This window comes from Oncorhynchus nerka, linkage group LG3, assembly GCF_034236695.1.
Source record: "Oncorhynchus nerka isolate Pitt River linkage group LG3, Oner_Uvic_2.0, whole genome shotgun sequence".
NCBI classification, from domain to species: Eukaryota; Metazoa; Chordata; class Actinopteri; order Salmoniformes; family Salmonidae; genus Oncorhynchus; species Oncorhynchus nerka.
In genome coordinates, this window is record NC_088398.1 from 68,255,050 (window position 1) to 68,377,689 (window position 122,640).

A 122,640-nucleotide genomic window follows, 5' to 3' on the forward strand; every position below is an offset into this window, starting at 1 on the left:
AAGAACAAATTCTTATTTACAACGACGGGCTAGGAACAGTGGGTTAACAGCCTTGTTCAGGGACAGAACTACACTTATTTCCTTGGCAGCTCAGAGATTCGATCTAGCAACGTTTCGGTTACTGGCCCACCGCTCTAACCACTAGTCCACTAGACTACAAACGTACCCCTGTCGAGCCAACACCATTCCCGACCTCCGTCAAAAACACAATATAAAACACAAACACATACAAATCAAATAATAACAATAAACAAACTTTACAATCAAATACAAATGTACATTCAAGATTGTTTACCACTATATCACCACCAATGAATTATAGGATCTCTGTGGATAAAATAGTTATTGATCCTTTATCATAGCCAAGTTATGATCCACTATCGTTAATTTCCAGAAAATCTCGAATACCTCTCGCCGCCAGGTGGCAGTCAATATAATCTACTACTTTCACTTGCAGTCGTTGTGGGTGTGTCTTGGCTTAAAGAGTCGCTTTCTTTGATTATCTCCATCTCGGTGACAGATAATCAGAAAGAACAACAGACTCGGTGAAGAACCTTGTCGAAAGTGGATAATTTTGCTTTTAAAGCAATGGAGGAGTACAATTCCGGAGAGGAGGTAGATTGTGCATTAAGCTAGATACAAATGTATTATTTCAGACTTTGACACTGATTTCAAACGGCCGAGTTAGCTAGATGAATGGTCAGCTAGCTAGATAACGTTAGCATGCATTGCATTGAGGGTGCTGGCTTTGAAAACGTATCTGACGAGTACATGAGTATTTAATTAAGTAGTCAAATGAAACTGACACGATAATATACACCTTTCAAACATTTGTCATGCAAATTATGTCATATTATTGCATGTGGGGAATTTGTAAGCTTAGCAGCTAGCTGGGTGTGGTCAAATCAATCAGACTGGGCAGGACTTGATTAGTAGCGCGCTAGCATCTATCAACATTCAGCATAGGCATATCTACAGTATTATACAGATAAAACCTTCGGCTGTCCCCATAGGGTTTTACATGGAACCCGAAATGGTTCTCCTATGTGGACAGACGAATAACAGTTTTAAGTTCTAGATAGAACAAAAAGGTACTAAGAGTTTAAATATGTAACGTTGAATCTACTTAGCTATAAATCTTCCAGTAGCAGGCTGCTGTACACATTTTCTCTGTGCAAGTTATTCTGAAGATCCTATCAACAGTTAGCTATGAGTTTATTGCAGCAGTCCTTCCTCCCGGGGCTTGCCTGAAAGGATTTGATATCCAGTCTTGACAGCTTTAGTGTTGACTAAGTTCTCACAGAGTGGACTGTCTGTCTGTCTGTGTACCCTAATTTGTTGTGCAAGGAAAAAGTAGGTCAGCTACTTTTGTGTGAATGAATGCTCAACACTCAACAGCACAAGCTTTTTGTTTTGAGTTGTATCATAACAAAGTAATCCACACTTTATGTTAAATGTTTTTCATAATTATTATTTTTATATATCTTTTTATATCGTTTGGAATCACAGGTGTCCTTCAATGCAGATGAGGCCAGTGTCTCAGTTAAAGAGGTAAAGGGATATTTGAAACATGTTTGTCAGCAGTGTTATTTCTTGGATGGTAAAGATGATCAAAAACACTGATTATCCCTTCATAGATGCTTGACTGTGTTGTCTTCCTTGCTGACTGTCTGGTGTCTGTGTCTCAGTGTATCGAAGCCATCATTGGAGGACTAGATTACAACCAGAACAAAGTGAACCAGTGGACTGCCAGCATCGTGGAGCACTCTCTCACCCAACTGGTCAAGCAAGGGAGACCATTCAAGTTCATAGGTATGATTGTAAGGATGTTATAACACAAGGAAGTTATGGTATTACAAGAGTTACTCAACAATTAGTCACATCGAAGTGGTGAGAAAACATACAGTACCAGTTAAAAGTTTGGACACATCTACTCATTCCAGGGTTTTTCTTTATTTTTACTATTTTCTACATTGTAGAATAATAGTGAAGACATTCCAACTATGAAATAACACATGGAATCATGTAGTAACCAAAAAAGTGTTTAATAAATCAAAATGTATTTTATATTTAGGATTCTTCAAAGTCGCCACCCTTTGCCTTGATGACAGCTTTGCACACTCTTGACATTCTCTCAACCAGCTTCATGAGGAATGCTTTTCCAACAGTCTTGGAGGAGTTACCACATACGCTGAGCACTTGTTGGCTGCTTTTCCTTCACTCTGCTGTCCAACTCATCCCAAACCATCTCAATTGGGTTGAGGTCAGGTCATTGTGGAGGCCAGGTCATCTGATGCTGCACTCCATCACACTTGTCAAATGGCCCTTACACAGCCTGGAGGTGTGTTTTGGGTCATTATCCTGTTGAAAAACAAATGATAGTCCCACTAAGCACAAACCAGAAGGGATGGCGTATCGCTGCATAGGGGTGTGTGAACTTTTGACTGGTACTGTAGATGCAGCAAAAGTTGAAGTTGTTGGTATCCCTTAGAACAGTGGTCACCAACCAGCTGAGTGAGCATACATTTAAATAATTTTTTATTTACTGGCCTAATGGTTCCTGCATCCGATGGTCAGTCTCAGAGGAGGGAGAGAGCAGCAGACTGTGGGTCCGTTTCTCAACATCTCTCGCTCTCTCTTTCCTCCACTGACACTGACCAAAAAGGGACACCGTCTTCCAGCTGATGCCGAAACTCGAGTCGCACCGCATTATTTCTGCCTCATGCACAAATTCATGTTGTTACTCCTATGAACAGAGAAAGTGAAATATTCCTTGATATTAAAAAAGACCCAAGCCGCTAATAACAACAACACAAGCCTATAGATACACTTTCCTCCTCATTCATTACTGCTGCAGGGATTGTTGTAGCGTTGCGTGTAAATAGGAAGAACACACATTTTATGGCTTATAAAAGTGTTGACTACAAAGTGTTGGCAGTACTGAGTAAGAACTTAAACATGAACTCAGTCATAAAAACAGCAGCTCTTTGCTGTATTAGTCATGGTTTTAAACGTTTTGAAATTTCACAATATCAATTTTGCCATAGCTTTCTTTATGCCTGCTACGTTACTGCGGACTCGGTCATCTGAGTAATTTGATTGGCCAACGGTGATGTAGTGCACTTAATTTCCTCTCCAGGCCCACCGGGAAGGCAGAGTTTGTACCTTCAGACACATGAAATGGCAACAGTTTGCACAGGACAGCTGAATTGGCTCCACCTACCACCAACAGACCAATACATAATATAACAAAATAGGAACACAAGGCTTTATCATTGGGTTTTTTACAGAAATGTTTGGCGATCGACTAGAAATGCCTTGGAGATCGACAAGTCGATCGCGATCGACCGGTTGGTGACCACTGCCTTAGAAGAAGGCTACTCTACTCCACCCTTAACAAGATGGATGATGGGCCCTGTGTGTGCTCCCGGTTGCAAAGTGCTGTAGAATGATAGTATGATAGAGGTATATCTATATGATAGCCTTTGTGACCAGGAGAAAAGCCCTGTGCATGACAGAATGCCTACAGCAGGAAATGTATCTTCAACATGGTCTTGTGTTCCAGTGAACTGTGCCATCATGCAGAAGAGTGGTGCTGGTCTCCACACGGCCAACTCCTGCTACTGGGACACTGCTACTGATGGTGAGAGAGATGAAACCCCCACGCATACTGTACTAACCTTTGAACAGCCATTTGCTTTTGTTGTGCTAATGAACAGTGTATTATGTTTTGGCTTATTCAGAAGGGTGCAACAAAGTATGGCCCGACCGATATGGACCTTTTTAGCGCTGTATCGGTATCGGCGATAATTCCACCAATAACCGATATTTAATAAATAGGATAGGGAAAAAAGGGAATCTTGTGCTTATCTGAACATTGTTTCATTTAAGGCTGTCCCCGACTACAAAACATCTTGGTCGACCGAGTCTGTTCTTTTGACCAATCGATTGGTTGAAATTTTAAAACGTATATTTTTCCATATATAGACATATCCTATGTGTTTTAATCAAATCCACTATCTGCACTGAGCTAGTCTGATTCTTTAAGCGAACTGTTTGATGAAATAATTAAGACACAAATGACTAGAGGGAGTCCGACCGCAATTGATTTGATTGTGCCGCCTGGCTCAGACTTGCTGCGTTTTGTAAAAACACAATAAAAACAGTGAGTGACTGTGTGACTAGCACCCGTTCTCTCTCTCCTCCCTGCTGCAGAGACCACCGCAGAACATCATTGTGTGCAGCGCTGTCCGTGTTGCTGAAGCTGCAACATGATTAGACATTTGACTGAAAAGTGATGTTGACGAAATCCCTGGTTTGTTTAGTCAAAACATTCCCTATTCCCTCAGCCCTTGCTCTCTTTAGGTGACACATGTATGCATCACATGCCCGTGGCCAATAGGGCCTGACCTATAGCATATCATAATCACATCAATAAATTGGTTATAAACAAACTCTGAACATTGTAACACGTGACAGCAAAATGGATGCAGAGGGCGTGACAAATAAACTGCAAACGGGAATGTTTACTGGTTACGCTGGAGGTAAAGGGGAAGCCAGATGTGTGGAGTACATGTGACTAGTTGTGGAAAACACTGGAGATCAAGAAAAAGAAGGTAAGGAGCAAGCTCTGTGTGCATATTAAGTCTGTGTGTGCCATACAGGTGCTGTTAGATTACCATATCATTTTTCGGACCATTTGGAACAATGTAAACAAGTTCTAAGCGTTCCAGAGAGCCGGTTGGAACGTTTTTTGTGACTGCTTTATTACAACAGTCTCATTCATCCGTGAAATGGAACGGTTTAGGCCTATTTATTATTTACTCAAATTAGTCTTTGGTCGCTTTATTTTATTTTATTTTGCATTTCACATCATGAATGACTCGTATGCTGTGTGTCGACATGAACAAATGAATGATTGATTGATACAGTAGCCTGTATAACTATTGAAATACAGGCCTCAGTAAGTTATGGTATAAACAGGATGCGCTCTTAGGTCTGCAGCTTGATGGTGGTTATACAAGGCTGCTATACTAAGACCACTAATGATAATGACATTACTTATTATTATAATAATAATAACAATAAGGAGATCAAGGAAAAAGGAAAGTTGTTTTTATTATAAATATTTCTGACAATTTGGAACAGTGTAAACAACACAATGTATGATAAATAATAGCAGAAAGGCTGGTCTAACGAGAGAATAAATAATAGCAGAAAGGCTGGTCTAACGAGAGAATAAATAATAGCAGAAAGGCTGGTCTAACGAGAGAATAAATAATAGCAGAAAGGCTGGTCTAACGAGAGAATAAATAATAGCAGAAAGGCTGGTCTAACGAGAGGATAAATAATAGCAGAAAGGCTGGTCTAACGAGAGGATAAATAATAGCAGAAAGGCTGGTCTAACGAGAGGATAAATAATAGCAGAAAGGCTGGTCTAACGAGAGGATAAATAATAGCAGAAAGGCTGGTCTAACGAGAGGATAAATAATAGCAGAAAGGCTGGTCTAACGAGAGGATAAATAATAGCAGAAAGGCTGGTCTAACGAGAGGATAAATAATAGCAGAAAGGCTGGTCTAACGAGAGGATAAATAATAGCAGAAAGCAGAAAGGCTGGTCAGAAAGGCTGGTCTAACGAGAGGATAAATAATAGCAGAAAGGCTGGTCTAACGAGAGGATAAATAATAGCAGAAAGGCTGGTCTAACGAGAGGATAAATAATAGCAGAAAGGCTGGTCTAACGAGAGGATAAATAATAGCAGAAAGGCTGGTCTAAATAATAGCAGAAAGGCTGGTCTAACGAGAGGATAAATAATAGCAGAAAGGCTGGTCTAACGAGAGGATAAATAATAGCAGAAAGGCTGGTCTAAGAGGATAAATAATAGCAGAGAACGAGAGGATAAATAATAGCAGAAAGGCTGGTCTAACGAGAGGATAAATAATAGCAGAAAGGCTGGTGGTCTAACGAGAGGATAAATAATGGTCTAACGCAGAAAGGCTGGTCTAACGAGAGGATAAATAATAGCAGAAAGGCTGGTCTAACGGAGGATAAATAATAGCAGAAAGGCTGGTCTAACGAGAGGATAAATAATGGTCTAGCAGAAAGGCTGGTCTAACGAGAGGATAAATAATAATAGCAGAAAGGCTGGTCTAACGAGAGGATGGTCTAAATAAATAATAGCAGAAAGGCTGGTCTAACGAGAGGATAAATAATAGCAGAAAGGCTGGTCTAACGAGAGGATAAATAATAGCAGAAAGGCTGGTCTAACGAATAAATAATAGCTGGTCTAACGAGAGGATAAATAATAGCAGAAAGGCTGGTCTAACGAGAGGATAAATAATAGCAGAAAGGCTGGTCTAACGAGAGGATAAATAATAGCAGAAAGGCTGGTCTAACGAGAGAATAAATAATAGCAGAAAGGCTGGTCTAAATAAATAATAGCAGAAAGGCTGGTCTAACGAGAGGATAAATAATAGCAGAAAGGCTGGTCTAACGAGAGGATAAATAATAGCAGAAAGGCTGGTCTAACGAGAGGATAAATAATAGCAGAAAGGCTGGTCAACGAGAGGATAAATAATAGCAGAAAGGCTGGTCTAACGAGAGGATAAATAATAGCAGAAAGGCTGGTCTAACGAGAGGATAAATAATAGCAGAAAGGCTGGTCTAACGAGAGGATAAATAATAGCAGAAAGGCTGGTCTAACGAGAGGATAAATAATAGCAGAAAGGCTGGTCTAACGAGATAAATAATAGCAGAAAGGCTGGTCTAACGAGAGGATAAATAATAGCAGAAAGGCTGGTCTAACGAGAGGATAAATAATAGCAGAAAGGCTGGTCTAACGAGAGAATAAATAATAGCAGAAAGGCTGGTCTAACGAGAGGATAAATAATAGCAGAAAGGCTGGTCTAACGAGAGGATAAATAATAGCAGAAAGGCTGGTCTAACGAGAGGATAAATAATAGCAGAAAGGCTGGTCTAACGAGAGGATAAATAATAGCAGAAAGGCTGGTCTAACGAGAGCAGAAAGGCTGGTCTAAATAAATAATAGCAGAAAGGCTGGTCTAACGAGAGGATAAATAATAGCAGAAAGGCTGGTCTAAATAATAGCAGAGAGGATAAATAATAGCAGAAAGGCTGGTCTAACGAGAGGATAAATAATAGCAGAAAGGCTGGTCTAACGAGAGGATAAATAATAGCAGAAAGGCTGGTCTAACGAGAGGATAAATAATAGCAGAAAGGCTGGTCTAACGAGAGGATAAATAATAGCAGAAAGGCTGGTCTAACGAGAGGATAAATAATAGCAGAAAGGCTGGTCTAACGAGAGGATAAATAATAGCAGAAAGGCTGGTCTAACGAGAGGATAAATAATAGCAGAAAGGCTGGTCTAACGAGAGGATAAATAATAGCAGAAAGGCTGGTCTAACGAGAGGATAAATAATAGCAGAAAGGCTGGTCTAACGAGAGGATAAATAATAGCAGAAAGGCTGGTCTAACGAGAGGATAAATAATAGCAGAAAGGCTGGTCTAACGAGAGGCAGAAAGGCTGGTCTAAATAAATAATAGCAGAAAGGCTGGTCTAACGAGAGGATAAATAATAGCAGAAAGGCTGGTCTAACGAGAGGATAAATAATAGCAGAAAGGCTGGTCTAACGAGAGGATAAATAATAGCAGAAAGGCTGGTCTAACGAGAGGATGGTCTAAAGGATAAATAATAGCAGAAAGGCTGGTCTAACTGGTCTAACGAGGATAAATAATAGCAGAAAGGCTGGTCTAACGAGAGGATAAATAATAGCAGAAAGGCTGGTCTAACGAGAGGATAAATAATAGCAGAAAGGCTGGTCTAACGAGAGGATAAATAATAGCAGAAAGGCTGGTCTAACGAGAGGATAAATAATAGCAGAAAGGCTGGTCTAACGAGAGGATAAATAATAGCAGAAAGGCTGGTCTAACGAGAGGATAAATAATAGCAGAAAGGCTGGTCTAACGAGAGGATAAATAATAGCAGAAAGGCTGGTCTAACGAGAGGATAAATAATAGCAGAAAGGCTGGTCTAACGAGAGGATAAATAATAGCAGAAAGGCTGGTCTAACGGTAAATAATAGCAAAAGGCTGGTCTAGAGAGATAAATAATAGCAGAAAGGCTGGTCTAACGAGAGGATAAATAATAGCAGAAAGGCTGGTCTAACGAGAGGATAAATAATAGCAGAAAGGCTGGTCTAACGAGAGGATAAATAATAGCAGAAAGGCTGGTCTAAATAAATAATAGCAGAAAGGCTGGTCTAACGAGAGGATAAATAATAGCAGAAAGGCTGGTCTAACGAGAGGATAAATAATAGCAGAAAAATAATAGGCTGGTCTAACGAGAGGATAAATAATAGCAGAAAGGCTGGTCTAACGAGAGGATAAATAATAGCAGAAAGGCTGCAGAAAGGCTGGTCTAACGAGAGGATAAATAATAGCAGAAAGGCTGGTCTAACGAGAGGATAAATAATAGCAGAAAGGCTGGTCTAACGAGAGGATAAATAATAGCAGAAAGGCTGGTCTAACGAGAGGATAAATAATAGCAGAAAGGCTGGTCTAACGAGAGGATAAATAATAGCAGAAAGGCTGGTCTAACGAGAGGATAAATAATAGCAGAAAGGCTGGTCTAACGAGAGGATAAATAATAGCAGAAAGGCTGGTCTAAAGGATAAATAATAGCAGAAAGGCTGGTCTAACGAGAGGATAAATAATAGCAGAAAGGCTGGTCTAACGAGAGGATAAATAATAGCAGAAAGGCTGGTCTAACGAGAGGATAAATAATAGCAGAAAGGCTGGTCTAACGAGAGGATAAATAATAGCAGAAAGGCTGGTCTAACGAGAGGATAAATAATAGCAGAAAGGCTGGTCTAACGAGAGGATAAATAATAGCAGAAAGGCTGGTCTAACGAGAGGATAAATAATAGCTGGTCTAACGAGAGGATAAATAATAGCAGAAAGGCTGGTCTAACGAGAGGATAAATAATAGCAGAAAGGCTGGTCTAACGAGAGGATAAATAATAGCAGAAAGGCTGGTCTAACGAGAGGATAAATAATAGCAGAAAGGCTGGTCTAACGAGAGGATAAATAATAGCAGAAACGGCTGGTCTAACGAGAGGATAAATAATAGCAGAAAGGCTGGTCTAACGAGAGGATAAATAATAGCAGAAAGGCTGGTCTAACGAGAGGATAAATAATAGCAGAAAGGCTGGTCTAACGAAATAATAGAGGATAAATAATAGCAGAAAGGCTGGTCTAACGAGAGGATAAATAATAGCAGAAAGGCTGGTCTAACGAGAGGATAAATAATAGCAGAAAGGCTGGTCTAACGAGAGGATAAATAATAGCAGAAAGGCTGGTCTAACGAGAGGATAAATAATAGCAGAAAGGCTGGTCTAACGAGAGGATAAATAATAGCAGAAAGGCTGGTCTAACGAGAGGATAAATAATAGCAGAAAGGCTGGTCTAACGAGAGGAATAAATAATAGCAGAAAGGCTGGTCTAAGAAAGGCTGGTCTAGAGGATAAATAATAGCAGAAAGGCTGGTCTAACGAGAGGATAAATAATAGCAGAAAGGCTGGTCTAACGAGAGGATAAATAATAGCAGAAAGGCTGGTCTAACGAGAGGATAAATAATAGCAGAAAGGATAAATAATGGCAACGAGAGGATAAATAATAGCAGAAAGGCTGGTCTAACGAGAGGATAAATAATAGCAGAAAGGCTGGTCTAACTAAATAATAGGAAAGGCTGGTCTAACGAGAGGATAAATAATAGCAGAAAGGCTGGTCTAGAGAGGATAAATAATAGCAGAAAGGCTGGTCTAACGAGAGGATAAATAATAGCAGAAAGGCTGGTCTAACGGAGGATAAATAATAGCAGAAAGGCTGGTCTAACGAGAGGATAAATAATAGCAGAAAGGCTGGTCTAACGAGAGGATAAATAATAGCAGAAAGGCTGGTCTAACGAGAGGATAAATAATAGCAGAAAGGCTGGTCTAACGAGAGGATAAATAATAGCAGAAAGGCTGGTCTAACGAGAGGATAAATAATAGCAGAAAGGCTGGTCTAACGAGAGGATAAATAATAGCAGAAAGGCTGGTCTAACGAGAGGATAAATAATAGCAGAAAGGCTGGTCTAACGAGAGGATAAATAATAGCAGAAAGGCTGGTCTAACGAGAGGATAAATAATAGCAGAAAGGCTGGTCTAACGAGAGGATAAATAATAGCAGAAAGGCTGGTCTAACGAGAGGATAAATAATAGCAGAAAGGCTGGTCTAACGAGAGGATAAATAATAGCAGAAGGCTGGTCTAACGAGAGGATAAATAATAGCAGAAAGGCTGGTCTAACGAGAGGATAAATAATAGCAGAAAGGCTGGTCTAACGAGAGGATAAATAATAGCAGAAAGGCTGGTCTAACGAGAGGATAAATAATAGCAGAAGGCTGGTCTAACAGAGGATAAATAATAGCAGAAAGGCTGGTCTAACGAGAGGATAAATAATAGCAGAAAGGCTGGTCTAACGAGAGGATAAATAATAGCAGAAAGGCTGGTCTAACGAGAGAGGATAAATAATAGCAGAAAGGCTGGTCTAACGAGAGGATAAATAATAGCAAAAGGCTGGTAATAAATAATAGCAGAAAGGCTGGCAGAAAGGCTGGTCTAACGAGAGGATAAATAATAGCAGAAAGGCTGGTCTAACGAGAGGATAAATAATAGCAGAAAGGCTGGTCTAACGAGAGGATAAATAATAGCAGAAAGGCTGGTCTAACGAGAGGATAAATAATAGCAGAAAGGCTGGTCTAACGAGAGGATAAATAATAGCAGAAAGGCTGGTCTAACGAGAGGATAAATAATAGCAGAAAGGCTGGTCTAACGAGAGGATAAATAATAGCAGAAAGGCTGGTCTAACGAGAGGATAAATAATAGCAGAAAGGCTGGTCTAACGAGAGGATAAATAATAGCAGAAAGGCTGGTCTAACGAGAGGATAAATAATAGCAGAAAGGCTGGTCTAACGAGAGGATAAATAATAGCAGAAAGGCTGGTCTAACGAGAGGATAAATAATAGCAGAAAGGCTGGTCTAACGAGAGGATAAATAATAGCAGAAAGGCTGGTCTAAATAATAGCAGAAGGCTGGTCTAACGATAAATAATAGCAGAAAGGCTGGTCTAACGAGAGGATAAATAATAGCAGAAAGGCTGGTCTAACGAGAGGATAAATAATAGCAGAAAGGCTGGTAAATAATAGCTGGTCTAACGAGAGGATAAATAATAGCAGAAAGGCTGGTCTAACGAGAGGATAAATAATAGCAGAAAACGAGAGGATAAATAATAGCAGAAAGGCTGGTCTAACGAGAGGATAAATAATAGCAGAAAGGCTGGTCTAACGAGAGGATAAATAATAGCTAACGAGAGGATAAATAATAGCAGAAAGGCTGGTCTAAAGAGGATAAATAATAGCAGAAAGGCTGGTCTAACGAGAGGATAAATAATAGCAGAAAGGCTGGTAAATAATAGCAGAAAGGCTGGTCTAACGAGAGATAAATAATAGCAGAAAGGCTGGTCTAACGAGAGGATAAATAATAGCAGAAAGGCTGGTCTAACGAGAGGATAAATAATAGCAAAGGCTGGTCTAACGAGAGGATAAATAATAGCAGAAAGGCTGGTCTAACGAGAGGATAAATAATAGCAGAAAGGCTGGTCTAAATAATAGCAGAAAGGCTGGAGAGGATAAATAATAGCAGAAAGGCTGGTCTAACGAGAGGATAAATAATAGAAAGGCTAAATAATAGCAGAAAGGCTGGTCTAACGAGAAAGGCTGGTCTAGGATAAATAATAGCAGAAAGGCTGGTCTAACGAGAGGATAAATAATAGCAGAAAGGCTGGTCTAACGAGAGGATAAATAATAGCAGAAAGGCTGGTCTAACGCAGAAAGGCTGGTCTAACGAGAGGATAAATAATAGCAGAAAGGCTGGTCTAACGAGAGGATAAATAATAGCAGAAAGGCTGATAAATAATAGCAGAAAGGCTGGTCTAGAGAGGATAAATAATAGCAGAAAGGCTGGTCTAACGAGAGATAAATAATAGCAGAAAGGCTGGTCTAACGAGAGGATAAATAATAGCAGAAAGGCTGGTCTAACGAGAGGATAAATAATAGCAGAAAGGCTGGTCTAACGAGAGGATAAATAATAGCAGAAAGGCTGGTCTAACGAGAGGATAAATAATAGCAGAAAGGCTGGTCTAACGAGAGGATAAATAATAGCAGAAAGGCTGGTCTAACGAGAGGATAAATAATAGCAGAAAGGCTGGTCTAACGAGAGGATAAATAATAGCAGAAAGGCTGGTCTAACGGAGGATAAATAATAGCAGAAAGGCTGGTCTAACGAGATAAATAATAGCAGAAAGGCTGGTCTAACGAGAGGATAAATAATAGCAGAAAGGCTGGTCTAACTGGAAAGGCTGGTCTAACGAGAGGATAAATAATAGCAGAAAGGCTGGTCTAAGAGGATAAATAATAGCAGAAAGGCTGGTCTAACGAGAGGATAAATAATAGCAGAAAGGCTGGTCTAACGAGAGGATAAATAATAGCAGAAAGGCTGGTCTAACGAGAGGATAAATAATAGCAGAAAGGCTGGTCTAACGAGAGGATAAATAATAGCAGAAAGGCTGGTCTAACGAGAGGATAAATAATAGCAGAAAGGCTGGTCTAACGAGAGGATAAATAATAGCAGAAAGGCTGGTCTAACGAGAGGATAAATAATAGCAGAAAGGCTGGTCTAACGATAAATAATAGCAGAAAGGCTGGTCTAACGAGAGGATAAATAATAGCAGAAAGGCTGGTCTAACGAGAGGATAAATAATAGCAGAAAGGCTGGTCTAACGAGAGAATAAATAATAGCAGAAAGGCTGGTCTAACGAGAGGATAAATAATAGCAGAAAGGCTGGTCTAACGATAAATAATAGCAGAAAGGCTGGTCTAACGAGAGGATAAATAATAGCAGAAAGGCTGGTCTAACGGTAAATAATAGCAGAAAGGCTGGTCTAACGAGAGGATAAATAATAGCAGAAAGGCTGGTCTAACGAGAGGATAAATAATAGCAGAAAGGCTGGTCTAACGAGAGGATAAATAATAGCAGAAAGGCTGGTCTAACGAGAGGATAAATAATAGCAGAAAGGCTGGTCTAACGAGAGAATAAATAATAGCAGAAAGGCTGGTCTAACGATAAATAATAGCAGAAAGGCTGGTCTGACAGCAGAAAGGCTGGTCAGAAAGGCTGGTCTACGAGAGGATAAATAATAGCAGAAAGGCTGGTCTAACGAGAGGATAAATAATAGCAGAAAGGCTGGTCTAACGAGAGGATAAATAATAGCAGAAAGGCTGGTCTAACGAGAGGATAAATAATAGCAGAAAGGCTGGTCTAACGAGAGGATAAATAATAGCAGAAAGGCTGGTCTAACGAGAGGATAAATAATAGCAGAAAGGCTGGTCTAACGAGGATAAATAATAGCAGAAAGGCTGGTCTAACGAGAGGATAAATAATAGCAGAAAGGCTGGTCTAACGAGAGGATAAATAATAGCAGAAAGGCTGGTCTGGTCTAACGAGAGGATAAATAATAGCAGAAAGGCTGGTCTAACGAAAGAGGATAAATAATAGCAGAAAGGCTGGTCTAACGAGAGGATAAATAATGGCAGAAAGGCTGGTCTAACGAGAGGATAAATAATAGCAGAAAGGCTGGTCTAACGAGAGGATAAATAATAGCAGAAAGGCTGGTCTAACGAGAGGATAAATAATAGCAGAAAGGCTGGTCTAACGAGAGAATAAATAATAGCAGAAAGGCTGGTCTAACGAGAGGATAAATAATAGCAGAAAGGCTGGTCTAACAGAGAAGGCTGGTCTATAAATAATAGCAGAAAGGCTGGTCTAGGAGGATAAATAATAGCAGAAAGGCTGGTCTAACGAGAGGATAAATAATAGCAGAAAGGCTGGTCTAACGAGAGGATAAATAATAGCAGAAAGGCTGGTCTAACGAGAGGATAAATAATAGCAGAAAGGCTGGTCTAACGAGAGGATAAATAATAGCAGAAAGGCTGGTCTAACGAGGATAAATAATAGCAGAAAGGCTGGTCTAACGAGAGAAAGGCTGGTCTAACGAGAGGATAAATAATAGCAGAAAGGCTGGTCTAACGAGAGGATAAATAATAGCAGAAAGGCTGGTCTAACGAGAGGATAAATAATAGCAGAAAGGCTGGTCTAACGAGAGGATAAATAATAGCAGAAAGGCTGGTCTAACGAGAGGATAAATAATAGCAGAAAGGCTGGTCTAACGCAGAAAGGATAAATAATAGCAGAAAGGCTGGTCTAACGAGAGGATAAATAATAGCAGAAAGGCTGGTCTAACGGAGGATAAATAATAGCAGAAAGGCTGGTCTAAATAATAGCAGAAAGAGGATAAATAATAGCAGAAAGGCTGGTCTAACGAGGGATAAATAATAGCAGAAAGGCTGGTCTAACGAGAGGATAAATAATAGCAGAAAGGCTGGTCTAACGAGAGGATAAATAATAGCAGAAAGGCTGGTCTAACGAGAGGATAAATAATAGCAGAAAGGCTGGTCTAACGAGAGGATAAATAATAGCAGAAAGGCTGGTCTAACGAGAGGATAAATAATAGCAGAAAGGCTGGTCTAACGAGAGGATAAATAATAGCAGAAAGGCTGGTCTAACGAGAGGATAAATAATAGCAGAAAGGCTGGTCTAGGAAAGGCTGGTCTAACGAGAGATAAATAATACAAGAAAGATAAATAATAGCAGAAAGGCTGGTCTAACGAGAGGATAAATAATAGCAGAAAGGCTGGTCTAACGAGAGGATAAATAATAGCAGAAAGGCTGGTCTAACGAGAGAGGATAAATAATAGCAGAAAGGCTGGTCTAACGAGAGGATAAATAATAGCTGGTCTAACGAGGGATAAATAATAGCAGAAAGGCTGGTCTAACGAGAGGATAAATAATAGCAGAAAGGCTGGTCTAACGAGAGGATAAATAATGCAGAAAGGCTGGTCTAACGAGAGGATAAATAATAGCAGAAAGGCTGGTCTAACGAGAGGATAAATAATAGCAGAAAGGCTGGTAACGAGAGGATAAATAATAGCAGAAAGGCTGGTCTAAATAATAGGAAGGCTGGTCTAACGAGAGGATAAATAATAGCAGAAAGGCTGGTCTAACGAGAGGATAAATAATAGCAGAAAGGCTGGTCTAACGAGAGGATAAATAATAGCAGAAAGGCTGGTCTAACGAGAGAATAAATAATAGCAGAAAGGCTGGTCTAACGAGAGGATAAATAATAGCAGAAAGGCTGGTCTAACGAGAGGATAAATAATAGCAGAAGGCTGGTCTAACGAGAGGATAAATAATAGCAGAAAGGCTGGTCTAACGAGAGGATAAATAATAGCAGAAAGGCTGGTCTAACGAGAGGATAAATAATAGCAGAAAGGCTGGTCTGGTCTAACGAGAGGATAAATAATAGCAGAAAGGCTGGTCTAACGAGAGGATAAATAATAGCAGAAGGCTGGTCTAAATAATAGCAGAAAGGCTGGTCTAGGATAAATAATAGCAGAAAGGCTGGTCTAACGAGAGGATAAATAATAGCAGAAAGGCTGGTCTAACGAGAGGATAAATAATAGCAGAAAGGCTGGTCTAACGAGAGGATAAATAATAGCAGAAAGGCTGGTCTAACGAGAGGATAAATAATAGCAGAAAGGCTGGTCTAACGAGAGGATAAATAATAGCAGAAAGGCTGGTCTAACGAGAGGATAAATAATAGCAGAAAGGCTGGTCTAACGCAGAAAGGATAAATAATAGCAGAAAGGCTGGTCTAACGAGAGGATAAATAATAGCAGAAAGGCTGGTCTAACGAGAGGATAAATAATAGCAGAAAGGCTGGTCTAACGAAGAGGATAAATAATAGCAGAAAGGCTGGTCTAACGAGGGATAAATAATAGCAGAAAGGCTGGTCTAACGAGAGGATAAATAATAGCAGAAAGGCTGGTCTAACGAGAGGATAAATAATAGGAAAGGCTGGTCTAAAGAGGATAAATAATAGCAGAAAGGCTGGTCTAACGAGAGGATAAATAATAGCAGAAAGGCTGGTCTAACGAGAGGATAAATAATAGCAGAAAGGCTGGTCTAACGAGAGGATAAATAATAGCAGAAAGGCTGGTCTAACGAGAGGATAAATAATAGCAGAAAGGCTGGTCTAACGAGAGGATAAATAATAGCAGAAAGGCTGGTCTAACGAGAGGATAAATAATAGCAGAAAGGCTGGTAAATAATAGCAGAAAGGCTGGTCTAACGAGAGGATAAATAAATAATAGCAGAAAGGCTGGTCTAACGAGAGGATAAATAATAGCAGAAAGGCTGGTCTAACGAGAGGATAAATAATAGCAGAAAGGCTGGTCTAATAAATAATAGCAGAAAGGCTGGTCTAACGAGAGGATAAATAATAGCAGAAAGGCTGGTCTAACGAGAGGATAAATAATAGCAGAAAGGCTGGTCTAACGAGAGGATAAATAATAGCAGAAAGGCTGGTCTAACGAGAGGATAAATAATAGCAGAAAGGCTGGTCTAACGAGAGGATAAATAATAGCAGAAAGGCTGGTCTAACGAGAGGATAAATAATAGCAGAAAGGCTGGTCTAACGAGAGGATAAATAATAGCAGAAAGGCTGGTCTAACGGAGGATAAATAATAGCAGAAAGGCTGGTCTAACGAGAGGATAAATAATAGCAGAAAGGCTGGTCTAACGAGAGGATAAATAATAGCAGAAAGGCTGGTCTAACGAAGGATAAATAATAGCAGAAAGGCTGGTCTAACGAGAGGATAAATAATAGCAGAAAGGCTGGTCTAACGAGAGGATAAATAATAGCAGAAAGGCTGGTCGAGAGGATAAATAATAGCGAGAGGATAAATAATAGCAGAAAGGCTGGTCTAACGAGAGGATAAATAATAGCAGAAAGGCTGGTCTAACGAGAGGATAAATAATAGCAGAAAGGCTGGTCTAACGAGAGGATAAATAATAGCAGAAAGGCTGGTCTAACGAGAGGATAAATAATAGCAGAAAGGCTGGTCTAACGAGAGGATAAATAATAGCAGAAAGGCTGGTCTAACGAGAGGATAAATAATAGCAGAAAGGCTGGTCTAACGAGAGGATAAATAATAGCAGAAAGGCTGGTCTAACGAGAGGATAAATAATAGCAGAAAGGCTGGTCTAACGAGAGGATAAATAATAGCAGAAGGCTGGTCTAACGAGGATAAATAATAGCAGAAAGGCTGGTCTAAATAAATAATAGCAGAAAGGCTGGTCTAACGAGAGGATAAATAATAGCAGAAAGGCTGGTCTAACGAGAGGATAAATAATAGCAGAAAGGCTGGTCTAACGAGAGGATAAATAATAGCAGAAAGGCTGGTCTAACGAGGATAAATAATAGCAGAAAGGCTGGTCTAACGAGAGGATAAATAAATAGCAGAAAGGCTGGTCTAACGAGAGGGATAAATAATAGCAGAAAGGCTGGTCTAACGAGAGGGATAAATAATAGCAGAAAGGCTGGTCTAACGAGAGGATAAATAATAGCAGAAAGGCTGGTCTAACGAGAGGATAAATAATAGCAGAAAGGCTGGTCTAACGAGAGGATAAATAATAGCAGAAAGGCTGGTCTAACGAGAGGATAAATAATAGCAGAAAGGCTGGTCTAACGAGAGGATAAATAATAGCAGAAAGGCTGGTCTAACGAGAGGATAAATAATAGCAGAAAGGCTGGTCTAACGAGAGGATAAATAATAGCAGAAAGGCTGGTCTAACGAGAGGATAAATAATAGCAGAAAGGCTGGTCTAACGAGAGGATAAATAATAGCAGAAAGGCTGGTCTAACGAGAGGATAAATAATAGCAGAAAGGCTGGTCTAACGAGAGGATAAATAATAGCAGAAAGGCTGGTCTAACGAGAGGATAAATAATAGCAGAAAGGCTGGTCTAAATAAATAATAGCAGAAAGGCTGGTCTAACGAGAGGATAAATAATAGCAGAAAGGCTGGTCTAACGAGAGGATAAATAATAGCAGAAAGGCTGGTCTAACGAGAGGATAAATAATAGCAGAAAGGCTGGTCTAACGAGAGGATAAATAATAGCAGAAAGGCTGGTCTAACGAGAGGATAAATAATAGCAGAAAGGCTGGTCTAACGAGAGGATAAATAATAGCAGAAAGGCTGGTCTAACGAGAGGATAAATAATAGCAGAAAGGCTGGTCTAACTGGTCTAGAGAGGATAAATAATAGCAGAAAGGCTGGTCTAACGAGAGGATAAATAATAGCAGAAAGGCTGGTCTAACGAGAGGATAAATAATAGGAAAGGCTGGTCTAAAGAGGATAAATAATAGCAGAAAGGCTGGTCTAACGAGAGGATAAATAATAGCAGAAAGGCTGGTCTAACGAGAGGATAAATAATAGCAGAAAGGCTGGTCTAACGAGAGGATAAATAATAGCAGAAAGGCTGGTCTAACGAGAGGATAAATAATAGCAGAAAGGCTGGTCTAACGAGAGGATAAATAATAGATAAATAATAGCAGAAAGGCTGGTCTAACGAGAGGATAAATAATAGCAGAAAGGCTGGTCTAACGAGAGGATAAATAATAGCAGAAAGGCTGGTCTAACGAGAGGATAAATAATAGCAGAAAGGCTGGTCTAACGAGAGGATAAATAATAGCAGAAAGGCTGGTCTAACGAGAGGATAAATAATAGCAGAAAGGCTGGTCTAACGAGAGGATAAATAATAGCAGAAAGGCTGGTCTAACGAGAGGATAAATAATAGCAGAAAGGCTGGTCTAACGAGAGGATAAATAATAGCAGAAAGGCTGGTCTAATAAATAATAGCAGAAAGGCTGGTCTAACGAGAGGATAAATAATAGCAGAAGGCTGGTCTAACGAGAGGATAAATAATAGCAGAAAGGCTGGTCTAACGAGAGGATAAATAATAGCAGAAAGGCTGGTCTAACGAGAGGATAAATAATAGCAGAAAGGCTGGTCTAACGAGAGGATAAATAATAGAGAGGATAAATAATAGCAGAAAGGCTGGTCTAACGAGAGGATAAATAATAGCAGAAAGGATAAATAATAGCAGAAAGGCTGGTCTAACGCTGGTCTAACGAGAGGATAAATAATAGCAGAAAGGCTGGTCTAACGAGAGGATAAATAATAGCAGAAAGGCTGGTCTAACGAGAGGATAAATAATAGCAGAAAGGCTGGTCTAACGAGAGGATAAATAATAGGATAAATAATAGCAGAAAGGCTGGTCTAACGAGAGGATAAATAATAGCAGAAAGGCTGGTCTAACGAGAGGATAAATAATAGCAGAAAGGCTGGTCTAACGAGAGGATAAATAATAGCAGAAAGGCTGGTCTAAGGATAAATAATAGCAGAAAGGCTGGTCTAGAGGATAAATAATAGCAGAAAGGCTGGTCTAACGAGAGGATAAATAATAGCAGAAAGGCTGGTCTAACGAGAGGATAAATAATAGCAGAAAGGCTGGTCTAACGAGAGGATAAATAATAGCAGAAAGGCTGGTCTAACGAGAGGGATAAATAATAGCAGAAAGGCTGGTCTAGGATAAATAATAGCAGAAAGGCTGGTCTAACGAGAGGATAAATAATAGCAGAAAGGCTGGTCTAACGTAATAGCAGAAAGGCTGGTCTAACGAGAGGATAAATAATAGCAGAAAGGCTGGTCTAACGAGAGGATAAATAATAGCAGAAAGGCTGGTCTAACGAGAGGATAAATAATAGCAGAAAGGCTGGTCTAACGAGAGGATAAATAATAGCAGAAAGGCTGGTCTAACGAGAGGAAAGGCTGGTCTATAAATAATAGCAGAAAGGCTGGTCTAACGAGAGGATAAATAATAGCAGAAAGGCTGGTCTAACGAGAGGATAAATAATAGCAGAAAGGTCTGAGAGGATAAATAATAGCAGAAAGGCTGGTCTAACGAGAGGATAAATAATAGCAGAAAGGCTGGTCTAACGAGGATAAATAATAGCAGAAAGGCTGGTCTATAAATAATAGCAGAAAGGCTGGTCTAAAGGATAAATAATAGCAGAAAGGCTGGTCTAACGAGAGGATAAATAATAGCAGAAAGGCTGGTCTAACGAGAGGATAAATAATAGCAGAAAGGCTGGTCTAACGAGAGGATAAATAATAGCAGAAAGGCTGGTCTAACGAGAAAGGCTGGTCTATAAATAATAGCAGAAAGGCTGGTCTAACGAGAGGATAAATAATAGCAGAAAGGCTGGTCTAACGAGAGGATAAATAATAGCAGAAAGGCTGGTCTAACGAGAGGATAAATAATAGCAGAAAGGCTGGTCTAACGAGAGGATAAATAATAGCAGAAAGGCTGGTCTAACGAGAGGATAAATAATAGCAGAAAGGCTGGTCTAACGAGAGGATAAATAATGGTCTAGCAGAAAGGCTGGTCTAACGAGAGGATAAATAATAGGAAAGGCTGGTCTAAATAAATAATAGCAGAAAGGCTGGTCTAACGAGAGGATAAATAATAGCAGAAGGCTGGTCTAACGAGAGGATAAATAATAGCAGAAAGGCTGGTCTAACGAGAGGATAAATAATAGCAGAAAGGCTGGTCTAACGAGAGGATAAATAATAGCAGAAAGGCTGAGAGGATAAATAATAGCAGAAAGGCTGGTCTAACGAGAGGATAAATAATAGCAGAAAGGCTGGTCTAACGAGAGGATAAATAATAGCAGAAAGGCTGGTCTAACGAGAGGATAAATAATAGCAGAAAGGCTGGTCTAACGAGAGGATAAATAATAGCAGAAAGGCTGGTCTAACGAGAGGATAAATAATAGCAGAAAGGCTGGTCTAACGAGAGGATAAATAATAGCAGAAAGGCTGGTCTAACGAGAGGATAAATAATAGCAGAAAGGCTGGTCTAACGAGAGGATAAATAATAGCAGAAAGGCTGGTCTAACGAGAGGATAAATAATAGCAGAAAGGCTGGTAAATAATAGCAGAAAGGCTGGTCTAACGAGAGGATAAATAATAGCAGAAAGGCTGGTCTAACGAGAGGATAAATAATAGCAGAAAGGCTGGTCTAACGAGAGGATAAATAATAGCAGAAAGGCTGGTCTAACGAGAGGATAAATAATAGCAGAAAGGCTGGTCTAACGAGAGGATAAATAATAGCAGAAAGGCTGGTCTAACGAGAGGATAAATAATAGCAGAAAGGCTGGTCTAACGAGAGGATAAAGTGTAAAGCCTTTATTAATAGCAGAAAGGCTGGTCTAACGAGAGGATAAATAATAGCAGAAAGGCTTGTCTAACGAGAGGAAAAAGTTTAAAGCCTTTATTACAGCAAAGATGAAAAATAGCAGAATTTGTGAAATTGTTTCGTGAGGCTTGGTTCTCGTGGAATCAATCAACCAAACACTCAAACAGGCAACGGAAGCAGGATCTTTCTTATTTCTGTAGATACAGATACAGTACCAGTCAAATGTTTGGACACATCTACTCATTCCAGGGTTGTTCTGTATTTTTACTATTTTCTGACCTCAACCCAATTGTGATGGTTTTGGATGAGTTGGACCGCAGAGTGAAGGAAAAGTGGCCAACAAGTGCTCAGCATATGTAGTAACTCCTTCAATACTGTTGGAAAAGCATTCCTCATAAAGCTGGTTGAGAGAATGCCAAGAGTGTGCAAAGCTGTCATCAAGGCAAAGGGTGGCGACTTTGAAGGATCTCAAATGTAAAATATATTTATACACTTTTTTGGTTACTACATGATTCCATATGTGTTATTTCATAGTTTTGATGTCTTTGCTATTATTCTACAATGTAGAAAATAGTACAAATAAAATCCCTTGAATGAGCAGGTGTGTCCAAACTTTTGACTGGTTCTGTATATAGATTTATAAAGCCAGTCACATTTAACAGTTAGGCTGTTTGCTATTATGCACCGAGCAACATGGTCTGGAATAATGCGCCAATTCAACAGCGCACTGATGTGTTTCAGAACCGCGGACAGCTACCACTATCCAACGTGGCAGAAAGTGCATTTGTTATAAAATATTCACATTTTTATTTATGTTGTGCCATTGTTTCATAATATAACCATATCAAATTTCAGTAGCACATTTCTTAGACTGATGGAGTGTGCCATCCCATCGGCCTCCAGAATGGATCAGTCCACTCAGACAGGAGCCAATCAGTCTTGTACAACATGATTATACTTTATTTTATTTTATTGCTACTGCTCGACTAAATAAGTCTCGGTCGTCCAACAGCCTATCGACCAAACAATCGACCAGTCGACTAAATGGAGTCAGCCCTAGTTTCATTATTGTCGCAATGTAAGAAATCAACATTTGAAGCATATTTCTTGGACAATTGCTCCTTGGGATGGCAATTTATGAGAACTTGGTGTGGAAAAATGACCCTTTTTCATTTTCCCGCTGTAAAACAGTATGTTGGCAGATATATTGGTACATTTTTGTTCCCCAATTGGTATTGGACCCTCCAAAAAAACATTGGTCGGGCTCTAATAGAAAAGTATTGTACTGTACATACATGATTCCCTGTGATTTTCTGGAAAAAGGAATCTGGTCATTCTCTGTTTCTATCTGCGTATGTTTTGAAATGTTGCTCTCCACTGAAGAAGCCACACGTTGGAATGTATTTTGTGTGTCCAAATTGGTTCTGATGTGTTGAATATGATTGGTTGAGATCTAGTGGATTGACCTGATTGGTCTTTGTGGTGTCCTCCCACAGGAAGCTGCACGGTCAGGTGGGAGAACCGCACCATGTACTGTGTGGTGAGTGTTTTCGCCGTGGCCTTGACCTGTTAACCAGCCCCCCCCGCCTTCTCGCACTGAGCTGAACACAACCTGGCATGCACCAGCACCACCAAGCCTTGAAGATCCAAGCTGATTACCCATGCAAATAAATGTCTGTTGTACAACATCTTTCAACCCCACACTCTCAAACTTTGGCCACTCCCAATGGGAACCATAGGATGGGAAATTGTGATGTTGCTATAAGTGGTGGATACATAGTGTTGTCTGTGTGTAAATGTAAATAGACCAGTAGTTCTAGAGATATGCTCAGCATGGACTTAGAAAATGGAACTAACCACACTGGACATGTTGAATATGAATTACTAAATTCAATACATCCCATTTACAGTTTCAATAGTGTGTCGTAGTTGAACCACTATAAATAATAATAATAATTGGAGTCTCAAAGCAGAGGTCTGTTTTAATACATTCCTAACAGAGTGCAGAGAGAGACATTGGAGGTTCCATTAGAGCATTGCAGGTTTATGACAGTGTACTTTCTCTTTAAGAATGTGTATTATATTTATTCTAAGATCATTCCCTCTGGATTGGTGAAGTTGTATCACATTTACCTCACTAGCCCTTATATCATTTGTGATATTAAATGGACTGAAAATGCTCATGACACTACAAGTATGACTTGTGACTGACTGTGTTTGTACATTGACCTTTGTCATTAAATGTATTATTTAACTATCGTCACATGATTTCCTGGTGTTTAATTGATGTCTCACCAGTAAAGCAGGTTGACAGAATAGCTAATGAGGTTTAGGATGGGGTGAAACAAGTGCAACTGCTGGTTTCTTACCGTACACACATTCCTGTACATAAGGGAGTTGTGGTAGTTGAGGTAGTAGTTATGTTAATTATCTTTTGTTGTTACAAATTGTCTATTTGCTGCATTGTTGTTGTAATAAATTCTATGTACCAGATGGGATTTTAAAATAAGATCGAGAGGAATTAGGATGCTTACTAATCACAGATGTTTAAAACGAGCACTGCAAATCTTCTTTTAAGCCTTTAATGTCTAAACATAGACTCACCTCATCTATTAAAACTCACATGACTAGCTTGTCTCAGTTTATTCATTTTTCATTAAGGCAAATGATAAGCATGAAAAGAGGCCAACACATGAATCTGTCTGTACAGGTCTGATGAAGCAAGGCTATCCTGAGTCTGTGTACAGATCTGATGAAGCAAGGCTATCCTGAGTCTGTGTACAGGTCTGATGAAACAAGGCTATCCTGAGTCTGTGTACAGGTCTGATGAAACAAGGCTATCCTGAGTCTGTGTACAGGTCTGATGAAACAAGGCTATCCTGAGTCTGTGTACAGGTCTGATGAAACAAGGCTATCCTGAGTCTGTGTACAGATCTGATGAAACAAGGCTATCCTGAGTCTGTGTACAGGTCTGATGAAACAAGGCTATCCTGAGTCTGTGTACAGGTCTGATGAAACAAGGCTATCCTGAGTCTGTGTACAGGTCTGATGAAACAAGGCTATCCTGAGTCTGTGTACAGGTCTGATGAAGCAAGGCTACAGGTCTGATGAAACAAGGCTATCCTGAGTCTGCCTCTACAGGTCTGATGAAGCAAGGCTATCCTGAGTCTGCCTCTACAGGTCTGATGAAACAAGGCTATCCTGAGCCTGATGATGAGTCTGCCTCTACAGGTCTGATGAAACAAGGCTATCCTGAGCCTGTGTACAGGTCTGATGAAACAAGGCTATCCTGAGCCTGTGTACAGGTCTGATGAAACAAGGCTATCCTGAGCCTGTGTACAGGTCTGATGAAACAAGGCTATCCTGAGCCTGTGTACAGGTCTGATGAAACAAGGCTATCCTGAGTCTGTGTACAGGTCTGATGAAGCAAGGCTATCCTGAGCCTGATGATGAGTCTGTCTCTACAGGTCTGATGAAGCAAGGCTATCCTGAGCCTGATGATGAGTCTGCCTCTACAGGTCTGATGAAGCAAGGCTATCCTGAGCCTGTGTACAGGTCTGATGAAACAAGGCTATCCTGAGCCTGATGATGAGTCTGTCTCTACAGGTCTGATGAAACAAGGCTATCCTGAGCCTGATGATGAGTCTGTGTACAGGTCTGATGAAACAAGGCTATCCTGAGCCTGATGATGAGTCTGCCTCTACAGGTCTGATGAAGCAAGGCTATCCTGAGCCTGATGAGTGAGGTTATGGCTGGTGAAACGCAGATCAATTACTTCAACGATGGAGAGTCGTAGAAATGGAACTTGTAAAGAATTTGATCCCAGCCTAACAAACTAGAGGAATATTCTTGGCTGGATTCCATTGTCAAAACTTGCTACCTCTCCTTGTTTTGGGGGGGGTATCAGTACATTTGATATTTTTTGCAACTTTTACTTCACTATATTCCTAAAGAAAGTAATTTACTTTTCACTCATATATTTTCCCTGACACACAAAAGTACTTGAGCTTAGCAGGACAGGAAAATGGTCCAATTCACACATTTGTCAAGAGAACATGCCTGGCCATCCCTACTGCCTCTTATCTGCAGGACTTTCTAAACACACATGCTTTGTTTGTGAATTATGTCTGAGTGTTGGAATGTGCCCCTGGCTATCCATAAAATAAATAAGAAAATTTTGCTTTCTGGTTTGCTTAATATGAACAATTTGAAATGATTTATACTTTTAGTTTTGATTCTTAAGTATATTTTTGCAATTTCATTTACTTTTGATACTTAAGTATATTGAAGACCAAATACTTTTAGACTTTTATTCAATTAGTATTTTACTGATAATTGGGTACTTTTTCCACCACTGTCATCCTTTCTGTTCTTGATGGATGAGATTTACACAGTCAGTCGTGTTTCTGTATTGTTCCACTAGGGGTCAGTATAAGTCAGTATATGGGGTCCGATGATGACAAAACAATCACTCAATAAGTCACATACTTCACATACTTCACATATTGTTTGAATTTCATCTTTTAATAATCATATTCTCTCTGAAATTGATTCACAATACTGTGTGTGTGTTCATTAGATTTTTATAGATATCAAAAATTCTGTTTGGCTTCAAAGATTGTCTTTTTTAATAAAAACTATATGAAGCATTCATATGATACTAAATGTCATCAAGCCCTGTGCAACTGCATTGCAAAAGAAGAGCTAGTGCAAATAAAGACACATATAAAATAAATATACAACACACACATTAATACATGTAAGATTCAAGCTATACAAAGACACTTTTTACCATGACAAATATTAAACACATTTCAAATAGATATTGTGCAAGTCTGTGTGTATATTCCCATACATAATGAAACACCAGACAGACTCAGAGACATACAATAGCACAGCATGAATGAGCAAAACACATAGACATCCAATCAAAGCATCTCATTGGCGCCACATCAACAACAGCTGCTGCTGACTATTGCCCTTACAAAGCTGAACCAAAGCGTGCTGGAAACATGCAAAAGTGTGAGACGGAGAGTGAGTGGTAAGGCTGAAGCAACCGACTGCAGACAAAAGTCAAGAAGTGAAGTCGGGGGAGGTGCATCTGCTACAGCCGAAAGTCGGACACTGATGTGGCTTTCCAACAGCAAGGCTCAGCACAACATGGCAGTGTTGCCATCATTTATAAAAGTTGTTCTTTGTAATATCAAAATAAACACGTCTCCAACCCCCATATCACACACTCACAAAATGTAAATATATGCATGTAATATCAATTGGTGAGAGAGCCTCAAATAGCACATTCATTTGTACATATCTACTGTATACAGTGCATTCGGAAAGTATTCAGACCCCTTGACTTTTTCCACATTTTGTTACATTACAGTCTTATTATAAAACAGATTTTAAAAAACAATTCTAATTAATCTACACCCAATACCCCATAATGACAAAGCAAAAACAGGTTTTCAGAAATCTTTGCAAAAACAGAAATACCTTATTTCCATAAGTCATCTATACGTCTTTGCGAGGTAAAGCCCCGCCTTATCTCAGCTCACTGGTCACCATAGCAACACCCAACCATAGCATGCGCCCCAGCAGGTATATTTCACTGGTCATCCCCAAAGCCAACACTTCCTTTGGCCGCCTTTCCTTCCAGTTCTCTGCTGCCAACGACTGGAAGAATTGCAAAAATTACTGAAGCTGGTGTCTTATATCTCCCTCACTAACTTTAAGCATCAGCTGTCAGAGCAGCTTACTGATCACTGTACCTGTACACAGCCCATCTGTAAATAGCACACCCAACTACCTCATCCCCATATTGTTATTTATCCTTTTGCTCTTTCACACCCCTGTATCCCCACCTCCACATCATCATCTGCACATCAATCACTCCAGTGTTGATGCTAAATTGTAATTATTTTTGCCTCTACATCATATTTATTGCCTTACCTCACTATTCTTCTACATTTGCACACACTGTACATTGATTTTTCTATTGTGTTATTGACTCTACGTTTGTTTATGTGTAACTCTGTGTTATTGTTTATGTCACACTGCTTTGCTTTATCTTGGCCAGGTTGCAGTTGTAAATGAGAACTTGTTGGTTAAATAAAGGTGGAAAAAAAAAATTCTGACCCTTTGCTATGAGACTCGAAATTGAGCTCAGGTGCATCCTGTTTCCATTGTTCATCCTTGAGATGTTTCTACAACTTGATTGGTGTCCACCTGTGGTAAATTCAATTGATTGGACATGATTTGGAGAGACACACACCTGTCTATATAAGGTTCCACAGTTGACAGTGCATATCAGAGCAAAAACCAAGCCATGTGGTCGAAGGAATTGTCTGTAGAGCTCTGAGACAGGATTGTGTTGAGACACAGATCTGGGGAGTGCCAAAATAATTCTGCAGCATTGAAGGTCCCCAATAACACAGTAGCTTCCATAATTATTAAATGGAAGAAGTTTGGAATCACCAAGACTCTTCCTAGAGCTGGCTGCCCAGTCAAACTGAACAATCGCGGGAGAAGGGCCTTGGTCAGGGAGGTGACCAAGAACCCGATGGTCACTCTGACAGAGCTCCAGAGTTCCTCTGTGGAGATGGGAGAACCTTCCAGAAGGTTAACCATCTCTGCAGCACTCCACCAAACAGGCCTTTATGGTAGAGTGACCAGATGGAAGCCACTCCTCAGTAAAAGGCACATGACAGACCACTTGGAATTTGCCAAAAGGCACCCAAAGACTCTCAGACCATGGGAAACAAGATTCTCTGGTCTGATGAAACCAAGATTGAACTCTTTGGCCTGAATGCCAAGTGTCACGTCTTGAGGAAACCTGGTACCTTCCCTACCGTAAAGCATGGTGGTGGCAGCATCATGCTCTGGGGGATGTTTTTCAGAGGCAGGGACTGGGAGACCAGTCAGGGTCGAGGGAAAGATGAACGGAGCCAAGTACAGAAAGATCCTTGATGAAAACCTACTCCAGAGCGCGCAGGACCTCAGACTGGGGACAAGGTTCACCTTCCAACAGAACAACGACACGAAGCACACAGCATATACAACACAGGAATGGCTTCGGGACAAGTCTCTGAATGTCCTTGAGTGACCTAGACAGAGCCCGGACTTGAACCCGATCGATCATCTCTGAGACCTGAAAATAGCTGTGCAGCGACAATCATCATCCAACCTGACAGATCTCGAAGAGGATCTGCAGCGAAGAATGGGAGAAACTCCCCAAATACAGCTGTCCAACGCTTGTAGCGTCATACCCAAGAAGACTCAAGGCTGTAATCGCTGCCAAAGGTGCTTCATCAAAGTACTGAGTAAAAAGTCTGAATACCTATGTAAATTATATATATATATATTTTTTTTATACATTTGCAAACATTTCTAAAACCCAGTTTTTGCTTTGTAAAAATGGGGTATTGTGTGTAGATTTGAGGTGAAAAAAATATATTTTAGAATAAGGCTGTAACGTAGCAAAATGTGGGAAAAGTCAAGGGGTCTGAATACTTTCCAAATGCACTGTACATATGAATCGTAGTAAAGTTGCTTCCTGTTTAGTCACATCCATGGTCCTGTTTGCATGGGTCAAACAAAAATATTGTCATGATTGGTTGACAAATAGTGACTCCCACAATGCAGGCGATGGCGGCAAGTTGCAGCTGGTGAAGTGCAACTGCAGAAAATCGAAGTCAACTGCAGTTGAAACTTCATGACCTTTGATCACATGGTTGTTGTAAAGTTCAAGCAGTCGACCTTTGATCACATGGTTGTTGTAAAGTTCAAGCAGTCGACCTTTGATCACATGGTTGTTGTAAAGTTCAAGCAGTCGACCTTTGATCACATGGTTGTTGTAAAGTTCAAGCAGTCGACCTTTAATCACATGGTTGTTGTAAAGTTCAAGCAGTCAACCTTTGATCACATGGTTGTTGTAAAGTTCAAGCAGTCGACCTTTGATCACATGGTTGTTGTAAAGTTCAAGCAGTCGACCTTTGATCACATGGTTGTTGTAAAGTTCATGCAAGTCGGACAATTTTTGTCTCTATAATGCAACACACTTTGAAAGGTGGTGATGATGGTCACCGACTTGACAAATGTGATCCGCTCGAAGGCGCCCAGATAGTGTGTCGGTGGCCGTGGTCATGCGGTGGGTTCAGTACACCAAGCGCAACCGTAGCTGATATTGCACCCATTAGATTCATCTCTCTACATTAATATGGCAGTCTATTTAGTCCACCAGGCTCTACACACACTTTCTCTGATGGCTGCCGCACACAAATTATGCACTGGTGTTCCTGCTGACAGGCTATAGCTATGACATGCGTTACTCGCCATGCATGTCTGTGTTCTGCTTTCCCACCCGTGTCCACCTGCTTGGTTCTGTTCCCTTCCTGCAGGGGGAATGGTACAGAATACCTTTCTCTCTGCCTGTAATTATTATTATCTTAACATTATGCATGCTCTGGCAGTGAGCTACCCCAAAGGAGCAGAGCCTCTAATGCCAAGACTAACGTATTGCTTGTATTGAAATCTTTTAGAATAAATGGTTAAACAAACACTTGGTGTTTCCTGTCTGAAATACAGTTATGTGTTTCCTGTCTGTTTGATGAGAGATGGGTCTCTTTACATGTACTCTAGTGCTGGCTTAGAAATCACTGTCACCCTTGTCACAAGCACTTAGAAACACCACAGAAGCAGCACATCAATGATTAAGCTCTTTTTCAAGGAAGTATAAAAGCAGCGTTGGTCGCAGCCATAAGAGTAGAGAAAAAAACAGTAAACTCAATATTTACATTACACCACAAAAAGCTTTCAAATGTGGTGTTGGTGGGTGATGGGTCCAGTTCAGTACATGCAGCACACCCCCATGCCAATGTGAAACACTGTAAATACACTAAATCCCAAATACTTGGTAAGTTCTGATGAGTAATGTAGTAATGCAATGTATAAGTCCATTGGAAGAGGACTGGCCACCCCTCAGAGCCTGGTTCCTCTCTAGGTTTCTTCTAGGTTCCTGCCTTTTTAGGGAGTTTTTCCCTCGCCACCGTGCTTCTACATCTGCATAGCTTGCTGTTTGGGGTTTTAGGCTGGGTTTCTGTATATCTGCTGATGTAAAAAGGGCATTATAAATACATTTGATTGATTGATTAATGTGAGTGACTGTATAGACAAGTATTTAGTTCTATGAAATGCATAACCAAATTAGGAAACATCATTAGAAAAGCTATTGTGGCAGACTCACTTTGGACCAGTTTAATCTGTCTGAGTGTAGCGTTCTGTCCATACCGCCAGGACTTGACTTCCATAGAAAAGGCTGCAGACAAGTTACATTCTGGTTGTAGGAAAGTCTGTTCAACACTGAAACACTGATACTATGTCAGTAGTTGAGTCCGTTGCTGAAGAATCCCTACATCCAATGATTTGTCTGTAGTTGGTCGGTAATACTGGCTTAGGTAGAATAAACATCACGGACTGCGTAAGGACATTCTCACAAGAACTACTTCGTCAGCATCACTGTACATTGCCTAACCTCATCCCCTGGCTAAATTCAGAGAGAGTCGGCTGGTGGATGATATCATACATTGCCTTCCATTATACACTAACAGTGAAGCTGTAGTCTCTCTCCATGGCAAGGGGATACTGCCTTTGCAGCATTGGTTAGGGGAGTAAGGGGTTACAGTTTTGGGGTTTGGTAACAGAACGGGGGTTAAGGGTTAAACAGAATGATAGCATTCAAATGATTTGGTTAGAGACACACAGTAGAATAAGGTTATGGGTATGGGGTTAAGATCATAGGGTTCAGAGTATTGTTCAGATTATGATTACGGTTCAGATTATGGCTATGGTTCAGAGTATGGTTCAGTGTATGGTTCAGATTATGGTTCAGAGTATGGTTCAGTGTATGGTTCAGATTATGGTTCAGTGTATTGTTCAGATTATGGTTCAGATTACGGTTCAGATTATGGTTAAGTGTATGGTTCAGTGTATGGTTAAGATTATGGTTCAGAGTATGGTTCAGTGTATGGTTCAGATTATGGTTCAGTGTATGGTTCAGAGTATGGTTCAGATTATGGTTCAGAGTGTATGAGTTCAGAAAGTGTATGGTTCAAGTATGGTTCAGATTCCCAAAAGTTCCAAAATTTTCCAGAAATCCTGGTTGGAAGATTCCTGGAATTACGAGGAAATAAACCGGAAATAGGGGAATCCTCCAACCAGAATTCCTGGAAAACCAGGGAATTTTTGAAAAGTTCCCAGAATTTTGCAACCCTAGTTCAGTGTAAACTGACAGGTAGGACAGAGGGGTTCATATGGCACTTACAGAAGGAGACAGTACAGCAAATGTTGCTCTGTGTCCACCTTCCTCTGAATGGCACATAACTAGGACCAGGAGTATTTCCAGACCACATGACCTGAACAGGAAAGCCTCTTCCTGGTTCAGTCACAAGTTTAGGAACACTCCTGACCCTATACTAGGGCTGCAGAATTAATAGAATTCACATCAAATCACAATATTGACATTTGCAAAAGCCTTATCGCAAGAGATCCATATCGCATGCAATATTTTGAAACGGCACTAAGCTGTGTGTATTGTCCGTTTTTATAGTTGCCTCTGTTTGTCATCTCTCTCCCTCTACTATTGCGACTGCTTCCCACTATACATTTGCATGCTGTTCTGTTAGGTCAAATGCAGTCAACAGTTCCAAACAAGGCCAACGCTACTTTCCACTTTGTTTCTTAATATAAGTCATTCTATTTCAACGATTCCAACAGTTCAGCCAAAGGTTTTGTATCTATATCGCAAGTCAAATCACAATCACAATATTTGGTCCAAAAATCACAATTGGAGTTTTTGCCCATATCGTGCAGCCCTACCCTACACACAACCAATCACAGCTCTTTAAGTGTTGCTGGACAGACTGTGGCTTACGTCGCCGTTCATCTCGCTCAACACTTCATGAGTCGTGTCATTGGGCATGTCATAGGTCATTGTATCATTGGGCATGGTGTATGCAGTGTCATTGGCCACATCATATGACGTGTCATTGGCTGTCTCCGTGTGGGGGGTGGGGTCGGGGGCCAGAGGGTCCAGACCAGCCTTCTCTATTGGCCTGACGGCGTCCCTGTCAGGAGCGTAGCAGACTAAACAGAGCAGGGCGGAGCAGTCCCACAGGCCTTGGGTCATATTGGAGGAGAAGAGCTTCCTACAGGGGTGGCAGAACTGATAGAACACCAGCATGAAGAAGATGGCCATAGCGTAGGCCACCAGCAGCTGCAGCACTAACAACGGAGCACAGATGAACCTATAGAAGTCTGTCTTGTAGATGTACCACAGCAAAAGCAGAGAGGCGTTCTCCACGAACCTCAGCATGTAGTACACGGCCATGCGGTACCAGTTCTGGGACTTGTTGATCAGGTCTGGGTCGTTGAGCTTCAGCTGCACCGCCGACCAGCAGAACATGTTGATGCCTGCGTAGAGGAACGTGAGGAGACAGAGGACGATGGTGGTGCCCACCCGGGTTAGCGTCTTCTCGATGTTCTCTGGGAAGGGCGAGTGGCTCTGCCAAAACAGCACCCACGGGTAGAGGAAGAAGAGGAAGAAGTTGAGCAGAACCACAGGGAGGATCCAGAGCTGCAGTACGGAGCTGAAGAGGACCAGGACGGTGACGCGCGTGGCGATCTCGAAGCTGCGCCACAGGAATATGCAGAGGTAGGCGGCGGGACGCACGTCCACCTCATAGTCGTCGTACTTGATCTTGATGGCCAGAATGTTGCAGCGCAGGGCACCATATACGATGGACAGCAGGGAGATCACCATGAGGGTGCCTGGGAGTGAGAGAGACAGAGAGAGACGGAGAGAGAGAGACAGAGAGAGAGAGAGACAGAGAGAGAGAAATTAAATTCTATAACCACCTAAAAGGAAGCGATTCCCAAACCTTCCATAACAAAGCCATCACCTACAGAGAGATGAACCTGGAGAAGAGTCCCCTAAGCAAGCTGGTCCTGGGGCTCTGTTCACAAACACAAACACACCCTACAGAGCCCCAGGACAGCAGCACAATTAGACCCAACCAAATCATGAGAAAACAAAAAGATAATTACTTGACACATTGGAAAGAATTAACAAAAAAACAGAGCAAACTAGAATGCTATTTGGCCCTAAACAGAGAGTACAGAGCGGCAGAATACCTGACCACTGTGACTGACCCAAAATTAAAGAAAGCTTTGACTATGTACAGACTCAGTGAGCATAGCCTTGCTATTGAGAAAGTAGGCAGATGGCTCTCAAGAGAAGACAGGCTATGTGCTCACTGCCCACAGAGCTGCACTTCCTAACCTCCTGCCCAATGTATGACCATATTAGAGAGACATATTTCCCTCAGATTACACAGATCCACAAAGAATTCGAAAACAAATCCAATTTAGAAAAACTCCCATATCTACTGGGTGAATTTCCAGTGTGCCATCACAGCAGCAAGATTTGAGACCTGTTGCCACGAGAAAAGGGCAACCAGTGAAGAACAAACACCATTGTAAATACAGCCCATATTTATGCTTATTTATTTTATCTTGTGTCCTTTAACCATTTGTACATTGTTAAAACACTGTATATATATAATATGACATTTGTAATGTCTTTATTGTTTTGAAACTTCTGTATGTGTAATGTTTACTGTTAATTTTTATTGTTTATTTCACTTTATATATTCACTTTATATATTATCTACCTCACTTGCTTTGGCAATGTTAACACATGTTTCCCATGCCAATAAAACCCTTGAATTGAGAATTGAGAGAGAGAGAGAGAGAGAGAGAGAGAGAGAGAGAGAGAGAGAGAGAGAGAGAGAGAGAGAGAGAGAGCGCATTCAGAATATTCTATTCCATTCCATTCAATATTGTTTTGTCATTTGAGGCTGAGCTCTTAATTAATATGACTGTTCATTCATTCACTAACTGTACATAGTGTAAACAGCCTGTAAAGCCACCAAAACTCACACATAGTTTGTTAACTAGCATAAACAGTCTAGGACCATGATTTCCCATGAAATAATGAAGTTGTTGTTTATATGGATGAACACAGTACACCCCAGCACTAACCCAACGAACACAAGCGCCTCTCCAAACTCACTGTGACTCAGCATGCCCCCAGCATCATCACATACAGCATTTGCATAACATTGTGAAATAGGCTGAGAGACATTCAAATGTGTTACATTACATTACAACCTTCTCAGACTAAAACGCACCCTGTGTTAAATAACCGTGTTCAACACAAAGCCCTCCTGCCAAACAGGCTTCCTAATAGTGATACCTCCCTGACCCATGTGACCTTCTGCTGACTCAGGGGCTTGACCCCTCTCACAAAACACTTTCTCCTGCAGGTTCACAGGGCATTTCAGTGTTTATAGGAGTCACTGTGTCTTTGACTGAGCTTTCGGTCCTGACAGTGTCGAGTTACTTTTCAGCTGACACATTAACAGCCTCTATATTTTTTTATTTAACCTTCTTTTAACTAGGCAAGTCAGTTAAGAACAAATTCTTATTTATAATGATGGCCAGTGGGTTAACGGCCTTGTCCAGGGGCAGAACGTCAGATTTTTACCTTGTCAGCTCAGGGATTCGATCTAGCAACCTTTCAGTTACTGGCCCAATGCTCTAACCACTAGGGTGACAGATAGCCGAGCAGTGAAGAGTATTGGGCCAGTAAACAAAAGGTCGCTGGTTTGAATCTCTGAGCTGACAAGGTGGAAAAATGTGCTGTTCTTCCTGTGAGCAAGGCAGTTAACACCCAACAACAACTGCTCCCGGATGTTGATTAAGGCAGCCCCCGGCACCTCTCTGATTCAGAGGGGTTGGGTGAAATGCAGAAGACACATTTCAGTTGTTTTAGCATGTTGTAGTGTACCACGGCATGATAAGGTCCATTACACTGTACTACTTAATCTGGTACATCTGACAGTTTGACTTGATTTTCTTTCTTAGTTTAGGTGACAACTCCATTTTCCTCTGGTAGGCTCTAAGCCACACATAGTCATTTTCCTCTGGTAGGCTCTAAGCCACACATAGTCATTTTCCTCTGGTAGGCTCTAAGCCACACATAGTCATTTTTCTCATACCTCTGGGGTGTCACCTTTAGACCAAAGTATTGCTTTTGTTAACCTGTGGCCCTTACAGTGCTTAAATACGCCTGTACCTTTTGTACATACTGAGAAACATATTGTTTCCCTTCATGTAGTTGTGTTCCCATAACCACATCAACAGGTAGTCATTTCAGTACCGAGCAGCACCTTGTATGGTGTGAACTCTGTGGAAGATTGAACACTACTCCTGTATGACATAATCACATATGGGAGAATCTCATACCAATTTCTCTGATTGTCATCAACTAAAAGTTATAGCATGTTGATCAGAGTTCTGTTTTCTTTCCCATAAACCATCTGATTGTGGGTTGTACTAAGTAGTTATTGTTTGTTCGTTTGTAAATATTGTATATCTCTCTAAAACCCTGGGCCTTCTGAGTGGTGCAGCGGTCTAAGGCACTGCTTCGCAGTGCTAGCTGCATTACTACAGATCCTGATTTGATACCAGGCTGTGTCGCAGCCGGCTGTGACCGGGAGACCCATGAGGCGACGTACAATTGGCCCAGCGTCGTCCGGGTTAGGGGAGGGTTTGGCCGGCTGGGATGTCTGTGTCCCACTGTGCTCTAGCGACTCCTGTGGTGGGATGGGCGCATTCACGCTAACACGGTTGCCAGTTGTACCGTGTTTCCTCTGACACAATGGTGTGGGGTTGTGTTTCAGAGAACGCACGGCTCTTGACCTTCGCCTCTCCCGAGTCCATACGGGAGTTTCAGTGATGGGACAAGACAGACTGTAACAGCCAATTGGGGTGAAAAAAAATGTTTTATTTTTTTGTTGCCCCTGATTGCTATAGATTGAGCAAGGAACACCTAGCTTCAACACAAATTCCTCTACCAGTTTCTTGTCCGCTCTTACTGCTTCCTGATTGGGTATGGCATATGCCTCTGACAAACCTACTGTAGTAAAGTAATCTGACACTACCATAATGGGCTTGTTACCTCATCCAGTCTGTAAATGAACCCATTACGTCTATAGATATCCTCTGGAAAGAGCAACCTGTGACAGAACTTGTCCTGGGTGCTCTGGGGGCTGGACCATGTCATTTGTATGCAGCTCCCCACTGCCCTTACACCACCGCTATATGGCTCTCTGCCAGCCTGGACAATAACATCTTGCTCTGAATTTACTGGTGAGCGTATTAACTCCTAAATGGCCTGCTGTTCTATCATTGCGGATAAAGGTAAGTATCTCATGTACAGTACGAGCTCATCTGGTACAACCCCTCTCCAGATGGTGTCATCTCTCTCATAGTTTTAACTCTAAAGGCATAACACTCCATTCTTCACATGTAATGCCCCCCACACTTGTTTGAAACGCTTGAACGTTGGCTCAGATTCCAGCTCTGCTCTACCACCTTTTTTCCATGTCTTTAACTGGGAGCCCACCGGGTCTCTATCCTGTGCTTCCAACAGGAAAGCTGCATTTGTGGGAGCTGTCTGGCTCGTTTGAGCTCTGACCGCAGGCTCAATAGTGACATCCTGAGGCTTGTTTACGATGACTCTCAGATTGGCTCTCAGAGAGTCTACACTCTCTGTCTGTGTGTCGGCATGACACACCATCTGCATTACTGTGCAGTGGCCTGTGGACAATATCATAGTCCTACGGCTCCAGTTTCTCTAGGCACCTAGCTAACTGTACCTCAGGTACTCAGCCACCTCAGTGAGCTGTGATCAGTTCTCAGTAGACATTTCCTTCCCAGCAGAAAGTGTTTGAAATGTTTAAGAAACACTACCACAGCAAGAAGCTCCTTCTTGGTAGTTGAGTACATCCTCTCCTGTTTTGACAGTGGCCGACTGGCATATGCTACTACTCTCTCCCTACCCTCATGTTTCTGGGAGAGGACGGCCCCTATGCCTGTGTCACATGTGTCAGTATCCATTATGAAATCTAGATTTAGGTCAGAGAAAGCACATATGGGGGATGTGGTAAGCTTGGACTTTAGTTCAATAAAGGCCACTTCACACGCTGAGTGCCACTCAAACGTTTTCCCCTTATCTGCTCCGCCGTAGCTGCAAAATCTGGTCTGAACCTCCTGTAGTATGACGCCAGGCCTAAAAAGATTCTAGCCTCTGTCAGTGACTTGGGGCTAGGTCATAACCTGACTGTCTCTGTCAGTGACTCGGGGCTAGGTCATAACCTGACTGTCTCTGTCAGTGACTCGGGGCTAGGTCATAACCTGACTGTCTCTGTCAGTGACTCGGGGCTAGGCCATAACCTGACTGTCTCTGTCAGTGACTCGGGGCTAGGCCATGACCTGACTGTCTCTGTCAGTGACTTGGGGCTAGGCCATGACCTGATTGTCTCTGTCAGTGACTCGGGGCTAGGCCATGACCTGATTGTGTCTGTCAGTGACTTGGGGCTAGGCCATGACCTGATTGTCTCTGTCAGTGACTCGGGGCTAGGCCATGACCTGCTTGTCTCTGTCAGTCACTTGGGGCTAGGCCATGAGCTGACTGTCTCTCTCAGCCGAGATGATGTGTAGCTCACCTGTCACCTGAACAAATGGCATTTAGATGGTTTCACCTTATATCCTGACTGTTCCAATCTACTGAAAATCTCGTATAAGTGCTTCACATGCTCTTGGAATGTACAACCAAATACTATGATGTCGTCTAAGTACACCAGAGATATTGTCCACTATGAGTCAGCCAACACCAGGTCCATGAGACGTTGGAAGCTGCTTGGAGAACTTGTCAACCAAAACCCCATGACCTGGAATTCGAAAAGCCCTCTCTTTGTCACAAAAGCAGTTTAGCTACGACCCTCAGGGTGCATCTCAAAGGGTGCATCTCGACTTCCCAGTACCCACTGGCTAAATCTAAAGTGGAAAACTACTGAGCACCAGCAAGAGCGTTCAAGGCCTCATCTATCATAGGAAGTGGATATGCATATTTTACAGTGTTCTCGTTTAACCTTCTGTAATTCACACGGAACCTGATGTTGATAGGCTTGGTGTCCCATGTGTTAATATTATGCTGGACTAGTTTTGTGCCTCCCAATTTAAAATCACCAGTGCTACACTCTCGCACATATACTACATGAGCAAAGGTATGTGGACACCTGCTCGTCGAACATCTCATTCCAAAATCATGGACATTAATATTGAGTTGCCCCCCCCCTCCCCTTCCTCTCTTCTTGGAAAGCTTTCCTCTAGATGTTGGAACATTTCTGTGGGGACTTGCATCCATTCAGCCACAACAGGGCGATTAGGCCTGGCTTGCAGTCGGCGTTCCAATTCATCCCATAGGTGTTTTATGGGGTTGAGGTCAGGGCTCTTCTGCAGGCCAGTTAAGTTCTTCCACACCAATCACGACAAACCATTTCTGTATGGACCTCGCTTTGTGCACAGAGGCATTGTCATGCTGAAACAGGAGAGGGCCTTCCCCAAACTGTTTCCACAAAGTTGGCAGCTGTTGTATGCTGTAGATTTAAGATTTTCCTTCACTGGAACTAAGGGGCCTTGTCCGAACCATGAAAAACAGCCCCAGACCATTATTCCTCCTCCACCAAACTTTACAGTTGGCACTATGCATTCAGGCAGGTAGCATTCTCCTGGCATTCAACAAACTCAGATTCGTCCGTTAGAATGCCAGATGGTGAAGCGTGATTCATCACTCCAGAGAACACGTTTCCATTGCTCCAGAGTCCAATGCTGGCAAGCTTTACACCACTCCAGCCGACGCTTGGTATTGCGCATGGTGATCTTAGGCTTGTGTGCGGGCGCTCGGCCATGGAAACCCATTTCATGAAGCTCCCGACAAACAGTTCTTGTGCTGACGTTGCTTCCAGAGGCAGTTTGGAACTCGGTAGTGGGTGTTGCAACTGAGGACAGGTGATTTGTACGCGCTTCAGCACTTGGCGGTCCCGTTCTGTGAGATTGTGTGGCCTACCACTTTGCTGCTGAGCCGTTGTTGCTCCTAGACACTTCCACTTCATAATAATAGCAATTACAGTTAACTGGGGCAGCTTCAGCAGGGCGGAAATTTGATGAACTGACTTGTTGGAAAGGTGGCATCCTATGACGGTGTCACCTTTTCCTTTACAGCTTTCAGCTGCACCTCAGTTAGCTGTCTGCAATCTATGTCCAGTTCTTGCATTAACTGTTCTATGTCCCACTTTGCTGTGGTGGGAGAGTACGTCGGCAGTTTAGAATCCTGTAGCAACGATAGTGTCTTCACTACCCTTCTCCCAGATAGAGAAACCCCAGTTCAGTGCCCTCCCGCAGTAACTGTGATTCAGGGGTGACATTCATCACACGCACTGGCATTTTCTCCTTCACTGAGCTGCCAACTTGCATCAGTGAATTCAGCACACGGCTCAAGAAGATCCTCAATTTTGTCATTGTTTACTGTACCCTCAACTTATATGTAACTCCTGGAGTGTATAATCGTGTCAGTCATCACTTTATAAACTCTCCATGCCTCTCTCCTGAAAATCAGTGTACTCTGCTTCCCCAAAACACTGCATGTTTTCTTTTGTAAATCAAGTACAGCCCCGTATTTTACCATGAAGTCTGTCGCTATCAGTGCACACTGGTCTGTGTCACTCACAACGACAAAGTCCCCGGTCAGTTCCAGACCGTCAATGTTCATGACTGTGGACCAGCTGCCCAGTACTGAGAGAAACTGTTCATTTGCTACTTTAACTGTGCAGTGGTATGGTTGCAATGTACCACTCTTACCTCCAGTAGCATTTCGCCATATCTGTTCATGTACCATGGAAACCTGGGCCCACGAGTCCACCATGACCTCACACTCGAAGTCAGCCATTTTGCACTCAAGGTAAACCCCACTCCCCACAACACTTGCTGTGGACTGGTCAGCTGTGAGTGTAGTTTAAGCCGATGCTGTGCTGTCCTTTTCCACGTCAGGACAATCTTTTTTCATCCAGCAGGCCTCTGCCATAGGTCATCCTCTGTCGCTCCCGGGGAACCTAGATCTCCCATTGCTGCTGTAGAAGACCCTGGAAACGATATCTGCTCTAATATGCCTCCCTCTGATGTGGCTTCTCCTCTGCTAGATGTTGTACCTCGGACCACACTGTGCAAAGCTCTCACACAATGACTCAAACATCTCTTTTGGAACTCTGATGTTGTCTCCAACTGGAGGCAGAGTGACCTTGCTTGTGCCACACATGTTCACTTTGTATTGTGCAGTGTCTTGGTTTTCCAGCAATGTTAAGATTTTCTTCCGGTGAAAGAGAGGCGGACCAAAATGCAGCGTGGTTATTTCGATACATCTTTAATGAAGATAAACACGAACAATACAAAACAAGAAACGTGACAGAAAACCTAAACAGCCTTATTTGGTGCAAACAAACACAGAGACAGGAGCAATCACCCACAAAACACTCAAAGAATATGGCTGCCTAAATATGGTTCCCAATCAGAGACAATGATAAACACCTGCCTCTGATTGAGAACCACTCCAGGCAACCATAGTATTTTCTAGACAACCCCACTAACCACAATCCCATAACCTACAAAAAAACCCTAGACAAAACATACCACATAAATAACCCATGTCACACCCTGGCCTGACCAAAATAATAAAGAAAACAAAAAATACTAAGACCAGGGCGTGACAGAACCCCCCCCCCCAAGGTGCGGACTTCCGGCCGCACACCTAAACCCATAGGGGAGGGTCCGGGTGGGCGTCTGTCCACGGTGCGGGACGTGGACCCCACTCCAACATGGTCTTAGTCCACTTACATCGCGTCCTTAGATTGGCGACCCTCGCCGCCAACCTTGGCCTAGTAATCCTAACCAAGGGCCCCACTGGACTGAGGGGCAGCTCCGGACTGAGGGACAGCTCGGGACTGAGGTAGCTCGGGACTGAGGGGTAGCTCGGGACTGAGGGGTAGCTCAAGACTGAGAGGAAGCTCAGGCAAGTTGATGGCTCTGGCAGATCCTGGCTGGCTGGTGGTTCCGGCAGATCCTGGCTGACTGGCGGCTCTGGCAGATCCTGGCTGACTGGCGGATCCTGGCTGAATGGCGGATCCTGGCTGAATGGCGGATCTGGAAGATCCTGGCAGACTGGCGGCTCTGGCTGCTCCATGCTGACTGGCGGCTCTGGCTGCTCCATGCTGACTGCCGGCTCTGGCTGCTCCATGCTGACTGGCGGCTCTGGCTGCTCCATGCTGACTGGCGGCTCTGGCTGCTCCATGCTGACTGGCGGCTCTGGCTGCTCCATGCAGACTGGCAGCTCCATGCAGACTGGCGGCTCCATGCAGACTGGCGGCTCTGGCTGCTCCATGCTAACTGGCGGCCCCTTGCAGACTGGCAGCTCTGGCTGCTCCTTGCAGACTGGCAGCTCTGGCTGCTCCTTGCAGACTAACAGCTCTGGCAGCGCTGAACAAGTGGGAGACTCTGGCAGCGCTGAACAGGCGGGAGACTCTGGCAGCGCTGAACAGGCGGGAGACTCTGGCAGCGCTGGAGAGGAGGAAGGTTCCGACAGCGCTGGACAGGTGAGTCGCACTGTAGGCCTGATGCGTGGTGGCTGGCACTGGTGGTACTGGGCCGAGAAGGCGTACTGGAGATCTTGAGAGCAGGGCTGGCACCAACCGCCCTGGTTGGATCTTCACGCTAGCCCGGCAGATGTGAGGAGCTGAGATGTAGCGTACCGGGCTAAGCACGCGTACTGGGGACACCGTGCGTTCCACCGCATAGCACGGTGCCTGACCAGTTCCACACCCGCCGCGGTTAGTACTGCTAGGCGCACTATGGCGCTGAGCTGGCACAGGACGTGCAAGGCTAGGGAGGTGCACAGGAGGCCTGGTGCGTGAGGCTGGCACCATCTTCGCCAGCCGACTAGCACTCACCTCAGGACGAGTATGGAGAGCTGACCCAGGTGCCATCAAATCCCCGACACGCTCCGTCAGGCGAATTCCGTGCCTCATGCACCAACACAGCAACTCCCTCATAACTCTCTCCTCCAATTTCCCCATTAACTCCTTCACAGTCTCTGCTTCGCTCACCTCCAACACCAGCTCTGATTCTGGTTTCCTCCTTGGCTCAGGTCTGACTCCTGACTCTGCCACACTCTCCCTGTGCCGCCCCCCAAGAAACCACAATCCCATAACCTACAAAAAAAACTAGACAAAACACACTACATAAATAACCCATGTCACACCCTGGCCTGACCAAAATAATAAAGAAAACACAAAATACTAAGACCAGGGCGTGACAAGCAATTCTAGCTGTCTTATCTGATCAAGCTCTGTAGCAATGCTAATTCCCTTTCCAATATTTCTGGTCCTGCCTTGAGCAGGTGAATACGAAGATCACTGCAGCCACTGTGTAATAAAATGGGCTCGTGCAAGCGAATCACGTGCGCACACACTCTAATCTGGGTAAACCCTTGAAGCTAGCCTGCTTAAATCATGGCCAAATTTACGAATGCACTCACCCACGTTAAGTTTCCTGTCCTGAAAAAAAGGTAAGATTCCAGTCAGTATGCTCAAAATGCAAATTTCCCTCAGTGAAAGCATGGGAAAGTTCAAACGATCTAACTCAAACGGTTCAATCCAAGCAGTCCATTCTTTCCACTCAAACGATTCTGGCATGAACGCCAGCCAGTCAATCCGCCTGTCCATTGCACCTGGCTGATCTACCACCATCTGTCGATTGTTGTTCCCGGGTTGTTTGACTTCTCCCTCCATTCTCCCACGCAGATAGCAAGCTAATGTTAGCCAAACGAGTGAGTTGCTGTTAGCTAATTGATTTGTTAATCCCAAAATCCGCTGCCACCAATTTGTAACGACTCTGTAAGGACACCGAAACGTACAGGTAGGTTATTAACTAGCATAAACAGTCTAGGACGATGATTTTTTTTTTTTAAGTTGTAATTTATTTGGATGAACACTGTGCACCCCAACACTAACCTGACGCACACAAGCGCCTCTCCAAAACACACTACGACTCAGCACCCCCCCCAGCATCATCACATACAGCAACTAATTTGCATAACATTGTGTGATAGGCTGAGAGAAATTTGAATGTGTACACACATTACAATAGAAGCAAGATCCACTGGATCAATTTACAGATTAGCATTTGCAATATCAAGTGCCATAGTTCACGTCGTCAACACATGACACTTTTGGTTTGATAGCATAGAACTGTCAGATTCTGCCTGACCACCGAAACAGCTTGAAGCTTTTCCTCTGGTCACACTCAGTCTCACACAGCAAAACAGTTCTTCAGTCTGGAATGACATTCTCAATAACAGAAAATAAAACAGGGAAGTATTAGCAGACTATGTGACATAACTCAAATGTGTCTGTGATACTAGTTGCTATATTATGCATAATCATGATTCAGATGGTGGATGAAAACAGTTATTTCAAACAGTGAGTTTGAAGACTGTGATCTAAATAAAATACCTTGATAGCAGAGTGCTAGAGCGTGTTGCGTAATACCACTTTGAGTCATGAAAACACCATCCGCTTATTTCCAACGTGGCACTTAGCTAATCAGCCCACGCCATAGTGAAACTGCTCTGAGGGGGGTGGACCGGCCTGGAGGGATTTGGGGAAAGGACTGTGTCTCTGTACTGAGCCTCTATAGGGGGTAACCAGCAGATATAACTCAACTATGTTCATGTGCAGGCTCAAAGAGGTTCCTATATACTGAGAAAGCTGGGGGCCTCTGTCCCTCAACGCATGGAACTCAAGATGACTCAAGTGTGATCAAACAGAGAGAAAACATACACGCACACACACACATACACATGCATAGAAACACAAACATATACAGACACTGAAAATTGAAACAACTATAAGTCACACTTCTCCACCTCACACACACACAAACACACACAGTCACACACACGCACACACCACTCACCTCTGCCGATGGACACCCCCTGTTGCAGGACACAAATGTAGAGCTGCAGGGTGAGCTGGGGGGCGGAGCCCAGGAAGGCCTGGATGACAGAGGTGCGGGCAAAGGCGGCACGGTGGGTGAACAGCTTGCCCTCTGCCTGCCCCACCTGTCTCTCCACCTCCTCAGACTGGCCCCCCCTGGGCATCTGGCGCTTCCGTGTGATGCTGACATACGGCTCCTCTACCCGGCCCACACTGCCGTAGATACAGAACGCCTCCAGACACCTACAGCAGCAGAGGAACACACACACACATAAAACATGATTAATGCAGTGGGGTACCCAAGGCCTCCACACACCTACAGCAGCACATAAATACTAAAATAACGAGGGAAGATGTGGAAGACATTATGAACAATTCTGTGGATACCAAACCCATGGGAGTGTCTCAAACTCTTAACAGTGTGCAAGAACTTTTCTGTATTTTCACACAATATCTTATCCTTATAGTTAACAAACAGATTACCGACCATTTCGAATCACACCGTACCTCCTCCACTATGCAATCTGGTTTCAGAGCTGGTCATGGGTGCACCTCAGACGCGCTCAAGGTCCTAAACGATATCATAACCACCATCGATAAGAGACATTACTGTGCAGCCGTATTCATCGACCTAGCCAAGGCTTTCAATCACAACATTCTTATTGGCAGACTCAACAGCCTTGGTTTCTCAAATGACTGCCTCGCCTGGTTCACCAACTACTTCTCAGACGGAGTTCAGTTGTCCTGACCTCTGGCAGTCTCTATGGGGGTGACACAGGGTTCAATTCTCGGGCCGACTCTCTTCTCTGTATACATCAATGATGTCGCTCTCGCTGCTGGTGATTCTTTGATCCACCTCTCTGCAGATGACACCATTCTGTATACCTCTGGCCCGTCTTTGGACACTGTGTTAACTAACCTCCAGATGATCTTCAATGCCATACAACACTCCTTCCGTGGCCTCCAACTGCTCTTAAATGCAAGTAAAACTAAATGCATGCTCTTCAAACGATCGCTGCCCGCACCTGCCCTCCCGTCCAGCATCACTACTCTGGACAGTTCTGACTTAGAATATGTGGACAACTACAAATAACTAGGTGTCTGGTTAGACTGTAAACTCTCCTTCCAGATTCACATTAAACATCTCCAATCCAAAATTCAATTTAGAATTGGCTTCCTATTTCGCAACAAAGCCTCCTTCACTCATGCTGCCAAACATACCCTCGTAAAACTGACCATTCTACCGATCCTCGACTTCGGCAATGTCATTTACAAAATAGCCTCCAACACTCTACTCAGCAAATTGGATGCAGTCTATCACAGTGCCATCCGTTTTGTCACCAAAGCCCCATATACTACCCACCACTGCGACCTGTACGCTCTCGTTGGCTGGCCCTCGCTTCATACTCGTCGCCAAACCCACTGGCTCCAGGTCATCTACAAGTCTCTGCTAGGTAAAGCCCCGCCTTATCTCAGCTCACTGGTCACCATAGCAGCACCCACCCGTAGCACACGCTCCAGCAGGTATATCTCACTGGTCACCCCCAAAGCCAATTCTTTCTTTTGGTCGCCTCTCCTTCCAGTTCTCTGCTGCCAATGACTGGAACAAACTGCAAAAATCACTAAAGATGGAGGAGACTCTTGCCTCCCTCACTAGCTTTAAGCACCAGCTGTCAGAGCAGCTCACAGATCTCTGCACCAATTCATACATAGCTCATCTGTAAATAGCCAATCCAATCTACCTCATCCCCATACTGTATTTATTTATTTATCTTGCTCCTTTGCACCCCAGTATCTCTACTTGTACATTCATCTTCTGCACATTCTACCATTCCAGTGTTTAATTGCTATATTGTAATTACTTCGCCACCATGGCCTATTTATTGCCTTACATATCTTATCCTACCTCATTTGCACATGCTGTATATATATTTTTCCACTGTATTATTGATTGTATGTTTGTTTAATCCATCCGTAACTCTGTGTTGTTGTATGTGTCGAACTGCTTTGCTTTATCTTGGCCAGGTTGCAGTTGCAAATGAGAACTTGTTCTCAACTAGCCTACCTGGTTAAATAAAGGTGAAATAAATCAAATAAATACAAATCCTGCAATCGCTGGAAAATACAGCCTCTAGAATCCATTGATGATAACATACAACAATAGAAACAAAAACAAACATCAATGAACTGCTCCCTTATCAACAGCATCATCACACATATGGCACTACTAGAATAACGCACATCTCTATCATCACTATCAACATAAACACCACCTGCAACACTATCAACATAAACACTACCTGCAACACTATCAACATAAACACCACCTTCAACACTATCAACATAAACCCCACCTGCATCACTATCAACATAAACACTACCTGCAACACTATCAACATAAACACCACCTTCAACACTATCAACATAAACCGCCCAACAACCTGCCCGCTTGACCCTATTCCCTCCTCTCTTCTCCAGACCATTTCCGGAGACCTTCTCCCTTACCTCACCTCGCTCATCAACTCATCCCTGACCGCTGGCTACGTCCCTTCTGTCTTCAAGAGAGCGAGAGTTGCACCCCTTCTGAAAAAACCTACACTCGATCCCTCCGATGTCAACAACTACAGACCAGTATCCCTTCTTTCTTTTCTCTCCAAAACTCTTGAACGTGCCGTCCTTGGCCAGCTCTCCCGCTATCTCTCTCAGAATGACCTTCTTGATCCAAATCAGTCAGGTTTCAAGACTAGTCATTCAACTGAGACTGCTCTTCTCTGTATCACGGAGGCCCTCCGCACTGCTAAAGCTAACTCTCTCTCCTCTGCTCTCATCCTTCTAGACCTATCGGCTGCCTTCGATACTGTGAACCATCAGATCCTCCTCTCCACCCTCTCCGAGTTGGGCATCTCCGGCGCGGCCCACGCTTGGATTGCGTCCTACCTGACAGGTCGCTCCTACCAGGTGGCGTGGCGAGAATCTGTCTCCTCACCACGCGCTCTCACCACTGGCGTCCCCCAGGGCTCTGTTCTAGGCCCTCTCCTATTCTCGCTATACACCAAGTCACTTGGCTCTGTCATAACCTCACATGGTATCTCCTATCATTGCTATGCAGACGACACACAATTAATCTTCTCCTTTACCCCTTCTGATGACCAGGTGGCGAATCGCATCTCTGCATGTCTGGCAGACATATCAGTGTGGATGACGGATCACCACCTCAAGCTGAACCTCGGCAAGACGGAGCTGCTCTTCCTCCCGGGGAAGGACTGCCCGTTCCATGATCTCGCCATCACGGTTGACAACTCCATTGTGTCCTCCTCCCAGAGCGCTAAGAACCTTGGCGTGATCCTGGACAACACCCTGTCGTTCTCAACTAACATCAAGGCGGTGGCCCGTTCTTGTAGGTTCATGCTCTACAACATCCGCAGAGTACGACCCTGCCTCACACAGGAAGCAGCGCAGGTCCTAATCCAGGCACTTGTCATCTCCCGTCTGGATTACTGCAACTCGCTGTTGGCTGGGCTCCCTGCCTGTGCCATTAAACCCCTACAACTCATCCAGAACGCCGCAGCCCGTCTGGTGTTCAACCTTCCCAAGTTCTCTCACGTCACCCCGCTCCTCCGCTCTCTCCACTGGCTTCCAGTTGAAGCTCGCATCCGCTACAAGACCATGGTGCTTGCCTACGGAGCTGTGAGGGGAACGGCACCTCAGTACCTCCAGGCTCTGATCAGGCCCTACACCCAAACAAGGGCACTGCGTTCATCCACCTCTGGCCTGCTCGCCTCCCTACCACTGAGGAAGTACAGTTCCCGCGCAGCCCAGTCAAAACTGTTCGCTGCTCTGGCCCCCCAATGGTGGAACAAACTCCCTCACGACGCCAGGACAGCGGAGTCAATCACCACCTTCCGGAGACACCTGAAACCCCACCTCTTTCAGGAATACCTAGGATAGGATAAAGTAATCCTTCTCACCCCCTTAAAAGATTTAGATGCATTATTGTAAAGTGGCTGTTCCACTGGATGTCTTAAGGTGAACGCACCAATTTGTAAGTCGCTCTGGATAAGAGCGTCTGCTAAATGACTTAAATGTAAATGTAAACATAAACCCCACCTGTATCACTATCAACATAAACACCACCTTCAACACTATCAACATAAACACCACCTTCAACACTATCAACATAAACCCCACCTGCATCACTATCAACATAAACACCACCTGCAACACTATCAACATAAACAACACCTGCAACACTATCAACATAAACACCACCTGCATCACTATCAACATAAACATTACCTGCAACACTATTAACACAAACACTACCTGCAACACTATCAACATAAACCCCACCTGCATCACTATCAACATAAACACTACCTGCAACACTATCAACATAAACCCCACCTGTATCACTATCAACATAAACACCACCTTCAACACTATCAACATAAACACCACCTTCAACACTATCAACATAAACACCACCTGCATCACTATCAACATAAACACCACCTGCATCACTATCAACACAAACACTACCTGCAACACTATCAACATAAACATTACCTGCAACACTATCAACACAAACACTACCTGCATTACTATCAACATAAACCCCACCTGCAACACTATCAACATAAACAACACCTGCAACACTATCAACATAAACACCACCTGCATCACTATCAACATAAACACCACCTGCATCACTATCAACATAAACATTACCTGCAACACTATCAACACAAACACTACCTGCAACACTATCAACATAAACCCCACCTGCATCACTATCAACATAAACATTACCTGCAACACTATCAACACAAACACTACCTGCAACACTATCAACATAAACACCACCTTCAACACTATCAACATAAACACCACCTTCAACACTATCAACATAAACCCCACCTGCATCACTATCAACATAAACACCACCTGCAACACTATCAACATAAACAACACCTGCAACACTATCAACATAAACACCACCTGCATCACTATCAGCATAAACACCACCTGCATCACTATCAACAAACACCACAATCTACATAAACACCACCTGCATCACTATCAACATAAACACCACCTGCATCACTATCATCATAAACACCACCTGCATCACTATCAACATAAACATTACCTGCAACACTATCAACACAAACACTACCTGCAACACGATCAACATAAATCCCACCTGCATCACTATCAACATAAACATTACCTGCAACACTATCAACACAAACACTACCTGCAACACTATCAACATAAACACCACCTTCAACACTATCAACATAAACACCACCTTCAACACTATCAACATAAACCCCACCTGCATCACTATCAGCATAAACACCACCTGCATCACTATCAACAAACACCAAAATCTACATAAACACCACCTGCATCACTATCAACATAAACACCACCTGCATCACTATCATCATAAACACCACCTGCATCACTATCATCATAAACACCACCTGCTACACTATCAACATAAACACCACCTACTACACTATCAACATAACCACCACCTGCAACACTATCAACATAAATACCACCTGCAACACTATCAACATAAACATTACCTGCAACACTATCAACATAAACATTACCTGCAACACTATCAACATAAACACCACCTGCAACACTATCAACATAAACACCACCTAGATCACTATCAACATAAACACCACCTGCAACACTATCAACATAAACACCACCTGAATCACTATCAACAAAAACACCACCTGCAACACTATCAACATAAATACCACCTGCATCACTTTCAACATAAACACCACCTGCAACACTATCAACATAAACACCACCTGCATCACTATCAACATAAACACCACCTGCAACACTATCAACATAAACAACATCTACATCACTATCAACATAAACATCACCTGCAACACTATTGACAAGATGGCGCCGACAGAGATGTTCACCTCGCATCGAGTTCTTAGGAAACTTTTTAATGTATTATTTCTTACATTGTTATGCCAGGAAATCTTAAGTCTTATTACAAACAGACGGGAAGAAATATTGGATATAAGAGCAATATCAACTTACCAACATTACGACCAGGAATACGACTTTCTCGAAGTGGATCCTATGTTCAGACCACCACCCAGGACAATGGATCTAATTCCATTAGTCGACTCAAAACAACAGCGCCGCAGAAGGGGCAGACGAAGCGGCCACCTGGTCAGGCTCCGTAAACATGCACATTGCCCACCGCTCCCGAGTATACTACTAGCCAATGTACAGTCTCTTGACAACAAGGTAGACAAAATTCGAGCAAGGGTTGCCTTCCAGAGAGACGGAAACATGGCTCTTCATGGAAACATGGCTCTCTCTGGATATGTTGTCGGAATCAGTTCAGCCACCAGGCTTCTCCATGCATTGTGCCGACAGAGATTATCACCTCTCTGGGAAGAGGAAGGGTGGAGGTGTATGCTTCATGATTAACGACTCATGGTGTAATCATAACAACATACAGGAACTCAAGTCCTTCTGCTCACCCGACCTAGAATTCCTTACAATCAAATGCCGGCCATTTTACCTACCAAGAGAATTCTTGTCAGTTATGTACAGCTGTGTACATTCCCCCTCAAGCAGACACCACGGTGGCCCTCAAGGAACTTCACTGAACTATATGCAAACAGGAAACCATATATCCTGAGGCTGCATTTATTATAGCCTGGGATTTTAACAAAGCAAATTTGAGAACAAGCCTACCTAAATTCTACCAGCATATTGATTGTGCTACGTGCATGAGTTATATCCTCGACCACTGCTACTCTAACTTTCGCGATGCATACAAAGCCATCTTGCTTTGGAAAGAGGTCTGGGAACATGACTGAATATAAACAATGTAGTTATTCCCTCCGCAAGGCAATCAAACAAGTGAAATGCCAGTACAGGAACGAGGTGGAGTCGCAATTTAACAGCTCAGACACAAGACATATGTGGCAGGGTCTACAGGAAATCATGGACTACAAAAAGAAAACCAGCCACGTCACGGACACCGACGTCATGCTTCCAGACAAACTAAACACCTTCTTTGCCCGCTTTGAGGATAATACAGTGCCACTGTCATGGCCCGCTAACAAAGACTGCGCCCTGCCCTCGCCTTCTCTGTGGCTGACGTGAGTAAAACATTTAAACGTGTTCACCCTCGCAAGGCTGCTGGCCCAGACGGCATCCATAGCCGTGTCCTCAGAGCATGCGCAGATCAGCTGGCTGGTGTGTTTACGGACATATTCAATCGCTCCCTATCCCAGTCTGTTGTCCCCACATGCTTCAAGATGGCTACCATTGTTCCTGTACCCAAGAAAGCAAAGTAAACTGAACTAAATGACTACTGCCCCATTGCACTCACTTCTGTCATCATGAAGTGCTTTGAGAGACCAGTCAAGGTTCATATCAACTCCACCTTACCGGCCACCCTAGACACACTTCAGTTTGCATACCACCCGAAAAGGTCCACAGACGACACAATTGCCATCACACTGCACACTGCCCTATCCCATCTGGACAAAAATAATACCTATGTAAGAATGCTGTTCATTGACTACAGCTCAGCATTCAACACCATAGTACCCTTCCAAGCTCATCATTAAGCTGGAGGCTCTGGGTCTCAACCCCACCCTGTGCATTTGGGTCCTGGACTTTCGACGGGCCTCCCCCAGGTGGTGAAGGTAGGAAACAACTTCTCCACTTCACTGACTCTCAACACTATCCAGAGGGTAGTGCAGTCTGCACAACGCATTACCGGGGGCAAACTACCTGCTCTCCATGACACATACAGCACCCGATGTCACAGGAAGGCCAAAAATATCATCAAGGACAACAACCACCCGAGCCACTGCCTGTTCACACCGCTACCATCCAGAAGGCGAGGTCAGTACAGGTGCATCAAAGCTGGGACCGAAGAGACTGAAAAACATCTTCTATCTCAAGGCCATCAGACTGCTAAACAGCTATCACTAACTCAGAGAGGCTGCTGCCCACATTGATACCCAGTCACTGGCCACTTTAATAAATGGACTAGTCACTAGTCACTTTGTACAATGCCACTCTAATATGAATATCAACATAAACACCACCTGCAACACTATCAACATAAACACCACCTGCAACATAATCAACATAAACATTACCTGCAACACTATCAACATAAACATTACCTGCAACACTATCAACATAAACATTACCTGCAACACTATCAACATAAACACTACCTGCAACACTATCAACATAAACACCACCTGCAACACTATCAACATAAACACCACCTGCAACACAATCAACATAAACATTACCTGCAACACTATCAACATAAACATTACCTGCAACACTATCAACATAAACACCACCTGCAACACTATCAACATAAACACCACCTGCAACACTATCAACATAAACACTACTATCAACAGCCAGCTGGATCTACTACGTCCCATAGTAACACCCCAAACTCTATCCGTGAGTTGACCAGTTGCAGCTCCACACATTAGTCAACATGACCTACCCAGGCTTCTCAGTAGAGCAGGAGACTCGAGGCAGTCATCTTCCAATGCGGCTAAAGACTAAAGGCCCGGGTGGGCGGGTGTGTGACTGGGCTGTGGGCCAGGGCCAGGGCAGTATAACTCATTCACTCTGTCTGGGTAAAGCAGCTCTGGTCCACGGTGCCAATAAAAGACGAGGCAGGGAGCTTTACGGTCACAGGGCCAGTGAGGGACAGGCTGTTTATCAGGCTAAACAGCCTCCCAGTGACACGCAAAGTGGTAATAGTATGCATCAGCTAAAAGGCTGCGCTGCTAACTGCTAACTCTACTGCTAACCCTATCCTAATCCTAACAGCTTTAGCAACACACTTGCTAAATATCAGAGCCCACACGTATCAGTATGCTATACAGTAGTAGTCTAGGCCCAGGGATTTTACTTGACCATATGCCCTGACAAGGACACTGGGCCTGAGGCTATAGATCTCAGAATAGTTCAGGTCATATGGGAAGAAACATCCTTGGGCCCTACATACAACATACAGTCCGTCATTTAGCTACCTTGATGGTGAAGCAATATTGAAATTGCAATTAAGGGATTTAGTGTCCCAGCGTCACATAGCATTTCCAATCAGACCTGTATGATGAATTAGTGTGTGTGTGTGTGTGTGTGTGTGTGTGTGTGTGTGTGTGTGTGTGTGTGTGTGTGGTAACTAGAGACTGCAGGCAAGGGGCTGGCTTTAGAACATAATTACAACAGTAGGAAAGTGATCACAGACTTGTAATGGAGAACTGGAGCAGCTAGGGTGAGAGTGAATCAAATATAAATGAATAAGTCACAATGGGTAACTCAATCATGTTAATGGAGAAAGACAGCAACAAAGCTATTTAGATGCTTTAACCACCTGCCCAGGGAGTCGATGGGAATTGCCCTTTTGTCTAAATCTGGCACATGGTGGCACTTGTTTCCTGTGTACTGCCCCTTTCAAATAAATGTAATTAAAACTATTCAATTAAACATCTCCAAACATTCCAGAAGCAGAAATGTACATTTTGGTCATTTGGCCTCACTTCACAGTCTAGTGTATGCTGTATGTTTTCAGGATGTGGCCTCCTGCTTCTGTGCAGACTGATACCCTGCCTTCTCCACTTGTGTTATCACAGATAAGAACCAGGAAGCAGCAACATGTGCTATTCTTAGAGCTGCCTGTGCAATGGAGGATCAAGGGCGTGAGTCAGAGATACATGCTTTTAGACCCATCGTTACATTTTAGACTCAAGAGATGCAGGCCATATATCCAGAGGCCGTTACTGCCAAGCATTATTCAACAAGACCCCATCAGCTTTGAGTGATGTATGACATCACATATCCATCTATCTGTTCAACTAGGAAACACAACATCACACATACCCACAGGCTAGTCATAGTGTCAGTGAGTGTCCACTGTTATAGATAGGGGCTCCCAAGTGGCGCAGTGGTCTAAGGCACTGCATCTCAGTGCAGGAGGCGTCACTACAGACCCTGGTTTGATTCCAGGCTGTATCACAACCGGACGTGATTGGGAATCCCGTAAGGCGGCGCACAATTGGCCCAGAGTCGTCCAGGTTATGGTTTGGCCGGCGTAGGCTGTCATTGTAAATAAGAATTTGTTCTTATTCCCCCTCAGGAGACTGAAAAGATTTGGCACGGGTCCTCAGATACTCAAAAGTATATACAGCTGCACCATTGAGAGCATCCTGACTGGTTGCATCACTGCCTGGTATGGCAACTGCTCGGCTTCCGACCGCAAGTCACTGCAGAGGGTAGTGCGTACGGCCCAATACATCACTGGGCCAAGCTTCCTGCCATCCAGGACCTCTATACCAGGCGGTGTCAGAGGAAGGCCCTAAAAATGGTCAAAGACTCCAGCCACCCTAATCACAGACTGTTCTCCCTGCTACCGCACGGAAAGCGGTACCAGAGCGCCAAGTCTAGGTTCAAGAGGCTTCTAAACAGCTTCTACCCCCCAAGCCATAAGACTCCTGAACATCTAGTCAAATGGCGACCCAGACTATTTGCCTTGCCTCCCCCCTCTGGAACGCTGCTGCTACTCTCTGTTATTATCTATGCATAGCCATTTTAATAACTCTACCTACATGTACATATTACCTCAATTACCTCGACACCGGTGCCCCCGCACATTGACTATGTACTGGTACCCCCTGTATATAGTCCCGCTATTGTTATTTACTGCTGCTCTTTAATTATTTGTTATTCTTATCTCTTACTTTTTTAAATGTATTTTCTTAACTGCATTGTTGGTTAGGGCTTGCAAGCATTTCACTGTAAGGTCTACACCTGTTGTATTCGGCATATGTGACAAATCAAATATGATTTGATTTGATAAAGTTTTTTTTTTTTACAAAAATTAAAATGAGGTTGGAGTAATAACATGTTCAACTACTTAAGACATTGCCTCAAATCACTATATCAGTGATGTAGTGGCTTAGCTGGCTAAGTAATACTAGCCAGAGCCCTTCAACGTTATTGCAATAGAAGTATCTGCTGGCAACTAGCCCCTGACTGACTGACATATTTAAAAATGGCTATCTCAGAGAGTCGGTTTTTGTTTGTTTGGGGGGGATGTCTGTTGACACGGCATGAGTCGCAGGACGGTTTTAATGTGACCTTTTGTCCGGCATCTCACAAACACAATGTCAGCAGCGTCTCTAGTTGCCTACTTGAGTCGGCTCCGAGATGGGGTGGTTTGCTTCACGTCTCAGGCCCTTGGCCTGTGCCGTCAGAGGGCGGAGTAAGCCGTTTGAGAGTGATGAATGTGCTGCTAAAAAGGCAAATCGGGCGGAAGCAGGCGAACATAAAAAAACAAACCACTGTTCATGATTCCACTCATTCGCAAAGAGGCAGACCTGTGTGATTAGAACTCAGTCAGATCAAGAAAATAAGCTTTCTGAGCTTTGATCAGTGCTGGGAGCAATATTTATGTTGATTCGTAAATTATTTTCTTTATTGTGTATAACATTTATATTTGTATTCTTTTTTCCCCCTTCAAATTAGACAAAATTACTGAGGTCCGGACCTCGGTGTCCTCATATGTTGTTACGGCCCTGGTCAGTGAAACTCGAATCAACTGAGCACCTTGAGTCCAATGGTAATACCCAAGGATTATACTATTTGCATATTCTATTGCAGAAGGCTGCAATGCCCTGGGTGTATTCTGTAGCTATTGGGTGGGTGTTTTCTGTAGTCCTCTGGTTTGCAGATTCTAAAACTGTGCGTGTCTGTGATTATTTGGTGCATCCATCCAGTAGGAAGAACTGTGGTCAGTGTGTCTCTCTAGAGATGGGATCAGTATAAATTCCTACTGAGTCTGGCCATGAAGGGCAGATGGCCAGGCCAGTACTGGGCTTACTGATAACTGATAACTAAGTGTCTGGGACAGGGTAGGGCCTGGCCTATTATGGGGTGTATATGGGCTATATACGTATGGGGGTTATTCAGGGATACATACTGCATAGTCACTGCTATACCAGCTTAGTTATTTATTGGTCAGGGACCATGACAGTAGGACAGAACTGTTTGTCTTGTCAATAAATCTATCAGATTTACACAGAAACAGTGATCCTCTTTATTCTCCCGGATAGTCACCAGTTGAAGGAATGTTCTTTGGATTTTCAAGTCCCTCGGTCGAGCACCTGATCCCCCCTTTTCATTTAATCTGGCCTGAAGCGCGTTTGGGTATACCTTTTTATCCAGTAGGACAGAACTATCAAGGCATTCTTGGAGGTTTGCCCTCCCACACAAAGACAACAGTGCCATGGGAGGTCAAGAAAATCATTAAGCAACAGAGACTCAGCAGGAGAAGACTATGGCTATGGGTGTTATATTACCTCTGATTCAACACCAGTCATGGGAATACTGAGCTGCTGTCATGGACAATCGACATATAAACCAAACACAAGTTCATATCTCACAATAGGCCTGCACTGTGGATTATTGCTCAGGCAGCTATAGCAAGGACAAATGTGCTATATTTTCAGTTAGGGCCTCCATAATGAATTGACTGTATATTGATGGGCCTATGTGTTATTTAGGGCGTTTGATTAGAGTAATGAGTGGTCGGTCGCATTCCAGGGTCTTTAAATCAAGGCTCCTTATGCAGCTAAAGCGGTTGGTGTGTTGTTCATGCGGTGCTGCAGTGGTTTGCGGTGTGCTATATTGATCATGGGACTAGGCCTATTGATCAGGTCTGCACAGTGGTGGACTTACCATAAGGCAGAATAGGCAATTGCCTCAGACCTCACATCATCAAGGGGTCTTGTGAGTTGGGAATAATTTAAAACAAATAATACTAGGAATCATTTAAAAAAAAAAAAAATTCTCCGCTTGAGGCCCCCCCATGCTCCACTCAAGGCCACCCCCCTCATTCATATTCCATTCGCCCAGCTCAATGTAACATCGATAGGTTTAGACTACTACATGATAATTTTCCCTATACCCATCACGAGGTTGCTACATCCTAGCCTAAGAATGAAAGTTTATAACGTAGTTGCACAGGTCGAGAGACAATTGGAGTAACCAAGGTGACAGACAGTGACACATTCAATATTGCCTTGCCCACTCTTGATCTAGGGTATAATCATTAGTCCAAACAGTTGCAAACAAGCGTTTCTATTGGACAAATTCAGGTAGGTTTATCCTCGTTTCGTTCTGTTTAAGAAACGTTTTCAACAGAATCAGCGGAATGAGTACACCCCTGATCACCCGCACACACAGTTCACTTTCATAGCAGCCACATACAAACAGCAACATCACTTTGCTCGTTGTATTATTCCTTCTCGCATCTACCTGCTCTCCTACTCTCACATTTTCCCCTCGCTTGTGGAATTCAGTGCACAACACAACAGCTCTCTGTGACCAGGCAAAAAAAAACTATTCAAGCCAAACCTTCATATCATAACCGCTAACCACTACACACAGCCTACATCATTGTCAATGTCACCATATTAGCTAACGTCATAGTCAACATAGCTACTAGACCTAATGCGTTAGTAAACCCACTACAATCACGCAGTACAGTGTAACGCAAGCAGTTTAGCAGTTTCACTGGCGGGCCCAAGTGGCAATAAATTAATAAAACCGAAAGTTTACCTTGACTTGGAAGAGTTCCGGTGTTGGATAGCAAGCTAATATAAATAGCATTTCTCTTTTTCTGCGCTGGGTGTTTGAGTAGGCTAAATTAGCGAGCTACATTAGCTAGTTATGTAAGTGGAAGTGAAAGTAAAAAAATAACTAAATATAGCTCTCTCTCTCTGCTGCTTCTCCTTAATTTTTTTATAAATTAATTTGTTCAAAACAGTTCAACTATCGTCTTTCTCTACTCACCACATTTTATGCACTGCAGTGCTAGGTAGCTGTAGCTTTTTTTTACTAGATTCATTCTCTGATCCTTTGATTGGGTGGTGTCATGCCCTGACCTTAGAGATCCTTATTTATTCTCTATGTTTGGTTAGGTCAGGGTGTGACTCGGGTGGGAAAATCTATGTTTTCTATTTCTTTGTTGTTTTGTGGTTGAGTGTGGTTCCCAATCAGAGGCAGCTGTCTATCGTTGTCTCTGATTGGGGATCATATATAAGTTGTGATTTTCCGTTTGGGTTTTGTGGGGTGTTATTTTCTGTTTAGTGTCTGTGCCTGACGGAACTGTTTGCTTTCGATTTTTGGGGATTTTATATTTTTGTTTGAGTGTTTCCTGAAAATAAATATCATGAACACTTTCCACACTGCGCTTTGGTCCACTCTTCCTTCCATCGATGACAGCCGTTACAGAACACCCCACCAAAAAAGGACCAAGCAGCGTGGCCAGGAGAACTGGACATGGGAGGAAATCCTGGAGGGGGAAGGACCCTGGACACGGGCCGGGGAGTATCGCCGTCCAAGGCAGCAGATGGAGGCAGCGAGAGTGGAACGGCGACGATACGAAGAGTTAGCTCAATGACGGAAGCTCGAGAGGCAGCCCCAAAAAAATGTTGGGGGGGGGACACACGGGTTGGCGAGCGGAACGAGCGGAACTAAGGGGTGAACGAGAACCAACTCCCTGTAAATATAGTGAGGAGTTGGTCACGGTTCAAGTGCCAAGTTTTCCGGTTCTGCGCACCGTGCCTTCCACCGGGCTGTGGATGCGCACCGGTGCGCTCTGTGCAAGCTCCCCGCAGTTGTCGTGCTAGAGTGGGCATTCAGTCAGGATGGATTGTGCCGGCTCAGCGCTCCTGGTCTCCGGTGCGTCTCTTCGGCCCAGGATATCCTGCACCAGCTCTACGCACGGTATCCCTAGTTCGCCGGCACAACCCAGTGCGGCCTGTGCCTGCTCCCCGCACGTGCCGTGCTACAGGGGGTATTCAGCAAGGACGTGTTGTGCCAGCTCTACGCTCCAGACCTCCAGTGCGCCTCCACGGCCCAGTATATCATGCGCCGGCTATATGCACTATCCCTCCAGTGCACCTTCTTAGCCCAGTGCGTCCTGTGCCAGCTCTCCACACTCACCGAGCTAAAGTGGGTATCCAGCCAGGACGCGTTGTGGCAGCTCAACGTACCAGGCTTCCAGTACGTTTCCTCAGTCCGGTGAAACCTGTTCCGACTCCACGTACGAAGCCTCCAGCAACGGTCCCCAGTCCGGAGCCTGCAGCAACGGTCCCCAGTCGGTCCCTAGTCCGGAGCCTCCAGCGACGGTCCCCAGTCCGGAGCCTGCAGCAACGGTCCCCAGTCGGTCCCTAGTCCGGAGCCTCCAGCGACGGTCCCCAGTCAAGAGCTTGCAGCGACGATCTACAGTCCAGTGGTCCCGGCGATGATCCCTGCACCGGAGGCGCCACCGAAGTGGGGGGAGCCTAAAGCGGAGCGGGGTCTGCGTCCCGCACCGGAGCCCCCACCGAGAGTAGATGCCCACCCGGACCGTCCCCTATAGGTTCAGGTTTGCGGCCGGAGTCCGCACCTTTGGGTATAATATTCTTATGAGGTTTCTGTTTAGCGTCTGTGCCTAACGGAACATTTCGCATTAGTTTTTTTAGGATTTGTTATTTTTGTTTGAGTGTTTCTTGAAATTAAATATCATGAACACTTTCCACACTGCGCTTTGGTCCACTCTTCCTTCCACCGATGAGAGCCGTTACAGGTGGACAACATGTCAGTTCATGCTGCAAGAGCTCCTGTAGGTTGGAGGACATCCTCCGTAAGTCTTAATAATTACTGTGTAAGTCTATGGATGGGGTTCAATAGGTTTTGTATTAAAGTCAATGTACCCTGAGGCGGATGGAAAATAGCTTGTCCTCTGGCTACACCATAGTGCAACCCCACAGAGTGCTGTTGGGGCTACAGTAGACCTTCATTCCAAAACAGTGTGTTTTAATCAGTTTGGTGACATTAATATATTTAGTATAGTTTTATCTAACATTTTAATGTTTCACTATTTTTAGGAAATTCACTGAGTAAGATTGTTCTCCCTTTCCTCCTCTAAGGAGCCTCTGCTGACATTAACCCTAACCTTAACCCCTAGCCTAGTTAATATTAGCCACCTATCTATGCTAACATTAGAATGCTAACATTGGAATTCGTAAGATATCATACATTTAGCAAATTCGTAACATATTGTAGAAATTGCAATTTGTAACATATTGTAGGAATTGCAATTTATAACATATTGTAGGAATTGCAATTTGTCATATTGTGATCATAATATATCATACAAAATGGATGATGGACATTCACAACTTAATACATGCCATACTAAACTTAACATATCATACTATTTCGGGTGTCCCAGATAAACGGTTACAATGTTATCTCTGCCCCTGACTCCAGGTTGTAAAACCTGGGCTCTGCCTGGGGCATCCAAATGACTAAATCCGCCCCTGGCTCTGCAGGCCCTACTGCGCACGGCGCAGTGTGTGTTGTGGCCTGTAGCAAGAGACAAAAGGGCCACAACAACAAAGACAGCAAGACTGACACGTTGAGCTCCGATTCTCCATCGTCAGGCTATAATATTCTTATGAGGTTACACATTGAGCATTCCCCCGACAGTTGGGGGAATTTAAATCTCCATTGTATTGAAACAACATTGAATCACCCAAGACGTTGTCACTCATTTCAGCCACTGTTTGGTCATTGTCTACCAAACATTTTCATTCAAGGCGAGATATTGTACAATCTTTGCCAGGCAGCTTTAGAGATCAGCAGTGGTGGACTAGCCTACTTACAACTGCATGATGCTACGGATCTGGAGGTGGCTCGGTGTGGTGATGGTAGAGCGCACATAAATAACGGGAAACTGTAGGAGAGCACGGCTCTCTCCCCTCTTTCACCGGCTACTTACCTCACGATGGGTCCGAGCTGCAGGATGTGAAGCAGCAGAACAAGCGGTCGGTCCCTGCTAAGGTCCCGGTGAATGAAGGTGAGCGTCAGCTGCACGAGCACCGACGTTACTAGGGTGAAGAGGAGGGTGAGCCCTTGCCAGATCTGGTCGCCGTCGGAGCGGTATGTGGAGCTGAGGTAGAGGGCTGCCGTGGTCTCAGCCGTGAACAGAGACACCGAAACAAATATGGAGCTGGGGAGTCGCATCCTCACTCACTCAGCCATCGGGGAAGGCGGGCCGCTCTTCCCTACCATCGTGCATTAACCGAGAGCCGACTCCGTGAGGGAGATGCTCTCCTGTCGAGCGCTTGCTGTGTCTAGGGCTCATCTATTTGACAGGCTATTTCTCGTCTAGTGGTGTTTTTCCGGAAAGGACCGATAGGTGGCGCGTTGAGTTCGCATTGTGCTCATGTGTGCGAATAACTAATGATAAAAACATTCAGAGGCGCCCTCATCGCTGTTCAACAACAACAAAAATAACAGTAAATATCCTCAATTTGGAAGGCTTTAATGATCCTGCAAATCAATAAATTACACATGGAAGGAAAAAATGCCACAATATTACAGGAGGCTTTACATGAATGTATCAATAGGCCCACATTATCGTATACAGTATACATTATCAAGATGTTATCTTTAAAGAACAGGAAGCCTTTAGGCTACCTACATATTGACAATGCAACACATGGAAACATTGACCTCAACAGAGTTCCTACCAAAGAAATTGCATCACAGATACAGTCTAATCTAGTGTTCTCAAGTAAGGCCAGTTCAGAGAGTAACATCACAGATAGCGTCCATAAGAAATTGGGCATTTTTCAACTGGAGAGTAGCTCACCAAATATCAGGGTCCAAATGAATGTACGGCTGTTGCCATACAGTGAAGCAAATGGCTCATGTTAAAACCTCCGTTTAATGTGTCTTAAGAAAGTTGCAATAAAGTTGGAAGAATTCCCAGGTGGTAAACAATGGTTTAAGTTGATCCAGATTACTAATGATGATATTTGGACCTATTTTAACATCACCCTCAAGTGAACCATGTGTTGATCTGTGTAGGCCTAATACCTATCAGTATGCTAAGTATGCCGTATTATACAGTGCTCTCCATTACTCTTATTTGTATTTGCACAGTAAACAGAGAAACTGGATATAGTGTCGAGATGCTTGTGTCTCCTCCCTAACAATGGGATTCATAGTCCACAACGACGGGCCCTATCACTGCCAGAAGTGATGCAGCCTGGATTCGAACCAAGTACTGCAGTGACACCTCTTGTACTGAGATGCAGTGTTTTAGACCACTGATCGAGAGCATCCTGTCGGGCTGTATCACCGCCTGGTACGGCAACTGCACCACCCTCAACCGCAAGGCTCTCCAGGGGGTAATGAGGTCTGCACAACGCATCACCGGGGGCAAACTACCTGCCCTCCAGGACACCATCAACACCCGATGTCACAGGAAGGCCAAAAATACTGAGACTGTACTGAGACTGTAAAACAGCTTCTATCTCAAGGCCATCAGACTGTTAAACAGCCATAGAGAGGCTGCTGCCAACATACAGACTCAAATCTCTGACCACTTCAATAAATGGATGTAATAAAGGTATCACTGGTCACTTTAAATAACGCCACTTTAATAATGTTTTCATATCCTACATTACTCATCTCATATGTACATTTGAATTTGGAAGTTTACATACACTTAGGTTGGATTCATTAAAACTCATTGTTCAACCACTCCACACATTTATTGTTAACAAACTATAGTTTTTACAAGTCGGTTAGGACGTCTACTTTGTGAATGACACAAGTCATTTTTCCAAAAATTGTTCACAGACAGATTATTTCACTAATAACTCACTGTATCACAAGTCCAGTGGGTCAGAAGTTTACATACACTAAGTTGACTGTGCCTTTAAACAGCTTGGAAAATTCCAGAAAATTATGTAATGGCTTTAGAATATTCTAAAGAATATATAGACTATAAACACTGGTGACTGAGCAGAAGCCCACCTTGAACTCTTCCGTAAACAGGAACTCTGCAAACATGTGGGGAGAAAAGAGGAGACTTGGGTCAGGGCAGAGAGGAAGAGGCGAAGCTTGTGGGTCCACTACCATCAACATCTGTCCATGCAGTGTTATTCAATGTGTTTCTATGGGCTCATTGCGTTTAATAAGCAGACTGATAAGCATATCGCCTGTCCTCCCACCTTTGGGACAACGACTCCCATTGTTAGGGTGGAGACAAAACCATCTCGTCATTATATACAGTATCTTTGGTGAGGGTGAGGCAGGACAGGGGGTTGCATCTCAATAGTCAAAAGCTGCTTCCTCTTCTCATGTCCTATCTCCACATATGCACTGATGTGAAAGAGCATTTCAGGTGAAAGCACTGCGCTGCAAGGAATCCACTACGTTGCTTTAACCCAGCCTGTGTTTTCAGATCAGTGCAGACCAAGGAGAGGAAGCCACTAGAAGCTATGGACTTTCAACAAGGGTGAGATAAGGGGAGATAAACGAAGAAAGGAGATATTAGAAGAGTACAGGAGACAGAGAAAGAGAGAGGGAAACAGAGAACAGCAGCGATTTGTCCAACTAAGCCTCCATGCCTCTGAGCACGGTAGATGTATTTGGAGTTCCCTGTGAGGCAGTACAGTAACATGAAGACATAGGCGCAGCCTGTCATTCCATGGCAGATCCCTGGACCTTTCTTCAGCAGGCCCTTCAGCCACACCTGCTCCCCACTGCGAATGCATGTGTCCAGGTACTGGGGCTTCCTATTGATCAGGTAGGCTTTGTCAAAGAGGTAGGCTACACCTGGGAAGAGGCATGAGCATCAATTACATTGGAAACCTGGGAAACCACTTACCTCTTATTGTATCTATATTATCTAAATCAGTACATCAATCAATTAAGAGCCAGATTGAAAGTGTACCTGGCGCACCATGGCACCAGTGCACCAGCTCATTCTCCCTCTCTGTCATGGCTCCCAGCTCGGCCGGCCAGTTACCGTTCTGCTCCTAGTTCATGAGGAAGTCCACAATCTGCCCGACCAGATCCCTGTCCCCTCCATTCAGCACCTCCTGGTAACACAGCAGCATCTGCAGCACCGACGACAGGCCATGGGCTGCACCTGGGGAGAGAAACACAGGTGCACACACACACAAGCAGCACATACAAACATAAAGCACATGATTCAATAGCCTGCATCCATTCAAAAAGACAGCCTCTCTGATTCCATTAGAGAATACCCTATGACTCTTGCAGTCAAATGCTGGACACATGGAACACTTGTGTTCTATTGAGGTGGTGGGTCCAGGTCTGGGTACTGTGTTCTGTTGAGACAGTGGGTCTGGTTACTGTGTTCTATTGAGGCAGTGGGTCTGGGTACTGTGTTCTGCTCACAGTGGTTCTGAGTACTGTGTTGAGGAAGTGAGTCTGGGTACTATGTTCTGTTGAGGCGGTGGGTCTGGGTCTGGGTGCTGTGCTCTGTTGAGGTTCTGGGTACTGTGTTGAGGAAGTGAGTCTGGGTACTATTTTCTGTTGAGGCGGTGGGTCTGGGTCTGGGTGCTGTGCTCTGTTGAGGCTGTGGGTCTGGGTACTGTGTTCTGTTGAGGCGGTGGTTCTGGGTACTGTGTTCTGTTGAGGCGGTGGGTCTGGGTACTGTGTTCTGTTGAGGCGGTGGGTCTGGGTATTGTGTTCTGTTGAGGCGGTGGGTCTGGGTACTGTGTTCTGTTGAGGCGGTGGGTCTGGGTATTGTGTTCTGTTGAGGCGGTGGGTCTGGGTACTGTGTTCTGTTGAGGCGGTGGGTCTGGGTATTGTGGCTGCTACTGGGCTTTCACCTATCTAGTCCTTTCAGATAAGAGTGAAGGCATCACACAAATGACAAAGAGGTCATTTAAGGCCCTCATGACAATATAAACTCATGAGTAATCCCGCCTCCTGCCACTCAACCATGTAGGCTAGACATGTAGGCCTACTTATCCAAATACTCAGTCCCATAGTAGGAGTACATGAGAGGATAGGGTTTTCTCTTCCTCGTGGCATACTGTTTACCAGACTCTGTGATAGCCTGGCAAATGGCCTGGATCTGATCCTTGCTAAGAATCTGTGACATTAGATTTGAGAAGTTTATTTCATTAAAGTAATGTTTGAGATCAGGGAATATGGAGCCAAGAGAGCCAGTAGAGACACATTATTTTTCAGGTCATATATCTCCTGGTCAGTAGGCCTAATCATTTTTTGATTTTAGTAATTGGTATTTTCCCTGTTCCCTCAGGCTCTCACCTCTATCCCCAGTTTCTGTTTCACCACCAGGTCAGCGCACAGGTACCCCGCCCGCCCCACGAACAGCTCGTCAGAGCCGCACTCCAAGAAATTGATGGATGAGCATATCTTCCACAGGTTCCGAAATTTGGTAAGCGGCTTGACGAAGTCCGCCATGCCCAGGGCTTTGTACACCATCGCGGCGACGGTATAGATGCCGCCCCACCGAGGAGAAATGAGGCCTGCATGTTTGTGTCCTTCTCCCCATCCACGTACCCCACAGACACGTCAATGATCTGCTTTGAGGTTTTGAGATAAGTATCCCTGTGGTCAGAAAAAAAAGCACATTCGGAGACATGGTACAGCATGTATGCCACCCCAGCGGGACCGTCGTATAGCCCACCATCGCAGTCGGTGGATCCGAGTGGCACCTTGTTTAGAATCTTCTCTATAAAGGCATTGACCGTGGGTACCACCGATTCGACGCCTTGACCTACGAGAAACGCACCTTTGTAGTCGGCGAAACGGTTGGCAAATCAACGGGTGTTTTCCATCACCAATGGAAAGAAACAATGCACTGGCCAATAGCCTACCACTGACTGTTAAACGCCTTGGATAAAATGTCTGGTAGCCTAATATTGGTGATGATCAGGCGTCTTCATGGAACCCGGAAATGTCTTATTCTACCAACCATAATCTACCTAAGATTTATGGGACTTGTATTCTCAACACCGCATTCTCTATCCCCCTCAATCAATGCAGATTTGTTATTGTTATTCCAACATCATGTGCCTAGTGTTTGAAGACGATTCTTTTTGTTAATCAATCAATTCAAGCAAATTATCCCAACCACTTTTGATCAGAAGAATCACAGACCAGCAACAAGTCTTATCTCATACATGCCTTCCAAGTACAGGCGTGTTACCAGTAGATGGTGGTATATGCACAAGTTTACACACGGCTTGTTATTCATGCAATGAACGTCAAATGTAAAGTATACTTTTTTTTCCATTTAGTTTAAAACCAAACAAAGTTGGACATAGTTAGTAGGCCTATAGACCAAAAATGCCTATGGGAACATTCTATTCCCCTTTGATCACTGAATGCAATGCGAGTAGACAGGACTCGGCTATATATGATGCACGATGTCCATACACAGACATCGTTGCAGATCAAAGCAAGAGTGCCTTAGCTGGCCGGAGCACCACGTTGAGAAATATTTTTCAAATGGGAGAGGATGAAGGCGGAATGCGGACATCTGTGGACATCTATAAGTACCTAGGTGTCTGGCTAGACTGTAAACTCTCTTTCCAGACTCATATCAAACATCTCCAAACGAAAATCAAATCTAGAGTCGGCTTTCTATTCCGCAACAAAGCCTCCTTCACTCACGCCGCCAAACTTACCCTAGTAAAACTGACTATCCTACCGATCCTCGACTTCGGCGATGTCATGTACAAAATAGCTTCCAACACTCTACTCAGCAAACTGGATGCAGTTTATCACAGTGCCATCCGTTTTGTCACTAAAGCACCTTATACCACCCACCACTGTGACCTGTATGCTCTAGTCGGTTGGCCCTCGCTACATATTCGTCGCCAGACCCACTGGCTCCAGGTCATCTACAAGTCCATGCTAGGTAAAGCTCCGCCTTATCTCAGTTCACTGGTCACGATGGCAACACCCACCCGTAGCACGCGCTCCAGCAGGTGTATCTCACTGATCATCCCTAAAGCCTTTCGTTCCAGTTCTCTGCTGCCTGTGACTGGAACGAATTGCAAAAATCGCTGAAGTTGGAGACTTTTATCTCCCTCACCAACTTCAAACATCTGCTATCTGAGCAGCTAACCGATCGCTGCAGCTGTACATAGTCTATCGGTAAATAGCCCACCCATTTTTACCTACCTCATCCCCATACTCTTTTTATTTATTTACTTTTCTGCTCTTTTGCACACCAATATCTCTACCTGTACATGACCATCTGATCATTTATCACTCCAGTGTTAATCTGCAAAATTGTAATTATTTGCCTACCTCCTCATGCCTTTTGCACACAATGTATATAGAATCTCTTTTTTTTCTACTGTGTTATTGACTTGTTAATTGTTTACTCCATGTGTAACTCTGTGTTGTCTGTTCACACTGCTATGCTTTATCTTGGCCAGGTCGCAGTTGCAAATGAGAACTTGTTCTCAACTAGCCTACCTGGTTAAATAAATGTGAAAAAAAACTGCACAGATGTTCTCGCGGTTCCATATATACGGCTAGAGCGTCAGACCAGTTGCTGTCCGTGGTGCTAAAACTCATTGCGGCACAATGAGCGGCACAATGAGCGGCACAAAGACAACATTATATCAATAATTGTAATATAGTTCAGAGAGTTCACGACGTTCAGGAAAGTGCTTTTAATAGATTATTTTTTAAATTATATTTCTTAGGTGACTTTTATTCCTATTGTTTCCTGCTGCGGTTCTAACTCTATGGGAGGTGGTAATTGTATAAGGAGTCTTGAATGACTCATTCAAACGATGGCTTTTAGAAATAACTGATTTCTCTCTGGGATATCCACAGTCTATTTCAGACAAATGAACTGAACAATAGAGATGAGTTCATTTTAGACACAAATAATCAGTTCTCTATGCGATAGAGGGGAGCGTTGGTTGCCTGGGAAATCCAGATACTAATCTGAACTATGATGTCAATTCTGTCCCCTTTCATTGAAGTGAAGACAGAGAGAGAGGCTGAATGTCATTTGTGATTGAGTTAGAGAAATAAAATGCCATCAATGCTCTGAAACCTGTGCCCTTTCCTTATCTTAAATGAATAATAATAATAACTTCCAGCCCTGGCAATGCTTGAGCAAGATCTCAGTGGTAATCAGATATCCCAGAGCATTCTGAAAGAACAGACAATCGATTTTACTCCTGTAATATCAAACTACTAGACGTTAGAACGCATGTGATTGATGAATCAAATTCTAATATCTAGGTGTTTTTTCAGCTGGCTAACACAGTTCTGTGGCATGTGGGAGAGCCAATGTAGAAACATGGTCAGGGCAGATGCTTTGTGCCATGTCTTCTCCTATAATATGTTTATACCATGCTGGGCATAGGAGGACGTTCTGGGACACTGGATCCTAAATGTTTTGAGATTGTGACCTACATTTTTTAGAATATTCCTCTAATCAACCAGTTAAGGTATAAAAGATGCACTTAGCAGCATGTTAGACTATTTCACACCAAAGTATACCACAAAAAAGACTGGTACACATGACTCTACTGGATCTTCCAACACAGCCTAGTTGTGAAAATTGCACCTATTTTAGTGAGATACCAGTGTGCTCTCTCTGAAGTGGTGCACGGCATGAGACATCATCTGCTGCTTTTAGTCCAAGTGACCTTTGGAGATCTATTCATCAAGTATGAGGGGCTATTGTGCCTCCTTCAATCAGTGGATAACACTCTCCGTGGGGGAACCATTGGTGTGCTGTTATGGAGTGGATGAATGTCATTCAGTTCATGTGTTTTTATTTCACAGTTTCTAAGGAGTCGTGACTGAGAGCAATGAAGTGGCTAAACATGTCACCCCCTACTGGTCACCTCTTCGCCCCAACCCCAAAAATGTCAAGCCACAATCACCAGCAACAAAACAGGACTCACTGTCACACTGCTTCCCTTTGAGTTGTACACAATTACAGCATGTAAAAAGGTTATCATCTGCAGTGTGATTTAAAAGCATCTGGGTAGACTCACTTTATCAGGGCCTCTGATAAGCCGTATAAGCCTGGCTACCCATGCACACCGCTACGGCCAAACTGAGGTTCCTTCTCCACGATGACTCTAGATTTGCCTCCCTCTCCTATGATTTCTAGAATAGGAACACATTATGACTGTTCCGATTGGTCTCAGAAACCGATGGGTTGAGACAGAGCCAGCCGACATGATGACTTTTGTCAACTTTGATACTCTGATTGGTCAGATTTGTTAGACATTATCCAATCATTTGTTTTATACAACACCCCTCATTTTGAAGTCACACAAACAACTTGCAAATTTAGACTGAGCGTATGTAGCGGTCGATAGAGCAGCGGAATTACATTCTGGGTAAGTCGTCAGGAGCAATGCATGTGACGAGCCAGATGGTAGCATTTTATACCAACCTAATATAGGGGGACAAGAGATGCACTACCGTTCAAAAGTTTGGGGTCACTTAGAAATGTCCTTGTTTTAAAAGAAAAGCACATTTTTTGTCCATTAAAATAACATCAAATTGATCAGAAATACAGTGTAGACATTGTTAATGTTGTAAATGACTATTGGAGCTGGAAACTGATTATTTTTTTAATGGAATATCTACATAGGTGTACAGAGGCCCATTATCAGCAACCATCAATCCTGTGTTCTAAATGGCATGTTGTGTTAGCTAATCCAAGTTTACATTTTGAAAGGATAATTGATCATTAGAAAGCCCTTTAGCAATTATGTAATGCACAGCTGAAAACTGTTGTCCTGATCAAAGAAGCAATAAAATTGACCTTCTTTTAGACTAGTTGAGTATCTGGAGCATCAGCATTTGTGGTTTCGATTACAGGCTCAAAACGTCCAGAAACAAATAACTTTCTTCTGAAACTCATCAGTCTATTCTTGTTCTGAGAAATGAAGGATATTCCATGTGAGAAATTGCCATGAAACTGAAGATCTCGTACAACGCTGTGTACTACTCCCCTCACAGAACAGCGCAAACTGGCTTTAACTAGAATAGAAAGAGGAGTGGGAGGCCCCGGTGCACAACTGAACAAGAGGACAAGTACATTAGAGTATCTAGTTTGAGAAACAAGCGCCTCACAAGTCCTCACTTGGCAGCTTCATTAAATCGTACACGCAAAACACCAGTCTCAATGGCAACAGTGAAGAGGCCCCCGGGATGCTGGCCTTCTAGGCAGAGTTGCAAAGAAAAAGCCATATCTCAGACTGGCCAATAAAAAGCAAAGATTAACATGGGCAAAACAACACAGACACTGGACAGAGGAACACTGCCTAGAAGGCCAGCATCCCGGAGTTGCCTCCTCACTGTTGACGTTGAGACTGGACAGAGGAACTCTGCCTAGAAGGCCAGCATCCCGGAGTTGCCTCCTCACTGTTGACGTTGAGACTGGACAGAGGAACTCTGCCTAGAAGGCCAGCATCCCAGAGTTGCCTCCTCACTGTTGACGTTGAGACTGGACAGAGGAACTCTGCCTAGAAGGCCAGCATCCCGGAGTCGCCTCTTCACTGTTGACGTTGAGACTGGTGTTTGTGGGTACTATTTAATGAAGCTGCCAGTTGAGGACTTGTGAGGCGTCTGTTTCTCATACTAGACACTAATAATACTAGACACTGTAATAATCATACTACTACTGCTGCTACTAGTGATGAGGTAGAAATATGAAACTATGTAGATATATTCCATTTTACATGTACATATATAAACATATATAAACTAACAACTTAATTTCCTGAGAGCAAAGTTGTACCCTTGGAATGCTAACATCAACTGCTGATGTCAACTTTATCCTTGAATGCTGTGAATTCTGCACAAATATTCATGCAAAGTTGCAGGTGGACTCTTGAGGGTGTTGGATAATTCATGATGTAAATAATTATTACAGACCCTCCTTTGGCTATGAGTTGATTGTGGTGCTCAATAAATATCAAACAACCAGACAGAAGCAATAGAGATATTCCAATCCTTGGGAGGATCACTGGGGACTACCGAGGTTGGCATGCAGTATCTCCACTGATATGGGTTAGTGCATCCTTCAGGTATGCAGCCACACATAGATATAATGTACTTATTAGGGGATGATGATGTAAGGGTTGAAGTAAGTAGCTGCCCAGTAAAAGCTTATTAGGGGATGATGATGTAAGGGTTGAAGTAAGTAGCTGCCCAGTAAAAGCTTATTAGGGGATGATGATGTAAGGGTTGAAGTAAGTAGCTGCCCAGTAAAAGCTTATTAGGGGATGATGATGTAAGGGTTGAAGTAAGTAGCTGATAAAAGCTATTAGGGGATGATGATGTAAGGGTTGAAGTAAGTAGCTGCCCAGTAAAAGCTTATTAGGGGATGATGATGTAAGGGTTGAAGTAAGTAGCTGCCCAGTAAAAGCTTATTAGGGGATGATGATGTAAGGGTTGAAGTAAGTACCTGCCCAGTAAAAGCTTCATTTTGTCAGCACAGCCTGAGCATTGAACAGAGCTGGTTTAACAACAATAACTTTCTAATCAGGGAATAACATGAATCATCTAATTGAGAAGAACACAAAGATTCATTAGGGAATGATGATGTAAGGTTTGAAATAAGTAGCTGCCCATTAAAAGCTTCATTTTCTCAGCAGACCTCTTGAGAAATCAGCATATTTGATTTGCACATTGTTGTCTACTGCTCATTTGATTTGATTTGATTTCCATAGGTTCATTATTATTCAGATCCGGTGTGTCTATAATTAAACGGTCCCCTTGTCTTTGTGGCATGGAGTGCAGTGTATTTCAACAAAAGAACAGTCATACCAGGTAGCCTAGCAGTTAGCGCCTTGGGTTGGTAATCAAAAGGTCGCTGGTTTGAATATCCCAGCCGAAAAGGTTAAACATCTGTCGTTGTGACGTTGAGCAAGGCACTAAACCCACATTTTCAATAGGGGTGCCATACTACTATGACTGAACCTGTAAAACAACTAATTTCACTGCACCTATCTGGTGTATGTGACAATATAACCCATTTTTTGGACTGTAATATCAGTCAGTGAATCACAGAAAATAGCTAATTTCACCGTTATGTATACACATAACATACGTTTAGTGTGTATCATTGAATGAGAAACGTGAATAGGAAATTCGTGTGTGTCCATCACAAAAATGTCTTAGTCATTCCATGTGTGATGAATATTCAGTCAATTCCCCCATTATCCCAGCTCAATTATTGGCCTCCTGGTGAGGATCTTGACAAAACAAACTTTCAGTGGGCTGGGTTATTATCAGAGAATTGACACATACCACAGGCTCAAAATGAACGAGGACAGTGTGATGTAGTCGAATTTTTGAGACGGTAGATAGAATGTTATGTTTTTTTAAACCACCGTTATTTGGGGTATTTTTTTTACCCAAGCAAATTACAGTTATAGATGACAACGGTGTTTCTAACGGTCAGATAGACAGAGCACAGGCTAAGGTCTGGGTTGGGACTGAGTTAATGCAAAGGGAATATGAAGGTGAATAAGGCGCACCAAACCTACGTCTATGCACCAAACAAACATCCCAGTAGTGTGCAATGGTTGCGTGGTGGACTGGAACTCCTGAGTTAAGTCCATCCATCCACTTGTCACAACTCTTCCACCGAATAGGGCAGGGCGCAAGTGACGCACGCCGTCAGTGAGTTTATAACCCCCACACAGATGCCGACTCAATATACATTGAAGGTTCATGAGAGAACCCTACATATATATCTGATAGTTGGACATTCTTTGCATCATTCAAATTATTATATTTTTATGTAATTTTTTACTGAGACCAACGTCTCTTTTACAGATGAGCCCTGATATTTAAAGGTTTAGTTTCAGATTGGCAGCTTTTTATGATGCTATTAGGCTATTCTTAATTGGTATTGGGAACACGATAAGTTATGAGTCACAACATTTATTTTAACAGCAAGCCAACTTTAAGAATATATATTTTTACAAACTTTCAAGAAAGAAGACACCAACTATGTCTTTGGAGGACTCGTTCATTTTAAACCCTGAGAACATGATTTTTAACGTATCGCAAGTGTCCAGTATCAACACAGAGGTCCAGACGCACTACATTTGGCTGCCCGGTATTGCTATCGCCACCGTCTACGGATTACTAATAATTATTGGACTTATTGGTAACGTCACGCTAATGAGGACGTTTATCACAGTCAAATCCATGCGGACTGTGCCCAACCTGTTCATGTCCAGCCTCGCGCTCGGGGACCTGCTGCTTCTAGTAACGTGCGCTCCGGTGGACGCCAGCCGGTACCTCGCGGACAAATGGCTCTTCGGCCGGGTGGGATGCAAACTCATCCCGTTCATCCAACTCACCTCCGTCGGCGTCTCCGTTTTCACACTCACTGCGCTCTCTGCAGATAGGTGAGGCTTTTAGAATCAGATGTGTTGTTTTCTCAATCCCTCTGTCGGCGTCTCCGTTTTCACACTCACTGCGCTCTCTGCAGATAGGTGAGGCTTTTATAATCAGATGTGTTGTTTTCTCAATCCCTCAGACGGGAAGATCCATGAACTTTTTCAAGTAAACGTAAAAACAAAAGAACAGCCTTCATTGAAGTTTTCCAACCATTCTTTGGCATTGTAATATGAACAGGCAGGTATGGTAGCACGAACAGACAGGTCGTGTAATTAGGTGACACATTATTACACCAGCCTACACTTTCAGCCTGGTTGCAGATGTTGTTCACTGCAGACAAATTCACAGAAGAGAGAGTGAACCGGTGGGGTTTAGCTCACATACTATAAAGAGGGATATTTATATGTGACATGTTCATTCTGTGTAAGCCTAATGTAATTCAAGTCCAATCTTTTATTTTGTTCTATTCATCAATTCACTCCTCAAAACTCTGTTATCCTAACATTTTCAATCAACAGAAATAAAGAGATATGGCAACCCTTGTGGCATTTGTGGCGCCACTTTGAGAAATAATGGCAGAAATGATCGTTAAATGGCCGCTTTTGGCTTTTAGTGCGAGTGTATAACTGGCACGGTGCTGAAGTCCCATGGACATTAAATCACTTGTCAGGACACACAGAGACAACATAAAAGCCATTTTCAACATGTTGATAATTAATGGCTTTAGAATTGCCCTCATGATGCAAAGAAAACTGTTGCATTTGACAGTACATCAAGGGACCGATTCTGACCCGAGTTTTTAGGCGTGCATACATTTCCGGGGATGGGCACTATCGAATGTCTAAATTATATGCTACCCCGACCTTCTCTGTTTCCTATTTATATCATGTCAAATATTAGCCAATATCAGTATCAACCGTCAGTAGGCCTAATAACCACAAATATTCAACTGCCAATTTACTGTTAGTTCCCTTCAATTGGTATACTTATCATTCCATTTAATTGCATTGTCTAATTTACCTTCATTTGCTCACTGTAAACGCTGTACATTTAAGATACTGTAAATGTACTAACAACTATATTGAATGAAAAGTCCAGGAGAAAATCTGTTGGCCAGCAAGTGGGGGGGTTTTCAGCATTTGAAGGTAGTCACATCGGCAGAGCGCTTTATCCGACTGAATACCAAATATTGAAAAGTGAGCAGGAAAGGCATGAATGCTCAGCGGGCTCCTGAGCTGTGCTCTATTCGGTTCTATTATTCTATCCCATTATGTTCTCAGCTCCTCTGTTCTTGCTCTGCAGAGTTCTTTGTTCATCAAAGTTCTTTCACCATTGGAACCTGGAGTTCAAAAAGTTCTTAGAAGGCTATTAGTCAGAGCTGAAAGAGAGAGTGAATGTTCCTTTAGTGAGGTGAAGACAGGCAGACTGGCCTATCTCAGTTAATTAACAACCAGAGAGCTGTCCACTCAGACTTAATTTCTTACAGGCACACATGACACACTCAAACAGTGTCATGATGTTGGCCTGGGGGTAGGTTTATGTCATAAATATCTCTTCCCCCCTTTTTCCTCTCTCTACCCTACTGATGTTACATTTGCAAACCTTTTGGTTAACATAGAGATTCTGGGAACATCAGAAGGTGGGGGGAAATGAACTGTATTCTGGTAATCTTTATCAATTGAACATATGCAGTGGTACTTAATGAATATGATGTCAGTTCGGTTGTCATCTGAGACATTCTCATCAATGATAAGATGACATAAACTCTACAGTGGAAAGTCTACACATCAGAGTTATCGGATTCACATGGAATTGTTGTTCAATTTAAATGTTTGAATATGAAACTATCCGTGATGGGATGAAATGTGATTTTAGCTTCTAAAATGTGAGATTTGGGTTTTCATAAGGTAGGGCTCTACTCAATCAGTGGCCCGCCACTGTGAAGGGACATGGGCTATAAAACCTTTCAAACATGCCCTCCTCTCCCTTCCTATATAAAGCCTTGACGACAATATAACCTCCTGTTCCGAGGATGTGAGGACAACGGTCCGATGTCAGAATGGTTCAGATAATAACTACAGAATGAAGCCAACATCAGCGTGAGCTTTGGTTGCGAATGGTATGAACTTTGAACTCTTATTCACTACAGAAGTGATACCTCCTAGTCGTTGAGTTAGCAACAGCAGCTGCAAACGCAGGTTAGGAAGGAACAGACAGAGTATCCCGTCTACCACACAATAACGTTACTACAACATATTCAATTTACCAGCAGAGACAATCTTCAAAGGACTCGGTTGGGCAACACGGCCTCCCATCTACCACCAACCTACCGAAGCGCAGCTCAGAGTAAATATTTATTGCATTTTCCTTTTCTAAATGGGCGGTAATTTAGAATGCATAACATACTGTATTTACGATAGCACAGCTTCGCCCTTTGTTCCTCAGTCTTCGCGCTCTTTCACTCAAACCCAGCCCCTTTTCTTTTGTGTAACCAGCTGTCATATCTGTTCCGCCCGCTAGGGACGTTTTCCTTTATGACATAATTTGTAATCAAGTTATGATTAATTATGTGTATGTGTAATTAGTTAGGTATTTAGAAAATAAATAATTAAACCCAATTTTGTATTGCTGATTCAACTTGTTAGCCAGGGTTCGTGCAGATAACCAAGAATTTACAACTTTCAGATGAGACTGAATTAAGGTGAGGATTAATATTGACTGCTATTGATGTAAAATATTACTAGGTCTTTAAGAGTTTATTCGGAAGATAACAGCTCTATAAATATTATTTCGTGGTGCCCTGACTCTCTAGTTAATTACATTTACATGATTAGCTCAATCAGGTAATATTAATTATGGAGAAAATATTTTATAGAATAGCATGTCATATCACTTAATCCGGCATAGCCAAAGACACGACAACCGTATACATTAAAACTGATGCATTAACACCATACCTGTCATTGCAGTTCTCTGCCCTACCCATGCTTTTAGAAACAGCAGAATTTCAGGAAAACATCAATAATGTAACCAATCTAGGCAAATAAATAGGGATTACTTTTACATTCCTTACATGTCACCTGTTATTACAGTTGAATATATACAGTACCAGTCAAAGTTTGGACACATCTCCTCATTCAAAGGTTTTTCTTTATTTTTACTATGTTCTACATTGTAGAATAATAGTGAAGATATCAAAACTATGAAATAACACACGTGGAATCATGTAGTAACCTAAAAAGTGTTAAACAAATCAAAATATATTTTATATTTCAGATTTCTTTCCTTCTTAATTAATTTGAGCCAATCAGTTGTGTTGTGACAAGGTAGGGGTGGTATATAGAAGAAGTCCATATTATGGCAAGAACAGCTCATATAAGCAAAGAGAAATAACAGTCCATCATTACTTTAATGAGACATGATGGTCGGTCAATCCGTAAATTTGAACTTTGAAAGTTTCTTCAAGTGCAGTCGCAAAAACCGTCAAGTGCTATGATGAAACTGGCTCTCATGAGGACCGCCACAGGAAAGGAAGAACCAGAGTTACCTCTGCTGCAGAGGATAAGTTCATTAGAGTTACCAGCCTCAGAAATTGCAGCCCAAATAAATGCTTCACAGAGTTCAAGTTACAGACACATCTCAACATCAACTGTTCAGAGGAGACTGTATGAATCAGGCCTTCATGGTTGAATTGCTGCAAAGAAACCTTTACTAAAGGACACCAATAAGAAGAAGAGACTTGCTTGGGCCAAGAAACACGAGCAATATACATTAGACCAGGGGAAATCTGTCCTTAGGTGTGCTGCATCAGATGACCTGGCCTCCACAATCACCCGACCTCAACCCAATTGAGATGGTTTGGGATGAGTTGGACTGCAGAGTGAAGGAAAAGCAGCCAACAAGTGCTCAGCATATGTGGGAACTCCTTCAAGACTGTTGGAAAAGCCTTCCAGGTGAAGCTGGTTGAGAAAATGTCAAGAGTGTGCAAAGCTGTCATCAAGGTAAAGGAAAAGGGTGACTATTTTGAAGAATCTAAAATATATTTAGATTTGTTTAACACTTTTTTGGTTACAATATGATTCCATATGTGTTATTTCATAGATTTGATGTGTTCTCTACTAATCTACAATGTATAAAATAATTAAAATAAAGAAAATGAGAAGGTATGTCCAAACTTTTGACTCGTACTGTATATATATTTTTGTTGCATTAACAAAGGTTTTTGTTATTATTTGCAGAACTTTGATGCTATTTAATCAATGGATTTTGATTTAGGAAATCCCTGTTTTATTATGAGAGTTATTCTTTTCCATACATTAATTACCAAATGCCATTCTAGCACTCTTTGATAGTCCTGAAGTACCCTTATGTATGTATGTTGCATCCATATTCTCTCATTACAGATATGATCAAACTCAATTAGCCAACACCAGCTGCTTTTCATTGAATTCTCTGGTTCTTTTAATCAGAGCAATGTGAGACAATTTTTCTTTAATGATAAAGGATCTGGGGGAGGGTGGGCTTTAAGCTAGAAACAAGATGTTGACCCGACTCTGATGCACATGGGAATTAATATCTTTGCTTTGTCTCTATGATATTCAGAAGCTAAGCTACGATCTTCTAAAGTCGAGAAGTCAACTAAATTGGACTTTGCTTGGGAAGTAATCTTATACAATGTGTGGCTCTGTCACTATCAATTGATCTCTTCACTTTCTGTAAAAGAGAAAGTATAATTATCATAGTAAAACATATTTGCTAACGGAGTAACATTTGGGGAAATCGGGTCTAGACTTTATTTTCCTTATCCATTATGATAATTATAATTATTAAATAGCCTATCTATTTTCAAATGTGAAAAAGGGGCCTTGGGGAAAAATGGTTGGGAACCCCTGTGCTAAATGACTGGTAAATGTAATGAAATGAGTTTTCTGCTCGTCCCAGGTACAAGGCCATTGTCAAACCCATGGACATCCATACGTCCACAGCTAAGATCTGCTTCCGAGCAGCAGCCATATGGCTCTTCTCCATGACCCTAGCTGTTCCTGAGGTGGTCTTCTCCGACCTTCACACCTTCAACATCGGCCAGACCAACGACACCTTTGTGACATGCGCTCCCTACCCCCATGCTGGGGATCTGCACCCTAAGATCCACTCCATGGCCTTCTTTCTCATCTTCTACATCATCCCCCTTCTCATCATTTCTGTGTACTACTGCTTCATCGCACGCAGCCTGATCCAGAGCGCCTCAGACATGCCCGTGGAGGCACACTTACACATCAAAAAACAGGTGTGTGAATGTGTGTTTGGACACTGGACATTTAGGTGTTTATCATTTAATGAGACATGGTAAATAGTCAAATGGGGAAATGAGAAATGTGTGTATGAGTTTGTGTGTGTGTCCTGCTGAATACTCCAATTGAATGATGCTTTCTTTACCATCCCCACAGATTGAGTCAAGGAAGCGTCTGGCTAAGACAGTCCTGGTTTTTGTGGGTTTGTTCGCTGTATGCTGGCTCCCCAGTCATGTGATCTACCTGTACCGCTCCTACCACTACGGCCAGGTGGACACGTCCATGGGACACTTCATCGCCAGCGTGAGTGCCCGCATCCTGGCCTTTACCAACTCCTGTGTCAACCCTTTTGCCCTCTACCTGCTCAGTAATAGCTTCCAGAAGCAGTTCAACAAGCAGCTCCACTGCCGCCGTCGTCCACCAATCAACTGTAATGCTCAAAGCACTGGGCGGAGCAACACGCGACTGACCTCGGTCAAGAGCAACAATCAGTCTCTGGCTAACTTCAGCCTCGTCAACGGGGCTCATGTTAGTCAGGAAGGCTGTGTGTAGTGACTGTGCTGAAGATGATGTTTTAGACTTGTAAAAGTGACATTCCAAGACTGACATACTGCCAACCAATCAAATCACAGAATAATTTATGGCTGTAACCCATATACTGTAGTGGGCCTGTGTTCTAACTCCAAGTGTTGATATTGTAGCACCATTAATTCATTCTAATTCTATGGTTGATATGCAGGGCTTCAGTATATGCATCCCATGATCCATGATTGATACAAAGTGTTTTATTTTAAGCAGGGGTGGAAAGACTACTGAAATATCCTACTCAAGTAGAAGTTACTTTAACTACATTTTACTCAATAAGAAGTACATTTACTGGTGTAAAAAAACTCCTCAAGTAAAAGTGAAAAGTAGCTCATTTAAAAAGTACTCAGAAAAAGTAGTTGAGATAAAAAAAATATATATTACAAGTAGTTAAAGTACTCGAAAAAGCTACTCAATTACAGTAACAGGAGTAGTTGTAATTTTAAGTTTCAAATGTATCATCTTAACAGCTACTGCTACGTATGCAAACCAATGTGTCTCAGTCCTCCAGAGATGCAGTTATGTTCTGGTTTCTCATTAGAACTGTTTTGATCCATTAGAGAAGTTGACAACCCAACCAGATGTGAATAAGATGCCGATGACAAGGTAATGACGAGAGGTACTGAAGCTGCCATTGTGTACACGAGCCTAAAGGACAGTTCTGTAGGTATATCTCCAGCTGACTAAAACACCAACAACCTCAGTGCTTTGAAAGATACATATTAGATTGTTGTTTATATGAGTGAATTCTGTAGCCTACACTGAAATATCAACTTCCTTTAACAACAGCTGCCCAGGATTAGTCAGTCCTGCATCAAAGGCTTGGAAATGTTCTATCTACAAACCCATAGACATCTCAACCCATAAACATCTCAGCATTGGTTGAAGATATATAAATATCTGTAAACAGTTCATTGTATGGATCAGACTACAGTACTGTGCATTCGGAAAGTATTCAGACCCCTTGACTTTTTCCACATTTTGTTACTTTATATCCTTATTCTAAAATTGATTAATTCAATTTTTATATCATCAATCTACACACAATACCCCATAATAGGAATCATTTGCAAATGTATTAAAAATAAAAAAAGTACCTTATTTACATAAGTATTCAGACCCTTTGCTATGAGACTCAAAATTGAGCTCAGGTGCATCCTGTTTCCATTGATCATCCTTGAGATGTTTCTACAACTTGATTGGAGGCCACCTGTGGTAAACTCAATTGATTGGACATGATTTGGAGAGACACACACCTGTTTATATAAGGTCCCACAATTGACAGTGCATGTCGGAGCAAAAACCAAGCCATGAGGTTGAAGGAATTGTCCCAAGAGCTACGAGACATGATTGTGTCGAGGCACAGATCTGGAGAAGGGTACCAAAAAATGTCTGCAGCATTGAAGGTCCCCATCAGCCTCCATCATTCTTAAATGGAAGAAGTTTGGAACCATCAAGACTCTTCTTAGAGCTGGCCGCCCGGCCAAACTGAGCAATTTGGGGAGAAGGGCCTTGGTCAGGGATGTGATGGTCCCGAGTTCCTCTGTGGAGATGGGAGAACCTTCCTGAAGGACAACCGTCTCTGCCTTACACCACCAATCAGACCTTTATGGTAGAGTGGCCAGATGGAAGCCACTCCTCAGTAAAAGGAACGTAACAGCCTGCTTGGTTTGCCTAAAGGGACCTAAAGGACTCTCAGACCATGAGAAAAAAGATTTGCTGGTCTGATGAAACCATGACTGAACTCTTTGGCCTTAATGCCAAGCGTCACATCTGGAGGAAACCTTGCACCATCCCTTCGGTGAAGCATGTTGGTGGCAGCATCATGCTGTGGGGATGTTTTTCAACGGCAGGGACTGGGAGACTAGTCAGGATCAAGGGAAAGATGAACGGAGCAAAGTACAGAGAGATCCTTGATGAAAATCAGCTCGAGAGTGTGCAGGGCCTCAGACTGGGGCAAAGGTTCACCTTCCAACAGGACAACGACCCCAAGCACACAGCCAAGATAAAGCAGGAGTGGCATCGGGACAAGTCTCTGAATGTCCTTTAGTGGCCCAGCCAGAGCCTGTACTTCTCTGGAAAGACCTGAAAATAGCTGTGCAGCGACGCTCCCCCTCCAACCTGACAGAACTTGAGAGGATCTGCAGAGAAGAATGGGAGAAACTTCCCAAATACAGGTGTGCCAAGCTTGTAGCGTCATACCCAAGAAGAATCGAGGCTGTAATCGCTGCCAAAGGCGCTTCAACAAAGTACTGAGTAAAGGGTCTGAATATTTATGTGAAGATGATATTTCAGTTTTAAATTTGTAATACATTTGCAGCAATTTCTAAAAACCTGTTTTTGCTTTGTCATTATGGGGTATTTTGTGTAGATTGATGAGAATTATTATTTTTTAAATCAATTTGAGTAAGTCTGTAACGTAACACAATTTGGAAAAGGTCAAGGGTTCTGAATACTTTCTGAATACTCTGTATATCTGATTGTTTGGTTCAGATGAGAATTGACAGTTATGTCCAAGTGTCACGTTTGTCGTAATGAGGAGACCAAGGCACAGCGTGATGAGAATACATTCCTATTTATTTAACAAACTGATAAAACGACCGTGACGCTATAAACACTAGTGCTGACACAGGCAACTATACATAGGCAATAACCCACAGATAAACCAAGGAATATGGCTACCTAAATATGGTTCCCAATCAGAGACAATGATAAACAGCTGCCTCTGATTGAGAACCAATCCAGGTAACCATAGACATATAAACACCTAGACTAGAAAAACCCCATAGGACATACAAAACCCCCTAGACAATACAAAAAAACTAAACAAACCACCCCTTGTCAAGGTCAGGACGTGACACCAAGAGTAGTTCGATGTTGTCCAAAGTGATACTTGTGTTTCTCAGTGTTTGATAAATATAAAAAGTAATTCTCTCTGGGTGAATTTAATATTTTGTTGTTGTTTGAGCATTTTCTGGTGTCTCTGCAAAAGCACAGCTTAGCACGCCATCATGTTATTTGATCTACATTTATTTGTAGAACAAGCTTGTGTTGTCTTGTTTACAGTGCCAAAGTTTTTATTGTGTTAAAAATAAGTGGCAATATATTTTTAGCAATACATTTTAAAATGTTTTTTATGTAAGCGACATTATGATGTTTAGTGTTGATTAAATGGTTGAAAAATTAGGGTGTGTGGTGTTTCAATGTTGCTGTCCTGTACTTTTCCTCAACACATCCCCCAACATCCGGGCTGTTCACCCTGCTAACATCTAAAAGGCAGAGACAGTACAGGTGCATCAAAGCTGGGATAGAGAGACTGAAAAACAGCTTAGCCGGCCTCTGCCCAGTACTCTGCCCTGCACCTTAGACACGGTCACTAAACGGCTATCATCCGGCACTCAACCCTGTACCTTAGAGACTGCTGCCCTATGTACAGTACATAGTCATTGAACACTGGTCACTTAATGTTTACATACTGTTTTACCCACTTCACATGTATATACTGTATTCTATACACATTTTCAATTAACATACGCACCATTCTCATACATGCAGTATATACACTGCTCAAAAAAATCAAGGGAACACTAAAATAACACATCCTAGATCTGAATGAATGAAATATTCTTATTAAATACTTTTTTCTGTACATAGTTGAATGTGCTGACAAAATCACACAAAAATGATCAATGGAAATCAAATTGATCAACCCGTGGAGGTCTGGATTTGGAGTCACACTCAAAATTAAAGTGGAAAACCACACTACAGGCTGATCCAACTTTGATGTAATGTCCTTAAAACAAGTCCAAATGAGGCTCAGTAGTGTGTGTGGCCTCCACGTGCCTGTATGACCTCCCTACAATGCCTGGGCATGCTCCTGATGAGGTGGCGGATGGTCTCCTGAGGGATCTCCTCCCAGACCTGGACTAAAGCATCCGCCAACTCCTGGACAGTCTGTGGTGCAACGTGGCGTTGGTGGATGGAGCGAGACATGATGTCCCAGATGTGCTCAATTGGATTCAGGTCTGGGGAATGGGCGGGCCAGTCCATAGCATCAATGCCTTCCTCTTGCAGGAACTGCTGACCAGTATATTTTGCCATGAGGTTTTGCACTGTGTATTTAAATACTCTGTTCTTGACATAGCTCATTCTATCATTTCTACAATTGTACACTGCCTCGTAGTTACACTGTTTATACACACCACATATTCATTTATATACTGGAGTCTTGACATAGCTCACTCTAATATAGCTACTGCTGTACATCATTCTAAGTATATATTGTGTAAATTAATCTGGTGTAGATACATATAGATAGCATTTAGATTACTGTTACATTGCTATTTGGGTTAATTGGATTCGTTCAGACATTTTAAGATGTTCATTGTTATTATTTTAAATAGTTGTGTACCCGTTTGACATTTTACTGCATTGTTAGTAACTAGTAACAAACGTTTTGCTTCACCTGCTATAACATCTGCTTAACTACGTATGCGATCAATAAACTTTGATTGGATTTTGATAGCATGTCTCTCCAGGGAACATGCAGTACTCAACATTCCAACCACTGCTTTTTATTTATTTCACCTTTATTTTACCAGGTAGGCCAGTTGAGAACAAGTTCTCATTTACAGCTGCGACCTGGGCCCTCCCACTGAATTTTAACATACTCACACAGTGGGATGCTCAGACTCCCTCAAGGTAATTCATAGTTTGGTCTAGATCCTAAGTGATATTTTGGCTCCGATTATTATCACAACAATCATTATGGGTACTCCAGCATCCCATGTCATTAATGAGCCATAGGTGATCTCTGTTTCAGGAGACCTGATTGGCCATCAGGCATTTTGATGATATGACCTTTTCAATCTCAATCTAAACTGTCATACAAGGAGGACAGGAACACCCTGGAGCCACACCTCTCCTTCTGCTTACGCCTCTTCTCTTCTCAGTCAGCACCTTAATCCCCCTCTTCTCACAGACAAAGGAAAGACATCAGGGAGAAGATGGTGACTGTTGAGATGCACTCGCAATGCCCAGACACCTTGCCTTTTGTCAAGTAGATGGCTAGGCCTGGTTTCAGGGGTTGATACAGTATTTGATGGGGCTTCCCCTACTGTTCATGTAATTGGGTAACATGTCCACGTCAACATAAGGGGTTTATGACAAAAGAAAAGCTATTTTGGATATGTTGAATATGACCATTTATTAGAAAATATAGCATCCTGAGAAAAGCTACAAATCAGTCAACCCAGTTTCTATTAAACCAAGAAAAACAAAACCATTCATTTGTTCAGTTACCAACTCACTGCTAAAACCACTGAACAAGTAGAAGTTGATTAAAATAGCAATAAATACAAATGACCAAACGTTTGTAAAAAAGTTGCCATTTCAGTGTTACTGGTAAAGCAGGAAAGCCTGGAGTCTGTAAGGGAGGAAGAGGGCTGATGTTCTGTCCAGACGAGTCTGTCCCAAACTCCTCCGAATGCAGAACCGACACAGCTGAGAAAGAGTGCAGGGACCTGGGGAGAAAGAGGTGAGGCAGTAAAGAGGTAGAACAAAGGGAAGGAGATATGTCAGACATGGAAAATATGTTGATAGCCTTCCATCAGTAGACCTGCACTAATAGCCCACTGGGCACAGATGTAAATTCAACGTCTATTCCATGTTGGTTCAAGTTAACTTCATTGAAATGAAGTGGGAACAACGTTGATTAAAACATTGTGTTCCCAGTGGGACGTTTGGGTAGAGTCATGTATGCGTGGATGTGCGTGTGAATGCATTAATAAAACAAGTATTTTCACCTCTTTTCTGTATTGTAGTTCTGACTGTACTGTTGCAAGCTGCCAGCTCCAGAGGAGTCTTCCCGTCTGAATTCCTACAACTCCCATCAGCCCCGTAGTCCATCAGAAGCTCCACCACCCTGACTTCTCCCCCTAGCACTGCAGCATGTAATGGTGTGTCATGACCACACCCACCCTGGACATCAACACCTGATTGCAGCAGTCTCTCCACACAGTCGGTGGCCTGGGCCAGACAGGCTGTGTACAAAGGGGTTCCCACACCAGGCAGCTCCAGGTCTATGTGGAATCCATGGGACAGCAACACCTCTAGACACTCCCTGTGACCTGGGGAGGGAAACAACTTTTACTGAGTACAATGTTTACCATTATGCTGCATGAAATGGTCATTCTGAGTCACTGCACATAAAATAAATCCACATGCATACTTACCTCTCTTTGCAGCCTGGTGGATGGGTGATGCCAGGTGATGGACAGCATGGGTGTTGGGGCTGTACTGTAGAATCAGTCTGACACAGGCAACACTCCCACTGCTGCAGGCATTGAAGAGGGGTGTGGCTCCATCAGTCGATACCATCTCCACCTGCAGACACACAGAGAGCAATCACATGGAGTGGCTTTAGGTTAGACACTACCTATATTGGTAAAAACAATAATTTATCACCTGTGATTATTCCTAGTTTGAGCGAGAGAAAAAACATGGTGTCCTTACATTGGCCCCATTCTCAAGTAGGAAAGTGGTGCAAGCGTAATGTCCTCCGAGGCAGGCCTCGTGGAGGGGAGAGACCCTGTCCATTGTCAGCATGTCCACAGGAAACCCCTGAGAGTGGAGAAGATGGAGGACTTCATGTCTATGTGATGTGTGTGTTTTGTTTAGTGTCAGTATGTCATTTTTATGGCAGCTTTATTACTGTAAGACATGGTTGGCTGTCTACCTGGGAGACCAGAGTCCTCAGGATCAGGAGTCTACCCTGGTAGGCAGCATCGTGAAGAGGAGTCCTGTCTGACCACAAGTCTGTGGAAACACACACACAAAATCATTCATACTGTAGCCTGTCAAAACACAGCACATCATTATCAGACAATCCTCCTGGACCTCAGAGACACTGAAGCCCAGTTCCTGCCCCCTTACCTGCCCCGGTATCACAGAAAACACTACCTGGGAGAACTAAACAACCACACGGACTTCCTCCCTCTCTCCCCCAAACTGGTTGTACTAACTGGCTCATCTCATCAACATAAGTAAATGAATATGCATCAGACAAAGCTGTTGGAACAGCCAGGAGAGGTCATGTGCAAATGAGAGGCACTGTAAGGGAAATGTAGTCTCACATACTCAAGTACTACCAGTGGTGTAAATACTTAAGTACTTCAGGAGTTATTTTGTGTGTGTGTGTGTGTGTGTGGGGGGGGGGGGGTTATATTTTGACAACTTTTACTCCACTACACTCCCAAAGAAAATGTACTTTTTACGCCATACACTTTGACACCAAAGTACTTGTTACATTATGAATGCTTAAGAGGACAGGAAAATGGTCAAAATCACACACTTAAAGAGAATATCCCTGTGCATCACTACTGTCTCTGATTTGGCAGACTCCCTAAACACAAATGCTTATTTTGTAAGTTACATCTGTGTTGGAATGTGCCCCTGACTAACTGTACATTTAAAAAAAATACAATTGTGCAGTTTGATTAGCCTAATAATGAATTTTAAATTAAATACTTTTGATATGTAATATCAAATACTTAGTCTTGTACTCAAGTAGTATTTTACTGGGTGACTTTCACATTTACTTGAGGCATTTTCTATTAAGGTACAGTATTGTTACTCGTCATATCTACATGCTGATGTAGCTGTAACATACAGTGCATTCAGGAAGTATTCAGACCATAACCACGTTATGTTACAGCCGTATTCTAAAATAGATTAAATACATTCTTCCCCATCAAATCGACACACAATACCCCAAAATGACAAAGCAAAAACAGATCTTTACAAATGTTATATGAAAATAAAGTAAAGTATTCAGACTCTTTACTCAGTACTTTGTTGAAGCACCTTTGGCAGTGATTAAAGCGTTGAGTCTTCTTGGGTATGACCCTACAAGCTTGGCACACCTTTGTTTGGAGAGTTTCTCCCATTCTTCTTTGCAGATCCTCTCAAGCCCTGTCAGGTTGAATGGGAAGCGTCGATGCACAGCTATTTTCAGGTCTCTCCAGAAATGTTTGATCGGGTTCAAGTCCGGGATCTGGCAACTCAGAGACGTGTCCCGACGCCCCTCCTGCGTTGTCTTGGCTGTGTGCATAGGGTTGTTGTCCTGTTGGAAGGTTAACCTTTGCCCCAGTCTGAGGCCCTGAGCACTCCGGAGGTTTCATCAAGGATCTCACTGTACTTTGCTCCGTTCATCTTTGCCTCGATCCTGACTAGTCTCCCAGTCCCTGCAGTTGAAAAACATTGCAACAGCCTGATGCTGCCATCCCCATGCTTCACCATTAAGGACCGATTGGTGGAGTGCGGCAGAGATGATTGTCCTTCTGGAAGGTTCCCCCATCTCCACAGAGGAACTCTGAGTGACCATCTGGGTTCTTGGTCACCTCCTTAACCAAGTCCCTTCTCCCCAGATTGCTCAGTTTGTCTTGATGGTTCCAAACTTCTTTCATTTAACTATGATGGAGGCCACTGTGTTCGGTGGGATCTTCAATGCTGCCAACATGTTTAGTACCCTTCCCCAGATTTGTGCCTGAACACAATCCTGTCTCTGCGCTCTACAGACAATTCCTTCAACCTCATGGCTTGGTTCTTTATGACATGCACCGTCAACTGTGGGACCTTATATAGACAGGTGTTTGCCTTTCCAAATCATGTCCAATCAATTGAATTTACCACAGGTGGCCTCCAATCAGGTTGTAGAAACATGAGCTCAGTTTCGTGTCTCATAGCAAAGGGTCTGAATACTTATGTAAATAAGGTATCTGTTTTTTTGTATTTAGTACATTAGTACACACAAATGTGCTTTGTCATTATGGGGTGTTGTGTGTAAGATTGCTCAGGAAATATGTTTATTTAACCCATTTTAGAATAAGGCTTACGTGGTATTGTGTGTAGATTGACAAGGAACATTTGTAATTTAATAAATGTTCGAATAAGACTAATGTAACAAAATGTGATAAAATTGAAGGGGTCTGAATACTTTCCAAATGCACTGTATCTTTACTTTTACTCAAGTATGGCAACTGGTTACTTTATCCATCACTGGGTATTACTAAACTAGACTTTGGTTCCCTTACTTTCACTAAAAAAATGATATGCAGTATATGTATTCAGGGCATACATCAGTCGGCTACCCACTGTGCACAGATATCAGTTCAACGTTTAGTTTTGATTTACATTTGGTTGGATTTGTCAACAAAAATATTTGACCATGTCATTGGATTTAAGTTGTTTACTTTTGTTCTTCAAATCCAATCAGTTTTCCACATTGATTCAACGTCATCACATTTATTTTTTTGGTTGAAATTACATGGAAACAACATTGAATCAACCAGTAGGTAGACAGTATTCTTCTAAAAACACACACCAATATATCTTGACCTAACTGCTCTCTCTTTCCATTTTCTCTCTCTCTCATCGCCTCTACCAACTTTCTGAAATACCTGAACCAACTCTTGTTCTCAACTCTTAGGAAAACATACTGTATAATGTGTTTATTCAGGACACCAACCTTCTCTGTTGAACAACACCAATACCACAGACAAAAGCACAGAACACACTGAAGATCTCTTGGCCTCTCTCAAATTGTAAGTGTAACTTTCTTGCTCTCACAGAACACAAACTTGCTAAACAGTATTTACTTTGACAAAGCAGCAGAAGAAAAAGAGAAAACCATACCAGCCATGAGTGAGTTGCATGCCAGTCCACCATAGATATGGAAGGGTCCCCTCCAAGGCCGATTGCACAGGGCAATCTCCGTCTGCACACCAGCCATGGTCAAACAACAGCAGCCTCCTCCACAGTGAATGAACCAGCTATGGGTGGGATCCACAAACCTGTCTGCCCACTGCTGGCTTTCCCAGACCTCTTATCAGGCCCCAAGCTACCTCCTCCCCCAACCCTGAGGAAAGGAGTACCACCCCTGCAACCCCCCTTTCCGTGGAATTGGGGAACCGTTGCATGACAATAGAGGTAAGCATAGGACGGATAGACACAGACACACACAAATGGAACATCTGTGTCTATTCTGATATCTAGGTGATAAGGTGTGGTATTTCAACATGTGCAAAGGTCAACCTTATGGCGTAAGAAAAACAAAATTGGATAAGGTGCAATTGAATTTAAGAAATCTGTTTAGGGCTTTCTAAAAGCCAATTTGAAGAGGGGAGTTGTAAAGCTATCTGCATATCTGTGTCGTTACATCATTCAAGTCCGGTTCACAGTTTCCTTCAGGGACATCACTTCAAAACAGCCAGTCAAAACATGGTGCCTGTAGTACATCGACATTGGAATGTGAATAGTTGGGTATTTTGAAAGTAAAAACTTGTTTTTACCAAACTGTGGTTCACTCTTCACAAACAGTCTGAATGAGGGCTACATACATACATACAATAGACTTTTCAGACTTGTTCTAAAACTATTGAGCTAGATTAGCATGTTACATGTATAGGGGGGATGGGTGTGTCCAGCACCTCTGGAACCTCCCCTGCATACAGTACTCTCTCCTACATCTTTGAAACATTTGACCCTCATCAATACCCTTAACCACTTTAGGCAGAAAATGTTTCTATAGTGACAACAATGATGCTATTTACCCAGACTACAACCCTAACGATGTGTGAATGGTGCACTACCCTCAGCCTTGAAAAGATAGGAATGCCAATCCTACCTCCTCCCCTTTCATTGCTATGTGTTTCGTCTGGCAAGATGTTTACAGTGAAAACAGTGATGTTTTTATTCCAGTTTGAGGCCCTAGCTATTGAAAATCCTTGATCAGAAAAAAGGGTGATAAAATAGGTCATCCTGAAACAGACTTTATTTTCCTTATTTCCATCATAGGTCAAGGTTCAGGAATCAGTGCATCATCACGGTACACACAGCCTTAAGCATGAGCTCACAAACATTTGTAAAAAAACAAACACAAAAAAACCATTTCCATAGCAGAGGAACCACCCAACAAAGACATTGGCAAAGCATGATATAAGTAAAAAAGTTCAACAGCAGAGAACTACAAAAAATGAAATTCAACCATAAAAGGACAAGGAAGGGAACTTGGTTAGTGGGTGGGGTTGGAATACAAAACTATGCTATTACAGACTCCCCTTAACATTTATACTGCTGTCTATGGCAACCAGTGGCATTCACGGTGTACCCCCCAACCTCCTTCCTTAATCAAATAATTCTCTATGAACCTATATCCTTCTTTATAAAATACAAAAACTATGAGTGGAGCATTAATACAGGAGTACTTCAGTTTTGGGGTTCATTCCGGGGTTACAAAGAATAAATCGTATATCTATAACCGTCTTAACCTGAGCAAGAACACTCATCCTATTGTAAACATCAGGGTTCCCCTTCAAACATTCTGCAATGAGTGGTCAGTATCCACAGGTGATTAGGTAGTTGGGTCAGAGGTCAAGGTAAGATTTATTTTAAGCAGTTATATTAAGGTTGAGGATAAGGAGTTGTGTTTGCTTGGAGTTATCATCATAGCTTGGTCTTTTGACCACCTGGCTCCTCCTTTGTCAACATGGCACTTTTAGAGTGAGTTCCTTTCCTATCGCCCAAGCCCTGCCTCCACAGCCCCTGGGGCCCCGTGGCATCCATGGCAACGTCTATGAGGCAGTCTGGGAGGAGCCAGCGGAGAAGGAGCAGGAAGAGGAAGTTGAGGACAGCGAAGAAGGAAAAGATCGAGCCTGCCACAGGGCCACAGTGGGTTCTCAGTCTGAGCAGCCGTCTGTCCAGAGGAAGAACCTTCTCCCCAGCCACACGGTCATACACCTGACAGAACAGAGAGCAGATACACACACATAGTGTTAGTATCAATGAATTAAACCTCATCAATATCTCAGTCTGTGTCAATTAAAGGTATCACAGTCTAGATTTAGGAAACCTACTAAATATATTACGCATGTATGAGCCTACCTTCTCTGTCCTTTCTGCGACATTCCTCCAGGTGTAGAGGGTGCAGACGTGGGCGTGGATGGAAGCTGGGGAGGCGACGCTGCCCGATCGTTGTCTAGCAATGACACTGTCCAGGCCGGCACAAAGAGAACGCACGGTGGGCTCACACAGGGTGATCAGATCCTCAGGTAGAACCTCAGGGATCCCTCCAACACGCGTACTTACCACCTACACACACACACTTCCATGAACCTCATTAACCACACACACATACTCAATCCACCGATGTTAAGAATAACAAGCAGACACCCATCCAACCAGCCACATGCAGATACCAACCAGGGTTTCCGTTAGGAAAATGTGGTGCTGGACATTTGACAGGCAGAACTTAAATTTACTGGACATTTGAGAAAATTCCCAGACCCATATGCATTGGGTGCATAACCCGATTAGGGTGTCCACTCACGGAGCTTGTGGTAATATGGTAATTCATATTAAAAGTTAAAGGTGCAACGATGTGCGGTCCTTTTTACTGAACTCTGATGTGCACTTTGAAGATGATAGAATAACTGTCCACATTAACTTTTCCTCAGACAACAAGACCAGTAACTAACAGCAAAATCACTAGCCTGTCAATCTACTATAGTATATACATTTCGTTCTGTAATGCAATTAGCGGGAAAACAGCATTGTCCAAAGCGCACCGCACATGAGTGACAGAGATGAAAATATCCATTAGAAATGTAGAAAGAGGGGAGATGTAATACGCAACAACTAACATGGATTGCTAATAAGGATTGTGCTTTTGGCTAATGGACAATGAAAGAAAGTGGATTTTAAATAATTGCCTCTACGGATATGGTCTGATTTAGGCTACTTTGAAGCATGGTTAGACATGCCTCATAATATGTAGTAAAACTTTCACATTTCAAACAATAAAGTATATGTTTTCAAAATGGATACTGCCTCCAGCTCATTGCAAAGTGGTGTGTGTCTCATTGATGTAGCCTGTCTTCCATTGCATATGCATTTGCTGATTGAGATATTTTAGCAGTAGCTCTTGCGCTGTCTGACAGATTTTCCGCTCAGACTCTGTATCTGTATATTCAGTCGGCAAACAGACCTGTAGTCCACAGCTGGCCCCCTCCACTATAGCCATGCAGAAGGCCTCGGTCAGGGAGGTGTTGAGGAAGATATGTCCCTGGACCAAGACCCCCCGCACATCCTTATGCTCAAGGGCCCCCAGGAGACGCACTCTGGGGAGAGAGAGAAGGAAATCAGACACACACCTACACCCGCAAATATATACCAACCCACACACATCACTGTTTAATTCTACCTGTCGTGTAGCTGGTATTTCTCTCTCACTTCCTCCAACACGATTCTCTTTGGTCCCTCTCCACCAATCAGGAAATGTAGATCGGGATGTTTGAGGCACAGCTCTGGGATGATCCCACCCAGAAGATCTATTCCTAAAAAAAGTGTATAAGCAGCAGTTGAGACTTCACATTCCTACAATCATATCTACAGGCTTTATTTATTGATAAACGACAAGCACACAGTTCATCTTATTGCTATGTGGGTTCTACATATATCTTTCTATAGTCTCACCGCTCCTTACCTTTACGATAGACGAGGCGGCTGACCACTACGATGGTGATCCTGTCGTCACAGCGCTGGGAAGGGTCGGGGGTGAAGTCTGTGGGGTCGACAGCGTTGGGGATGACAGAAACAATCTCGGGGTCAAGTGCTGCCCTAAGCACAGTGTTCTCCTTACTGGTGTACGACACGCACACAATGTGATTGGTGTCGCACAAAGACACCGTCAGCAGCTTATTGGTCAGTACCGAGCTAACATCAGCAAAACCAAAGAGGGAGTGGTCAGTAAACACCTGTAAACAGACAACAACTTTTAGATATTTATACTAAATGGACACACAAAAACTATTTAAGAACTTTATATAGTCTCATCTTGCTCTAGGATGCGCCTGCAATGGCATCATCTTCCCTAAAGCAAAATTAGTTTCACCGCACACAACTCTGTTAGACTGCTACCCACAACTCTGTTAGACTGCTACCCACAACTCTGTTAGACTGCTACCCACAACTCTGTTAGACTGCTACCCACAGCTCTGATAGACTGCTACCCACAGCTCTGTTAGACTGCTACCCACAACTCTGATAGACTGCTACCCACAGCTCTGTTAGACTGCTACCCACAGCTCTGTTAGACTGCTACCCACAGCTCTGTTAGACTGCTACCCACAGCTCTGTTAGACTGCTACCCACAGCTCTGTTAGACTGCTACCCACAGCTCTGTTAGACTGCTACCCACAGCTCTGTTAGACTGCTACCCACAGCTCTGTTAGACTGCTACCCACAACTCTGTTAGACTGCTACCCACAGCTCTGTTAGACTGCTACCCACAACTCTGTTAGACTGCTACCCACAACTCTGTTAGACTGCTACCCACAACTCTGTTAGACTGCTACCCACAACTCTGTTAGACTGCTACCCAAAACTCTATGAGACTGCTACCGACAGCTCTGTTAGACTGCTACTCACAGCGCTGATAGACTGTTACCCACCGTGTTGAGGCCCATGGTCTTGGCGTGGAACAATGCATCGTGGCCCATGGCGGAAAAGGAGCTGTGGGCGTGCACCACGGTGATACGCTCCCTGACAAACACGCAGCGCAGCAGCGGCAGGCTGTGGAAGCAGGTGGTAGCTGTGGACTGGTTGTACATCACCTGCAGGGGCAGGTAGTAAACCTTGAGCCCATTGGTCAGGTACCGGACCCCCTTCCTGCAGCCATAGGCGTGGGTGGCGATCACCACCTTGTGACCCTTCTCTATCAGACACTGAGACAGCTGGTAGATGTGGCTCTCCACCCCTCCCATGTTGGGGTAAAAAAAGTCTGACACCATGCAGATGTTGTGCTTCCTGGCAGGGGCCTGGGGAGCCACTGTGAGCCCATCAGGGTGTCTGTTGGCTGGGGGAGTGTGGAAAGCTGCCCCCCTCCTTCGCTGGCCCATGGTGGTGTGCATCACTCATACAGGCGTCTTACATTTAGAGGAACCATGCACCTGAGTAAACAATGAAATAAACATGTCAATGGATAGCTACAACTACACAATCTGCTCAGATTAACCTATGACTTGATCTAACCTTTCCATAAGCGTCATTACCAAAGTGTATCTATGAATAAGCAGTTGCAAGTAAGCTAGCAAGTCGAGGAATTACCTTTGTAGTGGCTTGGACAACGATTCCCATAGATAACCGATTAATTTGTGGCTTGGAGGTAGCATGCTAACGTAGCTAGCAAGTTAGAAATGAGGCTAGGTAAGCCAGCTAGTATGTTTGCTGTAATGCTTCCGATGACATTTAGATGATTGGGACTTGAGAGACTACGACCTTACCTTCAAAACAAAGCGAAATAGTTTTTTGTTTGATATAAACCTACATTTTGTCTCAGTTCCATCTTCATTCAAATTTCTGTCAATCAAAACAACCTCGTCGCTTCCTGGTCTGCTTCAGATTTTCTTCTTCTTCTTCATTTTCTTCTTCTTCTAGAATCTGGTGTTATTGCTGCCTCCTGCTGTAGTAGTCAGGAATAGCCTCACTGCGTCTGGTGCGTTCAACACCTGGGATGCGGTCCAAACACTTAAAAGACACACCCTCGTCCGCTTACCTTCGCCTTATGCTCTTGGGGGAATCCCCGTCGCCATCTTGGCGGGTGGTTCAAATGATCAGCCAAGCAAGGGAAGTTTGCAATGTAAGTCCCTCAGCCCTAGTTTTTAGTCGGCTTTGCAAGTGTACAATTATGTTCACTATGGCCTGAAACTCCCCATAATTCAATTCAAGATTGTACCTCCTGCTAAGAAAAGTCCGTACAATTTTAAAACAACATCAATGGAGAAGTCAACATACAAGTAAAAACTAATGCAAATAAGGTAGACATTTTGCTACTACATAAAAAGTAAATATGTTTTTGTTTGGTTATCTTTTGGAAATTGTATAAATAAAACATTTTCCTTCTTCAGAAGTTCCAGCTAGGCAGGCTAACCAAGCTGACCAGGCCGGCGTTTGGAGTTTGAGAAGTCAATTAGAGAAGTGAAGAATTCTACTTTAGATGTTAATTTTCTCGAAATCTAAAGGCACAACCTAGATTCGAGCCAATATCTTAAGTAGGTGAACATGTTATTACTCCTGCCTTGTAAACGAGACAAACTGACACATTTACATTTTTGTCAAAAACAACTTTATATCGTAGGAGTGTCTTTGATTTGATGGCCTAGACATGGGCAGTTCGGTGCGAGATGACCATTGGACCCGAAGATCAATCTTGTAGGCGATGTCATGGCGATGTCATACAGATAAACATGTTTTAAGTTCCTCTGCGTACACATCACTGACAAACTGAAATGGTCCACCCACACAAATGGTGTTGTGAAGAAGGCACAACAGTGCCTCTTCAACCTCAGGTAGCTGAAGAAATTTGACTTGTCACCCAAAACCCTGACAAACGTTTACAGATGCACAATCGAGAGCATCCTGTTGGGCTGTATCACAGCCTGGTAAGGCAACTGCACCGCCCTCAACCGCAGGGCTCTCCAGAGGGTGGTGCGGTCTACACAACGCATCACCGGGGGCAAACTACCTGCCCTCCATGACACCTACAGCACCCGATGTCACAGGAAGGCCAAAAAGAGAATCAAGGACTGTTCATACCGCTACCATCTAGAAGGCGAGGTCAATACAGGTGCATCAAAGCTGGGACGAGAGATTGAAAAACAGCTTCTATCTCAAGGCCATCAGACTGCTAAACAGCAATCACTAACTCAGAGAGGCTGCTGCTGTATTTTATATCATCTATTACACCTTGCCTATGCTGCTCGGCCATCGCTCATCTATATACTTACATGTGCATATTCTCATTCGCCCCTTTAGATTTGTGTGTATTAGGTAGTTGTTGGGGAATTGTTAGATTACTTGTTAGATATTACTGCACTGTCGGAACTAGAAGCACAAGCGTTTCGCTACACTCGCATTAACATCTGCTAACCATGTGTATGTGACAAATAACATTTGATTTGTCTGTTTCCAATAATGTTTGTTCCATGTTTTCTGCTGCTGTCATGTTGTGTTGCTACCATGTGGTTGTCATATGGTGTTGCTGCCATGCTATGTTGTTGTCTTAGGTCTCTCTTTATGTAGTGGTGGGGTGTCTTTCATGTGGTGATGTTTGTTTTGTCATATATTCTTGTTTTTAATCCCAGACCCCATCCCCGTAGGAGGCCTTTTGGTAGGCCGTCATTGTAAATAAGAATTTGTTCTTAACTGACTTGTGTCGTGTAAGTTCTAAAGACTCAACGCTCATGAATATTACCAGTCACAAAATTCAGACATTAGCTGCTCCCCCTCTTCCTCCACATGAGTCATTGTCAACCCATCTGCTTCACATGGTATCTTAGTGATTTATAGGACAGTGATCAGAAAAGAGGAACTGATGCTGGTAATCTTTGTCACACAATTTTACTGGTAGGGGCATGGAGAGATATTCTCTCATGCGAATACCTGATTCCTCCACCGTATTTACTGATTCACTAGACATGGGAAGTTTTTCCATCGCCTTACAGCTAATTACAGACATTGCAGCCCCAGTATCAAAAATAAAAATGATTGACTCCACGGTAGGTTCCTTTTTTACTGTAGTTGACTGTTTTTAAGAAAAATGTACTCGGGTCCCTCAGCTACTTCCTCTTTCCAATTGTGTCAACTTCCCCTTTGTCTGCCCCTGTCTCTACCTCACATCCGTCTTGATAGTCTCGATTATACTGTGTCGTCTGTGGAGGCGGTCTTGTCATCCAGGGCGTTCCTTCTCCTCCTACTCCCAGGGCCCCCCTTAGGGTTCCTCTAACCCTCTGTCCTCCCCTGCCTTTCCATGGTTAGCCCGTGCCTTGTTGAGCAGTGCCCTGATCACAGTTGTTTGCATAATGTCCCAGTTTTCCGCATGTGAAGCAGATTCTGTCATTCTTGGCACCCCCTCTTCCTCTAGGAGCACCTCTGCTGACCACCACGTCCCTTCTCAGCCTGCCCTTGATAGAATGTCAGCTGGGCAGCCTGTAACTTCTGGCCTTTCACCTCCCTCTCCTTCTTTTTCTCCTCCTGCCTCTCACCCACCTGGCGTTCTGCATGCTTGCAGTGCTGGACCACTGTCGATTGGCTCCGTCTCCCAACTGATGCAGGTGGTTCTGACCCTTTTCTGGATCTCTTCCTTCAGTCCTCGGACTAAGAAGTCTTTCATCAAATGTCTGTATGCATCTGTGCCAGAGACCATGCCACTGTTCAGTCTGAAGCACATCTCCAGGCATTTTCGATAGTCCCCCAGGCAGTGATATTTCTTCTGAGTGCAATTGTTTTTTGCTGGCCAGTCAGTCCTGGCAGGATATAACAATTTCAGCCTATCCCTAAGGCTTGTCCACTGGGTCTGGTAGGCTCCTCCTGCGTCCCATTGGACGTTGAGGTCAAAGTCTCCCTCCACGTCTCCCCATCACAGGCCCATCTTCTTTCTGAAAATGTGAGCCACTTTAGCAGCAGATGGCTTGTACTGCCTACATATTCGTCCATTGGACTGCCAGATGGTGAAGCGTGATTCATCACTCCAGAGAAAGCATTTCCACTGCTCCAGAGTCTAATGACAGCGAGCTTTACACCACTCCAGTCAGCGCTTGGCATTGCGCTACATGCCAGAAAAGGACTGGCCACCCCACATAGCCTGGTTCCTCTCTAGGTTTCTTCCTAGGTTTTGGCCTTTCTAGGGAGTTTCTCCTAGCCACCGTGCTTCTACACCTGCATTGCTTGCTGTTTGGGGTTTTAGGCTGGGTTTCTGTACAGCACTTTGAGATATCAGCTGATGTACGAAGGGCTATATAAATACATTTGATTTGATTTGATGTTTCTGCACTCTGTGGTCCCATTCTGTGAGCTTTGCGGCTGAGCAGTTGTTGCTTCTAAAGTTGACCGGGGCAGCTCTAGCAAGGCAGAAATTTGACAAATTGACTTCTTGGAAAGGTGGCATCCTATGACAGTGCCACATTGAAAGTCACTGAGCTCTTCTGTAATGCCATTTCACTGCCAGTGTTTGTCTATGGAGATTGCATGGTTCTGTGCTCTATTTTATATGCCGGTCAGCAATGGGTGTCACTGAAATAGCCCAAACTACTCATTTGAAGGGGTGTCCACATATTTATAGTGTATGTTATAAATTCCAATTTGTTGTGGCTCATATTAGCAAGGTGGCTAACGCTAATGTTAGCTAGCCCTAGGGGTTAGGGTTAAAGTTAGGAGTTAGGCTAAAGGGTTAGGGAAGGCTTAGTTAAAAAGATTCAGGTTAGGGGAAGGGTTAGCTAACATGCTAAGTAAGTGCAAAGTAGCCAAAAGGTAGTTGCTAGATGTTTGCGTTGTATACCCATCCATCCACCCTCATTTCATTTTTGTCTTATGTAACTAAATAATTATCCGAATCATTTCAGTGTCCCGGATTTACCTTTACTATGTTACGTCTAGTCTATCAGAAGCTGTCCAGGCTGTAAATTTGGGTACCAGGCATATCCATAGTCTTTCCCAAGGGAGAGGGATAACTGGGCCCACAATCTGTCTTCTCCAGCAGGTGGCATCTTTTAGTTTTTTTCACTCACCAAGAGAGGAGTTTTTGTATGGAGGTCAATGAGAGAGGGTCAAATTGAATGGCTTATTTTCTAGGTGTGGCTTATTTGATCGAACAGAACTTCCGTAATGCTTAGGTTCTTACGTAATGCTTAGGTTCTTACGAGGGTACTGATATATATAGGACAGGTGACATCCCGGTATATCTCAGTTGTGCCTGTTGTTCCACCCACCAACACATTTCTGGCTATGCAACTGATCTGGTCAATATAATGGATAATCTGTGGCTTTACCAACCTGAACCATTTAACCTCCTTATACACATGGCTTGGGCTAAATCAGGATAAATTACATTAAATGACAATGAGGAAAGGGTTATCATAAGTCCATATAAATAGGATTCACTGAAATACTCAGCCCTGGAAGATGAACGAGACAATGGTATGTGTGATCTGTAGGCTACAGTGCACTTTACCTCTCCAGTGCAAAACCAGGATTAAGAGGACCGTCATGGATATGCTTCATATCTTACACAAAAGTATGTGTCTTGTGTCTTGTTAAGCTTCACTGCTCATCTTTGCTCCCTCTCATCTGCTCTTCCTGTTTCCACTTCAGTTCCTCCCCTATTCAGACACTCAAGTATAGCTAAGTTTGCAGCAACTGGGTGGAATATGCAGAAAAATGCACCAAATTCTTTGTTAAACCTCGGTGTTAGTCTGGACCCTGATCTCTCTTTTGACGAACATATCAAGACTGTTTCAAGGACAGCTTGCTTTCTTTCTCTCTCTCTGTCTCTCTCTGTCTCTCTCTGTGTCTCTCTCTCTCTCTCTCTCTCTCTCTCTCTCTCTCTCTCTCTCACTCACTCACTCACTCACTCACCACTCACTCACTCACTCACTCACTCACTCACCACTCACTCACTCACTCAGAGAACCTGAGCCCTAGGACCATGCCTCAGGACTACCTGGCCTGATGACTCCTTGCTGTCCCCAGTTCACCTGGCCGTGCTGCTGCTACAGTATCAACTGTTCTGCCTGCGGCTATGGAACCCTGACCTGTTCACCGGACGTGCAACCTGTCCCATACCTGCTATTTTCAACTCTCTAGAGACAGCAGGAGCGGTAGAGATACTCTGAATCATCGGCTATGAAAAGCCAACTGACATTTATTCCTGAGGTGCTGACCTGTTGCACCTCGACAACCACTGTGATTATTATTATTTGACCCTGCTGGTCAACTATGAACATTTGAACACCTTTGCCATGTTCTGTTATCATCTCCACCCGGGACAGCCAGAAGAGGACTGGCCACCCATCATAGCCTGGTTCCTCTCTAAGTTTCTTCCTAGGTTTTTGGCCTTTTTAGGGAGTTTTTCCTAGCCACCATGCTTCTACACCTGCATTGCTTGCTGTTTGGGGTTTTAGGCTGGGTTTCTTTACAGCACTTTGTGACATCAGCTGATTTTACGAAGGGCCTTATAAATACATTTGATTGACTGTCATGAAACATTATGACCATCCTAATCATATAATCCAGATAGGCCTATCACATACATGCCCTAATGTCAGTCATCAGTCAAAAAGAGGGTGTCTTGTCCTGCTCCTGAAATCTGCTCCTGCATTCATCCCAGTCATTAGAAACAGAGCTTTGGAGTAGGTGCATATCTGACATCAATGTGTGCACAATTACAATGATAATTTAATATGGTCAATTTCAGAAAATGCTCTATAACATAAACATACTGTTGACAAGTAATCTATGATGTAATGGAATGTGTTGCTTTGTGTGGTAGGTTGTGTGGGTTTTGACACTCTTATGTCAGTGTCATAACCAGCCACAAAATAACCAGTCTAAATATGTCATGACAGTGTTATGACCATATTATGACAGTGTTATGACACGTTATTACATTATTACATGGTTATGACTGTGTCATAATGTGTTATGACGCTAGATGTCAAGTAAAGTGTTACCGCATGTTTGGACCACTCCTATAAAAATGGTTGACTATCCGATACTCAACAAGAAGGTCTGATTTCACTATTACTAATTAATTGGTAGTCCCCTTACACTTCCCTCACACTTCAGTGTTGTGATGAAATTCTAGCAACATGCATATCACATTGAATTTATAAGGTATTGCTGAATATTATTCATCCTAATCAGACAGGTTTTTTCATGGACAATACATTGGAGATAATATAAGACAGGCACTGGAAACAACATAACACTATGAAAACCAGGCCAGGTGTTCACAGCTGACTTTGAAAAGGCTTTTGATAAAGTACGACTAGAATTTATATATACAGTGCAGTCTTCAGACCCGTTGACTTTCTTCCACATTTTTGTAACATTACAGCTTTATTCTTCAATGGATTCAAATGTTTTTTTCCCCCTCATCTATCTACACCCAATACCCCATAATGACACTGGCCTACACCCAATACCCCATAATGTCACTGGCCTACACACAATACCCCATAATGACACTGGCCTACACCCAATACCCCATAATGACACTGGCCTACACCCAATACCCCATAATGTCACTGGCCTACACCCAATACCCCATAATGTCACTGGCCTACACCCAATACCCCATAATGACACTGGCCTACACCCAATACCCCATAATGACACTGGCCTACACCCAATACCCCATAATGACACTGGCCTACACCCAATACCCCATAATGACACTGGCCTACACCCAATACCCCATAATGACACTGGCCTACACCCAATACCCCATAATGACACTGGCCTACACCCAATACCCCATAATGTCACTGGCCTACACCCAATACCCCATAATGACACTGGCCTACACCCAATACCCCATAATGACATCACAATACCCCATAATGACAAAGTCAAAACAGGTTTTTACACTCAATTGAGCTCAGGTGCCCATTGATCATCCTTGAGATGTTTCTAAAACTTGATTGGATGGCACAGTGGCCACCAGAGACTCTGGGTTCGCGCCCAGGCTCTGTTGTAACCGGCCATGACCGGGAGGTCCGTGGGGAGACGCACAATTGGCCTAGCGTCGTCCGGGTTTAGGAGGGTTTGGCCGGTAGGGATATCCTTGTCTCATCGTGCACCAGCGACTCTTGTGGCGGGCCGGGCGCAGTATGCGCTAACCAAGGTTGCCAGGTGCACGGTGTTTCCTCCGACACATTGGTGCGGCTGGCTTCCGGGTTGGATGCGTGGTGTGTTAAGAAACAGTGCGGCTTGGTTGGGTTGTGTATCGGAGGACGCATGACTCCCGTATGGGAGTTGTAGTGATGAGACAAGATAGTAGCTACTAACAATTGGATACCATGAAATTGGGGAGAAAAAGGGGGTAAAATAAAATAAAAAATATATTAACTTGATTGGAGTCCACCTGTGGTAAATTCAACTGATTGGAAAGGCACATACCTGTCTATATAAGGTCCCATAGTGGACAGGGCATGTCAGAGCAAAAACAGAGCCATGAGGTCAAAGCAATTGTCTGTAGAGCTTTGAGACAGGATTGTGTCGAGAAACAGATCAGGGGAAGGGTACCAAAACATTTCTGCAGCATTGAAGGACCCCAAGAACACAGTGGCCTCCATCATTCTAAAATGGAAGAGGTTTGGAAGCCGTGTTTTACTTTTAATATATTTGCAAAATTTAAAAGAAAAAAAAACATTTTTGCTTTGTCATTATGAAGTATTGTGTGTAGATTGATGAGGGGGGGGAAAATTATGTTATCAAGTTTAATAAGACTAACGTAGCAAAATGTGGAAAAAGTCAAGAGGTCTGAATACTTCCCGAATGCACTGTATGGGGGATACAACCATCCTAGCCCTGAAGACTTTGCATCAAAGATACAGAATCATTAGATCACTTGTTTTGGGACTGTCCATATGTAGCTTGTTTTTGGTCGAGGTTAAGGAATGGCTGAAGAATTGCAACATTTACCTGGAGCTAACTCTGCAAAGAGCACTGCTGGGTGGTTTGAAAAGCCATAGTCAATCGATCAATTATATAATAATACTCTTCGCAAAAAAAAATATTTAATTTACAATCTGTAGAAACTATCAGAATAAAAACCTTCTTAACTTTTGTGAAACATCACAGCACAGTTGAATGATATATATAAAATCTAAACTGGATGGTGTTAAACTGGATGGTGATAGATGGGAGGGGTTGGGTGGAGCTGAAGGTTTGGACTAGAAATAACAAAAAGGCATGATGACTAATGTACAGTATACTCTGTCTGTAAAATGTGTATTGTATGTATAAGCTGGAAGTAGAAGCCTTTTTGTATTTTTCCCATCAGGTCACTCTAATTAGGGTTAGGGTTAGGGTGGGGGGATTGGAAATAATGCAGATAATTACATTTATAAAAAACACACTATTAAAGCTGATCAACCCCCTGCAGTAACAATCAAAACCACAAGAACATTTCATCTTAGATTACACAAACTGTAGGAATACAAATCAGGTATATACAATATACCTTCCAGTGAAATGCTTAACCTACAAGGCCTTAACCTACAAGGCCTTAACCTACAAGGCCTTAACCAACAATGCAGTGTTAAGAAATACATGACAAAAGTAAGAGATAAGAGCAGCAGTAAATAACAACAGCGAGGCTATATACAGTGGGTACAAACGCCTGTAGGTACCATGTTCATCTGTACAAACAATAGTACGCAAGTATAAACACCATGGGACCATGCAGCCGTCATACCGCTCAGGAAAGAGATGCGTTCTGTCTCCTAGAAATGAACATACTTTGGTGCGAAACGTGCAAATCAATCCCAGAACAACAGCAAAGGACCTTGTGAATATGATGGACGAAACAGTTACAAAAGTATCTATGTCCACAGTAAAACTAGTCCTATATCGACATAACCTGAAAGGCCGCTCATCAAGGAAGAAGCCACTGCTCAAAAACCGCCATAAAGCCAGACTACGGTTTGCAACTACACATGGGGACAAAAATCATACTTTTTTGGAGAAATGTCCTCTGGTCTGATGAAACAAAAATATAACTGTTTGGCCATAATGACCATCGTTATGTTTGGAGGAAAAAGGGGGACGCTTGCAAGCCGAAGAACACCATCCCAACCATGAAGCACGGGGGTGATAGCATCATGTTGTGGGGGTGCTTTGCTGCAGGATGGACTGGTGCACTTCACAAAATAGATGGCATCATGTGGAAGGAAGATTATGTGGATGTATTGAAGCAACATCTCAAGACATCAGTCAGGAAGTTAAAGCTGGGTCGCAAATGGGTCTTCCAAATGGACAATGACCCCAAGCGTACTTCCAAGGTTGTGGCAAAATGGCTTAAGGACAACAAAGACAAGATATTGGAGTGGTCATCACAAAGCCCTGACCTCAATCCTATAGAACATTTATGGGCAGAAATGAAAAAGCGCGTGCGAGCAAGGAGGCCTACAATCCTGACTCAGTTACACCAGCTCTGTCAGGAGGAGTGGGCCAAAATTTACCCAACTTATTGTGGGAAGTTTGTGGAAGGCTACCCGAAAACGTTTGACCCAAGTTAAACAATTTAAAGGCAATGCTACCAAATACTAATTGAGTGTTTGTAAACTTCTGACCAACTGGGAATGTGTTGAAAGAAATCAAATCTGAAATAAATAATTCTCTCTAATATTATTCTGACATTTCACATTCTTAAAATAAAGTGGGGATCCTAACTGACCAGATGAAGCCATTTGGAAATTGCTCCCAAGGATGAACCAGACATGTGGAGGTCTACAAAAAATATCTGATGTCTTGGCTGATTTCTTTTGATTTTCCCATGATGTCAAGAAAAGAGACACTGAGTTTGAAGGTAGGTCTTGAAATGCATCCACAGGTACACCTCCAATAGACTAAAATATTGTCAACTAGCCTATCAGAAGTTTCTAAAGCCATAATTCTATGAAATTTTCCAAGCTGTTTAAAGGCACAGTCAACTTAGTGTATATAAACTTCTGACCCACTGGAATTGTGATGCAGTGAATTATAAGTGAAATAATCTGTCTGTAAACAATTGTTGGAAAAATTACTTGTGTCATGCACAAAGTAGATGTCCTAACCGACTTGCCAAAACTATAGTTTGTTAACAAGAAATTTGTGGAGTGGTTGAAAAACGGGTTTTAATGACTCCAACCTAAGTGTATGTAAACTTCCAACTTCAACTGTATAGTGTATATACACTGATTGTACAAAACATTTAAGGACAGCTGCTCTTTCCATGACATAGACTGACCAGATGAAAGCTATAATCCCTTATTGATGTCACTTGTTAACATCACTTCAATCAGTGTAGATGAACAGGAGGAGACAGGTTAAAGAAAGATTTTTAAGTCTTGTGATAATTGAGACATGGATTGTGTATGTGTGCCATTCAGAGGATGAATGGGCAAGACAAAAGATTTAAGTGCTTTTGAACGAGGTATGTTAGTAGGTGCCAGACACACCGGTTTGTGTAGAGAAGTGCAAAGCTACAGGGTTTTTCATGCTCAACAGTTTCCTGTGCGTATCAAGAATGGTTTACCAGCCAACTTGACACAACTGTGGGAAGCAGTGATTACCCTTGATTACTAAATGTTAAGCCAAAGTTGTCCCCTGAGGATTTCACAAACAGGCTTGTCGAGACAGAGGCAGAGGGAGTTTCATGTTCTAACAACAGTTATCTCAACGAAACTGGACACGTCACGGCTACAACAGACTATGATCAAACTAGGCAAACCAGGAAGTAGCTAACACTCTCATATCCACTCTTCACCACAGGAACTAGGGGAGAAGGGCTCATAATAATGCCTGGAACAGAGCAAATGGAATGGCATCATGGGTGGGATGTATTTGATACTATTCTGCTCCAGCCATTACCACTAGCCTGCTCTCCCCAATTAAGGTGCCACCAACCTCCTGTGCTCTTGACCTTTCAGATTTTATTCTTTGATATTATCTTGAACAAAGATCATTGTATCTCGAGAGAACATTATCTTGATCATGAAACTTCCAGGACACGTACAAAGACATCTGTCAAGGATGTATATATTTTAACTTATTATTAGTCGAATATTGACATTCAAAGTACATAGTAGGTGGATAGTAGGTAATACCATCTGTTAGTCGTATTAGAAGAGAAACCAGTGAAGGTGGAGGTTGACATACTCCTGTGATTACTGTAACACGCGTATAAACTATTATGAGAATGGGTGTGCCCTGTGTAAACTATATAGCTACATCGTTTAATATCTATTATAAAACTATAGATAAAACTATCTAAAACTCCTGATTAAGGTTATAGTAAGATAACTCCTTATTTTGCAGATGTTGAGGACTAGTATAGCTTAACTTGAAATGTTTATCTTTTACATGAACAAGACTACAATATACCCGTCCTCTCTAGTTGAAATCAGGCCAAGGCTGATTTATGATGATGAGTAAGCTGAGATATCGCATTCAATTGTTGAATTACTTGACTTACCTTACCCGATGGCCATAGTTACGTCAACAATTTAATGAGGTTTTAATTGGTCTGGGAAATATAGTGTTGAAACTGAATTGACTCTTGCAAAGAGCAAATCCTTAAAGTCAATGTGGCAGAGGACATCTCAGACAGAGGGACGATTACAATATAGCATTTAATATTGTGTTTATTTTGACATTTAATCAAATCAAGCTTTTTTATACAGAACATTTCAGACATGGACTGCAATGCAATGTGCATTACAGAACTCACAGGCAGCCAGTACAGAGACCTTAAAACCTATGAAATGTGTGCTCTCCGTCTGATCTTGGTCAGTACCCGTGCTGCAGCATTCTGTATGTTCTGCAGTTGACCAATGGCTTTCTTGGGTAGACCAGACAGGAGAGCAATACAGTAGTCAAACCTGAATGTAATAAAAGCATGGATGAGTCTCTCTGTATCAGCCTGAGAGAGAAACATCCACAAATCAAAATGTTCCTGGTATAAAGCAATTTTGGTCGCATTCCTAATGTGCGATTCGAAATTGACTTCAGAATGTAAAAATAACACTTAGGTTTTTTACCTGGTGTTTTATCTTTATTGCCTGTGAATTAAAATATGCTGCTAGATTCTCTCGCTGTGCTTTGGCTCCAACAATAAGTACCTAGGTTTTGTCTTGATTTAGCTGGAGGAAGTTATTTAACTCACTAAAACAGTCTAATAATGTATCTGTGGAGCTAGAATCCTCTGGTGACACAGAAATGTGAGGCTGTGTATCATCTGTGTAGCAGTGACAATCAATGCTGTGCTTTAATATAGGCTTTATTATGGCATTTAATATAGGTTTTATTATGGCATTTAATATAGGGTTTATTATGGCATTTAATATAGGGTTTATTATGGCATTTAATATAGGGTTTATTATGGCATTTAATATAGGGTTTATCTCATTTCATATTCACAGTACATAGTTTATTTGAAAAAGAAACACCAAGAGTGAAGAGGACAGAGAATTTCAGCTACTTTCCAACAGTACAAACACATAAAAACAACTGAACAATACTTTCACACACAGAAAAACAGCCAGTATTGTCACGTACAGCATAAAATATAAGTGGTATAAAAGTATTAAAACAGATTGTTCTCCTTTTGGCAATCTGTCTTCATCATTATCAAGCATTTTATCTAAACCAATCCCTTGTCTTGCCAATCTCTTACTGCTTAATGATGACTAACTTCACTGTACCTAACACCCAGGCAACCAAGTATCAACATATGGACTTCAACAATTAACAGTTTAAAATCACTACTTTGATATTTGTACTCAAATAAGCAGGTCATGTGGGTGGAAAGGGGAGAGGTGGGTGGAAAGGGGAGAGGTGGGTGGAAAGGGGAGAGGTGGGTGGAAAGGGGAGATGTGGGTGGAAAGGGGAGAGGTGGGTGGAAAGGGGAGAGGTGGGTGGAAAGGGGAGAGGTGGGTGGAAAGGGAAGAGGTGGGCGGATAATGTATTTGTATAATGTCTGTAGTTTTTTTCTCTCACAAAATAAATGTGAACACAGATGTGAAACTTGTATTAGTCCCTCGGGACAAGACCTATAAAAAGTCATTTTATTTCCCTGATTCCCAATCAGCTCTTCCTGTGTTGTAAGCTTAACCAATATGGTTAATAATACAGCAAAACGGACCCTGGACCAAAGTGTTACTAATCTTTTGATTTAGTCATTCCATGACACGCTTGTTTCACAGCAAGCTACATCATAATAATAAGCAGCAATGAAAACATTGATCATGTCATATTCTTCACATTATTCAGATAATTAAATTCATATTTAAATGGTGAAATGACTGCTGTACATGAAAGCGAATTATCAACATGATTCAAATGGGTAACACCAGGAACATGCGGTAGATGTATGTAACAAGAGTTTCCATGATGGCTGTTAACTATAGTAGTCCTGTATCATCTGCTTCTCTTCTTAGAAATGTGAATGTACCTGTAGTTAGTCAACTCAATAATATACAGGCTGCCTTAGGTCTACTTTATTTCTTGGGATTTCTCTGGACTTCATTTACTGAGTTCGGCTCATGTTCAGTCCATTGACCAGTCATTTCTCCCATCATGCTGTTCTCCACTTCTTTCACTTCCTGCCTCGTTGCATAATGGCCACAGAATATGGTTCAGACATGACATGACAATACATTGTTCAATGCTGCTCCACATTGCTACTTTGAACACAGGCATTATTTTAAGTTGAAGTTTGTCTTGTCGCAAGTCACCATCCCTCCATTTTGTCGTCCGTCATTTGAGGAGAGATTGTTGTATCAGAGGGAGAAGATGCTCCACACACTCCGTGTTCATACATGTTCAACTGCTGGGTCACGCTTCTTTCCTCGGTGTCTCTCTGCTTCTTCCAGGGAAAACAAAACATGAATCAATCACACACAAGGACTGAAACTACTCTATTCAATCACTATTTAGGTGCATCAATATTAGATTGAAGGTGCAAGTTCGGTATGAGGTTTGTTAGTCTTATTAGTCTTTTTTATTTGTAATTCTAACACCTTTGCAGTTTGCGCTCTGATTTGTGCCCAGATGCTGGCATTTTTTCTAGATCCAAGCAGCATTAACACTCGGACTGATATCACAGTGGTATAATAAGGACAAGGGCTCACCGTTGACGTTTCACGCCGGTGACATCTAGTCAGTAAGAAGATCACCAGCAGGACTCCCGCAACAAGCATCACAACCACGCTGACAGACACACCTGCTGCTACTGCTACTTTATCAGGACTCTCCAATAGACTCTCTCTAATGTATACTGGAAAGCAGAGAGGAAACAGAAAACATAGAAATAGTTCATACAAACTATGAAATGCTCCAAAAACGTGTTTTAGATGAGAGACGGAGAAGCCAAAAAGCTGAGGAATTTGAAAAGGCAGACCTCTTAGTGTAACTTGACCAAGTGGTGAGAAGACTTTCCAAATGAAACTCTAACTTCCTCCTTATTTGTCACAGCAGTGTAACTTTCTTTGTCTACTACTCTTCAACACATCACTGTGTATTCCAGCTTCTTCATTTTTATCCAAACATTTGTGTTCAGTCAGAGGAACCACTACATCATTGGTAATGCTAATAGTTTAGTCCCAAAGATAACGCTGTTGTTTCTCTGTAGTTTCACTCTAGCGTAGACTTTTTTACCTTTTCTGTGTTTATGCCTGTGCTTGCCCCTAGATTCCCCCACCCTCGTGCACTTTCACACACATACACATGCACCCACTCCTAGCTTTTCATTCTCATGCATTCTTATGCAGATGTTTTGGGATTTTTGGGTACAAGCTGAGACTCTAACCAACATTCTTCAATGAAATCACTATGGGGCTGAAACTCCTGACCCTGACTACAGTACCGTGATTTACTGCTGCTGTGTTATGGCTACTGGTGTCACTAGTCCCGTGTACTCACCAGGCTTTTCCTTGCAGGTGGAGTTGAGTGTAGAAGCCTGGTCTGTGTTCTCCACCATACACTGCAGTTTTTCACCCTGACTCCGATCCATAGTCAGGATGCTGGTCAGACTGTATAGTCCTGTAGAGTTATCCAGGTGGGTCTCATCCCTCCTGGAGGTGTTCACCAGAGGATGTCCACCCATCTTCCAGTGAATCTGGCCCTTTGGGTATCCCCCGTTGGCTTTACACTGGTACACCCCGAACCTCTCTCCCCATCCGGAACCCATCGAAGCCTGGTCTAGTACCTGGTACATACATACACTGTAGCTGGCTGGAGAGCAGAGAGGAGATAAATCAACTGCAGCATGCCTGAAATGGAGTCATTTATGAAGTAGAAAAGGGGGCGGGAGAAAACAAATAAATCAACCAATAGCAGAATGACAATGAACAACAACAACAACAACAAAAAACAAGCAAAACAAATGTCTTACCAATCACATGCAGAGTGATGTGAATGTAGACCAAAGTCTGGGTTTGAAAGAAGCATTTGTACATCCCATTGTCTGCGACAGTGATGCCTGAGAGGAGCAGGGAACAGTTGTCTTTATCTTCATTCTGAAAGAGACGGACCCTGTTTTCATATCCCTCCCCGATGTTTGTGATGTTATGCCTTCCACTGTGGTGAAGCACGGTGGTATGGTCTTCTAACTGCCATTTCATGTCCATTCTCTCCTTTCTCTTCTTGCAGGGGCATTGCAGGAGGACGTTTTGTCCCACAATAGCTTGGAGCGGCTCCAAATGGGCTAGAATATTTTTTTAAAGCCCAGTTGAGCAGGTTCAAGGTTAATTTCAATAATGTTTTAGGGAAGTTGCATTGGTCTTTAACAAGATAAGATAAACATTGAAATGGCAACAACAACAAAATGTCCCATTTGTACAGAGGAGTACAGTAGTAAACAAGAAGAACCAGACTTTAAATAGGAGGTATGTGGTTTCTCTCAAAACGGTTATTGTGCAATATCACAACACATTGTTTGCCAATAAACATGATACCGCACATTATTGGAACCACACACACACAAGAGCACACACTTTTTATATCTCAATGAAGACTGTTTATCAAGCAGAATCTTAAATCTGACTTAGTCAATTGTATCTATACATTTTTATCACACCCACACAAACTTCCACACTTCCTCAGTTCTCCTTTCTATTCCTCCTCCTGTGTGTGTGTGTGTGTGTGTTCACAGTGAAATCCCAGTCATCCATCTATGGATGTGTTTAACTATACTTGTGGGTATATGCCACACACGAATAGTAAACTAACACAAACACATTTTTGTTAGTCCCTACAAGCTCAAATGCTATTTCTAGGGGGTGAAGGTAGAATTAGTGTTAGGGATATGATTAGGTTTAGGAGTTAGGGTTAAGGTTAGATTTTGGGGTTAGCGTTACGGTCAGGTTTAGGGAAAATAGGATTTTGAATGTTTACCGTGACTTCGGAAAGTATTCAGACCCCATTACTTTTCCCACACTTTGTTAGGTATTTTTAATCTAAAACGTATTAAATAGTTTTCCCCCCTCATCAATCTACACACAATACCCCATAATGACAAAGCAAAAACAGGTTTAAAAAAATACAAGTATTCAGACCCTTTACTCAGTACTTGGGCAGTGATTACAGCCTTGAGACTTCTTGGGTATGATGCTACAAGCTTGGCACACCTGTATTTGGGGAGTTTCTCCCATTCTTCTCTGCAGATCTTCTCAAGCTCTGTCAGGTTGGATGGGGAGAGTTACTGCACAGCCATTTTCAGGTCTGACCAGAGATGTTTGATCCGGTTCAAGTCCAGGCTCTGGCTGGGCCACTCAAAGACATGTCCCGAAGCCACTACTGCGTTGTCTTGGCTGTGTGCTTAGGGTCGTTGTCCTGTTGGAAGGTGAACCTTCGCCCCAGTCTGAGGTCCTGAGCACTCTGGAGCAGGTTTTCATCAGGATCTCTCTGTACTTTTCTCCATTCAGCTTTGCCTCGATCCTGACTGTGTCCCAGTCCCTGCCATTGAAAAACACCCCAAAGCATGATGCTACCACCACCATGCTTCACCATAAGGATGGTGCAAGGTTTCCTCCAGACATGACACTTGGCATTCAGGCCAAAGATTTCAATCTTGGTTTCATCCACCAGAGACTCTGGTTTCTCATGGTCTGGGAGTCTTTAGGTACCTAATGGAAAACTCCAAGCGGGCTGTCATGTGCTTTTTACTGAGGAGTGGCTTCCGTCTGGCCAGTCTACCATAAACACCTGACTGGTGGAGTGTTGCAGAGATGGGTTCTTGGTAACCTCCCTGACCAAGGCCCTTCTCCCCCGATTGCTCAGTTTGGTCAAGGGGTCTGAATACTTTCCGAATGCAGTGTACATTGTGTGTCCCCACAAGGTAAGTTAAACAAGACGGCGATTGTGTGTGTGTTTCCAGTAACATCCCAATAGCAAAACAGCTTCTGTCTCAAGGTCATAAACAGCCATCACTAACAGAGTGGCTGCTGCCAACATACAGACTCAAATCTCTGGCCACTTTAATAAATGTCATAAATAGATTTAATAAAGGTATCACTAGTCACTTTAAATAACACCACTTTAATCATGTCCACATTTCCTACATTACTCATTTCATATGTACATACTGTATTCTATACCATCTACTGCATCTTGCCTATGCCACACGGCCATCGCTCATTCATATATTTATATGTACATATTCTTATTCACCCCTTTACATTTGTGTGTATAAGGTAGTCGTTGTGAATTTGTTAGATTACTTGTTAGATATTACTGCACTGTCGGAGCTAGAAGCACAAGCATTTCACTACACTCACCTTAACATCTGCTAACCATGTGTATGTGACCAATATAATTTTATTTTATTTATATTTATGAGACTATTTCTGCCCCTTTCTCCTAAAGAAACCAACACTCCCATGTTAGCAAACACAGCTTCTCTCACCTCACTAGAACCTCCCTTGTTAAGTCGTGAAAAACTACACTGAACAAAAATATAAACGCAACATGTAGAGTGTTGGTCCCATGTTTCATGAGCTTAAATAAAATAGCCCAGAAATCCCAGAAATTCTATACGCACAAAAAGATGACTTCTCTCAGGATTTTGTGCACAATTTGTTTTTCATCCCTGTTAATGAGCATTTCTCTTTTGCTAAACTAATCCTAAAATGGTCAGGAACAGGGGCAGGGGCAAATATACAGTACATGCCAGCCGTATGAACTCAAATAGCGAATGGACGCCTCTGTCCCAGAGCAAGAGCAGTTGAGAAATAAATAATAAATATAGTAGCAGCTGTGATACTCGTCTTTTTAGTGGCAACCATCAAAACTCGGCTTTCACACAGGATTACATAGAAATATCTGGGCTTATAAAACAACTTATTTCACTCCATGCATCATCAACCACTCTTTGAGGAGCCTGCTCTCACTGCATGACAGGTGATACTCCGCCCAAACTCTGTATGCTATGGGCTCTCCAAGACTGTTCCTGGAGATACCCATTGCTTCATTTGGGAAACCAAGGGAAATCTGGTTGGGAACATCGATAGTAAAATGTTTTCACAACTTAACATGTTTGTTGACAGCCTCTCTGTGCACTCGAGAAAGGAATGAATGATTGATGAGGAGATGGAAATGCACAGTGGTGAAATATTTTGTATAGCTAAAGGTAATGTGTCAGCCTATTAGTTATGAAAATCTAAAATACTGCCCTATAACTGTAATCATCAGCTTAGAAAGTGCTGTCCATTTCATTGTTAGGCTTTGAAACACATCCACAACGACCATGTTTTCCACTCAGGCTCAACCTGTTGTTGAACTTCTTTCTTCAAATTGATCATCACAGTGATTTGAGTTTTAAAAGCATGATACTATTTACGTGATTTTCAATGGTATTTTCTTTAATGTCAGAGTGGCTAGAGGGACAATAGAGTGCTGAGTACCAGGCCATTAGCGACCTGATGGTCGTTAGTGAGTTGGGTACGATCAACGCATGTTCAGAGTGCACAAGAAGAGATTACCATGACTCAGCGATCATGTGAAATTTTACTGCCGTCATGACTCAAGAGTACCGGTGTGGCAGTAATACAGTCACCGCAACAGCTTTATGTAGTACTTAGGTTAGCTAGGTAAACAAAGTGAGGAATTTTGCATCAGTGGATTAACACAACCAGCCTTGGTATTTGTGACCAACAGATGCATATCTGTATTCCCAGTCAGGTAAAATCTATAGATTAGGGCCTAATTAATTTATTCCATTTGTATGAACTGTAACTCAGTAAAATCTTTTATTATTACATGTTGCGTTTCTATTTTTGTTCAGTCAGTTAGCTGGCGGTAGAGGTGGTGTTTGAGATCATATTTGACATCTCATGTTTTGAGAGATTAGAAATGAGGACAGGTTATTACTTTAAACACATAACCTCATGAAGTCGGCCTTCGATTCATTTCTTTCCAACTCTTTCCCCTACTTGCCTCTTGACCTCACATTTTCCTAATCCCCTCCAACTCACAAGGCAGGCAATACGCTTGACCTCATCTTTAGTAGAGGCTGCTCACCTACTAATCTCACTGCAACCCCCCTCCAGGTCTCTGAACACTACTTTGTTTCCTTTTCTCTCTCTCACTACTGTTGTCCCCCAGGGCTCAGTTCTAGGCCCTCTCCTCTTTTCTCTATACGTCACACGGCTCCGTCATATCCTCACATGGTCTCTCCTATCATTGCTATGCGGATAACATGCAACTATTTTCCCCCTTCCGACACCCAGGTGGCAAAACACATCTCTGAAGGCCTGGCAGATATCTTAACTTGGATGTCGGCCCATCACCTTAAGCGCAACCTTGAAGTGCTCTTCCTCCCGGGGCGGGCCAGTCCACTCAAAGACCTCTCCATCACGGTTGACAACTCCACAGTGTCGACCCTCCCAGAGTGCAAAGAACCTTGCCGTGACCCTGGACAACACCCCGTCGTTCTCTGTAAACATCAAAGCAGAGACCCGCTCCTCCAGGTTCATGCTCTACAACATCCGTAGAGTACGACCCTACCTCACACAGGAAGCGGCGATAGGTTCTTATCCAGGCACTTGTCCTCTCCCGTCTGGACTACTGCAACTCGCTGTTGGCTGGGCTCTCTCTTATGCCATCAAACCCCCAGCAACTTATCCAAAATGCTGCAGCCTGCCTGGTTTTCAACCTTCCCAAGTTCTCTCATGTCATGCAGCTCCCGCTCAGCTTAGTCCAAGCACCTCAAGGGTGGAACCAGCTTCCCCCCTGAAGCTAGGACAGCAGAGTCCCTGCCCATCTTCCAAAAACAAACTCTATACCAGGTGGTGTCAGAGGAAGGCATGGCTGCGGTGAGGTTGGCACACCAATGAATCCGTTTTGGAAATGTCCAGTCGTTAAAAGATTTGACTGATGTAGATTGTATGTTGACTGGAATTTTGAGTGTATGTATCCCACTTTGTCTTGTGGTGTGCCTGTTAGGAAGTAGGGTGGACAATATCCAACCTAGAATCACGCAACGTATCATTGCATTGGCCTTAATAACAGTCAAATGGACAATACTTATGAATTGGAAAGAGTGTAAACCTCAGTGCTTAGTGTAACCGATGTGAAATGGCTAGCTAGTTAGCGGTGGTGCGCGCTAGTGGCGTTTCAATCGATGGCGTCACGTGCTCTGAGACCTTGAAGTAGTGGTCCCCCTTGCTCTGCAAGGGCTGCGGCTTTTGTGGCGCGATGGGTAACGATACTTCGTGGGTGTCAGTTGTTGATGTGTGCAGAGGGTCCCTGGTTTGAGCCCGGGTATGGGCGAGGGGACGGACTAAAGTTATACTGTTACATTAGCATGGACATTTGGTTAAGGGAATTCATGGATTTATTGACTATAAAACGAGCGGCATCGGCTCTCCAGGACTATGACAATGGCCTAGAGCAACTGGCATGCCGCCCCCCTTCTGTAGGCCCGCGGACCAGTTTCACACACAGGAACTCAGTCAGGGTCTCAACTTACTGTTGAGAGTTAGAATAATAGAATATACAAGGTGCAATTTCGGAATTTGGTTGTGCATCAACAGTCACTCAATTATCCCGTCAGCTAAATGTTTTTAGATTGGTAAATTAGTCTAGTGGACAGCTTTCTAAACTTGTAGTAAGTCAAGCCCCCCCCACCCAGGCTTGACTTCAGCTGTGTTACACAGGATGCCTGTGGCAGGGCTCGCTGTGTGTCCTGGCAAGACCCAGGCTGAATTTGTCCAATATAAACTTTTTTTTATTTTTTATGAAATGTTTCCCATTCTGAGTAAACAACATTTTGCTGATCAAGTCCCTTATCCTGAAGCTGCCAAGCAGCAATAGCAAAAGTGATATCTTTCTATCTCAAAGGACAACAGAGGGTGTGTGTGTGTGGGCCTGCTTGATATACAAAGAGAAGTGTATAAGTGCATGTGAAAATAATATTAGTATTTTAGATGGATGACTGGGACAAACTCGTAGATGGATGACTGAGATTTTACTGTAAACACAAACTCGTAGATGGATGACTGAGATTTTACTGTAAACACAAACTCGTAGATGGATGACTGAGATTTTACTGTAAACACAAACTCGTAGATGGATGACTGTGATTTTACTGTAAACACAAACTCGTAGATGGATGACTGTGATTTTACTGTAAACACAAACTCGTAGATGGATGACTGTGATTTTACTGTAAACACAAACTCGTAGATAGATGACTGTGATTTTACTGTAAACACAAACTCGTAGATGGATGACTGGGATTTTACTATAAACACAAACTCGTAGATGGATGACTGGGATTTTACTGTAAACACAAACTCGTAGATGGATGACTGGGATTTTACTGTAAACACAAACTCGTAGATGGATGACTGTGATTTTACTGTAAACACAAACTCGTAGATGGATGACTGTGATTTTACTGTAAACACAAACTCGTAGATGGATGACTGGGATTTTACTATAAACACAAACTCGTAGATGGATGACTGGGATTTTACTGTAAACACAAACTCATAGATGGATGACTGTATTTTACTGTAAACACAAACTCGTAGATGGATGACTGGGATTTTACTGTAAACACAAACTCGTAGATGGATGACTGGGATTTTACTGTAAACACAAACTCGTAGATGGATGACTGGGATTTTACTGTAAACACAAACTCGTAGATGGATGACTGTGATTTTACTGTAAACACAAACTCGTAGATGGATGACTGTGATTTTACTGTAAACACAAACTCGTAGATGGATGACATTGACTCGATACTGGTACCCCTTGTGTATATAGCCTCATAATTGTTATTTTATTGTGTTACTTTTATTTTATTTTTACTTTAGGTTATTTACTAAATATTTTGTTAACTCTTTTTTAAAACTGAATTGTTGGTTAAGGGCTGGTAAGTAAGCATTTCACGGTAAGGTCTATCTATACCTGTTGTATTCGGCGCATGTGACAAATAACATTAGATTGGATTTGACATACCCAGATGGATGAATGGGATGTTACTGTAAACACACACAGGAGGGGGAGTAGAAAGGAGAACTGAGGATGTGTGACATGTGGGAGGATATTTGGAGCATGTGACAAATAAAATTAGATATTTGATCCCCTGCTGATTTTGTATGTTTGCCCACTGACAAATTATCAAATGGCCTAGCCAGTCTCCAGACCTTAATCCCATAGAAAATCTGTGGAGGGAACTGAAGGTTCGAGTTGCCAAACGTCAGCCCCGAAACCTTAATGACTTGGAGAAGATCTGCTAAGAGGAGTGGGACAAATACCCTCCTAAGATGTGTGCAAACCTGCTGGCCAACTACAAGAAACGTCTGACCTCTGTGATTGCCAAGTACTAAGTCATGTTTTGCAGAGGGGTCAAATACTTATTTCCCTCATTAAAATGCAAATCAGTTTATAACATTTTTGACACGAGTTTTTCTAGATTTTTTTGTTATTCTGTCTCTCACTGTTCAAATAAACCTACCATTAAAATTATAGACTGATAATTTCTTTGTCAGTGGGCAAATGTACAAAATCAGTAGGGGATCAATACTTTTTTCCCTCACTGTAGATGGATGGAATGTTACTTTAAACACACACACGCGTGCGCACACACACACACACACACACACACACACACACACACACACACGGGGGAGTAGAAAGGAGAACTGAGGATGTGTGGGAGAATGTGTGGGTGTAACAAAAAGGTTTGAGGAGAGACAACTGCAATTATTAAGATTCTGCTTGATAAACAGTCTTCATTGAGGAAACCAGAAACAACAACCTTCACCTCAGAACCATGTCTCAGTTGAATATCCACAGAGGTTGAGGATGTGTTACAACAAGAGACATGAGTTTGAGACAACATAACACTATAAGCAATTGAGATGTATTGCTGACCATTACCACCCCTCCTAAACTTAGCATCTACACCATGTCTCTATTGAGGCAATGAGAATAACTTACCTGAGGCACACAGGAAGACTTCTACTAACCACAGGACAGTCCACATGACAATGTGTGTTCTGAAGGTGAAAATGGATACATATGTCAGAGGCTTGCTGATCAACATGAAGAACCATAATAGAATCACAAATTGCATTGCAGGATAGGTGGTGGGTTGATATTGTATGATTGGTGGATTTCTTTAGATTTAGGATATTGTTTAGAACATAAATGTAAAAAGGAGACACTAGCTAGGTTTCCATTAAATTGGCGACAGATTTTCACACAAATATTCTAAAATCGGCATAAAAACCATATGCAAATGTCCTTGCGCATTTTCCATCAAATTGCCTTGTTACTGGTAAAAAGCATATAAAAATTACTTCTGCGGTTAAATTCCCATGTACCGAATAGAAAATACAAGTTAATTGGATTTCCATCACACGTGCGTTCTAGCCAACAGCTCGCAGATACAGTGCGGGTATTGTGAAAAAGGCCAGCCCTCTCAATCCGATTGGCCTTCAGACACTTCACACCTCTGTTCATACACCAAGTTAGTGTGTTCACCTGCCGTCTTGAGAAAGATGGCAGGAGACATGTTGTTTCCTCACTAAAGTGTTGTGTGCGTCCATTGGCATGTAAGTTTGGGGATATTCCGTATTTGTGTGCATCCCATGCATGCTACCTCGGGTTAGTGTGGTTAGCCGGTGTATATTGTTTGTATGTTATCGCTGCAATGTATAGCCTTAGATGATACTGCTGTATGAAAGGGCAACATGGCAGAGTTTCTAGAGGTTCCAGAAGGGACAAATACCATTTGCATGTGCACTTTGGTTAACAACCTAGGAGCCTAGTAAACAGTGCCTTCTAAGATCAGATAAGATCTGTAGACAGGCCTGAGAGAGGGACATAAATCTTAAGTGCCTAGGCCTTCTATTTCTTTCTCTGGGTACTTCTATATTCATGCTGTGTGAATATCCAAGTGTTTGCATGTTATACTATAACATCCACTGTTAGAACAGCATGCCATATATATATCACGTCATCTCTTTACTATTGTATGTATATTTCATTAGCCTCTTGTATATGGATCCTAATGATAGTTTATTCTGCCTTTCCTTAGAACCACACAAAAATCACTTCTATGTGTGTGTGTGCTGATGTGTGGTGGTGAACTAGAGAATAAAACTCTGAATATGGACACATCTGCCTGGTTCTTGCTGGAAAGCCTGTAGCGGGGTCAGACCAAAGTAAAGTCAGCATTATGTCATTAGCGGGTGAGGGCATCTACATTGCAATCGGAATGTCTACAGACCCCTTCCCCTTTTTGTTACGTTACAGCCTTATTTTAAATTCTTAAATGAATTGTTTTCCCCATCAAGCTACACAATATCCCATAATGACAAAGCGAAAACAGGTTTTTAGAGATGTTAGCAAATTTATAAAAAATATACATTATTTACATAAATATTCCGAACCTTTGCTATGAGACTCAAAAATGAGCTCAGGTGCATCCTGTTTCCATCAATCATCCTTGAGATGTTTCTACAACTTGATTGGAGTCCACCTGGGGTAAATTCAATTGATTGGACATGATTTGGAAAGGCGCACACACTAGTCTATATAAGGTCCCACAGGTGACAGTGCATGTCAGAGCAAAAACCAAGCCATGAGGTCGAAGGAATTGTCCATAGAGCTACGAGACAGGACTGTGTTGAGGCACAGATCTGGGGAAGGTTACCAGAAAATGTCCGAAGCATTGAAGGTCCTCAAGAACACAGTGGCCTCCATCATTCTTAAATGGAAGAAGTTTGGAACCACCAAGAGTCTTCCTAGAACTGGCTGGTCGCCCGGCCAAACTGAGCAATCTGGGGAGAAGGGCCTTGGTCAAGGAAGTGACCAAGAACCAGATGGCCACTCTGACAGAGCTCCTGAGTTCCTCTGTGAAGATGGAAGAACCTTCCAGAAGGACAACCATCTGTGCAGCACTCCACCAATCAAGCCATTATGGTAGAGTAGCCAGACGGAAGCCACTCCTCAGTAAAAGGCACATGACAGCCCGCTTGGTTTCCTAAAAGGCACCTAAAGGACTCAGACCATGAGAAACCAGATTCTATGGTCTGCTGAAACCAAGATTGAACTCTTTGGCCTGAATGCCAAGCGTCACATCTGGAGGAAACCTGGCACCATCCCTATGGTGAAGCATGGGGGTGGCGGCATCATGCTGTGAAGATGTTTTTCGGTGGCAGGGACTGGGAGACAAGTCAGGATCGAAGGAAAGATGAACAGAGCAAAGTACTGAGAGATCCTTGATGAAAACCTGCTTTGAGGACCACAGACTGGGGCGAAGGTTCACCTTCCAGCAGGACAACACCCCTAAGCACACATCTAGGACAACTCAGGAGTGGCTTCGGGACAAGTCTCTCCTTGAGTGGCCCAGTCAGAGCCCGGACATGAGCCCGATTGAACATCTCTGGAGAGACTTGAAAAAAAAAGCTGCACACCCAAGAAGACTCAAGGCTGTAATCACTGGCAAAGGTGCTTCAAAGTACTGAGTAAATGGTCTGAATACTTATGTAAATGTCATATTTCATAGTTTTGCTTTTTTTTTTCTTCAAAAATTTCTAAAAACCCGTTTTTTGCTTTGTCATTATGGGGTATTGTGTGTAGATTGATGAGGGGGGGGAGCAATTTTATCCCATTTATAATAAGGCTGTAACATAACAACCAAGTTAACCCACATGGTACACTTTTTGGGGGCATGTGCTAGCAAGGACTTTGAAGAGATTTTTGAAGAGTGCGCATTCACTGGTAGGTAATTAGAGCCTATTGAGTCTCCAACCCTTGCAATATTGGACACCCAGTGTATCTGTCCACATGATATTAAAAGCTTGTGACAGTTATTAATTAACCGGATGCAGTTATGAAACTAAACACTAAATCGGTGAATTTGTGACTAGCATGGTAACAATCATTTGTTGTTAAAACCCCTGTAATTACACACTGCAATTACCACCAGTTAGTGACAAGTTGTAATGACAATTAACTACAAGACGTGTATTCACACTGTAATAAAGACACCTTAAAAAGAAGTGAATAATGTTTGGTGAAATATGAATCAGAGCTTAATTCCCCCTCACACACACAATACATTCAATTCACTTCCATTTCTGGCAACCGTTGTAGTCAAAGTATATTGCATGAACATATTATCATGACCTTACCTATAGGTTTCCATTTTCTGCCGAAATTATAATCAATGTAAGCAGGAGATCAAAGTTTGTCGTGAATCCGGCTTGGACTGCAAACGTGGAAAGAGTGAAAGTCAGTAGTGTCAAGTGTCGATTTTTTTATTTATTTTGACGTCACGGTTCCAGAAATTGGGCAATAAGCTTGTGTATTTTCACCCCCTAGCTCGATTGTCCATTGTTTGTAATCTATGTATGCTTGTGTTCCCTCATGTGCTTTATGTATTGATTTGTTGTTAATAAAAAAAAAATATTAAAAAAAATATATATAAAAAAAAAAACCTTGTGTATTTTCTGTCTGTTTCAGTTTCCTGTCTGCGTTGTTCGTGTTTCTTATTTTGTATTACGTTTAATTTATTAAAACACTCACTCCCCGAACTTGCTTCCTGACTCTCAGCGCACATCGTTACAAGTAGCCTTGGCTACTCAACTACAATACATAGCAACGGATGGACAAATATTAATTGTCGCTTTTGTTTTAATATATGAAAATGCTATATACAGCATCCTACGTACATACACTGAACAATATAAACGGAACAATTTAACATATTTTACTGAGTTAGTTCAGGAAATCAGTCAATTGAAAGAAAGAAATTAGCCCACAATCTGAGTATCACATGACTAGGAATTCATATATGCATATGTTGGTCACAGTTACCTTAAACAAATGTCAGTATCTGGAGGGCCCACCATTTGCCCAATGCAGCGTGACATCTCCTTTTCACAGAGTTGATCAGGCTGTTGATTGTGGAATGTTGTCCGATTCCTCTTCAATAGCTGTGCGAAGATGCTGGCGGGACCTGCAACACGCTGTCGTACACGTCGATCAAGAG

At 42.8% G+C, this 122,640-nt stretch overlaps 7 protein-coding genes and 1 long non-coding RNA gene across 13 annotated transcripts; 2 read left to right on the top strand and 6 right to left on the bottom strand.

Annotated features, from left to right (window-relative positions):
* Positions 1–474: 474 nt before the first annotated feature.
* On the top strand, positions 475–23,967 carry LOC115112735 (dynein light chain Tctex-type 1-like). 2 transcript variants are annotated; one of them, XR_003861013.2, is made up of 6 exons: positions 475–615; positions 1,510–1,551; positions 1,689–1,812; positions 3,566–3,643; positions 4,216–4,315; positions 22,834–22,922. XR_003861013.2 is itself a non-coding variant. In XM_029639754.1 (5 exons), exons 1-5 carry the CDS (start codon positions 589–591, stop codon positions 22,908–22,910), a joined length of 348 nt encoding a protein of 115 aa, XP_029495614.1. In that variant the 5' UTR covers positions 478–588; the 3' UTR covers positions 22,911–23,967. The 2 variants fall into 2 exon arrangements, 1 of the variants encoding a protein (XP_029495614.1); XM_029639754.1 differs by lacking the exon at positions 4,216–4,315 and having other exon boundaries at positions 478–615; positions 22,834–23,967.
* A 1,867-nt stretch (positions 23,968–25,834) lies between these two features.
* On the bottom strand, positions 25,835–31,154 carry LOC135567731 (uncharacterized). The gene is made up of 2 exons (XR_010462392.1): positions 30,579–31,154; positions 25,835–30,442 (listed from the first exon to the last, which is right to left on the bottom strand). It is a non-coding gene; the product is annotated as an uncharacterized LOC135567731 (long non-coding RNA).
* A 330-nt stretch (positions 31,155–31,484) lies between these two features.
* Positions 31,485–61,579, bottom strand: xk (X-linked Kx blood group (McLeod syndrome)). The gene is made up of 3 exons (XM_029639764.2): positions 61,226–61,579; positions 44,321–44,583; positions 31,485–33,160 (listed from the first exon to the last, which is right to left on the bottom strand). Exons 1-3 carry the CDS (start codon positions 61,468–61,470, stop codon positions 32,235–32,237), a joined length of 1,434 nt encoding a protein of 477 aa, XP_029495624.1. The 5' UTR covers positions 61,471–61,579; the 3' UTR covers positions 31,485–32,234.
* Positions 61,580–63,225: 1,646 nt separating this feature from the next.
* Positions 63,226–66,080, bottom strand: LOC115116627 (lanC-like protein 3). The gene is given in 6 exon segments (XM_029645120.2): positions 63,226–63,299; positions 63,862–64,077; positions 64,196–64,395; positions 65,247–65,368; positions 65,548–65,747; positions 65,750–66,080. Coding segments are annotated over 6 exon segments (1,143 nt in total).
* Positions 66,081–73,260: 7,180 nt separating this feature from the next.
* LOC115116637 (gastrin-releasing peptide receptor) lies at positions 73,261–79,499 on the top strand. The gene is made up of 3 exons (XM_029645131.1): positions 73,261–73,664; positions 78,598–78,943; positions 79,104–79,499. Exons 1-3 carry the CDS (start codon positions 73,261–73,263, stop codon positions 79,497–79,499), a joined length of 1,146 nt encoding a protein of 381 aa, XP_029500991.1.
* Positions 79,500–84,721: 5,222 nt separating this feature from the next.
* Positions 84,722–89,545, bottom strand: asb11 (ankyrin repeat and SOCS box containing 11). Its single transcript, XM_029644424.2, has 6 exons — positions 89,226–89,545; positions 86,269–86,348; positions 86,046–86,153; positions 85,766–85,916; positions 85,337–85,660; positions 84,722–85,054 (listed from the first exon to the last, which is right to left on the bottom strand). Exons 1-6 carry the CDS (start codon positions 89,320–89,322, stop codon positions 84,930–84,932), a joined length of 885 nt encoding a protein of 294 aa, XP_029500284.2. The 5' UTR covers positions 89,323–89,545; the 3' UTR covers positions 84,722–84,929.
* Positions 89,546–90,345: 800 nt separating this feature from the next.
* On the bottom strand, positions 90,346–95,031 carry piga (phosphatidylinositol glycan anchor biosynthesis, class A). 2 transcript variants are annotated; one of them, XM_029639779.2, is made up of 7 exons: positions 94,915–95,031; positions 94,040–94,537; positions 93,073–93,343; positions 92,791–92,923; positions 92,575–92,707; positions 91,473–91,679; positions 90,346–91,328 (listed from the first exon to the last, which is right to left on the bottom strand). In XM_029639779.2, exons 2-7 carry the CDS (start codon positions 94,496–94,498, stop codon positions 91,035–91,037), a joined length of 1,497 nt encoding a protein of 498 aa, XP_029495639.1. In that variant the 5' UTR covers positions 94,499–94,537; positions 94,915–95,031; the 3' UTR covers positions 90,346–91,034. The 2 variants fall into 2 exon arrangements, with proteins under 2 accessions (XP_029495639.1, XP_029495632.1); XM_029639772.2 differs by having other exon boundaries at positions 94,695–95,031.
* An 11,722-nt stretch (positions 95,032–106,753) lies between these two features.
* Positions 106,754–121,888, bottom strand: LOC115112779 (ICOS ligand-like). Of its 4 annotated transcripts, none has more exons than XM_029639803.2 (6): positions 121,781–121,888; positions 118,578–118,636; positions 110,521–110,607; positions 110,049–110,360; positions 109,259–109,404; positions 106,754–108,993 (listed from the first exon to the last, which is right to left on the bottom strand). In XM_029639803.2, exons 1-6 carry the CDS (start codon positions 121,792–121,794, stop codon positions 108,859–108,861), a joined length of 753 nt encoding a protein of 250 aa, XP_029495663.1. In that variant the 5' UTR covers positions 121,795–121,888; the 3' UTR covers positions 106,754–108,858. The 4 variants fall into 4 exon arrangements, with proteins under 4 accessions (XP_029495663.1, XP_029495659.1, XP_029495653.1 ...); XM_029639799.2 differs by having other exon boundaries at positions 106,754–108,987; positions 110,521–110,832; XM_029639793.2 differs by having other exon boundaries at positions 106,754–108,990; positions 110,521–110,832.
* Positions 121,889–122,640: the final 752 nt, after the last annotated feature.

Coding starts and splice junctions, on each gene's coding strand:
- LOC115112735 (XM_029639754.1), top strand. CDS start 589: ATGGAGGAGTACAATTCCGGAGAGGAG. Junction 1,552..1,688: donor CCAGTGTCTCAGTTAAAGAG/GTAAAGGGATAT, acceptor TCTGTGTCTCAG/TGTATCGAAGCCATCATTGG. Junction 1,813..3,565: donor GAGACCATTCAAGTTCATAG/GTATGATTGTAA, acceptor CTTGTGTTCCAG/TGAACTGTGCCATCATGCAG.
- xk (XM_029639764.2), bottom strand. CDS start 61,470: ATGCGACTCCCCAGCTCCATATTTGTTTCGGTGTCTCTGTTCACGGCT. Junction 44,584..61,225: donor CAGCTCGGACCCATCGTGAG/GTAAGTAGCCGG, acceptor CTGCTGCTGTAG/GTGTCTGGAGGCGTTCTGTA. Junction 33,161..44,320: donor GGGGGTGTCCATCGGCAGAG/GTGAGTGGTGTG, acceptor TCTCACTCCCAG/GCACCCTCATGGTGATCTCC.
- LOC115116637 (XM_029645131.1), top strand. CDS start 73,261: ATGTCTTTGGAGGACTCGTTCATTTTAAACCCTGAGAACATGATTTTT. Junction 73,665..78,597: donor ACTGCGCTCTCTGCAGATAG/GTGAGGCTTTTA, acceptor TGCTCGTCCCAG/GTACAAGGCCATTGTCAAAC. Junction 78,944..79,103: donor ACTTACACATCAAAAAACAG/GTGTGTGAATGT, acceptor CCATCCCCACAG/ATTGAGTCAAGGAAGCGTCT.
- asb11 (XM_029644424.2), bottom strand. CDS start 89,322: ATGGCTGGTGTGCAGACGGAGATTGCCCTGTGCAATCGGCCTTGGAGG. Junction 86,154..86,268: donor TGAGGACTCTGGTCTCCCAG/GTAGACAGCCAA, acceptor CTCCACTCTCAG/GGGTTTCCTGTGGACATGCT. Junction 85,055..85,336: donor AACTACAATACAGAAAAGAG/GTGAAAATACTT, acceptor CTTTCTCCCCAG/GTCCCTGCACTCTTTCTCAG.
- piga (XM_029639779.2), bottom strand. CDS start 94,498: ATGCACACCACCATGGGCCAGCGAAGGAGGGGGGCAGCTTTCCACACT. Junction 92,708..92,790: donor AAATACCAGCTACACGACAG/GTAGAATTAAAC, acceptor CTCTCTCCCCAG/AGTGCGTCTCCTGGGGGCCC. Junction 91,329..91,472: donor TCGCAGAAAGGACAGAGAAG/GTAGGCTCATAC, acceptor CTGTTCTGTCAG/GTGTATGACCGTGTGGCTGG.
- LOC115112779 (XM_029639788.2), bottom strand. Junction 110,833..118,577: donor AGTCTTCCTGTGTGCCTCAG/GTAAGTTATTCT, acceptor AAAATATTCTAG/CCCATTTGGAGCCGCTCCAA. Junction 109,405..110,048: donor CACCTGCAAGGAAAAGCCTG/GTGAGTACACGG, acceptor TCTGCTTTCCAG/TATACATTAGAGAGAGTCTA.